Source organism: Cnephaeus nilssonii, assembly GCF_951640355.1.
Source record: "Cnephaeus nilssonii genome assembly, chromosome: 19".
Taxonomy (NCBI): Eukaryota; Metazoa; Chordata; class Mammalia; order Chiroptera; family Vespertilionidae; genus Cnephaeus; species Cnephaeus nilssonii.
In genome coordinates this window covers 14,115,892-14,256,458 of record NC_137090.1, presented here as the reverse complement: position 1 = coordinate 14,256,458, position 140,567 = coordinate 14,115,892, and the positions used below count along the sequence as shown (strand labels likewise).

The 140,567-nt window shown below is 49.5% G+C and overlaps 7 protein-coding genes across 9 annotated transcripts; 4 read left to right on the top strand and 3 right to left on the bottom strand.

Annotated features, from left to right (window-relative positions):
- Positions 1-379: 379 nt before the first annotated feature.
- On the top strand, positions 380-17,478 carry ADAM11 (ADAM metallopeptidase domain 11; the record flags this gene model as incomplete). The annotated part of the gene is made up of 26 exons (XM_079797165.1): positions 380-443; positions 901-1,076; positions 9,066-9,142; positions 9,337-9,403; positions 10,329-10,414; positions 10,501-10,576; positions 10,971-11,037; positions 11,106-11,173; positions 11,511-11,585; positions 11,658-11,729; positions 11,932-12,098; positions 12,632-12,716; positions 12,828-12,918; positions 13,057-13,108; positions 13,610-13,709; positions 13,792-13,863; positions 13,980-14,072; positions 14,436-14,516; positions 15,058-15,108; positions 15,220-15,283; positions 15,508-15,607; positions 16,056-16,175; positions 16,267-16,435; positions 16,525-16,639; positions 16,727-16,817; positions 17,402-17,478. The coding sequence occupies 26 exons, from the start codon at positions 380-382 to the stop codon at positions 17,448-17,450; spliced, it is 2,328 nt and encodes a 775-aa protein (XP_079653291.1). The 3' UTR covers positions 17,451-17,478.
- A 12,385-nt stretch (positions 17,479-29,863) lies between these two features.
- Positions 29,864-59,367, bottom strand: GJC1 (gap junction protein gamma 1). The gene is made up of 3 exons (XM_079797177.1): positions 59,309-59,367; positions 36,777-36,852; positions 29,864-35,965 (listed from the first exon to the last, which is right to left on the bottom strand). The coding sequence occupies exon 3, from the start codon at positions 35,943-35,945 to the stop codon at positions 34,755-34,757; it is 1,191 nt and encodes a 396-aa protein (XP_079653303.1). The 5' UTR covers positions 35,946-35,965; positions 36,777-36,852; positions 59,309-59,367; the 3' UTR covers positions 29,864-34,754.
- Positions 59,368-70,003: 10,636 nt separating this feature from the next.
- HIGD1B (HIG1 hypoxia inducible domain family member 1B) lies at positions 70,004-73,950 on the top strand. 2 transcript variants are annotated; one of them, XM_079797195.1, is made up of 5 exons: positions 70,004-70,150; positions 70,963-71,054; positions 71,900-72,049; positions 72,639-72,773; positions 73,390-73,950. In XM_079797195.1, exons 3-5 carry the CDS (start codon positions 71,950-71,952, stop codon positions 73,452-73,454), a joined length of 300 nt encoding a protein of 99 aa, XP_079653321.1. In that variant the 5' UTR covers positions 70,004-70,150; positions 70,963-71,054; positions 71,900-71,949; the 3' UTR covers positions 73,455-73,950. The 2 variants fall into 2 exon arrangements, with proteins under 2 accessions (XP_079653321.1, XP_079653320.1); XM_079797194.1 differs by having other exon boundaries at positions 70,514-71,054.
- Positions 73,951-74,300: 350 nt separating this feature from the next.
- Positions 74,301-111,512, bottom strand: EFTUD2 (elongation factor Tu GTP binding domain containing 2). The gene is made up of 28 exons (XM_079797155.1): positions 111,427-111,512; positions 107,389-107,497; positions 103,341-103,506; positions 102,384-102,462; positions 100,189-100,264; positions 99,637-99,702; positions 97,831-97,866; positions 95,111-95,201; positions 94,263-94,345; positions 92,113-92,279; positions 89,550-89,674; positions 85,691-85,754; positions 85,224-85,314; positions 83,750-83,885; positions 82,544-82,671; positions 81,602-81,795; positions 80,548-80,659; positions 80,027-80,167; positions 79,277-79,378; positions 78,213-78,295; positions 77,480-77,566; positions 77,114-77,240; positions 76,824-76,911; positions 76,112-76,230; positions 75,930-76,024; positions 75,312-75,465; positions 75,028-75,135; positions 74,301-74,696 (listed from the first exon to the last, which is right to left on the bottom strand). The coding sequence occupies exons 2-28, from the start codon at positions 107,491-107,493 to the stop codon at positions 74,601-74,603; spliced, it is 2,919 nt and encodes a 972-aa protein (XP_079653281.1). The 5' UTR covers positions 107,494-107,497; positions 111,427-111,512; the 3' UTR covers positions 74,301-74,600.
- A 411-nt stretch (positions 111,513-111,923) lies between these two features.
- On the top strand, positions 111,924-114,647 carry DNAAF19 (dynein axonemal assembly factor 19; the record flags this gene model as incomplete). Its single annotated transcript, XM_079797191.1, has 4 exons — positions 111,924-111,966; positions 112,795-112,946; positions 113,351-113,483; positions 114,195-114,647. The coding sequence occupies exons 2-4, from the start codon at positions 112,804-112,806 to the stop codon at positions 114,645-114,647; spliced, it is 729 nt and encodes a 242-aa protein (XP_079653317.1). The 5' UTR covers positions 111,924-111,966; positions 112,795-112,803.
- A 988-nt stretch (positions 114,648-115,635) lies between these two features.
- On the top strand, positions 115,636-117,190 carry FAM187A (family with sequence similarity 187 member A). Its single transcript, XM_079797176.1, has one exon. The coding sequence runs from the start codon at positions 115,652-115,654 to the stop codon at positions 116,894-116,896; it is 1,245 nt and encodes a 414-aa protein (XP_079653302.1). The 5' UTR covers positions 115,636-115,651; the 3' UTR covers positions 116,897-117,190.
- Positions 117,191-119,225: 2,035 nt separating this feature from the next.
- Positions 119,226-126,642, bottom strand: GFAP (glial fibrillary acidic protein; the record flags this gene model as incomplete). Of its 2 annotated transcripts, XM_079797175.1 has the most annotated exons (10): positions 119,226-119,267; positions 119,934-120,019; positions 121,286-121,405; positions 121,746-121,789; positions 122,196-122,416; positions 122,643-122,768; positions 123,946-124,107; positions 124,801-124,896; positions 125,072-125,132; positions 126,046-126,506. In XM_079797175.1, the coding sequence occupies 10 exons, from the start codon at positions 126,504-126,506 to the stop codon at positions 119,226-119,228; spliced, it is 1,419 nt and encodes a 472-aa protein (XP_079653301.1). The 2 variants fall into 2 exon arrangements, with proteins under 2 accessions (XP_079653301.1, XP_079653300.1); XM_079797174.1 differs by lacking the exon at positions 121,286-121,405 and having other exon boundaries at positions 126,046-126,642.
- Between the last annotated feature and the right edge of the window lie 13,925 nt (positions 126,643-140,567).

Below are 140,567 nucleotides of genomic sequence, written 5' to 3'. Positions count from 1 at the left end.
CGAGGCGGGGGTCGCGAGGTGGGAACCGGTGCGTCCGGCCCCGCACCTGCCGAGGAAGGCCGGCCCCGGGGCGGCGCCTCTTTTGTCCTCCCGTCGCGGCGGCCCGGGCCCTGCCGGGCTGGGGGGGCCCGGGGGGCGGGGGCGGGCCCTCCGCTCACGTGCTCGCCGCTCCGCTCTTAACCCGGCCCGCCGCCCCGCCGGGATGGCCGCGGCCGGAGCGCACTGAGCCGGGCGCCCTCCCCGCCGCCGCCAGCCTCGCCCCCCGTCCAGCCCGCGCCCCCGCCCGCCGCTCCGCAGCCCGCGCCCCCGCCCGCGTCCCGCCTCCGCCCGCGCCGCGCCGCGCCGCCGCAGCCCCCGGGCCGGAGGGTATGAACGAGCCATGAGGCGGCTGCGGCGCTGGGCGATCGCGGCGCTGCTGCTGCTGCCGCTGCTACCCACGCCCGGTGAGTGACCCCCGCCGCCCGCCCGGCCCGCGCCCCCGCCCCGCCCCCGCCCCGGGTTTGCGGCGGTGTCTGCTGCAGCCACGTTTCCCCGCAGTGCTGGGGATGACAACCGGTCCGGAGCGCGGGAGGGTGGGGGCGGGGCGGAGGGAGGACGCGGACACCCACCTGTCCCCATCTGGCCCGCCCCACCGCGGCCATCCCCTGCCTTTGGCCCGCGGGTCCTGTCGGTCTCTGCGGGCTTGCGGGGTGGGGTGGGGGGGCAGTCGTGACAATTGGGCAGGAGTGAAGCTCCCGGCCCCCTCCCCATCCCTTCGGACTCTCCCTCTGCAGGGCAGCGTATCTCCTCCCCCAGGCCGCCAGGGCAATGCCAGAGGGGAGGCTGGGGGTGCCCAACCCACTCCCAAGTCTCTTGCCCCACGGTGGGCAGCTGCCTATAGCCATGGCCTTGTCTCCCCAGGGCTTGGGACCTGGGGTCCTGCTGGAGTTCTGCGTTGGAGGGTGGCACCTCGGTTGTGGGGCCCAGAAGTGCCTGAGGTCACCGAGCCCAGCCGTCTGGTGGGGGAGAGCTCCGGGGGAGAAGTCCGGAAGCAGCAGTTGGACACCAGAGTCCGCCAGGAGCCACCCGGCGGCCCAGTGAGTGGGGCTGAGCCGGGAGGCCAGGGGCTGGAGCAGGCCTTAGAGCCCACGGGAGGCCAGGGGTGGCCCAGGTTTGGGTGCCTCCCAGGCAGCTGGCTCCTGATGCTTCCCTTCAGTACAATGGACACCACGGAGCCCACTAGTGGGAGCACCCACCTGCCCCGCTCCCGGCCTCTCCACCGTCATGGGGGTCCCCTGCCCTCAGCGCACTGAAATGCCAGGGCTCAGTCCAGTCTTGGCCAGCCTCCTGCCAGCCCCCACTCCTCTCCTGCCAAAGCAAGTGGTTCTATTCCAAACGGGCCTTGGGTAGGGCAGGAAGGGCAGGAAGAAGCAGCTGAGAGCCTGGGATCAGGGTTCCTGGGTTCTTGCCACAGCCACTCGTAGTGGGATTTTTCGGAACAGCTTAGTGCTTGCTCCTGCCTCAGTTTCCCCCTTGCGCTGATAGGCATGTTGTTCTCCTTCCTGCCCTCGCTGAGGGTGGGGCCCTGGGAAAAGGTTCCGGGCCTCAAGCACACCCACAAATGCCACCACCCCCTGTCCCCTTCAGTTGTCGGGCCCCTCCTGCCTCCCAGAGGAAGGTTAGGAATGAAGGAGATTAATTGCAATTAATAATTAATTAATATCATGTGAATAATAATCACCCAGATGGAATATTCATTCAGCACGCCTTGCCTCAGCTCTCCAGGAGCTGAAAGCTGAAAGTTAGCCAGGCCGACGGGGGCGGGCGGAGGGCGGGGTGGGATGGTGAAGGGCTGGCAGAAATAGAAGGAGACTCAGAGGAGGCTTGGAAGTTTGGGCAACTGAAGTCTTGGAGTGGTGGGAGGCCATTGGGCTGGGCAGGGGGAGGAAGGAGGGAAACGGAGGCTAACGCTGTGGACATCTGTCAGACTGGCATCTGGCCCTGCCTAATGTACTTGGTTAAAAGCCCTTAGAGGGGGGTGGAGGGGGCTGTGGGGGTGCAGGGGCGGCACTCGGGAAATGGAGTGGAGCAGGAAGGCAGCATGCATAATAGATGGACCATCACTCAGGGCAGCGCAGAGTGGGGGAAGGGGGAGTTAATGGTCCTGAGCAGGCAGGCCTGGGGGAGGTGGGGGGTGGGAGGGAAAGAGGGGGAGGCTGCCTTCAGCGCCTACCCAGGCTCCCTGGGAGGCGGTAGATGGGCAGCAGGCATGGTCCCAAGGCCAGGGATGGGGTGTCCTGGCTGGGTGTGGCCATTAGTCTGACTCTCTTCCCTAGTGTACCCCCACCTGTGAACCGTACACCCCACGGCTATGTTGGCCAGGCGTTGACTGCTGGGCCGGAGTGTCAGGACTCCTGTCTGTGCTTTGGGGGATGTCCCGATAGGACAATGGGTGATGCTGCAGGTGGGGTCAGAGGACAAAGCGAGAGAAAGCACAGGACTAAGCAGGGAGGAAGAGGGGTGCTCCTTCAGCAGAGTCCACCAGAAGGGGGGCTGTTCTGGGGGATGGGGGTGCCTGTGAGTGTGCGGAGAGCTGGATGGGCCCAGTTGGACGGAACGGACTGGGTATGCAGAGGAGGGAGAGTCTCTGGGTGTCGCTTTGCTGGTGAGTGGGCGACATGTGTGATGTGTGTACGAGTGACCAGGGGCTGTCTGAGGAGGTGGGGGGGGAGGGGTGTGGATCTGTGAGGCAATGGTCGCCTCCAGTGGGGGAGAGTCTCTCTGGGATTCCGCCTTCACAGTTATCCCACTGCAGCCTCCCCAGGGAACTTACTCATAGGCTGGCCTTATCTGTGCCTCAGTTTCCCCTTAGGTGGAATTCTTACAAGTCTGTAAGGCAGGTAACTTTTGTCTGCCCGTTTTGCAGATCAGCAAACTGTGGCTCAGACAAGTTAAAATAACTTGCCCAAAGTCCGTCAGATCCTAGAAAAACAAACAAACAAGCAAAAGAAACAAAGTCAATCAGATCTTAAGCAGTGGAGTCCTTTTCTCAAGACCAGCCACTGCCCACTGCCCCCAGGGACTCTGGACTTTGGCACTGAGGGCAGGCCCCCAGCCCCACCCAGTGCAAGGTGGAAGGCCCAGGGAGACAAAAGGACACGTCCGGAATATTCCCCCTGACCAGAGGAGACGTGGCAAACCCCCTACCTCCCACCTGGCGTCTCTCCCCGGAGCACTTGTGGCCTCAACCTCGGGGCTGATGGTGGAGACAGTGCAACCTTGAGCCCGAGTGTCCCAGCAGGAATGCCCTCCCTGGCGCCCCTGGGCTTTGTCCGAAGTGATCGCACTGGGTTAGGACCTCAGGCCAAGCAAGGCGATGGGTCAGCAGCAAGATCTCCATCTGCTGTGGGTCATGTGGTGAGTGTGGAGGCACGTGTTGGCTGGCTGGCCGGAGTGCTGCTCTGGCCTTGGGCTGCTCATGGCACCTTCCTGCGCCCATGGTAAAATCAGGACGATGATGATAACAATCTCAGCCCACCCCCTACCAGGAATCGGTGACAGGAAAGGGTTTGGTGTGCGAGGACTCCTGCTTTGGTGGGGGCGGGGGGGACTGGGAGGAGGGAAGGTGACCGGCAGGAATTAGAAGCTAGAGAAGTTACAATGTACTGGGCACTTACTGGGGCAGGCACTCTTCTGCCTTTATGTGTATTAATTTTTTAAAATTAATTTAAAATATATTTTTATTGATATTTTTAGAGAAAGAGGAAGAGAGAAAGAAACGGGGAGAGAGAGAGAGAAACATCAATGGGTTGTCTCCCTTATGGACCCCGACCCGACGGGACCAAACCCCCAACCTGGGCATGTTCCCTGACCAGGAATCAAACCCAGGGAGCTTTGGGTGCATGGGGCAATGCTCAACCAACTGAGCCACACCGGCCAGGGCTACGTTTATTAATTTATTTCATCATCACAACTCCAGGAGATGATGCTGTTACTATTCCCGTTCCACAGATAGGGAAACAGGCACAGAGAAGTGAAGTAACTACCCAGGTCACACAGCACTTAAGTAGCAGAGTCAAGATTGATACCCAGAGAAGCACTCTTTTTAAATATATATATATATATATATATATATATATATTTTTTTTTTTTTTAATTGATTTCAGAGAGGAAGGGAGAGGGAGGGAGAGAAACATCAGGGATGAAAGAGAATCATCGACTGACTGCCTCCTGCACTCCCCTTACTAGGGACCGAGCCCACAACCCAGGCATGTGCCCTGACCGGGAATTGAACCGTGACCTCCTGGTTCATGGCTTGGCCAGGCTATGCAGTCAGAAGCAAGGGATCTGGGACCCACTGAGGCTCAACCTCTAAGCCACACCGGCTGGGCTCCAGAGAAGCATTCTTAACCAGTGCACTGTCTGCTTCTCGCTCGGGGGTATAGGGAAGAGGGGCACAGGGGACCCATTTTCCTCTTTGCAACTGCTCTCAGCACCTCACTTCTGTCCAGAGATGTAGGGTTCTGGAAGTGCCGAAACCTGTGGTCGCAGGGAGCCTGCAGCTGAGGGGTGAGGCAGGAGGACAAGCAGGCCCACAGGGGCTGGTTGTTCGGAGCACAGGGTGCCCGGTCACGTGGGCTGAATGAAGTCAGTGGGCTCATGAGGCTGCCTGCGTTCTGAGGGGGACCCTTCTAACCCACACTAAACTGCTGTGTGGGTTGTGCTTGCCCCTGGGGAACCCAAACTCCTTCCGAAGCAAGGAGCAGGCAGGACGTGGGTAAGAGAACAGGGCTGTTTGGGTGAGGGGTCCCAGGCCCAGGAGACAGACCCTCAGCTGAGCCAGCGGGGGGCAGGACCTCAGTCACTGGGCTGAGCTCCCTGGGGAACTGCGCAGACCAGCATTGACTGGAGATGCCACCCTGCAAGCCCTCGGGCAACGCCTGTGAACTGAGCACTGCCGTGAGGTTGGGCAGAGGGAGAGGTCACGCAGGAGGCTCAACAACTCCTCTCTGAAAGGCTGCCCCTGTGGCTTTGGAGCAGGACAGGGCTCGGTGAGTCCCAGCTCCCCTGCTTCTGTCTGCACGGCCTGGGCAAGCCGCCGATGCCTTCTGAACCCCACCTTCCCCGTCCCTAAAATGGGGATCATCGTCATCTCCACTTTGCCCCGGCTGCTGTGAAGAGCAGAGATGATGTGTGCACAGGTGTCCTGCCGAGGATCCAGCAAGAGCAGATGCTCAACATCTGTGAGGCCTGCCCTCCCTCCTGAGTGTGGGGCCAGGTGCTGGCATGAGGGCTGCGTGTCAGAAACAGGAGCCAGGGCATTTGGGGGTTACCTGTCAGGCTCTGGGTGGGGTTCAGGGGAGCAACCTGAACAAGAATCTTGCCTCTCCGGCCAGACTCAGGCCTGTGGGCTTGACCTCCCTGCTGGCTGCCTGGAGGGACCCAGCTGTCCAAAGTCTGTCTTCAGAGGGACTAATGACCTTTAAGGAAGTGACTCTGTCCTCAAAAATGTAGGCCGAATCTGGTTATCAGAAATTCATCCGATTCTTCTACCTGGGACTCCCGCTGCCCTGATCATGAGTGGAGCCTCATTGCATCTTGGGGAACTTGGGGGGAGTTGCAGCTGGGGGAGGGGATTTCTCAGGTGGGCCCCTGCTTCTCTGGCTCCTCCCCATCTGCCGCCAGCCAGGTCGTGCAGTTTAGCCAGTTCCTCAAAGCCCTGTTCAGCTGGACCATTTACACTTCCTCCTTTTCACTTAGTATTATTACAAATCCTTGTGATAATAACACATTAAAAAGGGCTTTCATGCCCTAGCCGCTTTGGCTCAGTGGATAGAGCCCCGGCCTGCGGACTGAAGGGTCCCGGTTGCCAGCTCGATCCTCAGTGGGGGGCGTGCAGGAGCCAGCCGATCAATGATTCTCTCTCATCATTGATGTTTCTATCTCTCACTTCCTCCCCCTTCCTCTCTGAAATCAGTAGAAATATATTTTTAAAAAGGGGCTTTCATTTAATCTTAACAACCCTATTTCACTGATGGAGAAACTGAGGCTCAGAGAGGTTAAGCAGCTCACTCAGGCCTTCGGATGCCTTTCTATTCGACGTGAGCGTTGAGCCCGGCAGGGACAAAGGCAGGTGCAGCCTGCGCTCCAGGGACTAATGGTCACCCAGGTGAAAAGCTGAATGGAGATGTGAAGAACCGCCTAACGGCCAGGGGCAGAGGGCCACAGCCTCTGTGGGCGGGTGGGTGCAGCTTTGCAGAAGAGGGTGAGGAGGAGGAGGTCGAGGCAGGAGGTGGAGGTTCTGGAGGAGGATTCAGGGTGACGCTCTGGGGGACAGTGCCTGGATGTTCACATTTTCTAGGGCGTTAGGGAACCCTAAAGAGCTTTGGTCTCCCCCTTCCCGAGACGGATCCTGTAGGTCTGGGGTGGAGGCCTGGCCTCCGTATTTGTATTTTGGGATTTCAGCGGGATCTTTGCCTCCTTCCCTCTTCACTCTGTGTCTGGTCAGGCCCGACACCTGGTGCAAGCAGGTGTCAGATGGCCGATGAGCTGGCGACAGGCAAGCCTTGGGGAGGGCATGCCACTCCGGCCAGGTGGCCACAGCTGCCGTGGCACCAACTCCAGCCGGAGAGGGAGACTTGACCCTGTATCTCCCCAGCGTGGCCCTGGGCCAGTCACCTCCAAGTGTCTTTCCCTGAGCCTCGGCCTGGCATTCGTAAGATGAGCACCAGACATCCTGGGCCGGTTGAGATCAAATGAGCCGCAGCACGTGAGAGTCGGATGGCCGGGGAGCAAGGGAGCAAGAAGCCAGAGCAGGGCATAGGGTCGAGGCCTAGCCGGCCGGTCACCAGCTGTGCTGAGCTGGGCCCGGAGGAGGGAGGGGGACAGGGGACAGGGGAGGCTCGCGAGGAATGATGTGAGGAGTCAGGGGCAGGTCAGGGGCAGGAGGCAGGCCAGGCCAGGAGCAGTTTGGCTTTGATCGAGCATGGGCCTAAAGCTTGCCTGGGGAGTCAGGACTCTGGTGCCAGCAGGAGCCCCCTTCCCAGGTGCCTGGGGTACAGAGATCTTGGGGACCGAGGTGGGTTTGCCTGGTCTTTCTCATCCTTCTGAGAGGGATAACCCCCTGTGTCTCCCCACCCCCTGTTTGGGTGGGAACAGACAAACCTGCCCAGTTATTTGGTCTCCCCTGGGGGGGGGGGGGTGGCGGGCAGAGCAGAGATGGTCCAGGCCAGTGGGGAGGAGAGAGAAGCAGTGCCTACTTGTCCTTGACTTTCTAGTTCAAGTGTGACCGATGCTCTAGGGGTTCAGGGTGGAGCTTGGAGCCTCAGTCAGCCTGGGATGGGGTGAGTCAGTGTCCTGGAGGCTCAGAGGGCTGTCTACCCAAGCTCTGGCCCTTTGCCCCCACCTCACCCCCTCTCCCAGGGTCTCTCATGGCCCCGGGCCATTTCCATCTTACCTCACCTTTGGGGTCAGAAGGCCCTGGAAGCTGATTTGCTGGGCTTGAATCCCAGCTCCACCACGTCTTTGCTTTGTTGTTGTTGTTTGTTTTTAAATATAGTTTTATTGATTTCAGAGAGGAAGGGAGCGGGAGAGAGAGTTAGAAACACCAGTGATGAGAGAGAATCATTGATCGGCTGCTTCCTGCACACCCCACACTGGGGATCGAGCCTGCAACCCGGGCATGTGCTCTGACCAGGAATCAACCCGTGACCTCCTGGTTCATAGGTTGATGCTCAACCACTGAGCCCTGCCGGCCGGGCTCCATCACTTCTTAGATGTATGACCTTGGGCAAGTTAGTTAGCATCTCTGGCTCAGTTTCCCATCTGTCAGATAAGGAAAGCAGTAGCATCTACCCCATTGGGTTGTTGGGAAGATCAAATCTGATAAGACCTGTAAAGCATTTGGAACAGTGCCAGGCACATCATAACTGCTCAGTAGAAATCTAGGTGGTTGATGAGGAAGCCAGCTAGCCTGGGACTATGGGATTTCATGACTCAGGGCTTCCTTCTGCCCTGCAACCTGCTTCTCCCAAAAGAAAGGCACAAATTCCTCACCTCTTCATGGCCCAGGGGTGGGACCCTCACCTGGGGGCCTGGATTCCAGTCTCCTTAAAGGGGCCGGGCAGGAAGAAGGCTCCACCCTCTCCCGCACTTCCTGATCTTTGTAGGACCTGAGGCGTGGGGTGGGGATCTGGGAGCTGAGGAGCCCAACTCCCCCTCAACCCAAACTCTCCTGTCCCTTCTTTTCTTGGGGTGGCTTCCCTCTAGGCACACTGGCTTCACGTCTGGAGTCTCCAACCCCCACAGTCGCTTGTTCAGGCCTGGTGCGTTGTCATGACAACCTGGAGCCTCCCAGCCCCACTGCAAAGGCCCCTCTGAAAAATTTATCAGGAAAACTTCCGTGTTTAAAAATTAACCACGGGATTGAAATATTAAAGATGAGCTGCTTTGGGCAATGGAATTGGGGTACAGGAGCCAAGTTCTTTTGTCCTGACAGGACGGCATCAGCCCATCACCCCAGCTTCCAGGGGCCCCGTGACCAACTCCAGCCCACTCCACCCCTGTCTGCAGAGTCCAAGGTCCTCCTCCTTAAACTGAGGCTGGGCCAGGGTAGGGAGGCAGGAAGGAAGGCACCGCTTCGGCCGGTTCCCAGGGTCACACTGCACCCCATCTCCTGTTTGCCCCTTACCTGTAATACTTCTGAGGGCCTCCCTTGAGTCCACCTGAGGGTGGGGCGGCCCTGCCAACAGCAGGGAGGGCCTGGCCTGAGGCAGGGAGCAGGCCAAGCTGCCCTCTGCATCCTGGCTGCTCCCGAGACTGACCCCACAGAGGGTGGGCTGGCACCTGCCCCCTACGTTGCACACTGTGCCCTGACCCAGAGGGCAGAGTGGGCTGTGCCCAGGTGTGCACACTCCCCAGGGAAGGAACAGGGTCTTGTGCAAAGCATCTTCCCCCAAAATCAGTGGTCCCCACAGCTGCTGGACTGGGCTCTCCCTTCTCCCTGTTCTGGGGTTCCCCTGACTCCCCAATTCCCACCTTCAGGCCTCCCCAGGTTGACCCTCCCTCTGCCCTCTCCCCACCCCCAGCCTGTCCACCTGGCCCAGGTGAGTTTCGTCATCCCAGCCTTCAACTCCAACTTCACTCTGGACCTGGAGCTGAACCAGTGAGTGTGGCCTTGAGCCTGGGAGGAGGGGCTACAGGCGGGTGAGCACGGCATGGCCTGGCCTTGGCTGGATGGATGGGTGGGGTGGGGAGACTGAGCCGGGGCAGGGGGTCTGGATCTGAGCTGAGGCGGGACCCAAGCCTGACCCAGACCCACCAGTGACCCGTTCCTTCCTCCTGCCCATTCTGCTCCAGTCACCTTCTCTCCTCCAAATACGTGGAGCGCCATTTCAGCCGCGAGGGGACAACCCAGCGTAGCACGGTGAGTGACGCTGGAAGGGGACAGGGCGGGTGGAATGAAAGGACAGGAGGCCATTGAGATGGGATCTGGGGTGTACTTTACGCTTGGGATGGGCCTGGCCCCTCAGGACCCTCCCTTTCTCCCCACCTTGAGGTTTTGAGGGTCGCAGTCAGGGTGGCATGTCAAAGGGTATGTGGAGCCCTGAGCTCCTCTTGCTCAGCTCCCGAGGCCTGAGCCCAGCCAGCTCTCTGCCCAGCATGGAGGCATTCATGCACCCTCACTGCTCCACGCCCAGACATTCTGGGAGGGGGCTGTTGGGGGAATGTCCTTTTGCTCAGCACCAAGGCTCTGGGAATCCCTGGCCGCTTGGGATACTAGGGTGCCAGCCCTGGAGGCCCCGGGACCCAGCCAAGATGAATGAGTATCTATAAATAGCCTCCCCCCCCCCCCCCAGCCTGTTCAGTAACTGGAGCACAAGTAATTCTGCAGGAAGCAGGGGGAGGGGCTGCTGGTCCCCTCTGACCCAGGAGCCGGGCCAGGAGGACACATGCTGCTCACCGTTCCTCAGACACAGACCAGGTGTCCAGGGGTGGTCCACGGAGGCAATGGCATCTGTGAACACACTATGTGTGAAATTGTGTGGCACATAGTAGGTGCTGTATGAATGCTATTCTTCTCAAAGGAGTCTGGGGTCCCTGCATCAGCCCGAACAAATGGTTAAGAACCACAGATGTAGTCCAACTTCTTCATTTTGTGGGTGAGGTGAAGGAGGCCCAAAGAAGGCCAGGAAATTGCCCAGGGTGAAACAGCCAGTTAGGAGTAGAGCCAGGCCGTGAAACCCAGGTGTACCCAGGCCGCAGCCACCTGCACACGGGCACCTGCAGCGGCCCTCCCCTGTCCTCCCAGGGCAGGGGGCATGTCCGCTTACGTTCCGCTGCTCCTCCAGGGGGCTGGAGACCACTGCTATTACCAGGGGAGGCTCCGAGGGAACCCCCACTCCTTTGCTGCTCTCTCCACCTGCCAAGGGCTGCAGTGAGTATGGGGAGGGGCTGGGCGGCCTGGCAAAGCCTCCAGCCCCGGCCTGGGGACGGTGGGGAGCTGCGCCTCTCTCTCTGCAGTGGGGTCTTCTCGGACGGGAACTTCACCTATATCATGGAGCCCAGGGAGATGGCCAGGCCTCGGGGACCCCCCCAGGTGAGCCCTCACTGCTCCCCCCGATAGCCCGCCATGCTCCTCCTGATGGCTGTCCCTGTCCCCTCCCCCTCCCCTGGTAACCTCAGCCTCACTGCCCTCGGTGACCCCAGCTCTGATTCCCTTCCCCTGCCCCCAGCTCCAATGTCCCCCCTGTCCTCCAAGTAACCTTCCATTGGGATCCAGTGTCCTTTGCCCCTATCTCTCAGGGCGCCCCCAGGTCTTGACCCGGGAATCTGAGCATCTGAGAGATCAGATCTGACATGGGAGCTCTGGCCAGTTCTGGGTCACTCTCTGGGGGGGGGGGGGGCGGGGGAAGGGAGGGAGCTGCCCCCTCCTAGCTGGGCTCAGAGCAGACCTGGTCAGCCTTCTAAGAACTCATCTCCCCTCATTACAGGGACCACATCCCCACCTCATTTACCGGACCCCTCTCCTCCCAGCCCCCATTGGATGCAGGGAACCAGGTAAAGGAGGAAAAGTGGGGCTGAGGAGGGGACTGGTTGTGCCCCCCCTCACCTCTCCCTCCCCCCAGACTGCCTGTTCGCTGCCCCTGCCCATTCTGCTCCTCCGGACCGGCCGAGGCTGAGAAGGAAAAGGCAGGTACGGGGCCCGCACAGACCTCGGGCTGCAGAGACCTCAGGCTGCGGTCCAGAGCAGGACACCCCCAACCATGGCTGGGGCAAAGAGCTCAGGCTGATGTGGCTGGGGCCAGGGAGCTATCTCGGGGAGGGAGCCCCCCGCCTCATTCCCTGTGTCCCCACGGTGGGCTAACAAGGGTTGCCTGCCCTCATATCAAGGCTGGGGAGGAATGGGACCCCTGCCCGTGGGGGCTGGCATGGTCCCTGGATGGAGTCCAGCTCCCTAAGTCTGTCCATGGCTTGGCCATGACGTCAGGCATGGAGGGGACTGATTCCAAGTTGCTCACCACACCCCCCAGGTCCGCCGGGGCCACCCTACAGTGCACAGTGAGACCAAGTATGTGGAGCTGATCGTGATCAACGACCACCAGCTGGTAAGTCCCCAGGCTGGGGGCGGCTCTGGGGGGAGGCAGATGCAGCCTGGCCCTCCACCACGCTTCCTCCAGTTTGAGCAGATGCGACAGTCCGTGGTCCTCACCAGCAACTTCGCCAAGTCCGTGGTGAACCTGGCGGATGTGGTGAGCAACCCGCCTTCCCCCTCCCTCTCACCCCAAGCCCCCCACCAGCCACATATATCCTTGGGGTGAGCAATTGAGGGCACTGCCAGCCACTGAACCCCACTTCCTGGGAGCACAGACTGAAGGCCTCCTCCAGCCTTACGCCCCCCACACCCACTCCCACCCTCCAGCTTTCTCCCCGTCTTCTCCCTTCTGGGCCCAGATGTACAAGGAACAGCTCAACACCCGGATAGTGCTGGTTGCCATGGAAACGTGGGCAGATGGGGACAAGATCCAGGTGCAGGATGACCTCCTGGAGACCCTGGCCCGTCTCATGGTCTATCGGCGGGAGGGCCTGCCTGAGCCCAGTGATGCCACCCACCTCTTCTCGTGAGTCCCCCACCCCCTGCATCCTGCCAGCCTCTGCTGGTGGCTGCGGTGCTCCGGGTTACTGAACCCCTGCTCTGTGCCAGGAGATCGTGCAGGGTCTGGGACTAGTCGGTCTTATCTTGTACCTGCCCCCAGCCGCTTGCAACAGGCCGGGCATCCTCCCCTGCATCTTAAGTTGATGCCCCTGTCCCCTATCCCTGGCCACTTCTGCCCATCTCCTCCCCTTCGTTTGCTCTTCCCTTTTCAAACTGTCCCAGCATCCTTTCCTGAGGCGGGGGGCGGGGGGGGGGGATCTGATACAAGGTCCTTGCAATTACAGATGATCTAATGAGAACCTCTCATTTGGCTTATGGGCAAACCCACCCAAAGAGGGGAAAGGCTTTGCCCGAGATCACACAGGCTGGCGTGAAGGGCAGTACTGACCTCCCCAAGGAGGGGCTGTAGTTGGGGAGGCTCCCTGTCTGCCCCTCGCCGCCCATGGGAGCCACTATGGGAAGGGCAGGAGGTTTTGCTGACAACCCTCTCCCTTCCAGGGGCAGGACTTTCCAGAGCACCAGTAGTGGGGCTGCCTACGTGGGAGGCATCTGCTCTCTGTCCAGGGGTGGGGGTGTGAATGAGGTGAGCAGTGTGGGGGCACAGCTGGGGTAGGGGTGGGAGGGCTGAGGGCATGAGCCCTGTGCCTTTTGGAGGGATGTAAACATCTTTGTGCTCCATATTTCTCACCCCAAGTACGACAATATGGGGGCCATGGCAGTGACCCTGGCCCAGACGCTGGGGCAAAACCTGGGCATGATGTGGAATAAACACCGGAGCTCAGCAGGTATCAATGAAGACCCCATATGGCCCCATAACCAGCCCAGACCCACACCCAGCAGTTCCAGGAGTGAAAAGGGTGTTGGGGACGGGGGAGAAGGGTTGTTATCCACCCTCCTTTATATATACCTGGCTCACCTCTTAGGGGACTGCAAGTGTCCGGACAACTGGCTGGGCTGCATCATGGAGGACACTGGGTGAGTTTTGGGGAATAAATCAGGGGAAGGCTTTGGACGAGGAGAGTCCCAGAAGAGCACTGGGTGACAGTCTGGACGTGGTGGCCTCAAGAGGTCCAGCTGTCAGGACCACTCAGGATTCCACGAAACCCAGTTTTCTGTGGGACACTGCACAGGGAGACCCAGATTCCCCTGCGAGACACCAAAACTAACCAGGCCGTAGTGCCCACTGTCGCCACTAGGCGCCGCCAAAACCTTGTTCCCTCCTGGCGCTCCAACTTCTGGCTCTCGGAGTCCTGGCAGGAAGGGGACACGAGCGACGTCGCCCAGACGCTCCCGCTTGACAGGCAGGCAGGAGGATTTCTGTGCAGTCTCCGTGCACACAGATCCTCAGCCTCCGCGACAGGGTGACCGAGTCCCCGGTGCAGCCCATCCCCAGTCTTGAGAAGGGGCTGAAGAGTGGGGCTGGAAGGGAAGGCGCGGGCCGGGACCCAACGGCACCGGCTCCTCTTGCCTGCCCAGGTTCTACCTGCCCCGCAAGTTCTCGCGCTGCAGCATCGATGAGTACAACCAGTTTCTGCAGGAGGGCGGCGGGAGCTGCCTCTTCAACAAGCCCCTCAAGGTACCGGCCCAAGGGCGGGGAACGTGGGAGCGAGGCTTGGCTCGAGTCCCAGTCCGACCCCTGACACACCGTCCCGGTCCAGCTGCTGGACCCCCCCGAGTGCGGAAACGGCTTCGTGGAGGCGGGGGAGGAGTGTGATTGCGGTTCTGTGCAGGTGAGCGGCCTGTGCCTGCTGGCAGCCAGGGAACGCGGGGGTGGGCGCGAGGGAGGATCTAGGTGGGCAGGGTCCGGGCTCGCCGGCCTCCCTCCCCTTCTCCCCGCGTCCCTCAGGAGTGCAGCCGAGCGGGCGGGAACTGCTGCAAGAAGTGCACCCTGACTCACGACGCCATGTGCAGCGACGGGCTCTGCTGTCGCCGCTGCAAGGTGAGGGGGAAGGGGGCGGGGCCAGGAGGGACCCCGCTGCTGACGATTGGATAAGGGGAGGGATTTAGAGCGGAGGAGCCGCTGGAGGCGGGCAAACGTGAGTGGGCGGGGCTTGGAGAGACGAAAGCGCCAATGGGGAAGGAGAAGGGCGGGGCGTGCGGGTCTGTTGTGGGCGGGGCTGCGAGGAGCGGGCGGGGCACCTGCTGAGAAGGAGCGGGAGGGGCGGAACGGTGATGGGGCCTGGGATGAATGGGGGCCGGGCGAGAAGAGCCGTGACGGGTGGGAGTACAGATCTCGGGGCTGGATCATGGGGAGGGGGGCCATCCCTGCCTGAGCCCGGAAACGCATCCTTTCTTTCCTTAGTACGAACCGCGGGGTGTGTCCTGCCGAGAGGCCGTGAATGAGTGCGACATCGCGGAGACCTGCACTGGCGACTCCAGTCAGGTCTGCCTGGCCCGGCGGCGCCCTGCAGAACCCCGGGGCGCGGCACCCCCTAATCCTATCGTTCTGGGTGGCTGTGTCGGGGCGACGACTGTTCTCCACACCCCTCTGTTCCATCGCCACCGCTGATTAGCCTCAGTTTCCTCATCTGAGAAAGGGGTTGTTCGTGCCTCCTGGCTTTCCTCTTTCCATTATAAACCAGCATTTGTAGTCTGACTGGGGTTCCCAGCGCCCGCAGCGGTCCTGGTGTGTGCAAGGGGTCGGAGTGGATGATGATATTAGTGAACATCTCTTCAGTCCTTATCCGCCAGGCGTTAGGTTCTCCCAGCCCTGGGAAGGAGGTGCAGGACACAGGGAGCCTGGAGAGCTATGGGACTTGCACCTGTACCATCTGAGTTCCAATCCAGACCTTTCTTTGTTCAGGAAGAACCCTGACCATGAGCCCCACTTGGGGGGCATTAGGCCACCCCTTCCCCCTCCCTGGGGCCAGCCTCACCTCTCAGTCCTGGGGCTGCTCTGCTCAGGCCAGCCCCTCTCTCTGCAGTGTCCCCCCAACCTGCACAAACTGGACGGTTACTACTGCGATCATGAACAGGTATGATGGTGTGGGGCTCCTCCCCCTTGGAGCTCCGGGCTCAGCACAGTTTGTGGCCTCCCCTCTGACCACTCAGTGTGCCAGTCCCTTTTGTCTCTTGCAATCCCTTAGGGCCGCTGCTACGGAGGTCGCTGCAAAACCCGGGACCGGCAGTGCCAGGCCCTGTGGGGCCACGGTGGGTCTGGCTAGGGGTCGGAGAGGGGACTCTGGAGAACCCAGAATCAAGAGTCTGAAGAGGGGGCAGGTTCTGGCTAAATATGCCCTCCACCAAATGTGCGGCTCCCCAGGCTCTCAGGGTCCCAGTCGGACTGGGGGTCAGCCATAGAGTTGGAGGTGCAGACCTGAGGTGCTGGGGTGGGTTCTGTGACTGGGGTGACATCTCGCATCGTCTTTTCACAGTGGCTGCTGATCGCTTCTGCTATGAGAAGCTGAATGTGGAGGGGACAGAGCGTGGCAACTGTGGGCGCAAGGGGTCAGGCTGGGTCCAGTGCAATAAACAGTGAGTCGCCAAGGTTCCTGGTTGAGTCTCCCCAGCTCTGGGGCCTGGGGTTATTTTTGTTTGTTTGTTTGTTTGTTTTCAGAGATGGAACAGTAGGTTCTTCTAGATCACAGTGGTTGGCAAACTCATTAGTCAACAGAGCCAAATATCAGCAGTACAACGATTGAAATCTCTTTTGAGAGCCAAATTTTTTAAACTTAAACTTCTTCTAACGCCACTTCTTCAAAATAGACTCGCCCAGGCCATGGTATTTTGTGGAAGAGCCACACTCAAGGGGCCAAAGAGCCGCATGTGGCTCGCGAGCCGCGGTTTGCCGACCACTGTTCTAGGCTATGCCCGTGAGTCCCGATGGGAGAATATGTAAAATATCAGGGTCTGGGGAGAAGGCAAATTCAAGTTGGATCAGAGGTCAGACTTGGGACTCGCTGTCTCCACCCCACCCCAACAGGGACGTCCTCTGTGGCTTCCTCCTCTGCGTCAATATCTCGGGCGCCCCTCGGCTGGGGGACCTCGGAGGCGACATCAGCAGTGTCACCTTCTACCACCAGGGCAAGGAGCTAGACTGCAGGTGCTGGCTGGGACCCTGGCTGGGGAAGGGGAGGGTGCAGCTGTGAGGGGGGAGGGCGCATGTGCGGAGAATGGCTGTGCTGTTTCCCCAGGGGTGGCCATGTGCAGCTGGCCGATGGCTCAGACCTGAGCTACGTGGAGGATGGCACAGCCTGTGGGCCCAACATGCTGTGCCTGGATCACCGCTGCCTGCCAGCCTCTGCTTTCAACTTCAGCACCTGCCCGGGCAGTGGGGAGCGCCGCATCTGCTCCCACCACGGGGTGGGTGCCGGGAGGCCTGGGATGGCAGGAGAGCCTCCCCAGAGGGCACGGGGCCCTGCTCACCGTGACTGGCCCCGCCCCACCTCTAGGTCTGCAGCAACGAAGGGAAGTGCATCTGCCAGCCGGATTGGACAGGCAAAGACTGCAGCATTCACAACCCCCTGCCGACATCTCCGCCCACGGGGGAGACGGAGAAATATAAGGGTGAGGCCGGCACGGGCCGAGGTGGGGCTCTGTGTGTTCTGTTTGCCACGCCTGTCCCTGCCAACCGAGCCCTGCCTTCCTCCGCAGGGCCCAGCGGCACCAACATCATCATTGGCTCCATCGCCGGGGCTGTCCTGGTTGCAGCCATCGTCCTGGGCGGCACAGGCTGGGGATTTAAGTAAGAGACACCTGCCCCCCTACAGCCCCTCGTGTCCTGGGGGTTACCGGAACCCCAGGCTGTTGGAGCGGAGGGGTCCTCTCTGAGAGATTCGCTAAGTCAGAGCTCTTACATCAGGGTCCACGCCAGCCACAGGGTCTTGCTTTAACATTTCAAAGAATCAGTGGCTCACATTTTAAAAACCCAACGATTTCACATTAACAATGCTGACTTCCAGCTTCTCTTGAAAAATGAGACAATGGGGCCCCACGGTGCCTCAGCGTGTTCCAGCCACAGAGTTGCTGAGCAGCGCTGCCCAAGACAGGGCCGTGTCCTCCTCTCTAGACCCCGCCCAGCCTCCGGGGTTCTGTGGGCACCTGAGTCAGGGGCTCTGGAGCTGGCCTCACGCCCTCAGTGCGCTAAGGAGGGGCCTGAGGCCCCGGGCCACGCAGTGAGTGAGTTGCAGAGTCACGACTCAAACCCGGTCTCTCTCCCTGGGCCTGTCACGAGTGTCCAGCCCCAGGGCCCCTCCCTGAGAGGAGGGGAAGGTCGCAAATGGCCTCTTTCCTCTCTCCCTCTGCCTGTCCTGTCCTTGTCTCCTGAAGAAACATCCGACGAGGAAGGTATGACCCGACCCAGCAGGGGGCAGTGTGATGCTGGCCACGTCATCCCTCCGCTGTCCCTGTCTCCATCTCATTTGTCACCTCGCATTCTGTTGATGGGAGCTAAGGGCCGATTCCCCCACCCCCACTGTCACCGCGGTCACTGCAGGGGTGGGAGAGGCCCGCTCCTCGGGAGGAACGTCCTTAGCCTGCCCTTGCCACTTCCTCTTGCCCAACCACCCCCTCAGGCCCTGGTCCATTTGCTCCTGCTCTTCCTATGGCCACACCACTCTTGGCCAGGGAGACGCTGGAGCTGTGTCCGCCCCCCCCCCCCCCATCCCCTGGAAGGGAGCCCACCTCTGCATCCCATCTGCTTTGTCTTTCATGTCACCGCCATCTGACCTCCTGCCGGCTCCCCTCCCTGGCCAGCCTCTGGGCCCTCCCTCACATGATCCCCTCATGCCCCCTCTCCCTTCCAGGTCCGGAGGTGCCTAAGGGCCACCCCCTCCCTCCGAGCCTGGCGCCCACATCTCAGCCATGAACTAGGAGGCTGCCTCCACCCAGCCGTGGAGGGAGGCACCATGCAATGTCTTCCGGGCCCAAGCCTTTCAACTCCTGGCCCCATGGGGGTGTGGGTGGGGGGCTGTGGCCCTGCCCTTCACACCATCAGGGTGGACCATGCCAGGGCCATTTCCCTCATGGCCCCCCACCCCACCTCATGTGGCTTTGGCCTCGCACACCGACTCTCCCTGTGTGAATGTAGCTTCCATCATCAGACTGCCGCAGCTCAGGCGGCAGGGAGGGCTAGAGGGATGCCCCACGGGGCACGGCCTGGGATGGCCCTTCCTCAAAGCCAGGCAGCTGGGACAGGGTTTTAGCTTTCCGGGACTTAGGGAGAGGGGGCTGAAATCTACTTTAAAAAAACAAAACAAAACTGAATCTTAATTGATGAATGTAACTCTGGGGGTGCTGGGGCCAGGGCCGTGGTGGGGATGTTTTGAAATCTGTGGGAGGGACTGGAGGGGCTGAGGCACGGCCGTCCCCGGGGACGACCACACCTGGATTCTTCTCACTGAACACGGACGTCCCCCAGCCAGGTAGGGGCCGGCTTCCTTGCTTGCTCCCCCCTCTCAGCCCTGCTGAGCTCGGAGAGAAGTCTGAGCGCCGATTCAAACCAAAGCTGCCTGTTCCGTGCCCAAGCCTGGATGACGGGCACGGCGACCACATGTCCCCGGTTGTCTTTAATTCTAAAATGACCATCCTGCTGTCCGTGCCAGGATGCGTGTATCTGAGGGTCTACAAAATAGTCCCTGAAATAGGATGGCACCTTCCCCCTTTCAAGAAGGGTGGTTCTGGGGCTGACTCAGGGTTTAGGTGCCCCCTGGTGTGGCCCAGAGGTCCCAGGCTGGGCCGTCTGTTCCTGGGAGGACTCTCCCCAGCAGGAAGGCCAGAGGTGGCCAGTGCCTGGAGGGTTAGGGCCTCTGCCTGTGATGTGCATAAGGAGGTGGGAAAAGGCAGGTCTCCTGTAGGATCCTCAGCTTCTAGAAAATTCCTCAAGGCCCTGTCAAACCCATTCCACTGCTTACCCAATTCCAGGGCCGAGTAGTAAGTTTACAGTTTTCCCCCTGATGTCCTCGGATGCCCCGCCCACTGCAGTGAGAGACGGGTGGAGGCCAGGCAGTTCCTCAGTCCTCCTCCAAACCAAGTCCTGCCCTTGGCCTTCCCCGTGACCCTCGCTTGGGACGGAGGAGCTCTGGCTCCTTGACTGTTGAAGACCAGCTGGCAGGGGCAAGATGGGGGTCAAACTACCTACGGATGAAAGCCACAAATGAATGGAGCCCCTCTCCCCAGGGATACCCACCCACACTCAGCAGGGATTTCCGAACAGCCCCGGGCCTTGGAGCTGCCTGTTTCAGTCCCTCCGCTTCTGGGGCATCTTGGAAGAGGAATCCTGAAGGAGACGGCTCCCTGTTTATCTGCACCCCCCCCCCACCCCTCAGGGCAAATGGACTGAGACCCATGGTCGCCCTTCGGGTGGCTGGGTCCTCGACACTGAGCTTCAGCTGGCACTGCCCAAGCCAGGAGGATGTGTGGAGTACCCCTCTAGCCAGTCCTGCTACACCAGCACCCCCAAGCTGGGGCAGGAGGGCGAGGGTTGGGTTTTGCACTATTGCTGCGATACCTTAAGGCGCCCTCTGGTGGTGCACACGTGCGCACAGGTGGCCGATGCATCTGGCACAAGCATTTGGAGCCGCATCTCCGCACAAGTGTGAATACCTCTGCACACACGGACGTGACTGTGTGCGTACGTGGGGGTGGGGGGTGGAGTGGGGTGGGTGAGGGGGTGGAGAACTTAAGACTTCCTGTGACCAGTCCTCGTGGCTCCCAGCGGTCTGCATCCTCCTGCCCGGACCCTGGCAGCGCCCAGGGACGATAAGAGGCTGCGTTGGCCTGGGCCTGGGCCTGGCTCCCTATAGCATCTTGTAAATACGTCATCTGGGGTTCGGGTGGGGAGGCAGGGACAGAAGACATCAATTAAAGGTCCTGTCTGGGGGCTCACACCAACCTGTGTCTCTCTCCTTTGCGTCAATGACCGCACTGTGACGGGGGACCCTTCCCTGTCCTTCCTGGCCCTGGAGGGAGGGTGCCGATGTGCGGTGATGGAGGGGGTGGGGCTGGACACTGAAGGCAGGAAGCTAGCACCTAGGACTGGGCGCTGGGAGGCAGGAGGCAGGGCATACTTTTCCATCCACAGCCAGGAAACGGACACAGGCCGGGCGGAGGGTCTGGCCCTTCCGCTTCCTCTGCTCTCAGATAACCGCCCTCTGGTTTCAAAGCAGAGCAGCGGGGAGGGAGTTGGAAAGCATCTTGCTCAAAGGAGGGAGACCAGCGAGGCCAGGCCTCGCCTCTCAAAGAGATTCCAGAAGCGGGGCCAAGACTGCCGATCTAAGGGCAGTGCTCTTGGGCCCACAGGGAGTTTGTCCTTCTCCCACCTCTGCTGCCTCCGGCTGCACCTGGGGCAGGAAGGAGCTGGGCCAGGCTGAGCGCCAGAAGGGTATCATTCTTATCTTTCCCTCAGACCTCGGTGGGCCTGGGGGACTGTGGCTCTGGGAGTCCTGCTAGTTCAGGGGGAAAAGATAAGTGAGAGAGGTGGGGACAGGGAACAGGACTGGAAGGATAGAGAGGAGATACTGGGAGCAAGAAATAGAGGCCGCAGCAAGGGCCGGGGAGAATGAGCAGCTGGAAGCTTCCGGATCAGAGCCCCACTCCCCGTGGCCAGGACCACATGGCCGGTGTTCAGTAGCCACGTGCAGCCGGTGGCTACCACGCTGGATGGCGACGGTGTGAGGCTGGAGTCTAGACAACAACGGATGCTATTAAGTAGCAATAGTGAAGCTGAAATGAGGCGGGACAGGCGAGAGGGCACAAACTGAAGCAAGAAGGATTTGGATCAGCTGCCACGGACCAGACCTCATTAAAGGCAGAGGGGACCTGTGCGTCCTTTCTAGAAGGCAAGCGAGGAGCCAGGACGACTTGGGCAGGGTCGGGGAATTGTAACTTGACTTAGTAAGAGACTTGGATGTGCCCGGCCCCGAACGAGGCTCTGTCCCCCCACCCCGCCCCCACCCCGCGCCCCCAGGAACTTGCTGTAGATAAAAGGAGATTTCTATTAACCTTTTCGGAAGGAAAACAGGGGAGAGGAAGCCTCTTCTGGCCTCAAGGACTTTGTGGGCGAGTCAGTAATGGCTTCAGCGTCAACGTTTGGTCTTTGAGGTGGAGACTCAGTCTCATTTCTTGAGAAACCACAGGTCCATTTACGAGACCTGCATACCACCTCACACAGGTCCCCGAGGACCTCCCACCAAACCCAGAACCCCTCGGAGCCCGCGCCCCGGCTCTCGTGTTCACGGGGGGCCCGTTAGGCTTTCTGGGGTTGAAAGCGAAGGCAGGACAGAAAGTTGGTTCGTGTCGTGACTGTTGCTATCGCGCCCTTTAGGAGTCCTGAGATAGGACAACCCGGAGGTCGTCCTTGGTGGCAGCGCCAGAAAGGTGCCCTGGCAGCCCTTCACAGGGCAGAGGCGCTCAGGAGGGCCCCGGGCCCGGGCCTTCGGGAGAGAAGGTCTCGCTGCTTCAGGAGGTGGGCGAGCCCGGGAGGCCATGGAGAGTCTCCCCCACAGAGCGCTGGCGAGAGCCTCCCCCCGCCGCCCCCCCTGCATTCCAGCTCGGCTATTTATAAGGGGACAAGGTGCCATCGGCCCCCCCTTAGAATGCTGACATAACCCCCCTAACGCTTCACTGCCCCTCGCTCTTCCGCAAAGCTCTTCACAGGGTCCATCTGACCATGAATGGAGACCAAGCCTGAGCCACCCTCGGGGGAAGGGGGACGGCAGTGCCCAGCGCACTCACTGGCCCTGTGCTGGCTCGGGCAACCCTGGCCGCTGGGCTCCATCCGGGGGGGCCCCCCCGCGGCCTGCTCAGGCAATGCTTCTGTGTCCTCACTGCCCCGCCCCACGCCGACCCCTCGCGCACACCCTGGCCTTCCGCCACCTGAACCCCTGCCCACTTGGCAGCCTGCGGGCTTCCTGACAAGTGTCTGACCAGCTGCCAATCTCTGTTCTCCTCAAGAACCGTCTGCTTCTCCCTGGCAGCTGTAGTGCCCACTTGGGTTTAAAAATAAACTCCCTGTCTGCCGCTCGCCGGCCTGACCCCAGGAGCTTCCTCCAGGTTGAGCCTGAGCCTGGCTGCCTCTGAAATAAGGAGCCACCATCACTCCAGAGGCCGCGGCAAGGACTCGGTCCCCGCGTCTCCCCCGAGGACAGACTGTGAAGTTCATCCCAGGAAACCTCATTGGTCAGGAGGCGCCCGTCCCTCCTGTCATCGGAGGGTCATTTCTGGTTGCGGATTTCAGCACAGGAGTGGGGTGGTGGGAGGCAGGGCTGCTATTAGGGGGTGAGACTCTCGGGGTTGCCCAGACGGACGTCATTACAGAACTGCAGTCTCCAACCTTGACTGGGCGCTCACAGCAAGGACGCGGGGGCACCTGCCCTTCCTGGTGGGGGTGCCTCCCTCTCCGGCCATTTAAGTCCACCCTCACGCCACCCCACCGCTGCTCACCCAGTTAACTCTCCCCTCCCACTCCCCTCTGTCTGAAAACCCACTCTTAAGGCCACGTGGAGCCCCACTTGCCTTCTTACCCTTGGGTTCTCCCCGCAAAGGTCAACCCCTCCCCTTTACATGGAACCCCAGGGCCTCCTACCTTCTGAGGACATCATCCTGCCCCTTACCAACCCTCTCCCCTGCCATCTCCTTCTTCCCAAAGCCCTAGACCTTTCCGGCCTTAAAAACAAACCCCACCTCTGGCCACCAGCCCCACATCTTTACAGCCACATTTCTTTTCCTTTTTTTTTTTTTTTTAAATCCTCACCCCAGGATATTTTTCCATTGATTTTTAGAGAGTGGAAGAGAGGGGGAAAGACAGAGAGAAATGTAAGTGTGAAAGAAACGCATCGATTGGTTGTCTCCTGCAGGTGCCCGACCAGGGCCGGGGAGGAACCTGCAACTGAAGTATGTGCCCCTGACCGGAATCGAACCTGGGACCCTTCAGTCCGCAGGCTGACACTCTATCCACTGAGCCAAACCGGCCAGGGCACAGCCACGTTTCTTGATGGACATGCCTGCGGCCATCACATTTCCTCAGCACTCATTTGTGCCGAGCCGGCACGGCCATGGGTGAACCTGAGCTCAGGCCCCTGTTCCCCATATTCAGCCCCACATTGGGCGCCATATCTGCTGCGCCAGCACAGCCAGGTTCGGTGAGCTGGAGAGGGGGCGGTGAAGGATTGAGAAAAGACAGACAAGCGAATGAAAGCTGGGTCTGGGTGGGACGCTGCCCTCTCTGATGGAGAGCCAGCACCAGGGCCTGCAAGCCGAGTCTTTATTTTATAGCCAGATTCCAGGAGGCAAAGTAGGGGCGTGGTCAAGATGTTTACAACGTTCTCTCTGGTTTTGAATCTACTCAATTACATGCACCTGATCAAGCTTTGTTTACTTGCTGCACTTCCCACAGCCCATCTCACTTAGCCACGTGGGACCACAGGTTCGGACCATAAGGTCTAGCTTACAACCATAGCCTTTGGCTATAATTGTGCTGGGACTTGCACGTGGCTTTGCCGCAAGAGGATCGTGCCCTCTCATTAGTCCCAGGCTTGACCCTGTCCAAACGCTGTAGCCGTAGCCGCGCTCCACACTCACCCAGTCCTTGGGGCAAACTCTCAGGGTTGCCACCTCCACATGCACCTCCTTGTCCATCCCAGCATCGGGATCCTAGCAACGGTCACGCCACTCCTCTGGCCGTTCCGCTCCAGTCCCTCCTCACCCCTGGAGCTCGGGCTCAACTGTCCCCTACGTGCCTCTCAGCTCATTTTGGGCCCACCTTCCCCTTTCGGTTCCAACCTCAGGGATGTCTTTTAGTTCCTTGATGGTTCTCGCCCTTGGACCTTGGCCTCATTTACGACTTCACCCCCACTGTACCTGCTAACATCCTCTGGGTCTCAGTTTATGTCACTCGCTCCAGGAAGCCAGCCTGGGTCAGGGTCTCCCCCACAGAGCACTCAGCACTCTGCCTGGTGAGAGCCGCTCTGCCCATGAGGGGGCGGGGAGCTAGGGGTGCCTTGGACAGTGTCACATTCCCGGTGAGTAATCTGGTGCCTGCAACATTCGTGGTGTTTAATAGATGTTTGTTGAATGAGAAATAGCAGTGCCATCCTAAGACTAAAGCAGGCCGGATGGTTGGATGTTGAGCTAGGAGAGGGGAAAAGTAAACATAACATTGAGCTGGCCCACAACTGTTCTGTGTAACGAGTTGAATCTGGAATCTGACTGATTTGGGGGGGGTGGGGGGGTGGAAACCAGTTTCAGTTGAGACACGCCCCATGGCATGTGGTCCGTGTGGGAATTTCTTTCCAGCTGCACAATGGGAAGAATAATCCACAGGAAGAGTTTGGGTTATATTCCCAATCCAACTAGATTCCTTCTCAGCCTTTCTCGATGTATCAGTGGGAGCATCGCTCTTCCAGCACCAGGCACCCCATCTGTGATGCCTTCGAACTCACACCCTGGTTATGGGGCTTCCTGGGGGCTGGGCACTGACACAGCATCACAGGGGACCCTCACACTCGCCAAGTGTGCCAGGGCTATGACCAGTCCCATTTCACGGGTGAGGAAACGCGGTCTTAGATGTGTCCCCTGAACCATTTGCTTGGAGCACTCACCTGACCATAGGTAAAGGCCTTCTTTTCTGCAACTACATAATCCCACCCCGAGTCTTGCATCCTCCGCAGAGCCTTTACATAGAACCTGCATGCAGGACCAGCTAACACCTCCTTATTGGTGAGGACGCTGAGGCAGGCCATTCTGCAGCCCAGAATGGAGACAGCAGCCTCTGAGGTAGAACAGGCCAGCTGCTCCAACACAAGAGCCAACCGCCCCTTTGTGAAGGACTTTTATGGGTTCTTCCTGTTCTGAGTATTTAATAAATGTCAGACTTAGTGTTTACTTACTAAAATACTTGCCCAGACTCTCCAGAGCCTTAGGAGGAAAGAACAAGAGATAAAGAAAAAGCCCTAGTAATCAGTGTTGTTGAAAGGGGGATGGAGCCCAGGGTCCTGTTCACCCAGACAGAACTGCGGAATCTGAAGAGCAGATCCTAAGAAAGGATCAACATCTCACTTGATTCCTCCTGCAAACCGCCCCCTCCTTGACCTTCGTGTGAATTCCTACAATGATGGGAAACACACGTCAAAAAAGCAAGATTCTTTACCAGAAAATTTAAAATTGGTCCTGGCTGGTATAGATCAATGGTTAGAGTCACATGCCTGCCCCCCCCCCCCCGCCCCCCACCACCGAAGGGTCTCAGGTTCGATTCCTGGTCAAGGGCACATCCCTGGGTTGCAGGTTTTATCCCCGGTCCCAGTCTGGGCACATGCAGGAAGCAACCAATGTGTCAACACATCTCTCTTTCCTTCCCTCCCTCTCTCCCTTCCACTCTCTTTGCAAGAGAAACATCAATTGGCTGCCTCCTGCATGCCCCCTACCAGGGACTGGGCCCAATCCAGGCATGTGCCCCAGCCGGGGGAATCTAAATGGTGACCTCTAGACACACAGCACGATGCTCAACCAACTGAGCCACACTGGCCAGGGCTACTTTTAAAATTCAACAAGGATTATCTAGATGAGCATGGAAATTGTGGGCCACTTTTGTTTTCTACATACTTTGTGTTTTTAGATGAATAAATGCATGTGTGCTTTTAAAAAGTGACAATGGTAATAATGGCTTTCTAGGGACTGGGCAATTAGTGATGTATTTTGCTTTCTCTTTATTTTCTGAATTATTCAAGTTGTTTTCTTTTATAAGGAGCATGTAATAATACATTCATAACCAAAAATAATGTCAGAAAAACAGCAGGCAATGATAATTGTGTTTAAAAAAGACACCAAAGTTATTGAATTACACCCTGAAAAAGGGCACAGTCTGCAAATTATTCCCCGTAATTTTAAGAACTTAGAAAAAGCTGTAGAGCTCTTACATTTCATTTTACGTAGTCTGTGTTATAGTGCATAAGCACTGTTTATGGAAATAATTTCATGAATACTAGCAGTAGACGTTCCTGTCCAATTTCTGTGTTCCCAGTCAAGAAAGTTAAATTTAAGTAAGTTCTCTACTTTTGGCGCCTCCGATTTTGGATTTGGGGTCCTGTAGCCTGCTGTTACTAAAGGTAATTTAACTTGTTGAATAAATGCTCTGGAAAGAAATGTTAAAGTGATTGCCTCTGAGGAGCAGGAATAGAAAGGAATATGAGGGACTTTCACTTTTTTATATCCTTTAGTATTGATCAAAATTCTTTTATTATTTTATTTTACGAAGTTTATTATTTTTTAATTGTGGTTAAAAAAAAAAAAGATACAGCCGTGGCCAGGTAGCTCAGTTGGTTGAAGCATCATCCCAACATGTCAAGGTTGCGGATTCAATCCCTGGTCAGGGCACCTGCAGGAGTCACTGATGGGTACACGAATAGGTAGAGAACAGGTCAATGTTTCTCTTCCTCTCGCTCTAAAATCATTAAATAAAAAAATTTAAAAAGAAAACAAAAACCTTCCCTTAAAAAGACACAAAATTTACCCAGAGTGGGAGAGAGAAAAACATTGATGATGAGGAACATTGATCAGGTGCCTCCTGCACAGCCACCACCGGGGATCAAGCCCGAAACACAGGCATGTGCCCTGATCAGGAATCAAACCTGCGACCTCTTGGTGCCTGGGACGACGCTCAACCAACTGAGCCATGCATTTTAGGCCAGGGTTGCCAGTGATAGCAAATAAAAATACAGGTCACTCAGTTAAATTTGAATTTTGGATAAACAATTTTTAAAAATTAGTATGTTCCACACAATATATAAAAATTATTCACTGTTGATCTGAGATTCAAATGTAACCAGCAATCCTATATTTTATCTGGCAACCCCAAGTCCAGGGTAAGGGGCTCCTGCCCAGGACATCTACTCCAGGCCAACCTATGCTGACCTATTCACAACCTTCTCCAGCAGTGCCTCGCTGTGCTATGGCATCCCACATTCCCACTCACCACCACCACCACCACCACCACCCAACCACCCCCCCCCCACACACACACACACAAACACGCCCTTACCTTGTATCTATCCTTCCTTCTAGCAACTTCCCAGAATCTTGGCCCACTACTCAGAAGAGCTAGCTTGAATGGTCACACCCCACATTGTCTCTTTTAAGTCAACAAGCCCCCAGAATCAAACCACTGGACCTAAACAGCCACATCACCAGCAGGTCTGTAACCAGGACTGTTCCCACGCCGCAGATCCTCATCCAGGACCATGACCCCATCTGAACGGGAAGCAAACAATCCGCCGACAATTTGCACTTACCTTGTTCCCCGGGCTTCGCCGTTCACGCTGTCTTAAGGCCTGCCACTGCTCTCAAACGCACCTGGGTACAGGGTCTCGCAGGTCTCTGCCTGCTGGGCAGGAGCCACGGCTGCAGCATGCTTTCAAAGAAAAAGGGCCGTGCCCTGGCTGCTGTTTCTGTGGCGAGAGCATCAGCCCGCACACCACAGGTCCTCAGGTTTGACTCCTGGCCGAGGCCGTGTTCCTGGGTTACAGGTTCAATCCCTGCCCTGGTCCCGGCTCATGGAGGCAACCAATGGATGTGTCTCACTCACATCAATCTTTCTCTCTCCCTTCCACTCTCTAAAAAAAGAAAAGAAAAGAAAAAAAAAAAGTCCTGAGTGAGGGTTTAAAAAAAAGAGCCAGGCCAAAGGAGCTCTTTCCGTCTTTTCCAATGTTCCCAGAGTGAGGTAACATGTCGCTTCCACAGGACTACAGAAACTAAAAATAAAACTTCAGAAAGCTATCCAGTTCTGTACCATTTCCCCCACGGTCAGGTCCCGTTCAGGTCACTGGTTATGCATGCACAGAAACCGGTTATGAACAGCTGCTTGGTTCTGCTCTGCCTGGAGTTTAAGGCTGTCAGCCAGCCATGCCCTGGGTGATGGCCCGAGAGCAGAGCAGACAAGGATACTGTGGGAGGCTCAGCGGAGGGTAAAGAGGGAATCCGGTCAGCGTTTCCTCGAGGCACCAGCACTGGGCTTCCTTAGGTTCTTCCACAATCCCCGCCCGAATCGTTTAAAGGAGGCACAGCACGTCAAGGACAGGGCAAGGAAATGCACCATTTCCTCAGGACCAAGAGGGCCAGGAGAGAAAGCCAACTGGTGACAAATGCTTGTTGCCATGGCATCGTCCCTTTTCCCAATTCTGAGTCACTTCCTTATTCCTCAAACATGTCATTAAAGGTACGGTGGAGAAATGTCTACGTAACACCACCAACTCGTTTCCGTATAAGGTGCAAAGGTTCTTTTCACCGGGGCTGCGTGACAGTATAAACCCGAAGTCCTGAATCTATATTGACGAGTCTGGATCTTCGTCAGTCATTCTGAGCTGGCAGATGAGATGACACCCATTTGTTCCATCAGTTCTAAACCTCCTTGAAACAGGAAATCATTTAAAACAATACCTCTCCCCCTTTTAAAAAATATATATTTTTATTGATTTCATAGAGGAAGGGAAAGGGAGAGAAAGATAGAAATATCGAGGAGAAAGAATCATTGATCGGCTGCCTCCTGCACACCCATACTGGGGATCGAGTCCGAAACTAGGGCATGTGCCCTGACCGGGAATCCAATCCATGACCTCCTTCCTGGTTCATAGGTCAATGCTCAAGCACTGAGCCACGCAGGTTGGGCCCTCTCCCCCTTTTATCCAAAAACCATAATGAAAGAATTACCGAGAGATAATTTTTGGGTAATGCAATTACCCTCTATCTTCCGGTGATGGTTACTCAACTATACACTAAAAAGGGTTTTTAATCATCTAGAGAACTTAATTTTGACTATGTAGGTCTGAGATGGGTCCAAGGAACCTACATTTTAATCAGCATTCCTGTTACTTCTTACACAGGTGGTCCAACAGTCACATTCGGAAAAAAGGCTGTAGCACAGCAAGGTCCACCCAGCAAAGACCCACCCCGCCCTCCGTGAGCAAGCCCCAGACCAGGCGTCCTCAAACTACGGCCCGCGGGCCACATGCGGGTGTTTTTGCCGTTTTGTTTTTTCCTTCAAAATAAGATATGTGCAGTGTGCGTAGGAATTTGCTCATAGTTTTTTTTTTTTTTTTTTTTAACTACAGTCCGGCCCTCCAACGGTCTGAGGGACAGTGAACTGGCCCCCTGTTTAAAAAGTTTGAGGTCCCCTGCCCCAGACAGCTGCCTCAGCACACTCACTAGGAAAAGAGCAAAGCATGCTGGACTGAGCACTGGCAATCACTGTGCAGACCCGGATTCTGCTCTCAGCTCCGCCTCCATGTCCCTATTCCTCATCCCCTATGAAACATGCTTCCAATCTGAGATAACTAAAGGAGGCAAACCCTACAAGTATTGGGTATTAACATAAGCCCTTAAAACTTAGAAATAGTGTTTTAAATCCTATGTAGCAAACACATTTTACCTTTGATGCCAACACCTTTTCCAGGTATCAGTCTCTGTTCTGATGGTAAATCTGACCCAAAAATGCACTTTCAAAACTAGCAGTGACTAACTGCTCCAACAGTTTTCAAGCAGCTCAGAGGTGTATTACCAAATATGGTTGGCTAACCAGTTTCCAATCTGTGCTGCTGAGGGTGGGCTCCATGCGTAAACTACCAGCCAGCCATTCTGTATCTGGGGGAACAGAGGGCATTACTGCAATAAACTCGACCTCTCCCACATTCTCCCTTCTCAGGAGGTTCATTAGATTTACCAAGACTGGTCTATGTCTGCGGGGAGCATCCCTCCCAGAAGGCACTCCTCTGGGAGAAAAGGCCTTGAGAAACAAAGGGAGCCAGAGACAGGGTGTGCTTCTGTGCCTGGACCTCCTCGCACACAAGGCCACCTACCCTCCTCGGGATGCCAAACACACAGACCCATGCAGCCACGGCAATCCCAGCGGAGTTCTAACCAGTTGTGAACGAAGGCAAATCTTGAGCTCAAACCTCTACTGGGAAAGCTTCCTGGTGGACTTACAGGTGGACGTAGGAGAACAGATTTTTGTATCATGTTTTCTGTGTAAACCATTAAGCGCTTGAGTACTGATTTATACAAAGAATGGGGTAAGATCCTCCACATGACATTTCCTGGCAGCTGAGTGTTCAAGTTTGGGAAAAGATGCACAGACCACAAATGAATCTTCGGAACTGTATTTGGAACCGACAGAAATCCTTCCAGAGACAAGGCCCTGAGCACAGAGTCTGTCCCCAACCATGAAGTTTTACATCAACTGTACAAAACAAAATTAGCAACAAGTGATCTTTGGCACTAGAATGGGTAATCCTTAGCTGTTCATACAATATCCAAACTGCATACCACACGATAGGAGATTGCTGGTTAACAGTTGTTTACATTTAAGTTATCTTAAAAAGTTGGAAGTCCTAGCTAAGTTTTTCAGTGTCAATACCCTAACCATAGCTAACACTTAGTGCCTGAGGTAGAGACTTCTGTAAGAGATTTATTAAAGAGAACACAATTGAGAGTACAATAAAGAAAAAGATTTCCAATCTTGGAAGCATATATAGCCAAATGTTTTTGCTGATTCAACAAGCCAACCCCCGAAATACACAACTCTTACTTCCTTTCTTTCTGTAGAGATTTTGCTTGGGAATGGGACTTTGTTTGAACTCCTGGATTTTGGAATCCTATGGGTTGCTTCTTTAAAAAGTATGGTTATTAACATGAAATGTGCACAACGCAAACTGACTTCACATTATTCAAAACACAACTGCATTAGCGACAACATGTGAAATCTTGTAAACTCTCCATGATGTGTGGCCAGAATGAGTGAAAAGTATGCAATTCAACCTAATGATTCTATTACTTGATGGTGACTGTGAGTTATTACAGAACTATGATATATCGGTGAGTTGCAATTTTGTTTCCAAACTCTGTACTGGATAGGCGAGGGGCTTTATTATTTTCAGGTGGAAAGACTCTTCATGAGATTACATGATTTTATAAGGATCATCTAGTACCGGGAACCTGCCTATTACAATGACCAGCAGCTGGGTAACTTTGACTTCAGGTACTTTCCTTCAGTCAGGAAAGACCTCTCCTTTACAGAAAGGCGTTTCTTAAAGTAGGTTCAAGTAAAACATATTCGCCTTCTACTGAAAGCTGGCTGGCTAAACATGTATCATAAACTATAGGTATTATTTTTAGAAGCATACTGTCTCCTAAGTGAGACAGGAAGCATAAAGATGGATATTCATAAGCTTAAGGGTAGAGCACAGGTATAACTAATGGGAATAACATTTACTCCCATTCTTGGTATAAGCTGCTTAGAGCAAATATTTTAAGCCATCACTGATTCCTGTGATTAAGAGCACTGAATGACATCTGACTACCATCACAGTTCCTTCCAACTTTTTTTTTTAAGCTCTAAGTTCTGATAAATAGCCAATAACCATAGTTGGTCTTCTGATACCTTTACCACAGGCGCGGTCCAACTACCTCATAACACTTTTGAGAGGTAAGTGGTTCCTGAAACTTGGAAAAGTAAAATGAACTGCCTAAAAACATACCAAGAAGAAATGACATAATTAAGGTACCTAAGGATGATGTTTTTCTCTTTAACCCTTTGCACTCGCTTGCTTTTTTCTTCTACTCGGGATTTAATGCTAACCGTGTCGAGTCACACTCGACATCCGAGTGCAAAAGGTTAAAGATATAGCTGTCCTTTTAAAAGATTATATATTAGTAGTCCTGACCTCCAGAAACATTTTAGATGACAAAGTTCATTTTTATCAAAATAATTCTATAGACATTAGACATTCGTCAAGGAAAATCCCCAGAAAAACTGACTTTGAATGAGAACACACTTGTGGTTTTAAATGAAATACCGAAACAGGCAAAACTAAGTCATCAAGCAAACTCGAAACCACAAAATGAACATTAACATTTCTTTAGGAGAAAATGTTATAAAATTATCCCCTCAAATTTGAACTAAGAAAAAAGCCTGTTCCTTTTACAAATCTCTCTGAATAACAGATTTTAAGGAAGACAGCAAAGGACACGCCACATCTAAATAAATCCAACAGGACGCTAAGGTATATAAACATGATTGTATCCTGATACTCAGATGTGAAGAACTAAACACTCAACTTCTATCTAGAGAAGCAAATATCCTATGACAGAGCATGTCTTACACGGCAATTCAAAGGAATATGATTCTGACAAGAAAAAATGCGGACACACTTTTCATACAAATTCCTGCAAGTTCCAGAACAATCACTGGAATGATGTTTTTATAGATTCAACGCAGACCAAATCAATGGATTAACCTAGACACTGACAGGGCCATTTTCTTAATGTAGGTTCACAGATGTCATTAGGGGAAATGGCTTTGGCAAACTCTTATGTTCAAAGGCTGAAAGAAATATACTAAAAAGGCAGTGAGAGTTGAGAAACCCATGTCCCAATTAAAACTTTAGTGACAGAATAAAAATAGTTTACATGTGCATGCACAGTGAATATTTACCTACTTCAAGAAGGTGAAGAATTACCCAGACACAAAAGGTAATATTCTCATCAGAACAAGCCAAGATGACACGCCAGGGGCACCATTTGTAGGAACAATAGATACTTCTGGCGCCGAATGTCGGCCTGGCATTTCCGCCTGACTCCCTCCCTCTCCATCACTTTCAAACCCCCAACCTTTCTGCTGGCAAAGCCATGCTGTTCTTCAGGCTCTGAAGAGACAGATGAGAGTGTGTGTGCATCTGCCATCCTTCAATTATGAAATCTGCACGAAGCTCTAGTGACGTAAGAATTAATTGATAGTTCCTTATCTTAGCTAGGCTTATTTAACATTTTGCATCCTTTTGTAGAGTAGTTATTTTAATTCCCTTATTATACATTTGGTTTGAAGGAAATTGCATGTCTATTAATTATCCAGGATACATACATGTATAATTTCCTGAAACTTCCCCTTTAGTCTCACCTGAACTTACTTTGTGCTTAAGATGTTTAGAGATCCTGAGGGACTTCTCTAGGTCAAAATTATATATATATAAGCAGCAAAATAGAGGTAAATGCATGGCTAGAAAATAAGCTTAAATTTTCTATTGAGTTGCTTTTGTTTGGGGGTAGGAGTGGGAGAAATGCAATGGAGACCAACAAAGAAAAAAGAAAAGAAAAAACAGCACAAAGATGCTGTTCTAGGATTCTCGTTTTAAAATTAAGACATAAAAAAAAATAATACTTTTAGAATTTCAAAGTCAGAGATGGCTTGTGACAGCTTCCTGTTGGAAAAGAGTGAGATATCCAAAATGAAATATTCCACAGTGAAGCAAAAGTCCCTCCCTTTACATCTTTACCAAGCTCTTACTCAGAAGCTCACCAACTGTAAGACAAACGATGTGAACCTGACAGGAGAGCAAAGCTCTCCAATATAATACAAGGTTGAAAATGGCAATAAAATACTGCAAAGTATGAGTGTTACATGAACATTAATGTTTGTCACTGACAAATTGATATGCCTACAAATATACTTGTAGGGAATAAATACTGAAATGCTCTTTAGATCTATTTACAGATAAAATCCCTGGTCTGACTGGTCTTCCAGGCAGAAAACGACATTGGCAGAAGTATGCAAATTACAAAAGTTCCTGGTAAATTACAAAAAATAAGGAATTTGGATTTAGGCCTTCCACCATATGCAGCACAGGAGCTTTGAGTATTCTTAGCTTACAAGGGAATTTTTGTATTTCTAATGTTAACATATAAAGAAACTATCCATCACTGGTTTCTTGAGAAACTAGAGAGAGGCAGGTTTCTGGATAGAGATTTAAGGCAAATCAAACAGGTCCGCAACTAAACATCTTATTAGGGCTCATTTTCCAGGCGTGGCTTTGCTTTGTGGTAGAGGAATCTCAGTAACTTTTAACCGTCTCCACACTGCTACAGAACTGGGAGGATCAGCCTTTTGAAAGAACTTAAATGATATATCCATCAAAGCATACACTGGCAATGCTTTATATTTAAAGGAATCCTGCAGTGAATCATGTCTCTCCTTTGAAAATACCAATAGGTTTTCAAAGACTAGATACAACTCTGGGCACATGAGTGAGACTCAGAGATTTCTCAAGTTGAGAAGAGATCTCAACCTGCTTCTAATGTGGACTTTCTAAGACTGAAAACTGATTCCTCCTCTTCCTCATATATTTGAAGTTATCCCTGCATCACGAGAGGCACTTTTATTAGGTGTAGCATCTATTAAAACATTAAACCCAGGGTAGAATATGCTGAAGAAAATAATAACATAGCCTAATAGGCATTGCCTTAGGATTTTCCCCCTTTAATATAAAAGTATAACTACAGTGGTCCAATGTACAAGTACAAAAAAAAAGTTCTCATACTAAAAAAAAGAAAAAGTTCCATAATACTGTACATACAAAAATTGTTCAACAAGAATGATTTAAATATATCTGTTCTTTTCCAGATCTGGAAGACACAAATGTAAAGTCTACAACTGTATTACTGCTGGAACATGTGCCCAGGAACACTATGTTTCCCTTCTTTTTCCTCTGTCCCAGCCCCGCCTTCAGAGTCCCCTGAGCTTGGATCACAAGCCAGCAGCATCCCTGAAGATAACCAGAGCCAAATGTTTACTCAATGGAAGTCATTATTCAGTGAGCCGTTGCTTACCATAAACTACGAAGAGCACAAGTTTTGAGCCCAGCCAAGATTAAATCCAGACGGAGGTCTTCCCATTCCCTGATTTGCTACTCGTACTGCTTTTGTTGGACCCAGCTTTAGACCCCACTTTGGCTTTCTTCTCCCGGGGCACAGGGGCGTGGTTTTGGTGATGGTAGGCCTGGATTGCTAGATCCAAGCGTTCCTGAGCCATTCTGATCTCCCGCTGCAGAGTCTCCAGGTCAGCGGGGAGGTGCTCCTCGTGGCTGCCGTACTGCTGTTCCTGGGCAATGTTGGCCTTGTTTTGCTTGTAGGCGATCTTAGCATTAGACAGTTCGGTGTACTGGATTTGATCTGGTTTGACGGCAATGTTATAGCCAGGGGGAGCAGATGGTGTATTCCAAGTGAAAGGATAATTATAAACACCCGGGTCTTCCAGTTCTCTCCTTTTACTGTTTAGTGAGTCTCGAATTGTCCCAAAGCCTAAATGAAGCATCTCCCAAATGTTAAGCAACAGGCAAAGGCCTGTAACACCATACATTATCAGAAGGAAGATGGTCTTTTCAGTGGGTCTAGAAATAAAGCAGTCTATCTTATGAGGGCAAGGAATTCTACTGCACACATAAGATGGGTGGACTTGGAAGCCATACAGAAAATACTGCCCTATCAGAAAACCCACCTCAAACACGGTCCTGGCCAGCAACTGCAGCACATAGATTTTCATGAGACCATCCTCCCGAATCCGCCGTCGGCCATCATGCTTGGGTTTAGGTTGGTTTTGCTCTTTATTTTCCTTTTCACTTTCTAATTCCACTTCTGGATACATCATGGGATCCTCTTCATGGTCCTCTTCTGTCTCTTCCAGAGCCCGATGCTGTTTCCAGCGCATGGCATAGGGCTTGCTCCGAGCAGCCTTCTTGTCTGCTTCACCATGCTCCATTTTGGCGATCTTATGAATGGCGTAGCCCAGGTACATCACTGAGGGGGTCGCCACCAAGATGATCTGGAATACCCAGAAGCGCACATGGGAGAGGGGTGCAAAGGCATCATAGCAGACATTCTCGCAGCCTGGCTGCTCTGTGTTGCACACAAACTTGCTCTGCTCGTCGTAATAGATGGACTCTCCTCCTACAGCTGTAAGGACAATCCGGAAGACAATCAAGACCGTGAGCCAGATCTTCCCCACAAACGTGGAATGGTTGTGGATCTCCTCTAGCAGGCGAGTCAGGAAGCTCCAACTCATGGTGATTGAACTGGTTTGCCCTGATAAAAACACCAAAGGAAAAATCCGCAAGTATTAAAATCTTAATTTAACTTTTTACTGCTATCTCTAGGAACTATTTTCTACCTACATGAAATCTAACTTCAAGGCTCACACTAGAATAATTGTTAAAATAACTAGCATCTCATCTACTACCCTCAGGTAGGACATTCACCTCAAACTATGAGCACTTGTTTGTGCCCCCAATCTAAAAGTCTGGTTTGCTTTCATCTTCCCTAGTTTAAAAGGTAAAATTATAGCTATAATTTCAGATGTATTTCTCAGACAGAGTACACTGATTCTTTACATATACTATTATTTCATAAGGCCTTCAGAAGTTTATGAAATATAGATAAGAAATAAACTATTTGGTCCAGGCATGAGAAGACCTGGTGACAAAGTATTAAAAGTAATTTAAAAGATGGTATGGCTGCAAATAACGGGCAATGATCAAGAACTAATGTCAGACAGAAAGGCACTAGGAAAGCTCCCTAGCTAGGATTCTGCATTATGTGTCTGTATTACGTTTATGGTGAAAACGTCTGCAGACTGAATTGTGGGGACATTACATCCAATCAATAGGCAAATTCATTTAAAACAGCATTTTGAAGGATAGTTTTATTTTGAAATTCTTAGAACTATGTCCAGAATCCTGGTAAAAAACATCTAAAAAGGGTAATGCATATAAAATTCCTAATGCTACCCCAGACACTAAGTACACCTAGCTTTTCTCCTTCTCTTCTCCCCTCTCCCAGTTTACTTCTGCAGATTATAGGTGATTATCAGCATCAAAGAAGTTTAAATACACTTTACCTTTTATCCAGAACTCCTGCTATCCAGAATTTTCTTACAGAAATGATGTCTTGCTTACAACTTTTCCAGACTCCCTCTGGAAAGGGGGGGAAAAAAAAAGAGGTCATAAGCTTCCTCCCACAGAAAACAATGAATCACTAAAATGTGCTTTTCAGGAAGAAATAATCAGGAATCAATCAGCCTGAGATGGAAACAAGCTTAAGTCTGAATATTACTGTTTTCTCCTCCCAATAGATGTAGTAGGATAAATTTCATAGCAGTGACCCAAAGAGTCTTAAGTCATTGCAGTCTAAGAAAATATGACAGGAAGATGAGTCATTCATGAAAATCTGAAGTAGAAGAACTTGGGCACCTATAGGAAAAAACCAAGGCAGAAAAATCTCAACAAATTTAAAGTGGTCGCTAAAGGCCTTGCGAAAATCCATCGGCATGCTCTATTCCTGCTCTGCCCTGGAGCAGTCAATACTTCTCACTGGGATCTGAGCTGCCCACTAGGAGCAAGCTGTTTAAAGCACCCAACAGCTGGCCCTCAGTCACTGGGACACTCTTGTCCCACAGAAGGAGATTTACAGATTCAACTGCTAGAAAACAGCTGCATCTGTATTGTGGTAAAAAAACAAAACAAAAAAAAACACAACAAAAACCCCAAGCCCTGCCCTGACCGATTTGGCTCGGTGGATGGAGCGTCGGCCTGTGGACTGAAGGGTCCCAGGTTCGATTCCGGTCAAGGGCATGTACCTTGGTGGCGGGCACATCCCCTGTAGGGGGTGTGCAGGAGGCAACTGATCGATGTTTCTCTCTCATCGATGTTTCTGGCTCTCTATCCCTCTCCTCCCTTCCTCTCTGTAAAATATCAATGAAAAAACAAAACAAAACAACAACAACAACAAAACCCAAGCCCCAACCCACGTAGTTCAGTGGTTAGAGCATCACACACAGAATGGTCTTGGGTTTGATCCTTGGCCCGGATTGGCAACCAATCGATGTCTCTCTCCCACATCCATGTTTTTCTGTGTGTCCCTCCTTTCTCCCTTCCTCTCTAAAAAGCAACAAAAAAATATCCTCTGGTGAAGATTAACAAAAAATGAAACAATACTCTCTCTCTCTCTCCCATTTTTTTTGGGAGGCAACCTAATTTTTGGAGGCCTTGCTTCAGCAAGGCTGGACTAAAAAAAAAAAAAAAGAAAAAAGAAACAAACAAAAATCCAAGACAAATTTTTGCTAATTATCAAGTTCTGCCAAGTTTGAATAGCTATGGCCAAGATTCACCCATTAGGTGCCAACTTTGTTCATTTATTAATTTAATAAATGAAATTTAAACAACTCCTGGGTGTTATATGTTCATAGTAGATTAAAAATATTTTTTTTTGGGGGGGGGGTTAAATACAAAAAAAAATCCCTCAGAACAATTTTCAAAAGGCCAGTGAAAAAGAGAAAAAGAAGTGTAGGCACCTCATGTGTAAGTATCAAGATTTAGTACAAAATCTGACCACACAAAGATCTCATCACAGGATTGTGAGGTCTGATCAAATCATTGAATCGATACCCTCCTCCCCTGGGAACTGACCTTTAGACCACTTCACAGCCAACATTCCCTTTTGCTTAGACCACATTCCACTTGCTAAAACCATGATCTTCCCCCTCTGGACTTTCCCAGGATTTGGAACCCACAGAGTTCCCCGAAAAAAGCCTGCCTACGGTCCTTTAAAACCTCTGACTCCCCATCCCTGGTGCTGGCGCCATGGGGGCTCAGCCCATTTGGCCTCCCAACATGACCTAATCAATCTTTACCACTCTCGGCCTGTGCATACTTCCTTTGGCGACCCTAACAAGGACTTCAAGTACAACTCCCATTTTCAGCCCTGATATCTGACTGAGTTCACCACTTCTCCTCTTACTGAATACATAAACTATAAAACCACAAAACAGGAAGTAATATGCAATCGTCAGATGGTGACGCAAATTAGGTTTCTCCATAATTATTCACACTCACAAATTCAGACTCAGATTTTCCCCAAACACCACATCTAAAGCATTTACCGAGCCTAAAAAATCAATAATCAACAAATTCTATTTGTTCCAATATGCCAAGATCATGAAAGAGCAATTGTTACTTGCTTAGAAAACTCGTTCTCTACACTTCCATCCATACAAAGATATCTTTTAAAATAAGTATTGCTATGAAAGAATTTCAAGGGTTCAGCATTGGCCTTAGCCAGTTTGGCTCAGAGGATAGAGCACTGGCCTGTGGACCAAAGGGTCCCAAGTTCAATTCTGGTCAAGGGCATGCACCTTGGTTGCAGGCTCCTCCCTGGTCCTGGCCCTGGTTGGGGTGCATGCAGGAGGCAACCAATTGATGTGTTTCTCTCACATCAATATTTCTGTCTTTACCTCTGTCTTCCACTTTCTCTAAAAATCAACGGAAACATATCCTTGGGTGAGGATTTAAAAAAAAAAAAAAGAGTCCAGCATCTCACACAATAATCTAACATTGGGGGGCGGGGGGGGAGAAATTGGTGATAAGCTCTTCAAGGTTTATATAAGTTATAAAGCAGCTATTTAAACACACCCAGAAGTACACATTGAATACCAGTTATGCTGTAGGCCTAGAAAATGCTGAAACCTCAGACCCTGATTTTCCATGGCATTCGTAAGTGCCATAGCTCCTCCCTATTATCCAGATCTTGAGCATAAATGATGTATTTAGTAGCTTAGCTCCAGCATAAAATGGGAGGTGGACAACTTTCTTTCTAAAATAATCATGGGTTTCCTAAACTCAATGGCAGCATCACCACTGTTTCTGGCTACTGCGGAGTTAGTGGGGTTTTGTGATACTCTTCCCTTTCCTCTCCTTGCAAGCATTAAGAAAATGGTTTAAATATCACAGAGTATATTATCCCAATAGGATGGGGGAGGTGAGAGGAGGGAAAGGGGGGGGGGGGAGATGAATGAGAATGGTGGGTTCTGGAATTAACATTTCTAAGCAGAACTGGGTGGTCTCCTGGTGTTCTTGCTCCGCTTACATACCGAACCTTTTCTTTTTTGCTCTGCTATCAGAAGCCTGAGATTCAGGACATAGTCTTCTCTGGCTTCCAAATAGACTTGTTATAGAGCAGGGAGGGAAGAGCAAGCAATTAACCTGTAAACTGCTCTCATGAAAAAATAGAAACCACTTCCATACTCCATCTATGAAGGAAAACGATGTGGAAACACGTGACAGGTGCCGGTGAGCAATTGGGGAGTAAGTGCCAAACACTCAAATGTTTAGGAAAGCCCCAACTTATTTATATGTACTTTTGTGCTTAATATCTTCTTGAATGTATCCTTTAAGCTTTGGTTGGATTTATCTACAAATTCTAGGAAGTGGTATTATTAGGCCCAAGAAATGTAAACCTGCATGGTTCTTGCTTTGTACTGTTATTTGACGTCCTAGCCTGGCAACAAATGATGACAGCTTCACCTCAACCCCATCAGCAGCCTGTTATGCTACTGTACTGGGTGCAAAATTATAGAAATTTGTATGTTTTTAATACAACAGGATACACATCCTCCATATTGCCCCTTTGAGGATTAGTTCTACTAGTATCCTTTTGCCCATTTATCTGCAGAGTGTAGTCTTAATATAGTACAGACATAAACCATTTGACATTTAACATAAACACCTCATTTTACTGTCTTCTTTAAAATTTTATTATTTTTATATAGTTACGTAAGTCATTTCTTTAATAAGAAAAAATCTTTAATGTTTTTATTGATTTTTTACAGAGAGGAAGGGAGAGGGATAGAGAGATAGAAACATCCCTACTGGGGATCAAGCCTGCAACCTGGGCATATGCCCTGACTGGGAATCAGACTGGTGACTTCTTGGTTCATGAATCAATGCTCAACTGCTGAGCTATATGGCCGGGCTTGAATAAATTAAAAGATGGAAAGGTTATTCTTTCAAAGAAGGCTTAAAAAATATATTTTTTTTTATTGATTTCAGAGATGAAGGGAGAGGGAGAGAGAGATAGAAACATCAATGATGAGAGAGAATCATTGATCGGCTACTTCCTGCACACCCCCTACTGGGGATGGAGCTTGCAACCCGGGCTTGTGCCCTTGACCAGAATTGAACCCAAGACCCTACAGTCTGCAGGCCAATAGCTATCCACTGAGCAAAACCAGCTAGGGCTAAAAAATTTTATTGATTTTAGAGAAAGAAGGAGAAAGGGGGAGGGAGAGAGAAACATCTTATCAGCTGCCTCCTGCACGCCCCCTACTGGGGATCAAATTGGCAACCGGGGTATGTGCCCTGACAACGCTCAACCAGCTGAGACACACCGGCCAGGGCAGTAGGATGGTTTTTAAATAAAGAACACTGCAATTCACTGTAGCGCATCATCCAAAAGGAGTCACACATACACACAAAACACATACTGAAGAAAATCATGTTTGCTTACATAACATTTATTGGACAGAAACCAACTGTGCTATTTTTAGTCTATTTTCCAAATAACTAAAATTACTATCTGCCTTGTCTTGCACTAGAAAATAGAATTTAAAAATTAATTGGCATCAACATGGTAATAAATTACTTAATTCCCTCCAAAATTCTTTATATTTGAAGACTTTTTCTATCAGTTACATCCTAACAGAACCAAGTCAAAGTTACTGCATTTTTCTGTAAAACAGAACTCACTAGACTTTTGAAGATGTAAAGCACATTATTTGGATTACCTAATGAGATCGATTATATAATTAGACCCATTTTATCTATTCTTATTTTTTGTTTTTTTAGAGGAAGAGAGGAAGGGAAGAGGGGGGGAGGGGAGGAGAGAGGGAGAGGAAGGGAAAGAGGGAGGCATAGGGAGAGAGAGAGAGAGAAACCTCAATATGTTGTTTCACTTATTTATGCATTCATTGGTTGACTCGTGTGTGTGCCCTGATTGGGGATCAAACCCATAACACCTTGGCATATCAAGGATGATGTTCTAACCAACTGAGTTACTGGGTAACAGCAAATTAGATCCATTATAAAATTGAATACATGAGGTCCAGAATGTTTATAAAATTTGCCTAAGATCATCCAATTTTGCCTGTTTTTTGTTAATCTTCCATGTTTTTTCCACTGATTTAGAGAGAATGGGAGGAGAGAGAGTGAGAGAAACAGTGATGTGAGAGACACATTGATTGGTTGTCTCCTGCATTGACCTAGATCAGGGCCGGGGATTGACCTGAATTGAACCAGAGACCTTTCAGGCTTCCAGCTGACCTAGCATAATGTCTTCAAGATTCATCCATGCTGTAGCAGCATGTGTCAGAATTTGCTTCCTTATAAGGCTGGATAATAATCCATTGTATGTAATTTCTCATCAAAGTTTCTCTCTTCCTCTCTCTTCAAAAAAAAAAAAAAAAGCAATAAAAATATGTATTTTTTTAAAAAGCAATCTGATAGTTTATAGGAAATTTATACTTTCTTTTTTCTTTTTTTTTTTAGATTTTTTTTTTATTTTTTATTTTTTATTTTTTATTTTTTTTTTCAATTTTTTTATTAAGGTATTATATGTGTACATATCTTACCATTGCCCTCCCCACACCCCCCTCCCATATATGCCCCCACCCCCCAGAGTTTTGCATCCATTGGTTATGCTTATATGCATGCATACAAGTCCTTTGATTGATCTCTTATCTCCCCCACCTCTCCCTAACCTTCCCCTTGTAATTTGACAGTCTGTTTGATGCTTTACTGTCTCTGTATCTATCTTTTTGTTCAAGATTATAATGTTCTTTATTATCCATAAATGAGTGAGATCATGTGGTATTTTTCTTTCATTGACTGACTTATTTCACTTAACATAATGTTCTCCAATTCCTCCCAGGTTGCTGCAAATGATGAGAATTCCTTCTTTTTTATGGCAGCATAGTATTCCATTGTGTAGATGTACCACAGTTTTCTGATCCAGTCATCTGCTGACGGGCACCTAGGCTGTTTCCAAATCTTAGCTATGGTGAATTGTGCTGCTATGAACATAGGGGTGCATATATCCTTTCTAATTGGTGTTTCTAGTTTCTTCGGATATATTCCCAGGAGTGGGATTACTGGGTCAAATGGGAGTTCCATTTTCAGTTTTTTGAGGAAACTCCATACTGTTCTCCACAGTGGCTGCACCAGTCTGCAATCCCACCAGCAGTGCACGAGGGTTCCTTTTTCTCCACATCCTCGCCAACACTTGTCGTTTGTTGATTTGTTGATGATAGCCATTCTGACAGGTGTGAGATGGTACCGCATTGTTGTTTTGATTTGCATCTCTCGGATAATTAGTGACGTTGAGCATGTTTTCATGTGTCTCTTGGCCTTCCTTCTGTCTTCTTTTGAAAAGATTCTATTTAGGTCTGTTGCCCATTTTTTTATTGGATCATTTATCTTCCTTTTATTAAGTTGTATAAGCTGCCTGTAGATGTTGGAGATTAAACCTTTATCAGTGATGCCATTTGCAAATATGTTCTCCCATGCAGTGGGCCTTCTTGTTGTTTTGTTGATGGTTTCTTTTGCTGTGAAAAAGCTTTTTATTTTGATGTAGTCCCATTTGTTAATTTTCTCTTTAGCTTCCATTGCCCTAGGGGCGGAAATTTATACTTTCTAAAAACAACAGTTGTGTTCAAGAGGTATTTAATGTACAATTATATATGCTACGCAACAGAAGACTAGAGAAAGGTAACTGAAATCATCTGTTGAAGTTGAAACATTTTTATAGCATAGCAACTCTACAGGGAAATGTTTTACTTTCCAGTTTATCTGATTCATTTTTTCCAATCCAAAAATATCACTTTCATATATATGTTTGGAAAAGTCTCTCTAACAGACTCATGTAAAAAAAAAAAAAAAAAGCCTCAAGAGTTTCAGACCAACAACTAAAAAAACTCCCGTAACTTATCCCGTCAATTTTTTAAGCTCACTAAAAATTATAATCAGGAAATTAAAAATTTCAAAATTAGCGTTATTCTGAATATTTTGCAAATGCAACAACCAAGTCCAAATGGGTCAGAGCCAAATTTTAATTTTCTTCTAATTAAAAAAAACACACAAAACAAACCTAAAGCCTACAATGGGTAGACCATATTTTAAAATCTTAATTTCTTTCCTAAATAACAAAATCAAGGATGAACTAAAATCAATATTTTAAAAAGGGATTCCTAACCTTGAATTTTGTGAAACAAACAGCGCAAGCACTGAACTAGGAGTCAAAAGATTCTAAACATGTGCTTCAGGAGTAAATATTTCCATTTTTCATTTGTGAAATAAGTGGGGAATATCAGATTAGATGATTTCTAAGGTCCCTTCTATTAATGTTTGAGGAAAATCACTCCACACAGAAAAAAAATTCATAAAACAACCAACAAATTATGTATATGGAAATAAGCAAAGTAATAGCAGTGAAATCAAACAACAGTAAAATGTCAAATTTTCAAGAAGGCATTTCCCAAATGTCATCCTAGAAAATCTATGGTTGGACTAAAGAGTCTCAATATTGACTCACCATGATTCTGAAGTATTAACTATCTGGGCCTCCCAGATCATGAGCTGAGCAATCCTCTAAGAATGGTGCTAGTGACTCACACTTCTGAATGAGGCTGCTTTGTATGCAGAGACAAGGAATCAATTAAAGGGTTTACAATGAAGTTTTGTTTCAGTGGAACATTTTAAGTGGAAGTTAATTCTGCATGAGCGATAATAGATGTTTAATAACTAGCTAGTGACAATTTCTAAGCAAAAGCATTACAGCAGCTAACTAGCAAATAGTAATTTATATATTACAAACATGAAAACAACTTGTTTTTCAAAAGAGCTCTTAGTTATGGACAATATTTGAGAAACATAAAATATACTTTATTGTGAATCAAATTATAAAACCTAATGGGTAAAAGTAGCTTAAAATCTTGGCTCTATGAACCAATAAGGAAACAGAATACACCATTGTGGGTTGAAGTGTCAATTTGTGCTGGCAAAAAGTTACTGTCTTGAACTTAAGAACCATCAGGAACCAGTTGGAGAACTATGGGGAACCTGGGATAATGCATTCATTCACAATGCATCATGAGTGGTACTGTCTTCATGTGAAAAAACATACACAAAAACAGTATTGGCACACTTGTCCCAAACTAAGCTTAGGTCAAACCAACTGTCTGACAATGATCAGTCTAGGAAAACAAATATATCTAAGACAAAATAAAAATAAATGTATAATAATTCCATATGACTAGGCTCACAACAAATTTGCAACAAAAATAAAGCACTGGCAATGATGGCAAGGGTGGTCTGGTAGAATCTTTCTGGAAGATTGTGGTGATAGTTATCAGGAACTTTAGAATGTTCATGTCCTTTGATCAGTAATTTCGTATCTAGTCACTTATCCTAAATAAATGCCCAATAAAAGAATTTTACATAATTTATGATAAAACCTGTATGGTGAAACATTACACAACCATTAAATCTTGTTTTAGAAGTAAGATCACAAAATTCAAATGTCTATAACTATATAGAGATCAAAGGCAGATTAGTGGTTACTAGGGATGGGGAGTAATAGGGAATGACTGCTAATAGGTATTAAATCTCTTTTGGGGGGGAACAAAAATATAAAATTAGATTGTGGTGAGGGCTACACAACTTGTGGAATACTGAGTTATAAATTTTAAATAGGCAAACTGTATGGTATGAATTAAATCTCAATAAAGCTGTTTAAGACATTTTTAAAATGTCTAGATACCAGTGAGGTGATACAATGTAACTGAAGAGGAAAAGGGGGCCTGGAGAACACAAGCACCAACTAAAGGGGGTTGTTGGCTAGAGCTGTGGGAGTTAACAAACTGTCATATATTCTCAAATAAGTCTTCAACCTGGATTTTTATGTGAAGTCTGATTTTTTGGTAAATTTTTAATCAAAGTCTAAAATACCTAAGGAAATGCACACAAATGTAAGTGTGCAGCTCAATGAATTTTCTATATCAGAACACACCCATGTAACCAACACTGAAATCAAGAACAAAATATTACTAATCACTCAGAGCCACAATCATGCCCCTTCATACCCAAGAGAAACCACCATCCTCACCTCTAACAGCAGAGTTTATCCCAGGGCCAACTTTGGTACTGTTGGCATTTTGTATAATTCTTCCTTGTGGGAGACTGTCCTATAAACTGTAGGATGTTTTGGAGTATCCCTGGCCTCTTCCAGTTGTAACAACCAAAGATATCTGTAGACATTGCCAAATGTCCTTTGGGGAACAGTATCACACCACACTAAGACCCACTGGTGTAACCTGCTCTTGAACTTTATATAAATGAAATCATACAGAATAGACTCTTATACTGGAATCATAAAAAATACACTCTTTTGTCCTAGCCACTTTGGCTCAGTGGACAGAGTGTCGGCCTGTGGACCCAAGAGTCCTGGGTTCGATTCCAGTCAAGGGCACATACCTTGGTTGCTGGCTCCTCCCTGGCCTGGGCCCTGGTTTCAAGTCTATTCATTTGCTTTACTGTAATGCCATTCTGTGAATACATAACAATTTATCTATTCACTGCTGGTTGATAGATTTTGAGCAGTTTCCAGTTTGGGACAAATATGAATAATGCTACTATGAACATTCCACATATGTCTTCTGGTAAACTTATGTATGCATTTCTGTAGCATACCTAGAAGCAGAATACCCAGCCATAGGGTATGTATATGTCAGCTTTAGTAAATTAGTCCTCTTCCAAAGAGGGTTATATCAACTTACACTCCTACCTGCAGTCTCCTTTATTTTTTAAGTTGACAATTAATTTTAAAAAATTTAAATAATATTGAGAATGCCCGGCTGGAGTTGCTAAGTGGTTGAGCATCGACCTATGAACCAGGAAGTCATGGTTCGATTCCCGGTTAGGGCACATGCCCAGACTGCGGGCTCAATCCCCAGTGTGGGGCATGCAGGAGGCAGCTGATCAATGATTTTTCTCTCATCATTGGTGTTACTATCTCTCACTCCCTTTCCTTCCCTCTCTGAAATCAATGAAAATATATTTTAAAGTAATCTATATATATGAGACTAATATGCTGTGTCCAACTGGTCGCTATGACACGTATTGACCACCAGGGGGCAGACGCTCAACGCAGGAGCTGCCGTGACGCACACTGGCCATTTATAGAGAAATGGCATCATGGACCTGGCGACAACAAAGCAACACTCAGTTTCCCCCAAGTGGGACACAAGCCCCGCCACCACCCTGGAGCGACAGCCCACCAAATCGCAGCCAATGCTGCCGAGACCCCATGGCACAAAATGCAGCCCACAGCCCAGCCCAGAAATGGTGGCTGTGGGCTCCAAGTAATGACATCACATAGCAACACCCAGCTTCCTCTCCCTAGCAACTAGCCTCCTTGGAGTTTCTTCAGCCCAGGAACACCACTTGCTTTACAGCCAGGTGGAAATACTTTACAATTTAACCAAATGTCTGTGAAGCGTTTTCCCGTGTCTCATCTCATTTGATCCTCACAAAAGTCCTGGAGTAGGTAGATAGGAAACTCGGTGGAATCCTAATTTCTTTTTATTAGCTGGAAAACAGAGATTTAGAAAGCGTAGAAACTTGACCCGACTGAAAAGAAGTAAGAAATGGTGGACCTTGAAAATGACTTCAGGTTTTCTCACTGTGCAGAATATAGTCAAACACTGCTGCAGTGAAATACTTTATCCTTTGTTCTCCCTGTGTGATCTACAATAATAATCTGCTTCGTGTTGATATTTACTGCTGTGTTGCTGACAATTACCTGACAGAGAAGTTGGGGTGCTTCACTGGGATGGGAAAAGTTTAGCTACATCAGAAAGCAGGTCTAATTAAGCAAGTTTATTCTATATCTATAAAAGGCAAAATTGACTCGCACATGCGCAATACATATAAGGCTCTTGTGGGTGCCAATCGCATGCATGTGCTTTGATCTGTCACTGTCAATTGTGAATGTGGTTGACACTTCTATTATAAAGGGTGAATAGCGATATTAAAATATTTCTTCTAATTAATTTCCTTTCAATGTGCATGAATTCGTGCACTGGGCCACTAGTAATAATAATAATAATAATAATAATAATAATAATAGTAGCCCTAGCTGGTTTGGCTCAGTGGATAGAGCATCAGCCTGCTGACTCAAGGGTCCCGGGTTCGATTCAGTCAAAGGCACATGCCTGGGTTGTGGGCTCCATCCCCAGTGTGGGACATGCAGGAGGCAGCCAATCAATGATTCTCTCTCATAATTGATGTTTCTATCTCTCTCTTCCTCTCTGAAACCAATAAAAAATAATAATAATAATAATATTGAGCTAGAGATCTTACCAGCTGAATAAAGCCTGCCAACTTGTGACCTATTTTAACCCTTTGCACTCGCTTGCTTTTTTCTGGATTCCTTTATTCTACTCAGGATTTAATTTTTTAAATACCCCAGATTTTACAAAGCACGGCAGTAGAATAAAAAACTGGAGTTTCTTTTCATACAAACTTATTTATTTGGATTTTTTTCTATTTCAAATTATTGATACATTCAAAGAGTAATTTTTTTTTTTTAAAGAGTAATTTTAATCTCGACATCCGAGTGCAAAAGGTTAAAAAGAATAGTTCATTATTGTGGGAAAATGCTTTTATATAATAAAGACAAAAACAAACTAACAAAAAAAAAAAAACAACAATAAAGTAATATGCCTGAGCAGAAGTACACCAACATTAACAATGGCTTATGGACAATTTTTCTTTTATTTGCTTTTTAGTATATTATACATAAAAACATGTAATAATGGAGTTGGCAAAGCTTTACTATGCAGGAAAAGCCCCAAGAGAAATTTAAAAGTAGGCCAGGGTACAAATTTCATAATATTTGCATATATTCATAAAGACCTAGTTAAGAAATGGATACAACACAGAAAAGTGTTAACTATCTCACAGAACCTTTGGTACAATTACACCCGCTTGCATAAGGGGATCCAAGACAGAACTTAAAATTCTATTCCAGATTAAAATGTAAAGGGTGACCCTAGAGGGTAATTCTTAATCTGTAAGGACATATCAAAAGATAGTAGTACTCTGATATGATGTCTTATATAGCAGCTTACTATCATAATGCTGCTCTTCTCATTTCTTTAGAGACTCACTCTCAAATGGTCCAAAAGCAACATGGAAAATTAATATAACCAATATTTATTTGAAATATATCATTGTTGCCACTACTACCTGCTAGTTATTGAGTGTCTGATATTCAATATTTTGGAAGAAGTTACCTTTATTTGATAAATTGATTATTAAAACAGCCACTAAAAACCTACCATTCTCTATTACAAGTGAGTTCTATTAAATGTTTACTTGCACCCAGATGGTGTGGCTTATTGGTTGAGCGTCAACCCATGAATCAGGAAGTCACAGTTCGATTCCCAGTCAGGGCACATGCCAGGGATGCAGGCTCAATACCCAGTAAGGGGCATGCAGGAGACAGCTGTTCGATGCTTCGCTCTCATCATTGATGTTTCTGTCTCTCTATCCTTCTCCCTTCCTCTCTCTGTAAAAAATCAATAACGGGGGAGGGGGGCCGCAATGGGGGGATAAGGACACATATGTAATACCTTAATCAATAAAGAAAATCAATTAAAAATATATATGGAGAAAAAAATCAATAACCAAGGTATATGCCCTTGACTGGAATTGAACCTGGGACACTTCAGTCCTCGGCCTGATGCTGTATCCACTGAGCCAAACCAGTTAGGGCAATAAAAACACATTTTTTAAAAATAGTAAAATAAATGTTTACTTGACATATGAGAATGTTACAAAATTCATACTTCCTGTCCTAATCACTCCACTTCATTTTTTCTCCTTCATATCAAGGGTTCTTCTGTTGGGATAAGAATATGTGGCTGCTTAAAATTTCTCACTGAACTAATAACTATAATTAACTGGTAATCAAAATAAATCTATTCAGTAGAATGCTTTGTAAGCTATGTATATAAATTTTCCTCCCATTTCAAATCATAAACATATTTTTCTATTCTCTTTTCTTTCCCAAGTTCAAGTATAATGGAGTGCACAATTCAATAAGAGAACGGAGACAGCTCGGGCGGTTTGGCTCAGTTGGTTGAGTGTTGTCCCATGCACCCAGAGGTTGCTGGTTTGATTTCTGGTTCACAACACATGTCCCAGTTACAGGCTGGATCCCCAGTAGGGGGCGTACAGGAGGCAGCCAATTGATGTTTCTATCTCTCCCTCTCCTTTCCTCTCTCTCTAAAAACCAACAAAAACGTCTTTTAGATTTTTTTTTAAAATAAAAACTGACACACTCCCCCAATTCCTAATCATTTTTCCAAACTCAAAGCTTTCCTTCCCAAGCGAATCTGAGAAGAGCGCATCTGCTTGAACCGTTCCACCGATAATACAAAGCTTTCACAATGAAAACATGAACTTGTACTACTGAACTGGAATATGAGGGCAAAGCAATTAGACACACAAACAACAAATTCCCTTTCAGAAAGTACTACATTGCCCCTCTCACTAAAACATTTTCTAAGTCTAAATAGTCAATCAGATCTTTTAAAAATAGGTCTCAAGAACTAACATTTCTGACATTATAAGCTTAAAAAGGTCACTATCTTAAGAAAACCCCCAAACACCTTTATCATCCAACTCTTCCACAAGCACACTTAGTTCCAAAAGCTCACACACTATTAGTTGTAAAAGAAACATTAGTGATGGCCTAGGCCAGTGGTTGGCAAACTCATTAGTCAACAGAGCCAAATATCAGCAGTACAACGACTGAAATTTCTTTTGAGAGCCAAATTTTTTAAACTTAAACTTCTTCTAACGCCACTTCTTCAAAATAGACTCGCCCAGGCCGTGGTATTTTGTGGAAGAGCCACACTCAAGGGGCCAAAGAGCCGCATGTGGCTCGCGAGCCGCAGTTTGCCAACCACGGGCCTAGGCTAATAGTTCCCAACTTTTAGAGTCTGAGGACCTTTAGGTAAATTGTAAGATTTCTCAATAGCCCTATATAATAGTAGTTATATGTTTATTATCTGTACTTGGAGAAAACACAAATATAGAACTCTATCATAAACTGGTAATGTTTTAAAATAAATCTGCAGGGTTTTTTTAAATTTTTCTTTGTTAATCCTCACCTGAGGACATATTTCCATTGATTTTTTTTTTTTTAAGAGAGAGTGGAAGGGAGGGGGAGAGACACACACAGAGAGAAACATCCATGTGAAAGAGACACACCAATTGGTTGCCTCCTGCACACGCCCCCACCAGGCAGGAATCGAGCCTGCAAGTACATGCCCTTGATCGGAATCGAACCTGGGACACTTCAGTCCTCAGGCAGATGCTCAATTCACTGAGCCAAACCGGCTAGGGCTGAGTTTATTTACTATAAATAAACTTCATATACATTTGAAAAGGTCACACATGCTATTAGTATTAGTTACAGTTCACAGATAAAACTAGGTTATCTTTCAACTACTCTGCCTGCAGTGGCTCATGGTTTGACACCACAATATGAGACTAACATCCTTTTTACTGAAGAGGATATCAAAGATCATGATGACTTACATACAAATTAGCTGTAAGGTCTAGAATACAACTCAGGACCTAATGACCTTTTTGCTATACTATGTGGGTGTAGTGTTTTATTTTAAGACTACATAGGCCCTGTCAGGGTAGTTCAGTTGTTTAGAGTGTTGTCCCAATATGCCAAGGTTTCGGGTTCGGTCTCTGAGAATTTCAGTTCTCAATTTTATCTAACAGATATAAAATAATGTACAGGAAAATTCCCTGCAGCACTGTTTATGGGCTGGAAACAATATAAAAGACTATCAGTAAGGAACTGGGTAAACAAATTACAGCCCATCTAATGTCAAAAAGAATGAGACAGCTTGCCCTAGCTGGTTTGGCTCAGAGCATTGGCCTGCAGACTGAAGGGTCCGGGTTCAATTTTGGGCAAGGGCACATGGCCGGGTTGCAGGCTCGATCCCCAGTAGGGGGCATGCAGGAGGCAGCCGATCAATGATTCTCTCATCATTGATGTTTCTCTCTCTTCCTCTCCCTTCTTCTCTGAAATCAATAAAAAAAAACAACATATATATATTTAAATATATTTTATTGATTTTTTTTTTACAGAGAGGAAGGGAGAGGGATAGAGTGAGAAACATCGATCAGCTGCTTCCTGCACACCCCCTACTGGGGATGTGCGTGCAACCAAGGCACATGCCCTTGACCGGAATTGAACATGGGACCCTTCAGTCCGCAGGCCGACGCTCTATCCACTGAGCCAAACTGGTTTGGGCCAATAAAAAAATATATTTTTTTTTAAAAGAATGAGATAGCTCTATCTGTAATGATATGAAACTAAGGTGTATTAGTGAAAAATGCAGGCTGTAGAACAGTGTATATAGAGTGCTACCACTTATATGTGTGGGGGAATATGGTTGGTTATCTCTGGAATTCACAAAAAAGGTAAACAGTAATTGCTTCAGCAGAAAAAAAAGTGTGACTGAACGAAAAGAGAACAATGGAAGACTTACTTTTCACTGTATATCCATTTATACCTTTCGGATTGTGTACTACATAATACATTACCTATTCCAAAACACACTTTTATTAAAAAGTCAATTAAATGGTCAAATACAAAACTGTCAATGTCAGCTTTAATGTATAACTATAATATGTCCGGTTTCTTGGGACATATTATACTAACCGTTGGCCCAGCAAATGGGAAGAAAATAAAATTAGAACTAGGTGCAGTCTATCAAGAAAAAAATACACCTAATCTTCCATTTCTTTTTTTTAAATATATTTTATTGATTTTTTACAGAGAGGAAGAGAGAGGGATAGAGAGTTAGAAACATCGATGAGAGAGACATCGATCAGCTGCCTCCTGCACAACCCCCACTGGGGATGTGCCCGCAACCAAGGTACATGCCCTTGACCGGAATCGAACCTGGGACCTTTGAGTCCGCAGGCTGACGCTCTATCCACTGAGCCAAACCGGTTTCGGCTAATCTTCCATTTCTTTATGTCATCTGATAGCCTACTTAAGCCTAGCTGTGATTATCTTCCTGTGAGGCAAGAGTCCCCACTGTGTATACCATACCATGGGTGATCACTGTATTGTTTGGTCTGTTAAAACTGCTAAAAACTGCCCTGACAGGTATGACCCAGCAGTTAAGAGTGTCAGCCTAGGGAGTGAAGGTTCTTGGGTTCATTTCCCATCAAGGAAATGTACCTGGGTTGCAGGTCCCTTTCCTGGGGCGCATGCTGGAGGCAACCAATCCAAGCGTCTCTCTCATTGATGTCTCTCTCTCTCTCTCCCCTTCTCTCTCCCTCCCACTCTCTCTAAAAGCAATAATGAAAAAAAAGCACACACACACAATAATGAGGCTCCTAGTTAGAACAAAAGCTTTGTCAGAAATTACTATAGTACAGTCAGCAACTACAAATAAAGAAATTTTAGCCCTAACCGGTTTGGCTCAGTGGACAGAGCATCGGCCTGTGGACTGAAGGGTCCCAGGTTCGATTCTGATCAAGGGCATGTACCTAGGTTGCGGGCATATCCCCAGTGGGAAGTGTACAGGAGGCAGTTGATCGATGTTTCTCTCTCATAGATGTTTCTAACTCTCTATCCCTCTCCCTTCCTCTCTGTAAAAAATCAATAAAATATTTTTTTTAAAAATTTTAGTAAGCACTCATGTAATTGTTGAATATATAATGAACTATGAGTTAGGTGCTGGGGATACTGGCCTACCCAAGATAAACATTAATACTGACTTAACAAGAGTTAAGTATAGCCTAATGGTGAAATAGGCATATACAAATAATTAAATTAAGATTGTGATAAATTCTACAAAACAGAAGTGCTCGGTGCTATGAGAGTGTATTTACAAGGCCCCCTAACCTAACTGAGGAAAATCAGAGGTTTCTCTGCAGATGTGCTTACTTAAGCACATTCTGAAGAATGAGGAGCTGCCTTCCAGAGGAATTAGCTACATGTACAAAGGCCCTTGGGTGAGCTCTGAGCCTTCAAGGAAGATGAAATACATCAGTATGGCTAGACCATACATAACAAGAAAGTACCAGGAAATGATGCTGGAGCAGGGCCAGGGTGGCTCAGTGGTTGAGCATAGGCCCACGAACCAGGAGGTCACAGTTCAATTCCTGGTCAGGGCACATGCCGGGGTTTCTGGCTCAATCCCCATTAGGGGGCATGCAAGAGGCAGCTGATGCATCGATGTTTCTCTCTATTCCTCTCCCTCTCTCTAAAACCAATTTTTAAAAAAATATATTTTTAAATATATCTTATTGATTTTTTACAGAGAGGAAGGGAGAGGGATAGAGTTAGAAACATCGATGAGAGAGAAACATCGATTAGCTGCCTCTTGCACACTCCCCAATGGGGATGTGCCCGCAACCAAGGTACATGCCCTTGACTGGAATCGAACATGGGACCCTTCAGTCCGCAAGCCGACGCTCTATCCACTGAGCCCAACCAGCTATGGCTAAAAAAATGTTTTAAAGAAACGATGCTGGAGAAGTAGGCAAGGCCAGATCATACCTTGTTAAATGGAGATAAAAGAAACAACAAAGTTTTCAGATAAGTGACTTGATTAAATTTGTTTTATAAAGACAATTCTCTCAGCTGTGAAGAGTAGATGAGGGTACAGCAGGTCCTTGAATAACATGGTTTTGTCAGGGGCCACTGTCTGTGGCGTTTGCACCTTCTCCCCATGTCTGCCTGGATTTTTCTCCAGGTGCTCTGGTTTCTTCTCACATCCAAAGATGTGCATATAAGGCAAATGTGTGTGTCTAAACTGTCCCAGTCTGAGGGAGTGTGGGTGTGTGGGAAGGTCATCCTGGTCCAGGGTGAAGCTTGCCCTGTGCTGAGGGTATAGGCTCAGACCACCCTCGACACTGAACTGGAATAAGCAGGCTGAAAGATAAAAACAACTATCTTATTTGTTTTTATTAATCTTTCTTAAATGTATGTATAGCTCACAGTTTAATGTTTAATATTAGAAGTGTTTTGAGTATTTAGAAATTTGGTGATGTTTCTGTGACCAGAAATATGTAGGAACTTAACTCTTGTTTATATCAATTAGCCTATGGTAAAATTGGTTTCATTATACTAGTACACTGTTTTGCTTAAAGTTGCAGTTTCCAAGAACCTATTGCTATTAAGTGAGGACTTGTTGTATATGGCTTGAGGTATATACATGATAGTAAGTGATAAAGAAATGCAAGGGAATAATAAATTCAAGTTGGCAATGACCTCTAATTTTAAAAAGCCTACAATGGAGATGGTAGGGAGCATGCAATCAGGTGGAAAACACAGAAGACTTCAAGTGTACTGGTAACATTTTATTTCTTAAGCTGCAAGGTAGGTACGCAAGTATTTATTGTAGTATTATTACTTTTTCTGTCTTACATATTTCATATTACTTTTTCTCTTTTTACAAATGTGAACAAGGAAAACATTTAGAATTGCCTACAATAGACTTAGGAAAGGTGGCCTAGACCAAAATGGAGAGATAGTGGTGGAGAGAAACGGCAAGAATCTGGGCTCAGTAAGCTGTTGACAGAGCCACTTAATAAAACAGGGTACAGTGAAGGTCTAGGTTTGCAGCCAAGATCAAGAGCTCAGTCTGGGGCAACTCAACTCAAAGTACTGAATATCTAAGTGGGCAAGTTGAACAGACAGCTGGGATCAAAAAAAGGATCTGAACTACAGATAAAAACTGGGGTATATTCAAGTTATATACAGTAACTGAAGCCACACAGATAAGACTAGACTGGGAAGAGAGGAAGACAAAGAACCCAGACTTGAGGAAGAACAATTAAATAAACATCTGATAAAAGAGGGGCGGAGGGAGCCTGAAGGAACACCCAGAGAGCAAGGAGGGAAAATTAGAACCCAAGAGAACAGAGTTATTTCAGGAGGGAAATTTTTTAATCTAAATAAATACCAATTCTGGATGGGCAATTAGGAAACTAACGCCCAAGAATGAGTCAAAGAGAATTCCCTAAAAACAGACAGAGTCCAGATCTACTTTACTCGGAACATTCCCAAAGGAAATGTTAACTCAAAGTAACAACAAATTCAGTTAAAACTGGTAACTCCTACAAAGATATAGATAAAAATAATCTTCTTAACTATCTGAGACTTGAATACAGTATTAGAGATTGAAGGGTAAGAACAGAGGTGTGAGAATTTGATTCCATTTTATAGAGATAAAGCATCAAAACTTACTCTTTTATACATTTCTTTTATATCAAAGATTTTAGATAATTTCCAGACTGCTAACCCTTTTTAGCATGTTAAGCGATAAGCATTTTCAAAACCAAAATCACATAGTATTTATCTTTGAACCTTCAGCATCTAATTTAGTGCCTAACATAAGTACTTGATGGAAAAATAAAAATAAAGGTTCACTGAATGAATGTGTGGGCACCAGAACACTTTTGTAGAAATTGTGCTGGTGCTACAGCAATCTAGTCTCAAAGAACAAGCTTTAATTGAGGGCTCTACTCATTCACAGATCACTTCATTTCTTTAGAAACAGAGTGTATGTGCAAAGAGATATCTCATCCTTGACTTGTGTGTGTGTGTGGGGGGGGGGGGGGTAGAAACACACACACAAAAAAAAAAACCTTTGGGCAACACATTCCACAGGTCTGAACGATAAACCCAAGTGCTGTCAGTCAGTGCAATATCTGCAAAACTCAAGGATGTATGTCAGTGCTGTCTGGTCATTCATTCTTGAGAGTTGTAGAAAATAGCAATGCTCAGACCTAACAGAATCGGTCCTTACTTCCCCACAAACTAAACTCTGAAAAACAATTGTTGGCACTTAGCTGATATTAACAATTCAAAATGGTTTCTATGTCTAAGTTTCAGGTTAATATCAGCTAAAATCTACCTTTTCATATGCATTCTCAAAAGAATGGTCTACAAAAGCAAAAAAAAAAAAAAGTAATCCCATCCTTTCTTGACTTTTTATCAGATATTTTGGATAGGAGCCCTCTGATGTTCCTGTGCTACAAGAAAAGCAGGAGTTGCCCTCGCTGGTGTGCTCCGGGGTTAATGCTTTCCTTGGCTGGTGCACTAGGGGCTGTGGTTCCATTCCTGGTCAGAGGCAGTGCCTGGACTGCAGGTTTGATCCCAGACCCGGTAGGTTGGGGCACATGAGGGAGGCAACCTAACTCTGTGTCTCTCTCACATTGGTGTTAGTTACACTGATATTTCTCTCTCCTGCTCCCTCCCTCCTTTCCACTCTGAGGGTCAATGAAGAAAACATCCTCCGGTGAGGATTGAAAAGGGGGGAAAAAAGAAAGCATGAGTTAGAAACAAGAATTAGACCCCCTTGCATTTAACTATCCAGATTAATATTATTAATAATAAAAAGAACATATCTAACTTATTTTAAAATGTGAACAAACTTCAAGTAAAAAAAAACACATGTTGGAACTTATCACTTTACACTTATTTAGGCATGGAACAAACTAGATATTAAGAGAATGAGGCTCTGTATTAATTATGAATTTTGTATTCTAGGATCCCAATTACTGAATTGATAGGTGAGCCTGGGGGTGGGAGGTGCTGATCAGAGACATATCTTGTGTCCCTTCCTTTAGCTAATTTATATAAATGTGAAATAAGAAAAAAAAATTATTAAAGGGTAACACAATTTGTAAGTAAGATTGTTATGTTCAAGAAATGTTAACTTGTTAAATCCATTGGATTAGACTAAAACTAAAGTCTACCTTCATGAACTGAATAGAAAGTTACTTTGCTTCTTTTTAAGAAAACTGTAGTAACTACCTAGCATATGTAGAAAGCCAGTTCTAAAGTCACACAACCTAAAAAGAAGTTAAAAGCACTGACTTTTAGAAAGGATATTTGAAGTGCTTTGGAAAAATGCACAACAGTTTAAGAAAAGTAGTAAATAGTAAACCATTACAAATCAGGACAAATAATAAAAGAACTTCCATAGAAAATGCATATATTCTCTTCAACATGTCCTTCACCTACAACACTGTTCACAAAGATCTGGCCAACACTTAGACACAGATTTGCTTACCAGACAGAGCTTTTTATCTTTTACCCAGAAAAGTTATTTCATGTTTTTTAAATTCTGCCATTACATTGCACTTAAGAAATCCAAAGCAACTATAATACACAACTCTATGCTAAATTCCAAACAATAAAACCAGAAAACCCCAGCAAACGTAACGACAATTCAAAATATTTTTTGTCAGGAGCCCTGAAATTACGTTTTTTTTCTTCTACATTCTTATTCTGAATATTAATACCTAAACCCTCTTGGGGGACAAAAGATTTGACCCCTAAATTACATTATTAACTCAGATATTAATGTGCTCCAGATAGGCTCCTCTCCTTTATCAGGGAATTAAAATAAAACCCCTTTCATCTGTCGCTTGGTTTTTATAGCGCTTTCCCGTGTACTCACTTTAATGTGCACACAACGCACAATTTTAGTTACCGGGCACGCAAGACGAACGCTTACGAGAACTTACGCTAACTTATCCGACTCCGACGTGTTATCCTGATGCTAACAACGTAAAGCACAAAGAAATCTGTAACGACGCCACTTCTCAAGGAGCAAAAACTCTTACCAACGATAAAACCAAACTCACCCATTTCCCAAAGCAAAGTAATACCAATCTTAGGAACAATCGCCAAAAAAAAAAAAAAAGGAAAAAAGAACCAAAATTCTAAACCACACATTTACGCAAATCTTTTCAATTGAAAGCTCCCAACGCTGCGGCCAACCACACAACTGCCCCCGGTCACAGCGGGAGTGCCTTCTCCTCAATTCTGAACCTGGAGATGGACGTGGGGGGAACACACAAAGCCAGCACAGTCGTCCAAAGTTTCCAGAAGTGGGAAGAAACCATTTGAAGTTTTAAAAAAAAGCGTGTTCATCAAGAGGCAACGATCCCGTTTCCCCGCCCCGCGCCCTCCCCTTCAGCCTCTGCACCGTCTCCGCGGAGCCCTCGGCGGGAGGCTGGAGTCCCGGCGCCGAGGTGCCGGGGGGAAGCGTCCAACGAGCCGGGAGAGACGGCAGGGGCCGGCGGCCGGAGACAAAGCCCGGCCCGCGGAGCGCCCGGCGCGGCCCGGCGCCCCTAACCGCCCCGCGGAGGCGGGAGCACGGCCGGAGCGCCGCCGAAGTGCGCGCCCAGGGCCCCCCGGGCTCCCCTCCCGCGGCCGCGGCCCGGACCCACCCCCGAGTCGTTTCCCTCCCAATTTGGAAACCGCGCGCCCGGGGACAAAGCGGGAGGGCGCGCCTGCGACGGCGGAGGGCCGCGGGTGCCGACGCCCCTCGGGCTTGGCGGGAACCCCTCGGCGGAGCCCCAGTCCCTCCCCGCAGCCCCTCCTCTTCCCCGGCCCCCCGTCCTCCCAGCACAAGTTCTCTCCCGTCCCCATCCCACCCGGGCCCGCCCCTTCGGAGCCGGCCCAGCGGTCGCCCCTCACCGGGCGGCGGGGTCCCCCGGAGCCGCCTCCTCCGCCGGGCCTCGGCCCGTCCCGCCAGCCGCCGCCTCATGTGCCCCGCGTCGCCATCGCCTTCGCCGCCACCCTCGCTTCTCCTCCTCCTCCTCCTCTTGGGCCGCCGCCGCCGCTGCCACCTCAGTCTCCAGCCGAGGCCAAAGCCGCTCCCGCCGCCGCCCGGACCCGCGGGGAGGCGCCTGCGCACTACGCACCGCGATGGGGGCGGGGGCGTCCCGCCGCGGCCTGGGAGAGGGGCGCGCGGCACGTGGCGCTCGGGTGGGAGGGGGCGTCCCAGAGCGCGCGGGCGTGGCGCGAGCGCCTAACTTTCCGCGGTCGGGGCCGCGCTCGCTCCCGGGCGGCCCGGGACGCGTCGCAGGCGCGTGTGGAGCCCACCCGCGCGGCGTCTGCATCTGGGATGGAGCCGACCTCTCCGGGCCATCACGTCCCTCCGGCTGGATTCCCAGGACCGGAGCACCCGGCCGGCAGGGTCTCCCCTGGAGCGGGCGACTAACGGCGTGGAGAGGGCGCGCCCTTACCTGGGTATTCGGAGCGGGTCTAACCAGTCCCGGAGCTGTCCGAGCGCTCGGCCAAGGCCTTGGTCCTGTGGCACGTAGGATGCTGATGCCACTTTCTAGGTTCTGCTAACTCGGAGCCCTTGGTGAGCTAACCATCCTAGCTCCTTTGAGTCATTGAAGTCCTGGACTTCTCGAGTTAGCGAAACCCTAAAAGGCCATTTCCTCTTAACCCTTTGCATCCCAGCAGCCTAGACTTCCTAAAAGTCTAGGAATCTCCACTCTTTAATAGATAGATGATAGATAGATAGATAGATAGATAGATAGATAGATAGATAGATGATAGATAGATAGATATAGACATAGAGATATAGATATCAGAGAGAAAGGGAGAGGGAGAGAGATAGAAACATCGATGAGAGAGAATCATTGATTGGCTGCCTTCTGCATGACCCTTTCTGGGGAATCCACAACCCAGGCATGTGCCCTTGACTGGGATGGAACCCGGGACCCTTCAGTACACAAGCCAACGCTCTATCCACTGAGCCAAACCGGCTAGGACAGGAATCTCCAGTCTTCAACTGTCTGGTAGGAATCTAAAAATTTCTCAAATACTTTTAAGTAGGGTGAGTTAGTGTGAAACAGAAGATGTGCTAAGGAGATGGGAAAGTCCTCTGTAGAGTGTTTGACAACTCCCAACACCCATGCTCCTAAATCTTCTCTTTTGACCATCACTATGCAAGAGGATAGGCGTTTGTTTTTCCCTTTTGACCAGAGAGGAAATTAAGCTCTAACAAGTGAGGTAACTTGCTACTAGTCAACTCCCCACCTCCACCCTGAAAGCCCTGTGGAGCCCTAACCGCTGATCCAGAGGTTGAAAACTTGAGGGCTAGGCATCTGGACTACCGACAAAGTTTTATTTGGCCAGTACGATGTTTTCCCAAAATATGATTGAATCGCCAAATTTTAAAAACCTGTATTTCTGGCTTCTCGATAAAATGTCAAAAAAATGTGCTCATTTTGAGCCTCTATTTTCAAGTGGCAGCTACTTCTGAGTAACATCTGTTTATCCAGGGCAGGCACTGTCCCCACTCAGCTGGTCGAACTCTGTAACTTCTCTTTCCTTTGTTCTTGCCATGCCTCAGTCTCCCTCAACCCCCCTCCCCCCATGATCACATTACTTCTACACACGTATTTAAAATGACAAATGTGAAGACTGTACACTTATGAAAATTTGAATAAAGAACATGTTAGCGGAAGTAACACTGGTAACACATCATTGTACATGCTGATTGAAATATTAGACTTCTCACATATTGCTCAACCAAGTATAAATTAGTACAAATCACTTTGGAAAACTGGCAATATCTACTAAAGCTGAACCTGTGGCTCTACTATGACTGCAATTCCGAGGGAATTCCACAGAAATGTGTACACATGTTACCAAAATACTTGTACTAGAGTATTAATAGCATCACTATTTGTAAGAGCCAGAAAACTGGAAACTACCCAAAATGCCCATCAATGGTAGATAGGGTAGATAAATTGTATTATATTCACGCAAGGGTACATTATGCAGAGATGAGAATGAACAATCTTCAATTATACACCATAAGACAGATAAATCTCACAAAACCATTTATATCAAGTTCAAAAACAGGCAAAATCAGCCTGTGCTATTAGAAGTAAGGGTAGCGCCCTAGCTGGTTTGGCTCAATGGATAGAGCATCAGCCTGCGGACTGAAAGGTCCCAGGTTCGATTCCGGCCAAGGGCACATGCCTGGGTTGCAGGCTCGATCCCCAGTAGGGGGTGTGCAGGAAGCAGCCAATCAATGATTCTCTCTCATCATTGATGTTTCTATCTCTCTCCCTCTCCCTTCCTCTCTAAAATCAATAAAAAAATATATTTTTTAAAAAAAGAAGTAAGGGTAGCAGTTAACTTGAGGGAAGAATAGTTCCTGGAAGGAAACATGAGGGGGTTTTGGGGGGCTAGTCCTATTCTGTTCGTAATCTGGATGCTTGAATACACCGATGTGTTCAGCTGCCACATCTGAGCGATACACCTGTGTGGCATATTAGGAGTTCAATAAAAACCTTTAACATAAGTGTTAAAACATTTGATTATATATGTATATATAGCATATACAGAGGCGGCAAAAGTAGGTTTACGGTTGTTCATATGGAAAAATATACAAGAATATACTCTGCCCGATGTCACCCCAATAAAAAAAGAAAAGTAATGAAATGTCACATCGTGATTAGGTTATTTTTTAAAAAAGAATAAACTCTTGTGTTTCATGTACTCACAACTGTAAACCTATTTTTGCCCACCCCTGTGTATAAAGAATATATATAAACAAATATGTACAGGGTGGAGCAAAAAGTAGGTTTACAGTTGTATGTGAAATACAGTTTATTCTTTTTTTTTAAATATATTTTTATTGATTTTTTTACAGAGAGGAAGGGAGAGGGATAGAGAGTTAGAAACATCGATGAGAGAGAAACATTGATCAGCTGCCTCTTGCACACCCCCCACTGGGGATGTGCCCGCAACCAAGGTACATGCCCTTGACCGGAATCGAACCCGGGACCTTTCAGTCCGCAGGCTGACGCTCTATCCACTGAGCCAAACCGGTTTTGGCTATTCTTTTTTTTTAATTTATTGATTTGAGAGCGAGGGGAGAAATATTGCTCCATTGTTCCACTTATCTATGCTTTCATTGGTTGATTCTTGTATGTGCCCTCCTGACCAGGGATCGAACCTACAACCTTGGTATATCATGAGGACACTCTAACCAACTGAGCTACTCGGCCAGGGCCAGTATTTATTCTAGTATTATTGTTTATTAATTATTGTATTATTTTCCACATTAATGACTGTAAATCTACTCTTGCCCCACCGGGTATTATGTATTATAGGTATAAATAATCTATTATCAAATATTTATGAAATACTTTTCTTATCAATTCATTGATGAATCTGCCCGGGAAGGCTTCCCATCTCATAGCTTTGCCCATTCTTCATGGAGATTAGGAAGGATACACTTTCTCTGTCTGCTACCTTGTTACGGGAAAGGGGCAGTCTGCCGAGGGCCGCTGGGGCTGGCTGGCAGTGTGTGGGTTCTTGACTTCCTTTGTGCAGGAGAAATCTTGCAACAGGAATCCAGGTGACTAGGAGGGAACTTTTAGTAAAGCTGGGGACAGTGAAACAAGAAAGGACTTAGCATGGAAGAAGCATCAGGAGAGCCTAGGCTCTCTGGGAAGTCAGGGAAAAGGGGGCACTGGGGACAGGTTCAAGGGATGAGCCAGGGATGAGCTGCTGCTGCCCATTTCTCCCCTGGCTGCAGTCTCTTGGGGTCCTTAGAGTTTAGGAGCTGCATGCCTGTGGGGGAAGGAGGAGGGAGAGGGAATGGCAAGGGCTATTCCCCAAAGGGAGAGCACGCATTGGACCTTAGTTTTAAGGGGTTTTAAAGGCTGGCCGTTTAAAAAAGCAAAGTAAAATAATAAAGGCTGGACATTTAGGGGAGGATCTTAATAGAATATTCATCAGTTTGATGCTGAGGTACCAAAATGAGGTTTTTTCTCTCTTTTTAAAAGAATATATATTTTTATTGATTTCAGAGAGGGAGAGAGAAACATCAATAATGAGAGAAAGTCATTGATCGGCTGCCTCCTGCACGCCCCCCACTGGGGATCAAGCCGGCAACCCAGGCATGTGCCCTGACTGGGAATCGAAATGTGACCTTCTGGTTCGTAGGTCGATGCACAACCACTGAGCCACACCAGCTGGGCCAGGTTTATTCTCTTAACCGCATCTGTCCTCAGGTGTGGTTGGCAAGTGGCATTAATTGGATTTCTGCTGTCCGTCTCCCTAAGTAGGGTGATTTAAGCTATTTACCCTCTGGTTGAGGAGAAGGGCAAACCATTTACTCTTAAGTGTCCTGTTTATGGAAGATAGGATTTTCTAGAAGACTGCAAACTGCTGTATAACTATCTGTCAGTTTCTCTGTTCCACTTGTCCTGGCTTATTAGCCGGTCTTAACCTTACTACTGAAGGGATTCAGAACTGGCCTCCCCAAGATGTGCCACTTCGTTTTTTTGTTTTGTTTTGTGTGTTTTTTAAATATATTTTATTGATTTTTTTACAGAGAGGAAGGGAGAGGGATAGAGAGTTAGAAACATCGATGAGAGAGAAACATGGATCAGCTGCCTCCTGCACACTCCCCACTGGGGATGTGCCCACAACCAAGGTACATGCCCTTGACCGGAATCGAACCTGGGACCTTTCGGTCCGCAGGCCGACGCTCTATCCACTGAGCCAAACCGGTTAGGGCAGATGTGCCACTTTGACATGTGAATTATTTTGAGCTGAAGGCAGTCAAAATCCTGGGGTTCAAGAAACTTTTACTTCTCCCTTAAATTTAAATTAGGGGCATTACCCATAATAACAATCACCAGAAATAACATTTTTATGACCTAAACATGGGGCAGGGCAAACTTTTAATTACTGAATATCTGCTTTTCTTATTGTCCTTCGAATGACCTTCCCCCTGCGTTACTTCATCTTTAGCTCAGAATGCCATATAGACCTAATTTTCCCTTTCTATCTCTCTGAACCTCTCCTGTTTGTGGGATTCTCATATGTACGTACATAATTAAATTTGGCTGCTTTGTTACCCTGTCTCATGTCTATTTGATTATTAGACCGGCTGAAAGGATCTAAAAGGGTCAAGGAAAGTTTCTTCCCTCCCCACACTGCCAAGCTTGCAGTCCTGTCTCTCTTCTGGTAAAGCAACCTTTTTAAAGATGGAAATAATGAGACCCAAGGCAGCTAAGTTGTTTTACCTGCAGAGAGTTAACCAGAAGTATAACTAACGGCTCTTGTCTCCTACTCAGGACTCCTTTTGCTCCTCTGTCACCCTGCCACATCCTTAATCCAATCACAGGTGGGAAACTGAGGCCAGAAACCTAAGCCAGAGGATTTCAGACCAGGCATTCACCAGCGTCCGGAGCAAACCAAGGTGTCTGCTAGACTGTGAACTCCTGGGAGGCAGGGCCACAACATCCAACCCCACTTCTAGTAGGCGCTTAGAAAGTATACGCAGAGTGAATGAGTGCAGGAAGGCTCGCCATTCCTAGCACAGAAAGGCTACTAGAGGGAAGAAAAAGAAAAGCCGGTTTCATACCGGGAAATGGGTCTAGTTTCCAGCCTCTGGCAGGGATTAGCGGAGCCCAGTGCTGTGAGAACATGGCTTTTTATTCACATGGGGCCCAGGCAGGAAAAGATCAAAACCCATTTGAGAACTCTGAGACTCACCCTGGGGCTTTGTGGTTTGGGAACTGTAGGGTCAACTTGAAGACGGCAGTGTGTCACTATTTCCATTGCACATTTTCCAGGGTCTCCACTTGGCGGGCAACCTCAGAGCAGATTCTTCTGTGCTGGGGGATGGGAGCAGAGGCCCGGAGAGGTAGGCTTTGGGAAAGTTCCCTATTGGCCACCGGAAGCCCCGCCTGCCCCGCCCATAAAAAGAATTGTTATTAAAGAAGCTCTTGACTCTACTAATGGGGGGAAAGAAGGCGGAGTATTAGTAACGCAACTCCTCCCCCATAATCCCCAGCAGTTCCAGTTAACCTGTGAGACACAAACTGCTTCTCCCAGTCCAGGGGGATGTTGGCTGAAGCAGATTTTTTTGTTGTCAATTTTTTAAAATATATTTTTATTGATTTCAGAGAGGAAGGAAGAGGGAGATAGAAACATCAATGATGAGAGAGAATCATTGATTGGCTGCCTCCTGCACGCCCCCACTTTGTTGGCTGCCTCTTGCAAGACCCCCACTGGGGTCCGAGCCCACAACCCGGGCATGTGCCCTTGACCTGAATTGAACCTGGGACCTTTCAGTTCGCAGGCCGACGCTCTATCCATTGAGCCAAACCGGCCAGGGCTCAATTTTCCTTTTTAATAAGTAGCATAGAAGGAACAACCAGATGAGCCCCTACCAGTGTTTCCCAGAGCCTGGTTAGCAGTTTCTTGTGTATTAATGCTGACTTTTAAATTAAGATCAATGTATTTGCAAATGAGTAGGGGAAGTCTGTTTGGGGTGGGAACAAGGGTATGGGTTCAGAAGTCCCCTCTGTCAGCTGATTGTACTCCTTTACTCATATTTCTAAGATGGTGTGAGAATGAGATGTACATGAAATTCCGTTATTAATTGTTACTGTTAATTTTCTATTGTCAGGTGGTTTATAGTGATTATCATTATTGGTTAAATAGCTCAGCATTTACTTGTGTGATCTGGCTAAGTTGCTTAAGCTCTGAGCTTTGCTTTCCTCATTTGTAAATGGGGATAATGAGATCAACCTGTTGGGACTATTGTAAGGATTAAATGAGTATGTAAAGTATCTAAACCTGGTAGGCTGTTAAGACAGTAGTGTTAGGGTCGGGGAAAGAGGTACTCACGAAGCCAAAAGGAGTAAAGAATTATAAATGTATTAGGTCATCTGGAAAACCAGATGGGCTAAACCCCAAAATGGTGCCAGCACCCAGGGACAGGGAGTCAGAGATTTTAAAGGACTCTAGGCGAGCCCTGGCCAGTTTGGCTCAGTGGATAGAGCAGTGGCTAAGGGTATGTACCTCAGTTGGAGGCTCTTTCCTGGGCCTGGGCCCTTGTCAGAGCTCCTGCAGGAAGCAAGCAAGCAATGTGTTTCTCTCACATCAATGTTTCTCTCTGTCTTTCCCTCTCTCTTCCACACTCTCTAAATCAATGGAAAAATATCCTTGGGTGAGGATTAAAAATAATAGTAATTTAAAAAAAATAAAGGTCTCTAGGTGGGCTTTTTAGGCAGGAATTCTCTGGGAGGTCCGGATCCTGGGCAAGTTCCAAAGGGAAAGTTACCGGTCTTGCCCTGGCGGGTTTGGCTCAGTGGTTAAAGTGTCGACCTTCGGACCAAAGGGTCATGGGTTTGATTCCCAGCCAAGGGCACATACTTCAGTTGCAGGTTCCATCCCCACCCTGGTCCGAGCAGGAGGCAACTAATCAATGTGTCTCTCTCACATTGACTTCTCTCTCTCTCTCTTTCTCCATCTCACCCCTTCCACGCTCTCTAAAAAATCAAGGGAAAAGATATCCTTGGGTGAGGATTAAAAAATAAATTAATTAAATAAAAAAAAAATTTAAATATATTTTATTGATTTTTTACAGAGAGGAAGAGAGAGGGATAGAGAGTTAGAAACATCGATGAGAGAGAAACATCCATCAGCTGCCTCTTGCACACCCCCTACTGGGGATGTGCCCGCACAAGGTACATGCCCTTGACCGGAATGGAACCTGGGACCCTTGAGTCCGCAGGCCGACGCTCTATCCACTGAGTCAAACCGGTTTCGGCTAATTAAATAAATTTTTAAAAAAAAGAAAGTTCCTGGTTTTAGCAAATGGAATGTGGTCTTAAGTGAAAGGGAATGTCAGCTGCGAAATGATCTGAAGGACAGTTTCCCAGGGGAGAGGGTATCAATTCAATTACTTGATCAGACCTAACAAGTAGTCTCTTCCCATAGTGTGCTTTAGAGGAAGCTGGGTATTTGGGTATTCAAAAGCATCCAACACAAGGACCTTAGCAAAGCATTTCAAATCTCTGCATCATCCATTTGTCATCTGAGAGTGGTCTCTACTGGAGTCTTTTGCAGCTCAGAACTGTTCCTTCACAAGACATGATTCTATAACATCAGCATCACCTCAGTCTGATTCAGCCTTCTAATTACCATTATCCACACCCTCTTAGAATTTCTTCAAATATGTGAGCAGTCTCCCCAGAGAGGTAGGATTTGAGAAAGCTCCCTGTTGGCCACCGGAAGCCCAGCCTGCCCTGCCGATAGTGGGGACCAAAAATATTTTCCTGGCCCCAGGCCTGTGGCTCTTGGGACTGTCCTTGGACAATTGCTGCAAGGTCCTTGGAACTCAGTGCCCGTGTTTAGAAGGAGGTGCTACCCTCCCCACCTCAGGCACTTTGAGAGGCTGCCTCAGCCTAGCCACATATCTGGAAACTTCCACTGCCCCTGCCTGTTCCCACTCTCTGCCTCTCTAGTCCTTGAGACACTAGTAGATAGCCTAATGTTTTCTACCCTGAAATTCCCCCCTTTGGCCTGGGTTCTTTCCATTCCAACCCCAACTTGGAGCATCCTCTGTTCCTTGTCCAATTCATTCTTTGTCACCCCTCACTCACAGCTCTCTGTAGCTCAAGAGCTCAAGGCAAAAGCTGCACGTCCTCCCTTCCCCTGTCTAGTCACGCAACTCCCTTGGGCTATATATAGCACAGCTGTGCCTTAGATTGTGTAGAGCTTCAAGTCCTAGTCTCCCCTTTTCCTCCCCCAACACAATAGGGAGCCTGAAGCTCACAGGCAGGGTAGGGAAGCCCAGCAAGAGGAGACAGGGAGGAGTTGGAGAGGGACACGAAAGGGTGTGCTGCATTGTGGACCTTCCAGAACGTGGAACCTTCCCATCTGTTATCAGGGACTTGCCACTTCTCTCCCAGCCTGCTAGCCATTCCCTGCCACTTTCTCCTCTAGAGAAGGAGGAGCAGGCAGTGTGCCGGGGAATTCTAACAATCATCTTATTTAACCCTTACGACGATCCTACGGGCACCTACTATCTCCATTTCACAGAAGATATAGACTCACGGAAACTGAGTGGCAGAAGACCAAGTATTTAGAGAGTGGTTGGTCAAGCAGCTAACTGACCCCACATCTAACTCCGGCCTACACTCTGGATCCCCTGTCTGTCAGCATCATTCATTTAAAGCCTTGTAAAATAGAATTTCTATCAGTGTGACCTGATCTGGAAGGAAGAAGTTTACTAAGCAAATTACTAATGTAGAAATGCTGAAACCAAAATAATTATTAAAGACTTGGCATATTAACAAAAATGTTATCATAATTTTATCTTATCTGTGTACTAAAGCAGGATGCTCCAGAAATTCGTTCCTTAAAGATTTCTGTGTGTTCTCAGAAACTTTTGAAAATAAAAAGCAGCCCTAACCGGTTTGGCTCAGTGGGTAGAGCGTTGGCCTGGTTTGATTCCAGTCAAGGGCATGTACCTTGGTTGCAGCTGATCGATGTTTCTCATCAATGTTTCTAACTCTCTATCCCTCTCCCTTCCTCTCTGTAAAAAAATCAATAAAAAAAATAAAATAAAATAAAAGCAATTTTTTCTTCTATTTCAGGACTTCCCCTCCACTTTACACTCATTCTCCTGTTAATCCAGAGTAGTGAGATTTGATTTTAGGAATGATGAGAAGTCTGGATCTTTTTCTCCCTTACTGTGACCTTGGGCAAGACATTTAACCCAAGCCTCAGTTTGTTCTTCCGTGAAATGGGGAGAATAATAGTAATAGTACTTACTTCATAGTTATTGTAAGGATTAAGTAAAACAATCTACTTAATGCCATTAGCACACTTTTTGGCTCCTAGGTGCTCAGTAAATCACAGCAACTATTATTATTTTCTCAGTTCTGGGCTGGGATGCTTGTGGAGCATCAAACATGATCTCAACAGGTAGAAGTTGAACTTCACTCTCTAGCAGTGGTTCTCAACCTTTCTAACGCCTCGACCCTTTAATACAGTTCCTCATGTTGTGGTGACCCCCAACCATAAAATTATTTTCATTGCTACTTCATAACTGTAATTTTGCTGTTATGAATCGTAATGTAAATATCTGTGTTTTCCGATGGTCTGTAGAGCCTAAGACCATCGGAAAACACAGATATTTACATTACGATTCATAACAGTAGCAAAATTACAGTTATGAAGTAGCAACGAAAATAATTTTATGGGTGGGGGTCACCACAACATGAGGAACTGTATTACAGGGTCGCGGCATTAGAACGGTTGAGAACCACTGGCTTAGTCCCTGTTCTCTAAAGGGCTTGGAGTTGATCTTGACTCTTGCCGTCTCATCCAGACATTTCCACCCACCCTCCCCACCTCTGGACAGGATCATCCTCCTCTTGAGAATTCAGGCCACCGTTGGGAGCAGGAAAGGCGGCATGGAAGAGTGTGTGAATGACTGGGAGGAGAGTTCCCATGGACGCTGGGGATATGTGAAGGCCCAGGGGAGTTGCTGTGACCCTGGGTCTCTTCATAGAGCAGTGAGTGCTGGGGAGAGAAAAAGAGACATCAGCTGCTGGACCAATTTCCAGTGCGGAAAAGCCCCGTAAGGACAGACACACTGGGGCTGAGAGTAATCTAGGGAAGGAACCAAGGCTTGGGGTGAAGTGGGAACCTCCAGAGTGCATCCCAATTTTTCTCCATCTGCATAGCCATAAGGTACTTTTCTTTTCCTAATCAAGGGTGGATGATCAATGAGCATTCCTAAGCTTCAGTATCAATCTGGTGAGGCTTTCAGCTTGGCCAGCCTACTGGAAAGCAGAGTAACTGTCCAGGGATACCCACTGGAAAACAATAGTAGTACAGATTTTGGAGCCAGCCAGACCTGGGTTCAGATCTCAACATTGCCATTTACTAGCTGTGTACCCTTAGACGAATCATTTAGCCTTGGGGAAGCTCAGTTCCCTGGTCTGTAAACAAACTGCTACTTACCATATAGAATAGTAGAGAGGTTTGAAATGTAATTTACCTAGAACAGAGTAGGCACTACTGCTGGTAATTGTCATTTCTGTAACCCCCCAGGCAGTATAAAGCGCTCTGGAGATGTGAGGGAAGTCCCAGTTGCTTCAAACTCCTGAACAAATCTCCTTGGTCCAGAAAGCACCTTTGAAGGTATCGAAACCAAGACCCGAGAGCCTGCCTCCCATAATTGGAGCATTATATTTACATCTCACATTGTTCATAAGGATACTTGAGGCCGTATAACTCAAGGAAGAACCCAGGATCTCTACCCTTCCTTGCCTCTCTATTTCCATCTCTGACCCAGCCACTTATGTCCATGAGAATTAAAATATTAAATCCAGCCAAGGGCCCTTTTCCATTTGGTCTTTCATTACTCTCCAGTGCCTGGAGTCCATCCTGAAACTCAGCACATGGGGGGTTAAGACTGATGCCCTGTCCTATCTCCTCCCCTCTCCACTCCTGACTTCAAAGTCTCCATAAAGCCCGCTATTGCTTCCCTGACCCCGTAGTGGCAGCTTCATCATCAGCTCTTGGCCAGTTCAAAACAGACGCTGAGCCCTGGCCCGGCTGCTCCCAGTCCACTTTCAGGCCATCTGCTGCGGTAAGCACCAGCATGCTGAGGACCTATAGGGCCAAAGGTTGCTGCTCCTCGGGGAGAGGAGGGACAATTAGGTAGAGAAGTTGCCTCAAGCAGGGAGCTTGTTTCATGATTAGACTTAGGAAGCAGCCCACAGGCAGAACCCCTGGTTTAAGGACCAGGACTCTGGGACTCCATCTAAGTTGTGACCAGAGCAGACATTTACAGGGGTTAGCAAGTGGAACAATAGGGTCACCAGCCCAGGGATGGAGGCAGGGCGTTGGTATCTGCAAAGAACATGGTAAGAGTTGGACCTGGAAACGGGAGCAGCTCAGGAAGGGGCATTTGTTCCGTTAGTATTGTCTGAAACGTATGCTCAAGTATACACAAATCCAGGTCCAACTGTTTTAATCTCTGGCTCTGGTGATTGGGTAACCATGGTGTAACAGTCTGGGATGGCTCTGGTTCCCTGGGGCCAGATCCTGCTCTGTACATCCCTCAGGAGTAACTGTCACAAACTCAAGACTGGCGGGCGTGGAGGGGGGTGGGGGGTCCCCAAGGCTCAAGGCCTTTTCGTCCCACCCTCATCTGTGGATTTTTCCAGCTGCTTTTCTTGGCCCAAGGATGATACCCACAGGGATGCCGATGGGGGAAGGGGAAGCAGAGAAAACAGTGCAGTCAGAACGAGCTAGGGAAGGGAGATACTAAGATGGAGAAATGGCGCTAAGTGGTCCAGCCATCTGAAACAGGGCATTTTGTTAAGTAGTGGCTGTGTAGGGAATGGTGAGAAGGTCTCAGCAGGCAACTTTCTCCTTTCCACCCCAAACTGAGGAGCATTGGAGTCCTGAGTGTGGGGTGCCTCCTTCTAGGACTGGGCTGAAGCCTGGGAACCCTGCTGCCAACATCTGGGGGCAGGATCATGTCTGCGAACAAAGGCTGGTGGGTGCCACCCCAAGGTGAAGACAGCGTGTCTGATAAGTTCCTGAGGAAGACCAGGGAGTCTCCACTGGTGCCTATAGGTGAGTGGGGAAAGGAAGGGATGGGGCAAGAAGGGGCCTGCTCTTAGAGAACCTCTCTCCTAGTGCTTTCAAAGAGTGAAGCAGAGAACTCAAGTGGTCCTGCCCACTGAACAACCAACAGCTAGAAGTTACCAGGAGCAGAAGGGCCAGAAGATAAAGGGACACCGCCTTACAATGAAATGAGGGCGTCTGGATGGGCAGAGGTGGCGGCCAACTGAGTGCACGGGACCTAGGGAAACACAATGTCAGGAGGGGAAGGAGCTCTTTGGGGTCCCCTAGGGCTTCCTTCCTCTAGGCCCTGGGAAAGTAGGAAAATGTGGGAGCCAACGGTGGTTAGAGAAGGGCCCAGAGCAGACCTAATGGGGGTAAGGGAGTCCTGATGATGGGCTATTTGTATGTGGGGGAAGGGAGTCATTGGAGGGAGGCAGCTACTTGGAAAACGCCATCCAGAGGAAAACTCAGTCGTCTAGTAACCCTCCCACCCCCAGCAAAGCAGCTGTTCATCCGGATGCCCAGTCTTCCTAGTATCTCTCATCAAGAGTGATGAGCTTGGTAGATGAGGTCCAGAGGTCATGTTCTCTGACTACAGGCTTAGGAGGCTGCCTAGTGGTGGCAGCATACAGGATTTACCGGCTGAAGGCTCGTGGTTCCACCAAGATGTCCATACACCTGATTCATACCCGAGTGGCAGCGCAGGCCTGTGCTGTGGGTGCAATCATGCTAGGTGAGTGGCATCACAGAATGAGAGCTGTGAGTTCTGGCAGTTAAGGGACCATGATTTCAGGCCCTATTCCCTATACAGGCTCCATATCAAGTCCTTGGTGAAACCCCCATACCGAGACATTTTCAGGGTTCCGTTTAATCTCCTGTCCCATGCCTGTGGGGACAATGTGGTCTGTTTCATGACAGTTTGTCCTAGAGGTGAGAAAAACCATGCAACAAAACAGGCTGAATTTCTCTTCCTCTTTGGATCAAAAGGCAGACAGCTACTTACTAGCTGTATGACAGTGGACAAATCCCCTTCTCTGATCCTTGGTTTCCCCATGTGTAACGTAATAACCACCTCTGGCTTGCCTGCATCACAGGTTGCTGTGAGGTTTCTTAGATAGAAATGCACTTGTAATGCTTTGCAAATTGTCAAAAGGGTTGTTTCCCAGGCTGTGTGGTCCGGTGCTTGTAGCAGCTGCTAAGCCCTAGGGCAGAAAGCTGGACTCTCAAGGGATGGGCTGGAGCCAGACCTCAGGGGCTCTCAGTTGTTACCCCTCTCTGGGACACCTGGGAATCAGAGGAGGGGTGAAGCTTTCGATGCTAAGGGGTATTTTTCTTTCTCCCTCACACAGGTGCTGTGTACACAATGTACAGAGACTATATCAAGAGAGCAACACAGGATGCGGGGGAGAAGTAGGTTTCTACAGCCAAGGGCAGTCAGACCCTCTCACGTCAATTCCTGGTATGTTCCTAATAAAGGAATTTTGCAGAAAACTGAGTCTCTTCTTCACCTGGGAGAGAAGATGAAGGGATTGGCAGTGGCTGGTGGGGGAGCTTAGAGCAAAGGGTTGAAGAACAGAGTTGGGGCCCTGAACTTCAGGGCAACAGAAACTCTCAGGGGGGGGGGGCAGAAAGAGAGGTGCAGTATACCTCCGGTCCCAGAAACCCAACAATTCCCAAGCCAGCTCAGGCCCACCTAGAAAAGCATGGTAGACAGGACGCCAGGAATGGAGTGGGGGCATTAATAGTCTCCATGCTCACGGGAACACTGGATTAAAAGGCTGCTTCCCTGCCCTGACCGGTTTGGCTCAGTGAATAGAGCGTCAGGCTGTGGACTGAAAGGTCCCAGGTTCGATTCCACTGGAGGGCATGTACCTGGGTTGCAGGCTCGATCCCCAGTAGGGGGCATGCAGGAGGCAGCTGATCAATGTTTCTCTCTCTCATCGATGTTTCTAACTCTCTATCCCTCTCCCTACTTCTCTGTAAAAAAGTCAATAAAAATATATTTTAAAAAAATAAAAAATAAATAAAAGGCTGCTTCCCTGGAGACCCAGGCAGGAAGTAGGCTGCAGCTGGAAGCAGAGGCAGCGAAGCCTCATGGGAGACGACATAGATTTAGAACCCAAGGGCCAGGACTGGACTGTGCTGGAGGAGAGGGGGTGGAGGGTGGGGGGTGGGGATGAAAGCAACAGAGAAAGGCAGAGGTTAGAATGTTCTGTTCACTTTTAAACCATGTCTAAGGTCAGACTTGTAAAAAAAATTCCATGTAAATTCTGAGGACAGGGCCTCCTGGGGTTAAACACTTTCGTCCCCTCCTCCTTCCCTGAGCCAAACTCTGCTCTGTTCCCTGGGAATGGAGCCAGGCACAGGCCACAGAAGAAACTAGGAGGCCGAATGGGCCTCCTGCACTGGGCTCTGGGTTGGAGGCTCGTGGGTTGTTCAAGACGGCCACAGCAGCTCCCACACACTCTGACAACATGGAGTCCAAGTCACATGAGGTCCCAGCTTCCAGTCCAGGGTGCAGCCCACTGCAGGGAGCAGGAGCTGCGAGGAGTCCTGGCATTCACATGGGGTAATTGAGTACAACATCTTGCTTGGCGAGCTCCAGCAACATAGGATCATCGAAGAACTTGCTGATGCTCACGTCTTCACTCAGGCCCTGCAGAGGGTGGGGGCAAATGGAAGAATGAGTCCTGTGTAGTGTCTGAATGAGGTGGGGGCCATCTGAGACCTGTGGTTGAGTAGGAAGCTGGTGGTGGTGGGGGGGATGGACTGTTAGCTAGGCTGTTTTGGGAGCCCCGCCTTTAGGGCTTTGTTATTGGGGAGCAGGGCTGGCTGCCTGAGGCCTGTACAGACCGCATCTCTATGTTGTACAGTAAACTGCTTAGTCTTTGGGAGAAAGGTCCAAGAGTAAGAAATGAAGAGAGATAAAACTCCTGCTGAAACCCCTGGGGGTCGAGGGGTGGTGACAGGTCTGAGGGCACACACACCTTTCTACGACGGGTTTTGATCATGAATTCCCGGGCCAGGTGAGGCGCTGGCTGTGGCTCCAAGGGGCGGATGACAATGCTCTTATCCAGAGGATCCCCAGGAACAATCTGAAAGGCAAAGGGGTTTCAGAGGGTCCAGGCAGACCTCTATTTGGGTCTGGAAGCAGGACTCTCTTGGAGGAGGTTGAAAAATGTCAGTCAGGACTTGGAAGGGAAACAGGTCATAAGGGATTGGCCTTGTACAGGTGGGAGGCCAAGTGGGCCAGCCTGCACCATTTTCTCACCTGCCAATGGTGAAAGACAGACAAGGAAAAGGCCTGCCCCTGGGTGTGAGTCCGCAGATCAGTCTCAAAGCCAAAAGAGTCGATAGCCGGGATGAAAGCTTTGATGGTGTAGAGAGGGGAGCCTGGAATGGGTGCATCCTGAGTCACGTGCCCCCTGAGACAGAACAACAAAGGCTGAGTCAAAAGCAGAGAAGCAATCTGCCCTCAAATACACCCCAAACCAGAATTACCATAAAAGAAAGAATGACTGTGAATGCACTGCAGGTGATAGAAGGGGCTGGGGACCTCAGCCTAACCCTGTGGAGGCCAAAGCGGCAGCAACCTCTGGGCCAGAGTGGGAACGTTGATGCGTAAGGTTTTATAGGCATTCCCACCACGGACACACTGCAGCACTTTCCCCAGGAGCTCTCTGAGGAGGGCTGCCCAATAAGGAATCTCAAATCTTAATCTGCAGGAAAGCTGGGGACTTCCTCATTCCTATTCTTACTTCCTTCTGAACAAAGTCGGCTCATTAGATTTCAGGAATGGAGAGCGTGGGGAGGCTGGTCCCTCCATGGTAGCTGAGTGACTTCCTGCTCTGCTCGTCCTATGTCTCCCTAACGTGCGGGGGCTGCTCACCTGCGTCGGGCCAGGACAGTATAAACAGCGGAGACACAATCTGCAGGGGCCTGGACCTCTACGAAGTAGTAAGGCTCCATCAGGCGAGGCGTGGCCTGCAACAGAGCAACAAGAAGGGGTTCCTCAGCTTGGGGAAGGCTGAGGACTTAAGGCCCTGGAGTAGCAGAGCCCCGCTCACTTACCATGAGGAAGGCAGAATAGACAACTCTCCTGGCTGTGGGGATGATTTGGCCCCCGCCCCGGTGCAGGGGCTCTTGGGCAACCACTGCATCTAGGATCTTAAACTTGACATTTCGAATCACTGAAAAGGAGATGGACAGCTGATTAAGGAGTGGCTCACGGCCAAGCAGCAAGGAGCCTCTTGTAGCTCTACAGCTATCTTGCGGCCACAAAAGCAAAGGTACAAAATTGCCCTACCGATGGGTATTCTGATAGGATTCGCAAGGCCTGTAGCAAAGAGGTCAGCAGTCAAGCATACGTTTACAGTGTTTGTTTCAGACATCATCAAGTTTCCCTAGAAGTTTATGTGCTTCTTCTGCAGACATTTAATTATTTTTTGATATAGAATAAATTCTAGGAATTGCGTATTTGTTCCCATTAAGTCCAATCCTGGTCTATAAACCACTCCAATCCCATCCTCCTTTTGATACAGCTCCTCAAACTTATTCCTTCTCAGGAATGAGGAACGAATGTCAAACTAGAAATGACTTCATTTCTAGGCGGTACTAAGTGGTAGCAAAGGATAGGGAGGGAGGCAGGAAACAGGCTTGGGACATGGGATGGCCCTGCTGCTTCTCCTGCCAGGTCCCAAAGATAAGCCGACCCACCTCCTACACCCAGGAGCAAGGGCCCGAGAGGACTGAGGTGGGGAGGCGGAGACACTGGTAGACTTACACTCATCACAGAGGGGTCCCTCCCTGGTTCCCCACTGGAAACCTTGAACAATGCTGTCCTTCACTGAGCCAAGAAGAGCCTTGTCCACCTGCACAGAACAGAAGGGTTCTTTAGTAGTGAACCTGGCAATAGCCAAAGAGTTTAGAGGGAGGAGAAGGCAGGTACGCTGGTAAGAGGATATTCTCCTTTACCAGAAAAGACAAAATACTTTCAGGAAAAAAAGAACACTTTGTAGTTTCTTCCACTTGAGCTAACAGACCATCACAAGGGTCCCATCAGTTCTCCTGTACCTCAGAGGGCAGGGTATCATCCACCAGGATGTTGGGGCCGGTGGCATCAGGGCCAAAAGCCCAGATGGAACGGGCAGCCAGCAGATCCCAATCGTACTTGGTTTGGAAGAACTCTCCCAGCTTCTTCCTGGGGAAGGAGGGGACAACGGAGGGCTCAGCCAGCTCTGTGATTGCTGGCTCCTGGGGCCACGGATCCTGCCTCTCTGGAGACATCACCTCACCCCACCCACACTGCGCCCAGGACAATAGCAAAGTGGGAGAAAAAAATTACTTCCCAGAAGAATGTGGGGTATTAGAGACCAGCAGGTAAGTTATGGTGCCCTGCCCTGTCTCCCTGTAGCCCTGGAATGAGAGCTGTGTTCTCGCCTGTTCCACGTGATCTGGACCACCTCATTCTCGATGTCTTCAGCAAGGCCCTTTTCAAGAGGCTCAGCAATCATGGTGATCTTGTTCCTAGTTAGAGAGGAAATGAGTAACGAGGTGGGTGAGCAGGACTAGCAGAGGTCATTTCTAAGAAAAGGGTGACAAAGGAACAGATAAGGCAATGACATCAGTGAAAACCACCAGAGTAGAGCCAAAGGAGCTTATCTTTTTTTTCTCATTAGAATCTACTTCTCTCTCTCTTTTTAAAAAAATATTTTTATTTCAGAGAGGAAGGGAGAGGGGGAGAGAGAGAGAAACATCAATGATGATAATCAATGATTGGCTGCCTCCTGCATGCCCCACACTGGGGATTGAGCCCACAACCCGGGTATGTGCCCTTGACTGGAATCAAACCCAGGACCCTTCAGTATGCAGGCCGACGCTCTATCCACTGAGCCAAACCAGCTAGGGTGAATCTACCACTCTTTATGAAAGTAAGGTTTGGGGCAACATTTATATAGAAAGGAGAAGTGACAATTGCAAGTCATCCTGGCGAAGGACTCCATAGGATCATGTCCAAAGGCATAATGGATCAGAGGCCTGGGCTAAAACTCAAGTATGCTAAGCACCCCATCCCAAGACTGCGGGGTCTCTATTTCCACAGTGTTTGTGATTGTGGTGGAGTTGGTGGGGAGGGGAGAGTGTCAGTCCAAGGACACAATGACCCCCAGCTTACTTCTTATTGGGTGTTTCAGCAAAGCACTTGAGAGAGGATGTTTCTACCACAGTCTCACAAAAGGTAACAACAGGGTCAGCCACCTGTTGGGAAACAAGATAAATTACTAGGCAAGGTCTCATTTTGTTGGAAGGATGACCTCCTGCCAAAGGGAGTCCGAGGGCCCCTTGACATTACCTCTGTGAGAACCCCCTTCTTAATCAGCATCAGTGACAAATACAATAGCTGGCTAAAAGTCACCATCACTAAGAAGCCTGAGAAAACTTAGTGTGGTGTGGTATCTATGTTCTGGAGTCAAAAGTACATGGGATCAAATCCAGATCTGAATTATGGTCCCCCAAGGTATCCTTCACCATCCATTTAGCCATCCCTCCACCATTCACTGAAATCACCCCTGCAGGGTCTGTCAGAGCTGGTATTAGAGATTGCCTGGGGAATACCCATTCTGTTCTCAACCTGGGACTTCTCCCTGAAGCTCCCACTGGCCCTGGCCTGTACCTGGGAAACCCAGTATCTTATATACCACCAGTCCTGGGCACATCAGTAGAAGAATCTAAAAGGGGTACTTGAGGGTACTCATTCCCATCACCCCAGGGCCTTGGAGAAAATGTGTCTCTCAACTGGGACACTGAGGCCATGAAAGGGCAGTTTAACTGAGGGGCTGTGTCAAGGTTTGACAATGAATCCAGGAGAGCCAGGCCCCACTCTCACCTTGAAACCATACACTCTGAGCCTTAATCACCACAGACAAATTAATTGTCCAACTTTTTTTTTTTTTTTTAACAAATGACCAAGAATAATTTTGGCTTGGGAGCATTGACTTTAAACACATGACACTGAGAATAACCCTGCAAAAGGGGGCAAACCAGATCTCAAATACCTTCTCATTCAGGGAGCAACAGATCATGCTTTTCTGAAACCGGTCTCCTCTAGTAGGGCACCCCTCTTCCCTTGGGCCTTCCAGCGGAATCTAGCGTTTAGCTGCTTGTAAAATCAGCCTGGAGCTGTGAGCCAAGCCTCCTGGCCAGGCAGGCACTCACGGAAGAAAGGGGCTGCTGCTTTACCTTGATGTCTATCTCGGAGTACATCTTCCGCAAATCATGCATCACACAGTCCAGGTAGAGCTCCCCAGTCCCCAGAATCACGTGCTCGCCAGACTCTTCCACCTGAAACACAACAGCCCCCTGCTCACAGCCTGGACTCTATTGTGCCAGCAACAGCAGACAGACACAGAATCAGGCTGGAACCAGGAGGAGGTGCCTGAATCCACTATCATACACAGCCACGGCTCACGGTCACTTCCAGCCTCTTCAAGAAGGACCAGTGACCTATGAGTAAGTCCTCAAGACTCCCGGCTCACCCAGTGCTACTGGATGTGAGGAGGTCACCAATTTTATTACCATCTTATAAATTTAGGGAAAACCATGCCCTATGTCTGTGGACATAAGCTGACCTTTTTTTTAGCCCTGGCCAACTGCTCAGAAAGGTATGCTGGCAGGCTCAAGAGTGTAGAAGGGTCAGAATAACTCACTTTTTCCTCTCTATTTTCTGGAAAATTAATTCAAAGTGTACTCTACAAGAAACATCTCTTTCCTATCTATACACTTGTGAAAGCTGCACACACACGTGTCCCCCTCCCCCGCCCACAAACATGGGTCTCATCCTGCCTTTAAATGACAGCAGCAGGGATTAAGTCCTGATACAGGCTGTTGGAAGCAGCAAATCAGAGGCACCTGTTGGACACGAAGCAGTAGGCAGCACAGACCACTTAGCTGGGGCAAGTAGGGCTTGGCAGCTGCAGGCCTCGGGCCTACCTTGGTGGTGAGGGATGGATAGCTCTTGTTGACCTTGCGCAGACCGTCCAGCATCTTGGGCAGCTCTGAGGGGTTGACTGGCTCCACAGCAATCTTGATAACAGATGTGGTGTTGAACTTCAAGGGCCGGAAAATCTGAGCCTGAGATCCAAAATGCAGAGGAGTGAGGACACCCGGCCTGAGCAGGCACACAAAGTGTGGACGTAAGAGAGGAGCTGAGGACCTACTTAGGAAGAGACTCTTCTCCAATCAAGAGCCTCGGGGCTGCTTGAAGGCAACCTGAAGGGCCATTTATTGCTGTGTATTTTGGCAGAACAGAGAGAAGGGAAAGAATAAAAGGCATTCCTCTTAATTCCCAGCACCTGAGCAGAGACTCCAGGGAGACTCCAGCAGGGTCAGATCTAGGAGGCTGAGCCTGGGCTGAGGCCGGGAACCAGGAAATGGCAGTGGCTCTGGGTTAGTTCCCTGCCAGTTCTGCTGCTTATTGCTCACATGTGCCGTGGCCTCTGGAGAAACTTTACCTCCTCATTGCCTCGGGGTTCAGTTATGGTTGCCGTCTTCACGATTGGTTGATCAACACCTTCAATCAGAACCCAGTTGCCAGCAGGAACGCGGTTCACTTCAATGTGGTACCTGGAGCAACAGCCAATAAGCAGCGATGACACTTGGGCAGAATATTCATTTCATAAAAATGTACCCAGTGCCTGCTGTGTGCCAGGCCCTGAGCCAGGAGCAGCGGTCAGCCGAACAGATACATTCTAGCAGGGAGGGGTGCAATAAACAATCAGTCACGTAACCACACATACATGTAGTTACAAACTGGTAAGTGCCATGAGAGGCAAGTACAAGGGACTAAGAGAGGACAAGACAGGAAAACCTAATTCCAGTTGGATGTTGGCGGTAAGCAAGCGCTCTCAAAGGCATGGGATGTAAGGAGACGCCAAAAGCACCACAGAATATATTGCAGCGGTCCTAGCCCTTCAATTTTCTTCTGCCTTCTAGTGAACGGGTGGATGTGGAGGAGGGAAAGGGACCTCGGCGAGGCACAGCAGCCACATGAGGAACAGGACTGCCCAGTTCTGCTTCCCAGCTGGGATGCTACATTTAGGAGCCGACAAGCTACCCAGAAGCCCAAGCTAAATTTTATTCTGCAGATGAGGACGCTACAAGGAATCCAGCAAAGTCTTCTCTCTTGGTTCAAGAATAATCAGTGGAGGATGGGAAACAATTTCTTTTGGGAAGAAACATAACAGTTGTGACTTAAGGAACACAGAAGAGGAAGAGGGGATTAAGATGAGTAAAAACAGAAATGCTGCTACAAAAGTTCATGTAAGCCATCCAGACACAAAGGCAAGGCTCTTGGCTTTATCCCAACAATAGCTGCCTTTTGGCCCTAGCAATGCTGGGTAATAAGAACTAGAAGTCAACAGATCTTCTGAGGGAGGGTCAACTTAGCCCCTGCTGGAGGGAGCCAGGCAGCAACTGTGTTTCCAGGGAGGCCCACCCCTTGCAGCGGCTTGGGGCAGTTCCAGTATGGCGGACAAGAAGGCCCCTAGGGGCTCTGGTTAGCAGTACCTGGCCACAGAGATCCAAAGGCGGCCCACGGTGCAGATCTGGGAGTCTTCCTCATCCTCCAGAGTGTAGTTCTCCCCCAGCACCTTCACAGGCTGCCCAGCATGGATGGTACCACTTAGCACCCGGCCAAAGGCATGAAACTGAACTCCGTCATCTGTGCTGTACATCTTGGTAGTGTGGCACATCAAGGGACCCTGCAGGAGGGGACAGAGTGCAGCCTCACCCACACGTACTCTCTAGGTAAGTACCACTGTCTCCACCTCCCCTCGCAGCAATGCCGTGAGCTCTATGAGGAGGTAGTCCAGACCGAGAAGATGTGGCGACCTCCTAGGAAAATTCCAACCACGCTTCCCCCTGCTTGTTAATAAGTGTCAAAGGCATAAGAGAAAAAAACTATTTTCCTTTCCCCCCGCTCCTCTGGGGAGGTGAGGGCAATAGGGAAAAAAAGCAGGTTTAGGATGGCAGATTGGCATTGTTAACTTGTAAGATTATAAAACGAATTTGCCCCAAATTTCCTCCAAAGATGTAACTCACAACTCTCAATTGTCTGTATGTTTATGCTGAGAAACTAGACTGCTGAAGGAATGGCTGGGAAAGAGGTTTAGAAAAGCCAGGGCTGATCAGATTAGCAACCGTTTGTTGAATCTTTAATAACTGGTAGGCACCATAACATTTTCTTAATCTTACTTAATTCTCATAATGACCATACATATTATTACCCTCATTTCACAGACCAAGACCCTCAGGCTGAGAAAGACTGAATAATGTTGCCAAGATCCTATCATTAGCAGCAGTAACATCAGGCTTTGAATTCAGGTCTGTCTGTGCTCAGGGGGAGGGGCAAGCAAAAGAGGGGGAAGAAGGCATTACTCCTGTAACCAGAAAACACCATCGCTGCACAGGAGGGAAGGGTCAGAGGGTTGGGGAGCCACATGCCCTTACATCAGGGTCACAGTCGCTCATGGCCTCGCCGAGGTCGGAGTCCACACCGCCGGTGTAAGTGTGCTCGATCTTGGGCTTGGCGCCCACCTTCGGAGAAGGGATATGCTGCACACACATGTCCACAAAGCCTGTGGAGGAGAGAAGGCCATTACTCTACACCCTCACCGGGGGGTGAGCGGTGACGTACTCATCCACTCACGACACTATGATTTTAGGGGGAAGTGATACCCTATTTCCTGGGCGTCTGATGCTAAAAGGCTGGAGTCACACTGGTGCCAGGAAGCACAAGCAGCAGGTCTCAGTGATTCCTTGGAACTCAGCTGACAAAGATTTTCCAGCATCTCTAACAATCCATGACCTTTTATTGAATATAAGCACTTACTGCACACTTACACGAAACAGTAAGCACCCCATCTTTCCCCCTTTAGCAAACATTGCATATGTTTCTGTTCAGTAAGTTATCCTGGTTTTCTAACAGTCAATAAGTCATGCAAAAAAGAAGCTCCATTAGCACCTTGGGGTAGGCATATCTGCTTTTAGTGGTGTCTCTCATGTTAGACTGAGGGCCAGCCCAGAATGACTATTAAAATTATGCACTCTGCAGACAGACACCTATATCCCACTAGACTCAGACTCAAGAAATGGCTGAGGGGCCTCTTTGCCATCACCTTTTCCTCTCCTTTATTTTACAGATGAGAAATCAGTCAGAGAACGACTGGCCCAGGGTCATCCTATGGAAGAGCAGGATCAAGACTCAGGTCTTTTATTAACCAGTCCAGGGCCCATTCTCCTGTATCACCCGCCTTTTGTGTAACTAAAATACAGAAGAGACAAGCTCAGGGGAAAGAGAAATCTGAGCCTACAAACTGTCTCCCACGTCCTCGCCTAGTGCTTTCCCCACTATTGCACATCGCCGAACAGTCCACTCTCCTGACTGTCCCCTGGCAAAAGTACCTGCTTCCCCATTTCCTTTACTTGCACGTTCCTCTTGGTAGGGAAATGTAATTGCTTTTGTTTCCCAAGACAGAATTCTTGGTACCATCCACTAAGGAAAGCAGCTAGGAAAAACCCAGGTGCTCAGTATCCCGACCTTATTTAAAAGGGCCTCAGATCTTTTACCCACTGTGGGTTAGGGAAAAGTTCCCATGATACATGTGGCAGGACATAATGATAGTGACGTTAAGGGGGCCACGAGCTCTTTATTACCTGTGAATTCACCAAAGAACTTTTTGCAGACCAGCCTGAGCAGGGGGCGGATGTTCAGCTTTAGCTCCTCCTTGGTCAGGTGGATGCCAAGCTCGTCCAGGGTCCTCGGGAGGCTGGTGTCCACATCCCCCACAACCTGTGACAATACCAGACACATCAGCTGTAGTGATAGCCCCACTGTGTGCTATGGAGGAAGAGAAGGGAAGGCCAATGGGCAATCTGAAGGGTAATTGCACTAGGTTCTTGTCTAAAGGGAGAGCTTTTGGCAAGAACAATGTAGTTTCAAGAAAACCTTTGGTACCAGCCTTTCAAACCAACCCTGGGTGAAGCAGGCTTGGTTAAATGCCCACACCAGCCAATAAACCTGGAACTCTCAGATGGATTATCAGTGCTGCCCCCTGGTGTCTGAAAAGCAGCATCTCATCCCACTCAGGCAATCCCTTATCCTCCCCTATTTAGAGACTTCTCAGATTGAGAGATCACTGCACTGGAAGGAACCAAAAAAGGTCACCTAGCATTCCATCGGCTGTCAGGGCAGGGCCAAGCTAAACCATCCTCAGCAGACTCAAGGTCTCTACCAAGACAGACTCTATAAATTTCTTTTATTAATCCATTCCTGCCTGACACAAGATACTAAGTATTTTTTTAGCACTAATAAATTTGAATCATGTTATTTTTGTCTTGTTGCTATGTTTTACTATTTTAAAGCTGGAACGACCACACACATTTTGTGTATATGCGTGTGTTCACTGTGCACAGTACTTATTCAACACTTGCATATTTTATAACTGTCTGTATGAAATTTCTTGTACAAAATTATTACTTTTAGTCCTGCCTTTTAGGGAGCAAATTCATACAAATATAACATTATACTCTTTTCGCTAGAGCATCCCATATGTTTAACTGTCTGGTGCCTCCTGTTCAATCTGACAAACATCACATACATATGTGCCCAGAAGAGTCATTAAATCCCAGCCCATGCTGCCATTCTTGTAATGGCTGAAAAATACTTCATTTCATGGGATGTACTATAATTCATTTAATCAGATTATCACTGAAGAACATTTAACTGATTTCCAGGTTTAAAATTTTTTTCTTACTGTTATAAATAATGCCATAACAAATAAATATATATATATATAAAAAATGGAGGACTTTCACAATTACATCTGTAAGTTAAATCTCCATAACTGAAATGATACGTTCTCAAGTGTCACGTTCTTTTTAGTAGTCAAAATCTTTGCACAAATCTGTTTAGGTCATGCCTTTTCTTTCTTTCGTACACTGCCCCTTCACTCTAAATTCAACAGCACTTAGAGGACTATAGTGTTCCAGATCCAGAAGACTGGTGATCAACCATCTTCAGACTTAGTAATACAAAACTGAGCAGGTCGAGGGGCAGGAAGGAGTCCGAGTTCACCCTGTGCTTACTAGTAGAAGGGCAGACCTAAACCAGGTGGCCCGACACACTCACCTGAGCGAGTATCTTATACAGGGGCTCCAAGATAAACTCCACGAAGCTCCTTTGTGAGCTGCTGGTTGGGGCCTTTTTGGTGAACTTTCGCCTAATGAAAAGAAAAAAAAAAAAAAAGAGTTATGGGTGATCCAGGAAGAAGAAAACAGTGTCACTAACTTCCAGGGTGTATTTCTCAAGTTCTGAGCAGGGCCAAGGGGAAGAAATGTGTGTGTGAGAGCATAACATTTCTAGACTCCCGACAGGGCATATGGATATGACTCTCATGAGCGCCTGCACTGAGCTGTAACAATCTCAAGAGAAACAACCTCTCACCTTGTTAGAGCTCATGAAACCAGCTCCCTTAGAGGAGGAACCATGGTAGCTCACGTCTAAGAAAAAAGTAGGTTTTAATCTTCAGAACTGTCTGTCCTCACTACTGGGAAAATGGATAACCCCTCTAGTGTCACTTCCCACACCCTACTTACGTCTTAGGGTTGAAGTAGATGTCACCCCAAAGTCTTTTAGCAAATTCCTGGTAGTTAATGTCACCTATAAGAGAACCATACAATTATAATCTACTTAGCAAAGCAAACTATTATTTTCTCTTTCAGGTGCCACAGGTGGTTTGTAGCTGAGGAATTCTAGCACCTTTCTTTCCAAGGTCCAGGCATTTCCTTCTACGCAGGCAGGCAGACAAGGACACACAGACACAAAGGACAAGGCTGGCCCAAAGCTGACGCGGCTATGCTGGAGTCAAAACGAGCACCCAGGTAGCACTCCATCTCCAGCAAGCATAGCACTGAGCTGCAGACAAGGGTACAGTTTTTATTCTTCCTTTGATGGAACACGCTCAACTGCCTATATGTTATCCTCTGCTGCACCTAAACACCCTCCCTTCCAGAAGTGGAGCCCAATGAGTCCCGCATTCTTTCCCGATCCACTGAAGCTCTATTCTGCTGCCAGTGTGGGCAACCTCCCAGCTGCAGGGTCACACTATGGCTCTGACTAGCCCCAAGCCTCCGGAAGGCAGATACCTAGCCCTCTGGAGAGAAAACAACAAAGCCAACCTTGGTCTCATCTTTTTTTTTTTTTTTTTTTCTTAAATATATTTTTATTGATTTCAGAGAGGAAGGGAGAGGGAGAGAGAGATAGAAACATCAATGATGAGTGAGAATCATTGCTCGAGCCCACAACCTGGGCATGTGCCCTGACTGGGAATTGAACTGTGACCTCCTGGTTCACAGGTTAATGCTCAACCATGGAGCCACATCTTTGTCTCATCTTTTTTTTTTTAAAAAAAATATATTTTATTGATTTTTTTATAGAGAGGAAGGGAGAGGGATATAGAGTTAGAAACATCGACGAGAAAGAAACATCTATCAGCTGTCGCCTGCACACCCCCTACTGAGGATGTGCCCACAACCAAGATACATGCCCTTGACTGGATTCGAACCTGGGACCCTTCAGTCCACAGGCCAACACTCTATCCACTGAGCCAAACTGGTTAGGGCTGTCTCATTTTTTTTAACAATACCTTTAGTTTGACTGCAACTGCTAATCCTGGTCTGACTGAACCAAGCAACTGTGGCCTTTAAAATTCAAGATTTTGTGAGTCAAGAACTCCTATAACATTCAAATAGGTCACTGATATCACCAACTACCTGGTGGATATTTCTACCCAGACACTGTTCTCTCTCACTTGAGATGGCATAAAAGGAATTCATCACCTTTTTCCGGAAGTCCCATTCCCCTTCAGACTCCCCTATCTTTCAGTGGGGCTACCACTGGCACTTCATCCAGGCTCAGACCACTTGGTTAATGACCACAGTATTAGTGACTGAAACTCTCCCTCCTCTGTGAGCCTCCATGTCTTTTACACACTCAGCATATGTTGTATTATAATCACTGGACTGAGCTGCTTGAGTACTCACAGGAGCTAGGTCTAGTGCCTAACAGAAGTTGAATAAAAGCTGAAATAATGAGCAAACATCTCTCTAGTTAATTTCCTCCTCCTCAATCTCACAGATAACATTAACCCAGTATTTACAATCCTGTGCCTGAATATTGGCAAAAAATGTTTAAACTGGTGTCCCTTCTTGCATCCTTTCCTGTTCTGGTCTATCTTCCAACAACTTTGCACACATTTACCCCACCCCAATCTTTGATATTTAATAGCTCCTAACTGCTTACAGGTAAAGTCTAAATTCCTTAACTTTACATTCCAAGCCCTCCTCAATGTGGTCCCAGTCTAGCCTGCCAGCAGTGTTACTCAGACTCTTCTCCTTGGTGAAAGTGTCCAGTTACTCAATGGCCGAGGCCTTGGGCTAACAACCCCTGCCTCTGCACTCCTTTCCCAACCCTGTAAGTCTGGCTCCCTGCTGTCCACTTGTTTAAGCCCCATGTCCTTGAAGCCTTCCCTGACCCCTAGGTCATTGGAGCTGATTCCCCCTTCTGAATTCCCTACCGCAGCTACTTGGAACTCAGCCCACACCCCCTTACACTGCCACCCAGTACCCACAGGACGAAGTTCCTAGAAGTCAAAGACTATTCATCATGCTTTGCTGTATTCCTAGCAGGAGGACATGGTATCAATTTTGGCAGTATGGGGCGATAGGTAGAAAAAGTACCAAAGTAGATTCTAGTTCTAACTCCATCAATAACTTCCGGGCATAGTTTTCCCACATGTAAATGAAGGGGGAAAACGCAATGATCTCTGATATTCCTGCCAGTGCTGACTTTCTGCAAGTCTACACATGGCTTTTCATGATAACAATGTGGGAGCACAGTATGGCTTCTTCATAATAGTGGCCTCAAAGGATGAGTGAGTAATCAGTTCTCCTGAGGCTCTCTCCATTTGCAATCAGAAATTGAATCACTAGAACATTATAATTATAGGAAAAGTCTTGGATTTTGCTTTACGTGCTGATACAAAAAACATTCAGAAACTTAAACTGGAATCCTGTTCAGATGAATTCACTTATTGTCCATTTATCCTTTTTTGTTTTTTTAAAGAATCATCTGGAAACAATAAAAATATATGTCTAATGATGTGAAAATTGTTAAGTTATAGTACATCTATACAGTGGGCCAATGGGCAGTTACATAAAATAATTTTATAAATAAACTTCCATAAAACAGGCAAACTATTATGATCTAATGCTGTGTGAATATTTATCCTGTGCTAGTGTATGTAAAATATGACCTCATTTACCTAAGACACTAAACAGAGAAAAAGGGAACTTTTAACAAAATGTTTATAATGGTTATGATAATGAGGCTATGGGTGAATTTTGCTTTCTTGACTAGATTTTACTGTATTTTCTACTTTTCTGAAATGAAAATGTAGTAAATATTCAAAAGAAAAAAAAAGACCAAGTTTTATTTGCCCATGTTTTTCACAAGAGCAAGCATATGCACACTCAGTGTGAGGCAGGACAGCTGACTGGCGGGAACAGAAACCCTGGCGCTCCAGCACCTGCCAGCTGTGAGACCTCTAACAGAGCCTGTCTCCTCAGCTCTAAAAACAGGATGACAGCCTGGCCGCGTGGCTCAGCTGTTTGGAGTGTCGCCCCGTGCACCGAAAGATTGCGGGTTTGATTCCCAGTCAAGGTACATACCCAGGTAGTGGGTTCCACCCACAGTTGGGGTGCGTATGGGAGGCAACTGATTGATGTTTCTCTCTCACACTGATGTTTCTCTACCTTGCTCTCTCTCTAAAAAAATCAATGGATACATATTCTCGGGTGAGGATTGAAAATAAACTAAAAACAGGGTGATAATGACCCTTCTAATGAAGTACAGAATTTGACACATGACACAGGACATGGCGCCTCGTGGAATCTGAAGGAACTGGGGAGGCACAGAGGTAGAGGAGTGCAGGAGCCTCTTGAGATGGGAAGCTATAAAATCATTCAACTGGGCATCCCAGCGGAGAATCACCTGCACTGATGCATAGCCATGAGTTCTTAAGTAGGTCTACAAAATTTCTACCTGCCTAGACATGGCTGGAAAGCAGCTAGAACACTACTAATGAGGGAGGCTTCACCTCTGAGGAAGAGATCTGAAAGGGCTTTGTGAGCGGAGATAATTCCTCTAGGAGTCTTATTCCTAAAGGAGCTCTTTCTTCATTCTTCCTAGTTACCTTTCTTGTTCTATTGTTTGGAAACCACTGAGCCTAAAGAAAGGGTCTAGGGCCAAAAAGAGCCCGAAATGTGAGAATAACAGTTGATTGAATGCTCCCCCAACAGGGGACTCTGGCATGAAGCCAATTTCTAAACCATTCAGCAGGAAAGGCACACAGGACTCTGGGGAAACTGGCGAGACAGACTGCCAGCCAGAGCTTACCGAACGTGTCAGCATAGATCTTGGCAAAGGAGCCCAGTGTGAAGCAGATGCTGTACTGGGAGCTGGAGAAGCAGACGTTGCCCAGGAGTGGGGACAGGATCAGGTTCTCATCAGTGGAATACATGCTGAAACAGAGACAGCCATGAGTGCACAGCCAGGCTGACACACACCAAGGGTCAAGGGCAGAGACTCAGCATCACAGCCTCTCTCAGCCCTTGCCCTCCAATGGTGCTTACATAACACAGTCAGCTTTGCCAACAGCCTGGTCCAAGAAAGTGACATGATGAAGTTGTCCCCTAACTCACAGTCACAAGCGAACTTCCCAGAGCTGGGAACACTCTGCACGATCTTGGAGAAGTTCACTGCACCGGACAGACAAGGGAAAACTTGGAGGACAGAGACAAAGGTCTTAGAACACAGGAAATGAGTCTAATGTGATTGGAAAGAAATACATTCTGGAGAAATCTCAATCTTACAAACACAAATAGACATAAACACCAGTATAAATGAATGAATGCATGAGTAAAAGAAAAAGTAACTTTGCTCCCCATTCCCACCACCCTAAATATCTTTCTTCTGTTTTGTTTGGCTTGTTTTATTCTTTAAATATATTTTTATGGATTTCATAGAGGAAGGGAGAGGGACAGATAGAAACATCGATGATGAGAATCATTGACTGGCTGCCTCCTGCACGCCCCCCCCCCATGTGCCCATGACTGGAATCGAACCCGGGACCCTTCAGTCTGCAGGCTGATGCTCTATCCACTGAGCCAAACCGGCTAGGGCTTGTTTGGCTTGTTTTAAAAAATTTGTGTTAAAACTTTGTGTCTTATATGCATAACCCATTGACACAAACAATAGAGTGTTGAAGGCTTGGGGTGGGGGGACACTGGAGGGGGTCAATGGGGGGAAAAAGGGGACATATATAATAATTTCAACAATAAATTATTTTAAAAAACTGTGTCTTAAAAGTCATGCAGAAGCAACAGCATCACAAGTTCAATAATATTTTTAACAAAATTAGTGTACAGGGATCAAGTCTACAACCCTAGCCTTACTACACAATGTTTTTTTTTGTGTTTTTTAAATTTTTTTCCCCTCCAACCGACCGCCAGCGACAGCCAGGTATGGGCCCAACGCTCCAGTGCCATCCATTTTCAGGGCTAGTTGATTCGGCAGGTGAGTTGTTACACACTCCTTAGCGGATTCAGACTTCCATGGCCACCGTCCTGCTACTACACAATGTTTTATGGAGTTTCTTAATTTAGAAATAAAAGTATTGTATTTTAAAGAGCATTCCCTACTTCACTCCCAAGTTATGCTCCCCAGAGGCAACTGCTTTCAATTCTTTTAAAGCTGCTTTTAGAGCATGTACCTCCATATTTCTAAATATTATGTTTAATATGGCTATTCCTATCTCACCCCATCTCCCTTTTTGAAGAAGTTTATCATTTCATATTTTGGATTCCTGAGATTATTTTAGGCTCTAGTCATTCTCAGCCCGTCCAGAGACAGGGAGATGTCATCCCTGGTAGTAATCAGTGCTGTAACCAGAGAAGCACCTGAACGTAATCTGTCTCTGGCCACGTAGGTAGTGCCCGCAATCCTCAACTGGAGAGGTGTTCTCTCAGTAGGACGGTCTCTTCCTGGGCCCTTAGAGGGGCCTCAAGAAGTCATCCAGTACATTCTTCAGCCTACAGGTAACTGTCTTTAAGACACCTTTAACCTATTCCTCAAAGCCACCTTGATACTGTATTCTAAGTCTTCCAACCACCACTCATACTTATTTTTTAAAAAATATATATTTTATTGATTTTTTTACAGAGAGGAAGGGAGAGGGATAGATAGTTAGAAACATCGATGAGAGAGAAACATCAATCAGCTGCCTCCTGCACACCTCCTACTGGGGACGTGCCCACAACCAAAGTACATGCCCTCGACCGGAATCGAACCTGGGACCTTTCAGTCTGCAGGCCGACGCTCTATCCACTGAGCCAAACCGGTTTCAGCTACCACTCATACTTATTAATGTAAGTCCTTGTAAACCTATCTCATAAAGCAGCTATATCCAGAAACAACAGCCAACAGTTCCCTCTTTACTGAGTGCTAATAAGATAATAGCAGCTATCATTATTCACTGATCAGTTACTGCTAAGCACTGTGCCAAGTGTGTTACATCAGATATCTACTTAATTTCTTATAACATATGATAAGGCAAATATTATTATCCCCTTTTATAGAAGCAGAAACTGAGGCTCTAAAAGCTTAAGTAATTTGCCCAACTTTACATGGCTGGTATGAGGTGAAGATGAGACTGTTTCTAGAGCTCACGGAACTGACCATACTAAGTTGAAGATGTGTGAAGATGTGTGCACAGCTGGGTAAGGCAGAAAGTGAAGGAAGCCAGGCTGTGGAGTCAGTCCCTGTAGAGCCAGGCAATGAGCTTCTAGCCCCGTCCAATAAGCTCATCAACACATGCCAAGAAATCCGAGTTGCCTCCAGAGTTCAAGGTTAAGATTTATAAAAACCAGAGTCCCCGAGGACACTGCCAAGGTCCCTATACCTTATCAATCCATTGACCTCATCCACAATGTGGCGCAGCTTGTAATATGCGTCCGTGGGTGGCAGCTTCAGCTCCAGGATCAGCCGGTCGATCTTGTTGATGCACACGGTGACAGCCAGCCTCTCTTGAACTGCATGCTTGATCAGCCGCTCTGTGTTCAGCATCACCTGGGAGACACAAGGTGGTAAGAGCAAAGAGGGCAGAAAGGTCCAGAGCAAAGTCAAAGAAGGCACTAGTTTAAAATAGGAAGCATGAGGAAAAGAGGGCCTGGGGACCTAGACTGTTGGGTGCAATCAGATGACATCTTGCCTGAAGGCAGACTCGTGAGTAAATACATTGATGATGTTGGGAGCCAGGTTTCTAAGTGCTGGAGAAGGAACAGGAGAATTAGAAAGAACGTGTGGTGCTAAAATGGAATTGCAGGCATTAGGATAAACTAATTCTTTTTTTGTTGTGCCAATGATTTTTTAATATATGAGTAAAAATAGTTACAGATATGTATGATGTATATTATTTGTGTTCAGTGAAAGGACCAAGAAGCAATGTACCCCAGTAGCAAGGAACATATCCTGATATTTCTAAATACCAGTCCCCACCATAAAGAGTCAGAGTTCCTTGGAGAAATGGCTGATTCAAGGATTGGGGCAGGGAAAGTACAAGATGAGTCTAGAACATCTTTTTGTGCCTAAAAGGAAGGAAGTACTTTTTTTAAAAAAAAATGATGGGACATGTCAAAAGGATAAAGAAGTCTTCCTGAAGGAGCTCTCACTAGCCAAATCTGGGATAATTAGAGTATCAAACATATAAGGATAGCAATGGATTGTAACCACAGAGTAAAATAAAAATCCATGTATCCACACTGATAATAAATGAGCAAATCGGGGAGAAGAGAAAGCTCTTCCTTACAACAGAATTCCAACCAATAAATACAGAAGGAATAGTAAGAGTTAGACAATCACCACTTGCAACTATTATAAAAACAAGCTAGGAATGATCAATAAATGATAAAAACTGTAGGAATAGAATGTATAACAGACTCAAAGTATCCCTCCACAAATTATGTATTACAAAGGGGAAAATTGTAATTTTACACTGAAGAAAGCTGATAGATCTGTCTTAATCAAGTGATCAAAGTTAACATCACCAATGCGATAAGGTGACATCATGGGCCTTCTGATGGGATGGACTATAAGAACACAAATATACTTAGGTAGTATTCCTGCCAAAAGTAACCTGAACATATAATCACGAGGAAACATTAGACACACCCAAATAGACATTCTACAAAATAAATGGTGTGTACTCTTCATGTCAATGTCATAAAAGACCAGGAAAGGTAACAGAATAGTTCTAACCAATTAAAAGAAACTAAAGAGACATGAAGACTAAATGCTATGCAGCATCATAGATTAGGGAAAAAAATTCTATAAAAGACATTATGAGACAATTAGTAAGACTAAGTTTTGTAGAAAAGGATATGTACAACAATAATGTATCAAGGTTAAAGCCCCTGATTTTGGTAACTGTACTATGGTTATGTAAATGAATGTCTTTGTTCTTAGGAAATACATTCTGAAATATTTTACTTTCAAATGGTTCAAGGGAAGAATACACACACGTGTGTGAGTATGTGTATACATGTACAGAAAGAATTACAAAGCAAATGAAGGTGAGTTCTTTGTACTTGCAACTTTTCAATAAATCTGAAATTTTTACAAAACAAAACCAATTTAATAAAGGCAATTCTGGCTCCCTCTGCTGGCTATCTCATTAATGACAACATGAATCAGGTTAGCCAATTTACCTAATCTTTCAATTTAGAAATATAAGACCCTGGGTCCTTTAACTTCAATTTCTCTTATGATTAAAAACATTCATTAATATTTAAAATCCATTTATATGAACATACCTCCCTTCCTTTTATTTACATTTGTCATTTTATCTTTTTTCTGAATAGCAATGGGTCCTATCATTCATTTTCAACTTCACTGGACTGAGAACTAATTTTGTCCTTCATTTATTTCCTTAATTTTAGAGCAAATATGAGCCTTAATCCCACAGACTCTCTTGTTCTCTGGTTCCCAGCTTGCTCAGTGCTCTGGGCATTGTGGGTGGGGCAAACCGAACAGGGAGTAGGGGTCCAGACTTACGCCCTCGGCAGCATCGATGAAAAGCACCACTCCATCTGAGATGCGCAAGCCAGCCGTGACCTCATCAGAAAAATTCACATGTCCTGTAAAGCAAATACCAACTAAGTTGCCACTTGGGCGGTGGCAGGATGAGGCACAATGACTGGTAAGTGGTCTGAGGGGTACTGCAAACTCCCGGTTTCCCTTTCCCTTCTCCCCACAGCAATCTGTGGTGAATGAAATTCCACCATTAGAGTCACATCCTTGGATTAAACTTCTGTACAGGAGGTCCCCAAACAAAAAGAAGGACGTGTTTTACCTAGGAGGGCATAACATATTCACATTTGTCTACTCAGCAGTAAGCAGAGTTCTGTGGAACAGAATACAATTTGGAGGCAGGAGAAAAGGCAAAGGAGGGCAAGGGAGATAGTACCTGGCAAGACGCTGGTGGGGGGCAGGGCTGACAGGTATGAGGGCTTTGGGCAAGGAAGACCAACCTGTTAAAACTCAAATTTTCCTGTTTAAAACTCTGCCCCACTTGGTCTTCTCCAAAAGACAGAGTCAGACACGGGGCAAGGCACACTGCCCCATGGTAACCTGCGTGTCCACCAGCAAGCAGTTGGTGTGTTGCTACCATAACCTCCTTCAAAAGATTGAGAGTGCCTGAGGCAGGGAGCCATGTCTGACTCACCTTTGTTACCATAGCGTCTAGCATGGGGCCTGAGCAGGCTCAAGTGAATAAATGAATAAAATTTCCTAAAATTTAAATATTCCAGAGAAGCGTAAAGAGAGGAGCAAATGGAAAGCCTGGAGCACAGCACTTGCTAATTAACTAGTCAGAAGCAAAGAAGGGTCAAGGAATGTCCTACCTGGAGTGTCCATGATATTGAAGAGGTAAGATTTTCCTTTAGTATCTGGCAAAACCACTGTCACAGGAGTGCTTTTGATGCCAACACCTCTCTGAAAGTCACAAAAAGAGTGTTCAAGTCTTCTTCCCATACAAGAGGGGTTCATTCTGCTCTTGGGGTTTGCCAGTTGCTAGTAAATTACACTGATTTATCTCTTTGTAGTAGGTACGATTTGTATCTAGCCATCCAACCAGAATGACCTTGAAGATTAAATATCTTAATGTTAAATAGCATTTGGGGAGGGAGATTGTTCAAATACAAAAAAACCCCCACAAGTTTTATCCTCCTCACACACTGGAAACAAAAATAATAACCAAGCATTAGGTAAGTAAAAAGAAACAATCTGGGGGCATTTTAGGCTAAAAACATCTTACCTTATAATAGACAAGTATGCAAATTGACTGCACCTTCGCTACGCCCAAGCCACGCCCACCAACCACGCCCACCAGGAAACCGTTGCAGGGACGCTGGGTGCGGCCGAGCCCAAGGCTGGGAAAGCCTCAGGCGGAGGCTTTCCCGGCCTTGGGCACCAGCGGGGAGCCTGCATGGATCGCAGGAAACCACTGGGGGTCGGCTCCTGCTATCCTTAGCAGGGATGTTGGGTGCGGCCGAGCCCAAGGCCACCGCCCTGGGCCAAGCCCCGACCCTGAAAGAAGGCAGAAGGCGGTGGCCACAGCCAAGGCCTGGGTCCCTGGTGCCGGCAGAAAACTGGTGCAGGCAGCCAGGTGAATGAAGGTCTATTGCACGAATCTTCGTGCAAACGGGCTACTAATAAACTATAACAGGGACCCTAGTCGGTTTGGGTCAGTGGATAGAGCATTACCCTGCGGACTGAAGGGTCCCAGGTTCAATTCCGGTCAAGGGCACATGCCCAGGTTGTGGGCTTGATCCCCAATGGGGGGCATGCAGGAGGCAGCCAATCAATGATTCTCTCTCATTATTGATGTTTCTCTCTCTCCTTTCCTCTCTGAAGTCAATAAAAATATACATATAAAAAACTATAATAGGGAATAATTATTAAACTCTGGTCAAAGAAATATATTAAGAAACAACAGTAGTGTCCAGCCGGTGTGGCTCAGTGGTTCAACATCGACCCATGGACCAAAAGGTTGCCGGTTTAGTGAGCCCTGGGCCCCGGGTCGGGGCGAGGCCGCGGGCCCCTGGAGCCGGGTGAGCCCTGGGCCCCGGGTCGGGGCGAGGCCGCGGGCCCCTGGAGCCAGGTGAGCCCTGGGCCCCGGGTCGGGGCGAGGCCGCGGGCCCCTGGAGCCGGGTGAGCCCTGGGCCCCGGGTCGGGGCGAGGCCGCGGGCCCCTGGAGCCGGGTGAGCCCTGGGCCCCGGGTCCGGGCGAGGCCGCGGGCCCCTGGAGCCGGGTGAGCCCTGGGCCCCGGGTCCGGGCGAGGCCGCGGGCCCCTGGAGCCGGGTGAGCCCTGGGCCCTGGGTCCGGGCGAGGCCGCGGGCCCCTGGAGCCGGGTGAGCCCTGGGCCCCGGGTCCGGGCGAGGCCGCGGGCCCCTGGAGCCGGGTGAGCCCTGGGCCCCGGGTCCGGGCGAGGCCGCGGGCCCCTGGAGCCGGGTGAGCCTGGCCCCGGGTCCGGGCGAGGCCGTGGGCCCCTGGATCCGGGTGAAGCAGTGCCCCTGGGTCCAGCCGAGACCAAACCAGAGGGAGTCGGACCTGCATTACCACCATTTGTCCACCATCCAGAGCTGAGGGGTCAGTGCCGACATGTACTCATAGGGAACCGGTGGACATTGATATTGGGTCTCAAAAGAACTGTTGGTCCAGAAAGAAACTCACTACAGACTGATTCATTTGCCTGTCAGCATAACTATTATTGCTCGTCGCACATTCAATTCTTATAAGTACATCTATAGTGACACATGATTTCGCTCATCTAGGGGAAATGATGAACAACATAGACTGATGAACAAGAACAGAACCAGAAACAAGGAGGCATCGATCGGACTATCGGGCCTCAGAGGGAGGATAGGGGAGGGTGGGGGGAGGGGGGAGAGATCAACCAAAGGTCTTGTGTGCATGCATATGAGCCTAACCAATGCTTAAGTTCAACAGAGGGTTGGGGCATCCAAGGGGAGGGGTGTGGGATGGGAATGGGGGGATGAGGACAAATATGTGACACCTTAATCAATAAAGAAATTTAAAAAAAAACAAACAAAAAACAAAAAACAAAAAAAAAACAAAACAAACAAAAAAAAAAGGTTGCCGGTTTGATTCCTGGTTAGGGAACATGCCTGGGTTCCGGGCTTGATCCCCAGTAAGGTTTAAAAAAAATAAAAAAGAGAGAAGCTACTCCTAGAAAGGCATTGTCATATGGATGAAGTAATCTTACAGATTTTAAGCATGATATAATTTTAAAAATCATGTTGGCTTCTGCATAACTTACAAATGTACACATCTCTTAGTATTTGCCCTATTAGACCACATTAAATCCAGTCAAGGACAGGAGGGTTCCTCCCTTTTATCCTACGGCTTGCCTAGCCAGCTCTCTTTCAAGTTATAAATCATGGGATGACTGGTAGGTAGAAGCTAGGAGATAAAGAGGTGAGAGCGAGAGAGGGGTTTGCGGTATGGACCGAAGTGTTATCATAAAGACTCCCTACTCTCCCAACAAAACTACTGCTGGGTCTGGTGTGGGCAACAGTCAGAGTTCCCAAAGCAAACTTACCTCTTGCTCTGTGAAGAGGATGTCAGTGTAGCATAGCTGAAAAAAATAAACTGTTGTTACCAACTGAATTCAGACTCCTCTCCCACACAAACCATCAATCGCTTTCCCCCACCACTTCCCAACTCAAGGTTTCTGCCTCAGGAAGAAAATACATGAAAAGAGGAGGGACTCCCTACAGAAATTCCAGACAATGAGACCAGTGACTTCACAGATGGAAAATGCTCCTGGATGTGTTTTTGGGGAATGGGGGTGAAGACCAGGTAGAGCTGGAAAACTAAATTATATCAAATGCCCCCAATTCTTAGTGTGGTAAAGGGAGACACATCCAGCCTTCATGGAACCCCCACATGCCAAAACAGTCAATCTGCAGAGACTGAACAATTATTACACTGAGACTTGCAGCGACACTTGGTCTCACTCACAGTTATCATGAAAACAACACAGTCCAATCCTACATAATAAAATGGTAATATGTAAATTACCATCACTCCGATACGCCCACGATTGGGCCAGCAGGAGGCGCAGGGGGTGGGACTCAGGGTGGCCGGGGTAGCTGATTGGGCCAGCAGGACGCTGAGCTCGCTGGCGCCGTGAGCTCAGCGTCTGTGCCATGGCTGCGCCGGAGGCTTTCGGAAGGCCTGGTGCACCAGCGGATAGACAGCCAGCTCCCCTGCGATCAAAAGCCAAAGCGGGGGAGCTGGCTGTCTGTCTGCTCCGGCACAAGGCCTTTCGAAAGCCTCCGCCGTGCCGGAGGCTTTCGGAAGGCCTGGTGCACCAGCGGACAGCCAGCCAGCTGGTGCACCAGGTGCATGATTAAATCATGCACTGGGCCTCTAGTTGTATTATATTTATAGAGGAAGCTTTTAATTTTATGACAGGAAAAAAAAGGCTATAGCTGGTCAGTGTTGCTCAGTGGTTGAGCATTGACCCATGAACCAAAAGGGTGCTGGTTCAATTCCCCATCAGAGCATATGACCGGGTTAATCCCTGGGGGTGGGGTGGGGTGGGGTGGGGTGGGGGACGGGGGAGATTTGGGGGCAGGGCGGACATGCAGGAGGCAGTCGATTGATGATGTTTCTCTCTCACTGATGTTTCTATTTAGCCCTCTGCCTTCCCCTCTCTCTAAATATCAATAAAAAAAAGAAAGAAAGAAAGAAAGAAAGAAAGAAAGAAGGAAGGAAGGAAGGAAGGAAGGAAGGAAGGAAGGAAGGAAGGAAGGAAGGAAGGAAGGAAAGAAAGAAAGAAAGAAAGAAAGAAAGAAAGAAAGAAAGAAAGAAAGAAAGAAAGAAAGAAAGAAATGGCTATAAAAGCCCTAGCTGGTTTTGCTCACTGGCTAGAGCGTCGGCCTGTGGACTGAAAGGTCCTGGTCAAGGGCATGTACCTAGGTTGCAGGATCGATCCCCAGCCCTGGTAAGGGTGCGTGCAAGAGGCAACGAATAGATGTATCTCTCTCACATTGATGTTTCCCTCTGTCTCTCCCCTCCCTTCCACTCTCTGAAAAATCAATGGAAAAATACCCTCGAGTAAGGATTAACAACAACAAAAAAAGTCAGAATATATCAGGAGAGGAGGGATCCCAAGTGCATAACAGATCATCCCAAAATACTGCAGATTAATATTCTTTATGCTCCCAAGAAAGTTGTAATTATTTTCTTAAAGGCAATTAGTAGAGATTACAATCATAAAGCAGCACTTTGAAGATGTCATTATTTATAGTGAGTGAGAAGGCTGAGGGACGGGGGAGAGAGAGATACCCTGTTTATTCTGAATGGCTTATCCTAAACCCTCAAAAGAATTTCTACTTACATCCTGGTCATAGCGCTTTCTGATTTCCGGATGAGTCTGCTCTATTAAACAATCTACAAAACACGTCTGAAAGGAAAAAGGAGGTTAAAACCTGCCAACCACTGAGTAAAATCTATTCTACTCTTCCCCCAGCTCCCAATACAACACATCATTTAGGGATAAGGAGAGGAGGAAGAGAACAAAGAGGATTATGGGACAGCAAAGGATCAACACTGAAACCACAGGATTATTTTCAAATGAAAGATGTAGTCTTTCTTGGACAAGCATCCCCAGGGAAATAAAGACATATAAAATCAGAGTAAGGCTCATTCTTCCCTTCTCTGTCCAGCTGTAGACACAAGGCTTGGGCATGCCAGTGGCTTACTAAGAGGCTCCACATGCTGATTAGGAAAAGCTAGAATTTCACATCGAGGTTTCACAATAAGCACAGAGGCCCCCAGAATCAGGAGGTCCAGACTTCTGGGCTCAAACCCCAACCTATGACTCTGAGGGCTGAAAAAATGAACAGGAACGAAGAGAAATCCTGTCCCAAGTAGCTAACAGTTCTCTCACCTTGCCATGATGGAGATGGCCACAAAGGGTCACATTTCTGATGAGTTCTGAGTTATCCATCAGATCTGCCAAGAAACTGAAAGGAGGAAGGAAATTGGGGGAAAGTTTTTAAGTGGGAAGGGGTGCAAAAATGGTATTTTTAGTTGTTCAGGAACAACTTTCAGACCAACAATGCTCAGAGGCAGATGTGAATTTCTATACCTATACAGTTCTGGCTTTTGGGAATGGAATAGGCTTATCCCTGAGAGTGACACAATCTGTGAAGTCTCATGACGATTTCAACAGCAAAATAATAAGATTTAAAAAGCAAGGAAAAAAATAAACAAAAACCAATACCAGAACTAACACACATACACAAGTGCTATCCCTTTCAAAATCTTCAGACTAATCATTTAGGGATAAGGAGAGGAGGGACTTAAAATAACTTTGCGAGTTTCTTTTTTAAAACTGTCATCAGAGCTAGTTAACAAAACAAATGCCATCTCACTAACAATGCTGAGCAAAGAACGCCCATCTTTACCAAAACCAGCACTGTCTTTCTTGCTTATCACCCACATTATTTATGGCAAGTAGTCCTCAGATGACGTTGGCTCTTTAAAAAGATCAAGTCTGCTTTGAAAGATTGGAGATTTAAAATAATCACCATTGAGAACAGAAAGGAATATGAAGTGCCCTAACTGGTTTGGCTCAGTGGATAGAGCGTCGGCCTGCGGACTCAAGGTTCCCAGGTTCGATTCCAGTCAAGGGCATGTACCATGGTTGCGGGCACATCCCCAGTGGGGGGTGTGCAGGAGGCAGCTGATTGATGTTTCTCTCTCATCAATGTTTCTAACTCTCTCTCCCTCTCCCTTCCTCTCTGTAAGAAATCAATAAAATATATATTAAAAAAAAAGAAAGGAATATGAAGCAAGTTCTGAAGATAACTGAAAAGTTGCTTCAAAAATGTCTAAATGATGGTAGGTGAGCTGAACATTTGATGAGGGGCCCCCACTCTTTTGAACATATGAGATGACAACGTGGCTAAAAAAAGCTTCATTATCTAATATTGAGCTACAAACACTTTAATATACAAGGGCCATACAAGTGAATTAATCAGTTTAAATATTTGCAAAAACAGTTTGAAGAGTCTAAATTATTCTATATATACAAGGTTAGGTAAAATTAGGTTTACAGTGTTTGTATGGAAAATAACCTAATAATCAATAAATAACAATTCAAGAATAAACTGTTTCTGGGTGAGTGGGAGGTAATGAACCAAAGACCTTGTATGCATATTTGCATAACCCATGGACACAGACAATAAGGTGCTGAAGGCCTGGGGCGAAGATGGGGGGAGGGGTGGGCTGGAGGGGTTAATGGGGGGACAAAAGGGGATATATGTAATACTTGCAACAATAAAGAATTACTATCTATATATAAAAGGCTAATATGCAGTGTCCCCTTGGGAGTTCGACCGAGAGACCAAGAGTTCAATCGCTCGCTATGATGTGCACTGACTAACAGGGGGCGGCGTGGAACGAAGGAAGGCCTCAGCCAGCAGTTGGCAGCCGGGGAAGGAAGGCCCCAATCGGCCCGGATAGCCGGCCAGGCCTAGGGAACCTACCTGTGCATGAATTTCGTGCACTGGGCCTCTAGTGTATGTATGTGTATATATATATGTGTATGTAATATATATATATGTGTATGTATATGTGTGTGTGTGTGTGTGTGTGTGTGTGTATATATATATATAAATAAAATGAGGGAATTAACTGTTTCACATACTCACAACTGTAAACCTACTTTTGCCCCACCCTGTATACCTACCTACTTTTGCCCTCCTTTTCAAAACAGAATCATTATGCTTCCAAAACACGTAGCAATTTTGCTGAGTCAAAAGAGGCTCTGGTGGCCCAACACTGACCATTATAATAGTTAGTACTCTCTGAGTACTAAGGCTGGCTTTCAATACCTAACTAGAGAATTGGAAGAAGAGACAACAGCTGAGATATGGATGAGAGCCAAGAGAAAAGTTAAGAATGCAACTAAATATCCCAGAAGCCATATAAACTGAAAGGAAATATTGCCAAATTGTAGGGAGAGATTTTGCTTTTGAAATTCACTGGCTACTTCAACCACAAACCACTTCCTATACCCCCATGAAATAATGAACCTACACTATTCATGGAGAGAGGCCGAGAGACCTTATAACTTACTCCATTTCATACACCGTGACAGGTAACGTCTGCTCCATCAGAGTGAATTTCTTGGTTTTCACTGGCTTAATAATAGGTTCTAGGGGGGAAAAAAAAGTAGTGATGTGCAGGTAGGCAGAAAACATAAAAATACAGAGCTCTATTCCATTAGGCTGGGCTTTCAGAATGTATGATACATGATATCAATTTATGTTATTCTCAAGGATCACACAGATGCTGAGGAAGTCCTGGGAATGCTGTTTTGCACAAGACAGTGAAGGAGAATTGTGGACTGAGTTTGAACTTCATCTTGTGGGACACAGGGAGAGGGACTGGATACAGGCTGAGGTCAATGTCAGTTCAAAACCTCTCCTTGCACTTACAGAATGGAACTACTTAGAAAATAAGCATCATGAGGACTGGTTCAAGGAGTTGAGATTATTTGGTGGGAGAACTTAAATACAGTCTTCAAGCACCTAAATAGATATTAGATAAATGAAGAAATAACTCTTATTTCCCTAGGAAAAAAGCTATGAGTTTTATTGAATATTAAAACAAGATTGCCCTAGCCAGTTTGGCTCAGTGGATAGAGCGTTGGCCCATGGACTGAAGGGTCCAGGTTTTATTCCAGTCAAGGACACGTACCTCGGTTGCAGGCTAGATCTCTGGCCCTGGTCGGGGTTCGTGTGGGAGGCAACCAATTGATGTATCTCTCTCACATAGATGTTTCTCTCTCTCTGTCTGTCCCCCTCCCTTCCACTCTCTTTAAAAATCAATGGAAAAGCATCCTCAGGAGAGGATTAAAACAAACAAACAAAAAAACAGGGTTAAGTGACTCTCAATCCAGAAATAGTACCTGAAGGTAGTAAAGAAAAATTAATCAATTCATTCATTGAATTCTCAAGTTTGCTGATGGCTATGAAATGAAGTGTTCTAGTTTCATTGTTGCCTCTCACAACTCAGTGCCTCCTGACTTACCTGTGAGGGGCTGGGTGTCTTCCTCCTGAACTATGGTCTCCACCTCAGGACCATACACCTCTTCAGCTGTGGGGTAGTACTTTTTGTCTTCATGCAGCACCACCTCCATCCCAGGGTGGTCTTCATCGTGGTCACCTACATCATCATCATCATCATCGTCATCCATCTAAAAGCAAGAGAGGCTGTAAGAGGCACACACTTTTCCTGCTCAATAACTGACATTACACGAGTTAAGAGCAATGACTTCACATGTGTGACAGCCTCTGATTTTGAGTTCTGTACTAGAGTCAGTGGGGCAGGTTCTACACTTGCATGATCCTTCACAAAGAGAGGACTATAAAGCCAAGGCTTCAGACGGCTCTTCTCATTCAAACGAGCTCCTTCCTAAGTGTGAGCCACTGGTCACAAGTGATCAATATTGGAGAAAACAAGTGGCTTATCACAACACACCCTTTTAAGGGAAAACATAATTCCTTCCAAGGGCAGAAACCAGGAGGCAGAGATAGAAACTGGGAATAAGTCCTTAACTTTAAGATGCTCACTTAGATTCACTGAACTGTTTTAGAAAAAGCTTTTCTTACAGAAAACAACAGGTGTTGGTGAGGATTCGGAGAAATTGGAACTCTCATATACTGGTGCTAGCGATGTAAAATGGTGCAGCCACTTTGAAAAACTTTGGCAGCTCCTTAAAATGTTAAACACAGAATTACCATATGACCCAACAATTCCATTCCTAGGTACAAATGAAAACTTATGTTCACACAAAAACATAAACAAAAGCTCAGAGCAGCAATGTTCACAATAGTCGAAAAGAGAAAATAACCCAACTGTCAATAAAATGTGGTATGTCCACACAATGGATATTATTTGGCAATGAAAATAAATACTTCTACATGCCACAACATTGATAAATCTTGAAAACATTATACTAAGTTAAAGAAACCAAATACAAGGACAATGGTTTTCAACCCAGGGGCAATTTAGTAACATCTGAAGATATATTTGGCTGTTATACTGGGTGTGTGGGATCTAGTGGGCAGAAACCAGGGATACTGCTAAATATCCTACAATGCACAGGACAGCTCCCACAACAAAGAATTTTCTGGCCCCAAATGTCAATGTTGCCAAGGTTGACAAACCTGGCTCCAGTGGTTCTGAGCAGAGGAATAATATGACCAGACTTTTGTTTTAAAAAGAATCACTCTGGTTCCCGTACTGAGAATATACTGGAAGGAGGGAGATTAGAAGGTAGTGAGGGGAGGTTGAATCTGGATATGTTCTGAAGGTAGAGTCAAAAGTGTATTCTAATCAATTCTTGGCCTTTTGGGTAAGTTCAAGCACAGTATCTGTTCCTGTCAGTTTAATATCTGATATGTCCTCTACCGGAGGACAATAAATATATTACATGGAATGTTGGAGCAGGGAGGTGGAATAGGAGCTTTAAAAAAAGTGCATTCTAATGGTGGGGGTGGGGATAGGGAGGTGGGGAGGCTCAGTATTTAGGTCCTAGATCTGCTAAGTTTGAGATGCCCTATTATAGTGGTCACCAACCTTTCAGACCTCACGGACCAGACCACTGCCCTATTAGACATCAAGGAGAGAAGCTAAGAAGGAAGTTGGATGTACAAACCTGAGGTTCAAGAGTAAGGTCCAGGTTGGAGATATAAATTTGAGTCCTCAGTGAATAGAAAGTATTTGATAGATTGGATGAGATCATTAGGGGACGGAGTATAGACAGAGAAAAGGTATAAGGAATGGAGCCTGGGACCTGTTGACGGTTATATGTCAGGGAGAAGAGGAGAAACCAGCGGCGAAGACTGAGAAGGGCCAGCCAGTGAAGAGAAGGAAAACCTGGGGATTCTCTGGAAGCCAAAGGAAGAGGAAGTGATCAGCTGGGCTAGTCAGATGCTACAGAAAGGCCTAGTAAGATGAGGACTGGATCCAGAACAGAGGTCACTGGTGACCTTGACCAGAACACTCACACACAGCCTAACTATATGGTCTTGTTGCTCTTAACAGCTTTAGTGGGATAAAATTCACATTTTTCTCAACCCACCAATTTTAAGTGCACAATTCTAATGGTTTTTTAGTATACTCAGAGTTGTGCAATCATCACTGCAATCAATTTTAGATCCTTCAGCCATCACTCCCCAATTCCATGCCCCAACCTAGACAATCATTACTCATTCTACTTCCTGTCTCTACAGACGCCAACCCTTTATTTGGCTTCACTTTGAATGTGATTTCCTCAGATATTTTTCTTGGTCATCCCACCAGGAGTAATCTCTCCTTATATCCTATTACCATGGATATAAGTTAATATGTCTTAAATGGCACTTGTCCTCCTTCCCTGTCTCATATTAAAAACACTTTTGTATGTACTTCATCTCCCCTGGCAAGCAGTATGCTCCCGGAGGGCAGAGATAATGCTTGGCTCTCCCTGCCTCACGATTCCTTGCAAATAATAAGTGCTCTATAAATTCTTAATGAATGATTTCTTGGGCTTTATTTAGCCTGCAATTCAAGTTTGTTGGGATCATTTTGAATTTAGATTCTGTTATCCAATATATTAGCTTATGTGATGTGAAAATTTTATAAACTTCTTTATCTTTACCTAAGTCATTGACAAAAAGGTTGAAAAGGATGGGACCAAGCACAGATGCCTGGGGCATGTCATAAGAGCTCTGGCAGTGACTCATATCTAAACTCTCTCCGTCCCATTATTCAATGGCTGTGACCTTGTCTCCTATTATGACCCAGCCCATATACTTTCCACAAGGATGTCATGAGTTACCGTGGCTACTTTGGGAAGGGGAGTGAAATAGAATAAGAACCAAAATATACTTTCTATTTGGTTTGAATGAGAATGTGTTAATTATGTGTGTATCTATTTAAAATAATATTTTAAAATATATCTTTAGAAAATCATTGGTTGGCTGCCTCCTGCACGCCCCCTACTGGGGATCAAACGTGCAACCTGGGCATGTGCCCTGACTCCAGGAATCAAACCAGCAACCTTTTCATTCATGGGTTGACGCTCAACCACTGAGCCACTCTGGCCAGGCTAAAGTAATATTTTAAAGAAGAAAATAACTGATTTACAAGAAAATTAAAATATCAGATGCCTTGCTCAAATCATCCACAGCATATTCCTGACCTATATCTCAATCTAGTAATTGTATCAAGAGGAAATTTTTATAAAACTCACACGAGCTTTCTAAGTGTTAAAGTCATCTGTTTTAAAACTCCTTCCATAATTTTTACCATGCATGCACATCACACTTACTAGCCTGTAGTTTCTGAAATGCAGTGCCTTACCTCCATCTCTGAAGAGCAGGACGAGTTGCCTGATTCACTTTCTAGCACCACAGCCAGTCCTGTTTCTTAAAGATGACCACATGGCTCTTAGCTTACCTCTTCAAGGTCTCCCCCATCCAGGACCTAATGCATCTGGACTTGGAGCCTTGAACATACCTAAGGCCCCAAGATGCCCTCTTTTCGCCTCACACATATGGCTTCAATTTTTTCCCCCCTGTGTTTTTTCTATTGTTTCTAGTTTGAAGGACATTTTTCCTGATGGAGAATACAGATGGTAGCCACAACTGTTATTCTTTCTCTACTGTTTTATTAATGTCACATCTCCAGCGATGAGCAGTGGGCCTACTTACTTCTTGTTTTGAACACTGCTAAAACATAAAAGCATCTTCAGTGTCTTTTGCAAGTCTCAGACCACTCTGGACTTCATCCTCCACAGCTCTCCTGAAGGGGAGTCATAGGAAGCTGCACCTTCTCTTTCTACTGCTTTTATTCGTCTTTCAAAACCTGAGCTTATGAGGGAGTTCCCAGTGCAGCTGCACTTGGAAAAGGTAACTACCTTATATTTTCTTTTGGAACTTTAGTAGCTAAGTTTTCTTAGGGCGGTATGAGACCCCAGTAGGTCATATTATAATGTACAAAGGTATATTATGGGAGCACAGAGGATTCAGTACTTCATTGTTTTGGTTTTTTTAAGAGGAGAGAAAAGAAAAAAGCAATATATTTGTCTTACCTCATCAAGATCTTTGGTCTCTCTGCCCAATTCATCATCATCTTCATCAGAATCTAGCTCTGGTCCAATATAATTCCCAAACTCATCATACAAGTCAGTATCCATGATGCTAAAATTGAAGAAGAGGAGTTAGATTCAGACATGGTAATCAAGGCCTCCACAACATGGCCCCACATGCAAATTTATAAACTTTATATGTCTAGGCTTATAGTTGACCATATCCCTTCACACATTTCCTTTTCAATTATACCAACTCATAGTCTCTGTTTATATACTCTTTTTCTTTTAATACTAAATAAAAAAAAATAACTTAATACTAGAAGGGTTCAAAACTAGTATAAATAACTTTCTTTTTCCTGATTTGAGAACTAGAGGCCCAGTGCATGGGATTCGTGCACTGGTGGGGGCGTGGCCCGTGGGGATCAGCTTCCTGTGGGAGTGCCGCTCATCCCAGTCAGCCCAGCGGCGCTTCCACTGTGGGAGCACACTGACTACCAGGGGGTAGCTCCTGTGTTGAGTGTCTACCCCCTGGTGGTCAGTGTGCATCATAGCGACTGGTTGACTGGTTCTTCTGGTCGTTCCGCCATTAGGTCGCTGGGCTGTTATTATATAGGATAGGATAGGATAAGTTGCTGACACAATGCCTCATCACCACTTAAAAGTTTACTGTAGGAGTTGTCACATTATGGCCTGTGGCTAAATCTGGCCTGTTGCCTGATTTTATAAAGCCTCAAGCTAAGAATTTTACATTTTAAATAGTTGAAAAACCAAAAGAATAATATTCCATGATATGTGAAAATTAATGAAATTCAAATTTCAATGCCTATAAAAACAGCTTTATTGGAACACAGCCATACGCAATCATTTATATTGTCTATGGCCGCTTTCACACTGTAACAGCAGAGCTAAGTAGCTGCAACTGAGCCCATATGGCCCAGAAAGCCTAAAGTATTTACTATAGAAAAGGCTGGCCAACTACTGCTTTCGTGTGTGTGATTCCTACAAACAAGAACATTCCCCTGCATAATCACAATGCAACCATCAAACCCTGGCTGGTGCTGCTCAGCAGTTGGAGTGTCGGCCCTTGCACTGAAGGGTCTCAGGTTCGATTCCAGGTCAAGGGCATGTACCTGGGTTGCAGGTTCAATCCCCATGTGAGAAGCAAACAATCAAGTATCTCTCTCACATCAATGTTTCTCTCTTTTTTTCCCCCTTCCCTCTCTTCCTTCCACTGCTCTAAAAATCAATGGAAAAAATATCCCCAAGTGAGAATTAACAAAAACAAAACAAAACAAATACAACCATCAAAATCAGAAAATCAGACACATTATCACCTAATTCACAGACCCCCAAACTTTCACAAACTGTTCTAACAACGTCCTGCACAGCAAAGGATCCAACCCAGAATTGCATGTTTGCATTTAGCAGTCATGTCTTTAGTCTCACTCTGGAACAGTTCCTGTCTTTCTTTGGCTTTTATGACTTAACACTTTTGAAGATTACAGGCTAGTAAGTTTGTAGAATGTCCCTTAACTTGGGTTTGCCTGATGTTTCCTAATGATTAGATTAAGGTTATGCATTTCTAGCAGGAACATCATAGATGTAATGCTGTGTTTTTGTTTTAAAATATATTTTAATTGATATCAGAGAGGAAGGTAGAGGGAGAGAGCTAGAAACATTAATGATGAGAGAGAATTATTGATTGGCTGCCTTTTGCACACCCCCTACTGGGGATCGAGCCTGCAACCCAGGCATGTGCCCTTGACCGGAATCGAACCCGGGACCCTTCAGTCCGCAGGCCGATGCTCTATCCACTCTGCAAAACCGGCTAGGGTGATGCTGTGTTCTTTTTAGTGCATCTGCTATCAGGTGGTATCGGATTTTAATTTGTCCCATTAGTGGTGATGTTACCTTAATCACTTGATTACAGTGGTGTCTGCCAGGCTTTTCTATTGTAAAGTTACTTGTTTTCTCTTTTTAATTAATAAGTATCTTGTGGTTTTCTCTACTTCAATTACTGAAATTCTATTCAAAGTACAGTTCAAATGCCACCCCTTTCAAGCTTTTCTGGGTCCTCAATTTCTCACTCCTCTATGCTGCTATTGTCTTCTGCAGCTTTACCAGCATTTAATTGTTTTGAATGGCAGTTAACTGTACTAATTACTCTAACCAACAACTCTGCAGCTTACAAGTAATAAACAACAGGTCAGAGCATGGGTTAAGGGCTTGGGCTCTGGAACAGGAAGACTTGGATATGAGTCCTAACTTTTGTCACTTAATAACTATGTAACTTCAGGTAAGCTACTTCGACTATCTAAACCTGTTTCCTTAACTGGAAAATGGAATGCATAATTTCCATTGCATAAAAGGTTAAGAGAATTAAACAAAATAATGTGTGTAAAGAATTTATCAGAGTCCCAGTCTCAATAAATGGTAGCCAGCATTATTTTTTGGCTATTTTAAAAAATATATTTTTATTGATTTCAGAGAGGAAGGGAGAGTGAAAGAGAGATAGAAACATCAATGATGATAGAGGATCACTGACTGGCTGCCTCCTGCACACACCCCCCCCTCCCCCAATGGGGACCAGGCAATTGAACCAAGACCTCCTGGTTCATAGGTTGACACTCAACCACTGAGCCACGCCAGCTGGGCTGCTATTCTTTTTAAAAAACTTATCTTTATTGTTAAAAGTATTACAGATGGCTCCCTTTCCCCCCATTGACCCCCTCAATTTTTTGCTTATTAAAAAACATATTTTTTAAATTGATTTCAGAAAAGAAGGGAGAGGGAGAAATAGAAACATCAATGATGTGAGAGAAGCATTGATCAGCTGCCTCCTGCACACCCCCTACTGGGGATGGAGCCCACAACCCGGACATGTGCCCTGATTAGGAATTGAACCATGACCTCCTGGTTCATAGGTTGACACTCAACCACTGAGCCATGCCGACCGGGCATTTTTGGCTATTCTTAAGTCCAGGAATCCTGTGTTCTTTGTGCCTACCTGACAATGCATAAGTAGGCACCGTTAAATATTAAATAAATGGAATGTTTAATTTTGAGATACTGTTATTTCTTGCAATAGGTTAATCCCTCTACCTCCCTCAATGCAACCTGTTGAGAGTGCTGATTGTAGACAAAATAGAGAAGTAAGAGCCCCAAGGACCAGTAGCTAACATAAACTATTGTAACTTTAAATATGCATAGAGATTCCTTACACTTCCAAAGAGCTATCACATCTGTGCTCATTTCATTCTCCCAAATCCATGAAGTGACAGCAGAAATTTTTACATAAGGATATTCATGGGACAAACCAAGCTAATTTCTACTTCAGGGCCATTGTACTTGCTATTCTCCTCTGAAATGCTCTTCTTTTGGATATTTATACCTTGTTCCTTCATTTCACTCAGGTCTCTATGAAAATGTCACGTTTTCTGCGAAACCTTCAATTGTCACTCTATAAAAGTCTTCCATACACACGCTCTGTTTTATTATTATTAACATTTACCACCAACTGAAATATATCTATCTATAGATGTGTTTACTGTCATTCCCCCCAACTACAATTTAAGCAAGGACTCCATTTCACTTAGTGCCTGGCACAATACAGGGCCTCAGTAAGTATTTGCTGAATGAATGAATGACTCCAACAAGGCACAGAGAAGATAGCTGACTTGCCTACAGTTGCACAAAGCCAGTAACTTTAGACATCAAACCTCACTGCAGCTTCCCGCTACAATGCAGGCTCTCAAAGGAACACAGAATAAGCACGGAGTTTGGCACAGGAGTGAAGATGGCACAGGTGGAACCGGAGAGGGGGGACTGAACAATGAGAGAATGACTCCTGCCTAGGGAAGGGGTTTTACGGGTAGACGGGGGTGGGGGGGTGGCTTTCATTCCTTTCCCGTTCCACACTCCAATGTACCCATCTGTAAAGTAAAAGAGGCAGATAGCATATAAAGTCTCTTCCAGATCTGACATTAGTTTCCCTTCCCACCCGGAGCAACTTTCCCATCCCGTCGCGCGTCAACTCACCTCCCTCCCGCTCAGCCAAAACCTCCGAGCAGCCCAACGGAGCCCGCGCTTCCGGCCCACGCTGCGGCGCTGCCTGCGCCTGCTGTCCCGAAGGACCCCGCAGACGCCGCGGTCGCGTTTCTGCCGCGGACAGCCCTCTGCCTGAGGACTAGCTCGGAGGAATGGCGTCCGCGGACTCAGGAACGGGAGAGATGGAGTTGTAAGGCCCCCAAACTGAGGCGTGGGCTACTCCAAACAGAGTGAGGCCTGAAGGGGCCTGAATCTGATCAGGCGCCTCGGGACCACACGGAAAGGGGGCCTTCGAGCCGATCACGTGGGCAGGCTGTGGGAGCAGTTGCTAGGCAACCACAGCGGCTGCGTCTGGTCGACCCTGAGCTGTTCTGTTCCGGAGTATCTGAGAGTCCCCAGAGAAAGCAAGGGAACCAAGGCCAGGGCTGCTGGGGTGACAGTCAGGAGGGCAGGAGGGTTAGTTCTATTTATTCAATTTCCGGGTAGGGCTCAGAACTGGACAGGAGCCAGAACATCTGAGTTCAATTCCTGGTCAGCCCAGCCCCCTTCTGGGTTGGGGTGGAGAGGGAGGGCTATTGGCTTGGTTGCAGACATCCCACTACCCTGCCCTAGGGCTGTTGATGATGCCTCAACCATAACATCTTGCTCAATGCACCAGGAGTCTGAGGCTCAAAGAGGTCTCACAACAAGGAATCGCAAGAGCCAAAACTAGAACCCATCTAGGTGATCTCGCTGTAGAACAGGCCAATCAGCCTCATACGCGGAGGCTACAGAAGTCCAGTGGCAGAACTAAAGAGGGCTCCCAAGGACCTAGTCCTCCAGCCCTGGGCTGGACAGAGGAATTTGGGACAGGGATCATTTAAGCCCCTTCCTCTGCCACTTCTCCTTGATTTCCTGCTCAGTCATTGCATTTGGTTTGGGTGAAAAATATTCTTTCTCATTAAAGACATTTAATGATGGATGAAATTTTATCCCTGGGCTCAAGAGCAGCTAACAATAGTTTCTGCTTTTCTTTAAGGTTCTCCTCAATCACAACAACTTGCTATGTGGAAGAGTGAAGGGACTGAATTCTGAGATCCATATGCTTCCTCATTGAAAGCGCCGATTCTTAGAGGCAGAAAACGAAATTAAGACATGGCTCCAAACTGAAAGTCATTCTATTTTCAGTGACAACAAATCTTAAGCACGTCCTCACTGTGTGACTCTATAAAGTAGAGAACTAGATTTTTGTAAACCCCCCAATATAAGTGACAAGATATCCGGGAGTGCTTTTGGGTCATTTTGTGGGCTAGCAAAGAATCCACTTTCCTTCCCCTGTTATTGACCTTCCAATGATGTCCATTCTCTTTTCCTTCCCAGGCACAAGCCATGGAAAGGAATGACATCATTGACTTCAAGGCTCTGGAGAAAGAGTTGCAGGCTGCAGTTACTGCTGATGAGAAGTACCGGAGGGAGAATGCTGCCAAGTTACGGGCAGTGGAACAGAGGGTGGCTTCCTATGAGGAGTTCAGGTTGGCTGAATGTCATTTTTCTCAGGTCCCCCTGTTATGGTGGACTGTAGTGGATAAGAACACGTGCTTTGGAGTCAGACAATTCTGGGCTTAGTCCTGGTCTTGTCCTCTGCTACCTGTGCCATCTTGAGCAAGTCATTTAACCTCTGTGAGCCTCTATTCCTCATCTGTAAGAGAGAATAACCATTACTATGATCACATGTAAGTTATCACATGTAAGATTTTTGAGCAAGAATGTCTGGGACATGGGAAGCACCTAAAAGCTGCCAGCTGTTGTCGCTGCTGTTGTTATTGTTGTCATATTGACCTGCCAACAGGTTCAGCCTATATCATGCACAGTCCAGCCACCTCACACCCACAGACATCATTAGGTCTGTCCCTTAATCTCTGTCCTTTGCCTGCAGGGGTATTGTCCTTGCATCACACCTCAAGCCACTGGAGCAGAAAGACAAGACAGGAGGAAAGAGGACTGTGCCCTGGAACTGTCACACTACTCCAAGAAGGACCACTCAGGACGAAACCACTGAGATCTCCCAGGTAGGTGGGGCCCAGCAGGATTCTCTGCCGTAAAGCTCCAGTCCTGTCTTCTTACAACACATACCTTTTCCTTATTTCTCATGTTAAGCCAACAGAGGCAGGTTTCTTCCTCTGATCCCAGAAAGAAGCACCATTGGATAGTGAGGGGAGTTAAATTGGGCAAGACAAATCGGAAAGTTAAGTTAGGCAGGTTCCTTTCAGTCAGTCCTTTAACTTGCATTCACAGCTCAGGTTGGGGTTGCTCTGGGTTATATGGTGTATAGCAGTGGTCGGCAAACCGTGGCTCGCAAGCCGGGAGCCGCGGTTTGCCGCTCTGTTGACTAATGAGTTTGCCGACCACTGGTGTATAGTATAATGACCCTATGGCAGTGTTGGGAGGGAGATCTAGCCTGTCAGGTCCTTAACACTCCCCTGGAGTTCTTTCTCTCTTCCTGAGGTTTTCCGTCGTACCCTCTGCTCTGCTCAGAGTAAAAACCCCTACTCTCACATTCATCAGTAGGAATATCCTGGGACAATTGAGAATCTCAAACCAGGCCTGGGTTCTTGGAGATCCTCTCTCATCTGAAAAGGCGGCCGCCATGGACCACAGCCTTTCCAGTGCTCAGAGAGCAGTAGCAGAGTTCAGCTGAGAACCCCTAGGCTCCCCTCCCTGTCACTGTCACAGAGCAGCTGGAAAAGCTCTGGGTTCCCTCGTCTTCTTTCGCCATCCAGGAGAAAACACTCCTGCGGCCTGAGACCTCAGCAGAGTTCTACCGTGACTGGCGGCGATACTTGCGGAGTGGGCCAGAGCGCTACCAGGCCCTGCTGCAGCTCGGAGGTCCCAAGCTGGGCCGCCTCTTCCAGACGGACGTGGGGTTTGGACTTCTAGGGGAGCTGCTGATGGCACTGGCTGATCATGTGAGGCCGGCTGACCGGCTGGTGGTGCTGGGGATCTTGCGCAGCCTGGCCAGGACCGGGCGCTTTGCCCTGAACCTGAGCCTGATGAGCCACGCAGAGAGAGAGAGCTGCAGAAGCTTGTTTCAGAAGCTGCAGGCCATGGGCACCCCTGCACCCAAGAAGGAGGGGCTCAGCCAGGAGGAGCAGGGTCTGGAGGGGCAGCTTGGTGGGCTCCAGGAGGAGGAAAGTCTCCTGCAAGAACTGCTGGGGTTGTACCAAGTGGATTGATGGGGCCAGTTGTCTTCAAGGGCCCCCGTGGTCATGGCAGCATGTTTTTGTTCTCTGGGGGGCTCTGCAGAACTGTAATAAGAATCCCACACCGAATTCCCTTCTCAACTTGAAATCTTCAGAGCGAAAGCTAGAATCTAATCTTCCCTCTTCTCCAGCCCCTCTGTGGCCTCATGTTCTGAACTGTGTAGATCCACAGGATGGTCAAGGGCCCAGAGAGTTAAAAGAGCTTGGCTTCCCACCCTCTCAGTCTGTCACGGCTGTGGCCCACAGCCCTGAAAGATGGGCGTGTGCCCCACCAAACGCTGGCTACCCTAGTAAGGCCTCTACCCCAAAAGGGGGAAAAGGAAAATCATTAATCTTCCATAATAAACCAATACTGATCTCCATAGCTTTTAACAAGAATACTCGTAACGTAAACCCAATGAATGGACATTTAATCAGCGAATGGTCAAATGCTACCTCATTTGAGATGTATTTTTCCCCAGGGGCTGAGGTCCTGTGCAGGTTGGGTCTGGGAAAGCCCCAAGCCGTCAATTTAGGTCTGGCCAACCTCCCAGGCTTCTTCCCATGGCCAGATGCGAAGGTGGTGGGTTTCCTTCGACTCCTGGATTAACCAAAGGGAAGACACTTCCACCAGTCATCAGGGCAAGGCCTGGGGCAGGGAGGCAGAGGTTTCCCTGACTAGCTCCTAGCCTTGCTTCTCCTTCCAGTTTCTCCTGGCCCATTCTTGGGCGAGTGCCAGAGTTCTAGAAAGGGGAGAGAGGGCCAGGTTCTAGAATGGTTTTTCCTCGAGATCACATTGGAAGGGCATCTCGTCACGTGAGAAGGGCATCCTGTACACCGGCCGGGAATAAATTGCCTTGCCTTTGGCCGCTTCCCCTGCAGATTGTTGCTTCTTTTCTTGGCTGCTTCATCCTTTGCTCCAGCAGTGAACTCTAGCAGCCTCATAGGCCTTTGGTGCCTTGGTGTCCCCCCTCCTGGCCCTCCCCCCCGCTTCAGGCATGAACCTGTCCCACGTCGTTGTGCTCCTGTGGGCATGGGGGAGCCTCCAGGCCTTTGAAATTGTGGAGAAGGAGAACATTTTTCAGAGGACCCCCTGCCCTGCTTTCCTGATGTTCGACAATGCAGCCTACCTGGCCGACATGAGCTTTGAGCTGCCCTGCCACTGTAAGCCCGAGGAGGTGTCCGCCGTGGTCTGGTACTACCAAGAGCGCCTGGGCAGCAGCCACACCAAGGTGCTGACGGACTTCGACGGGCAGGTGCTGACCGCGGCGTCCCACATACGGGTGGGCAGCGACCTGCTGGTCCGCTTCAGCATCCGCATGTTCAGCCTGCTGGTCTTCCGGGCCCAGCCTGAGGACTCAGGCTTGTATTTCTGTGGCACCCGCAAGGGGGACTACTTCTATGCCTACGATGTGGACATCCAGAGCAGCGAGGGGATGGTGGCCGCCTTCAAGGACCTGGGCCAGGAGCCCTTTGCAGACGAGTACCGTGGGAGCCTCCGTGTCTTCACCACCTTCTGGGAGTGGACCCCCTGTGACCGCTGCGGGGTCCGCGGGGAGCAGTGGCGCATTGGCCTCTGCTATCTGCAGAGTCCAGACCTCTCCCCGCGCTACCGCAAGACAATGCCGGACGTGGTGTCCTGTGGCTCCCGGGCTGTGCCAAGGAAGCTTCAGGCCAAGGCCAGGGGCCACACCCCCGAGCTGCTGGTTCAGAGCTGCATGGTGCCCTGCAGGAATACCACGAAGATCCGGGGGAAGCTGATGGCCATTTTAAACTATGTGTCCAAAGTGGGCAGACGGCCCTGGCTGCCCCAGGTGCCCATTCAGTACCACCAGCAGAGGCTGAGTCACGGGCTCATCATCTCCTGTCCCGGGGCCCGGCCAGAGCAGGCCGTGGCCTGGGACAAGGACCGCCAGCACCTGTACCGCACCCAGTACTTGAAGGGCACCAACAGGTCCATGAGGGTGTTCATCGACCATGGCAACCACCTCCACATCCGCTTCACGCAGCTGGACGACAGGGGCATCTACTATTGCTGGCGGCAGGGCGAGCGGGTGGCTGGGTTCCGGCTGGGCGTGGCCTCTCAAGGGCGCTACAAGGTCTCATTCTCAGACCCCGAGGTCCGCTCCGCCTTGGAACTCACCCTGATAGGGTACCTGCTCATCACCGCAGTCTTCGTCACCGTTTGCCTTTGTCGTTGCTGCTGTTACGTATTTCGCTGCTTTCCCAGCTTCTCTCACTAGGTTCTCTCTCCACCCTCTCTGAAGACCAGTGGTGTCCAATGTGTTTGTTAAATGATTCCAGATGCTTCTGGGTGGGCATCCTGGGCTGGGACGTGTGGCAAGGGATTGCGAACAAGTTGGTTAGTTAGTACATCCTGCTCCCTGTTTTCGTGGGCACATCTGGGACCTGATCTGGGAAGTGGAGACGCCTGGGGCAGGTGGGACATGGGGACGGAGGCTATGATGGAAGTAGCCGAGGTGCACATGTCTTCTAACTTCGTCAGGGCAGAGAAGGAGGAAGGGAACCTCATATTTATTAAATGGCCTATTCAGTACTGAACAGTGTTTGAGATGCTTTCTTTTCTTGCCTTTGAGGACTGCCAAGTGGGTGCTGGTTAAATGGGGGTGTCATGGAGAGGAAGGAAGAAAAGAGTGAGGGAGCCACGTATGTGTCCTCTCTGCCTTCCTCCCAGGCTTGTCCTGGGACCGGCTGGTAGAAAGGTAAAGACTAGGACAGAGGAAATGGGTGAGGAAAATGGAGGTCAAGTTCAGGGCTTTCCTGAGAGACTGCATGCATGCTGGAGACTGGGGGTGAGAAGCAGGGCTGGGAGCACAGGCGGGGGGTCGGGAGAGGCCCCAGGACTGCTAAGGCACAGCAGGGTTGGAGGTGGGATTGTCATGTGGCTGCTGCTATGGGGGGGTGTTGAGTTCTGGAGATGATCAGTGACAAGAAGCAAGTTGGGTCTTGTGTAAGGTTCCTTGCTGCTCCCTTCCGCCAGCCCCAGCTTCTCCTGACAGATCAGAGTCCACTCGGAGGGAGGCCACAGCAGTTGGCTTTATTTACCTCAGTAACTAAAGGCATCAGTGGGTGGCAGGACGGAGTCAGAGAAAGGGCCCCAAGTCTTAGAAAGAGATTCCCATCTCTCCCTCCCATTAGCCTTAGAGGGAAGAGGGGGATGCTGGAGTGGGTCCTCTCAGTCCCATTTCTGGGCACAGATAATCCCATGCTCCCCACAGTCCTCCTGTGGAAAAGAGTAGACGCTCTGGGTGGAAGTGTGTGCCCCCTCTCCAGGCTGTAGGAACCCAAACCAGGGTCTTCACTCTGCTCGTGCCTCCATTTCCTGAATTATAAAATAGAGCGCTACCTAGAATACTGGGTACATCTTGCATTTGAGTAAGAGGGGACCACAGGGCCCTTAGTTTAAAGAAAAGCATCAGGTCCCTGTGGGGCGCAGACAGGCAGATGGGTTGCGTTGGCTTCACCCAGCAGTGTTTGCTGGGTTGGGAGGCAGCAGCTGCAGGGGCTCAGAGGCTTTGGGTGGACAGGGATTATGCAGCAAGGAAGGGGCCCTTAGACCTGGGACAAAGTGTGCCCTGCCCCTGTGGACAACAGCCCCTTTTCTCTTATTTCAGTATCTTCAAGAGGATGCATCACTTCCTTAATACCCACGACCCAGAGGCCAAGTATAGCTGGTCATCCACAACCCCAACTCTGATGTCTAGCATCCTCCTCCTCCCTCCTCCATCCCTACCCGCCTCCCTCCCCCAGCCTATATGGGGGAAGCCCTCCCAGGCTTGACCTCTATGAACTGACACCTAGGGGCCAAGCAGCCCCCTCTACTCCCTCCTGGCACCACTGCCCTCTCTACGTAGCCTAAGATCCCCTAGTGCTGAGAATCAAGCTCCCACCTGCCCACATGGCAGCTCAGAGAGGCTGAGACACTTGAATCAACATCGAATCCTCATTCCCTCTGGAATCTGGGCAGGCCAGGCATTCTGTCTGCTGAGGACGCCAGGTGGCAGGATACCCCCGCCTACTATCAGACTGGCCAGGGTCGGTCCAGATTAAGAATGAGCCGCTGGCCAGGGCTACCTTGCCTGTGAGGACTTCCCCTTCCTGTCTCAGAGTCTCGATTTTCCTCCAGCAGCCCGAGGAAACTCCAAGGCCCACTTCCCAGATAGCCCAGAGACCTCCAGCGCTGACAACGGTTGCCATGACAACAGGGATTAGGCTACGGAGAGTGATTTATTAGGTCTCTAGGCCCTCCCCAACTTCTCTCTTCCCTTCCAATTCTAACCCAAGCTTCTGGCCATGCCCCTCCAGGCGCTCCTTTGGGGTGAGTGCCCTTTTAGATGGAGTTGCTGGGAGTGGGGTGGGTGCTGTCTGGTGGGCCTACTGCTGATGGAGCCTAGAGCAAAAGCTGGCAGAGAGACGTGGTGGGGAGCAGCCGCAGTGGGGTGGTGGGAACGCAGGTCTGGGGAAATTAGCTATCAGAGGAGGGGCAACTATCCCGTTTACTGCTGCAGGCCCCTCCCGATATGGGGCAGGGGCCTCCAGATGGTTCCCGCCTCACATCACGTCCTTGTGCTCCTGCTTGGACTCCTTAATGACCTGCAGGGGACAGAGAAGGTGCACAGTGCCACCGTTAGGAGCTCACCCAGACCCTGGGCCCACCACCGCCAGGCTATGTGACCTTGGGCAAGTCCCCAGACTCCCTGCGTCTTCCCTTTCTATGGTAGGAACCAGAACTCCCTCATGCAGCAGTCGGAGGGGGGTGAGATCACACCTGTAAATCATTTAGCACCATGCCAGGCACATGGTGAGCTGATGGTGTGAAATTAGCTAGTGCCATTGCTGGTGTGCTGGGGAGTGGGTTATGCCAAATCCCCTTTTCCCATTCCTCTAGAAGGTTCCTTTAACCAAGCTGGAAATGGAAAGTTGGTAGTGAAAACTGCTAACTTCTTTAATTTTCTTTCTCTCTGCCCCAGGCCTGGCGCTGGGGGTACCTGAGTGAGGGTGAGAAAGGGAGAAAGCCCAAGTCAGGACCCATCCAGTGGTCTAGGCACCGAGGTTCCCCTTAGAACTGCCAGCGAGGGGGTGGGGAGTCTAATGACATCCAGGTTCCTTTCCCTCTTTCAGGGCCTCCCTGGAGAGCCCTTGTGAGTTATCAAGAACCTTCTATGTGCCAGTTCGGGCTTCATGCCAGAGCCTGGCCTCAAGAATTCCTGGGGCAGCCGGAGCCTGATGGGGCCAGATCCTCAGGGCTGCGGTCCTCACCTCTCCATCCCGCATCTCCACCGTCTTCACCACGATGTTTCTCTTGAGATGGCCCTCTGACACGGACTTGGTGTCCAGGCTGGTTTCTGTGGATGTGAGGAGAGGAGGCCGCCTGTGGGCTCTCGGGGCGCTAGTCATCCTCTGCCACCCCTGGCTCCCTGCCACACCCAGAGCATGAGGATGGAAGCCGACCCAACCAGGCAGGGCGGGCCGAGGCTCTTCCAAAGGGGCTGGCGACCCCCAAGTCCCCACTGTGTTGGGCAAGTCCTGGCTACTCTGCCCACTACCCTGCTGGCTCTCCTGGCCTGGCTGCGTTTCAGTCCCTCTGTGAGCCCTTGCCCGGGACCTGGCTTTCTGACAACACAACACTGTGTCGAGGAAGGAGCACGTGGGCTTGGAAATCAAGGCAGGCCAGAGCTCGAGTCCCAGCTCAGCCACTAACCAGCCACACGACTGTGGGCAAGTTAATTTCCCTCTCCCAGCCTCAGTTTCCTCATCTGTAAAATAGGGACATGGTGCCTACTTCTCTAGGTGGGAGTGAGAAGTCAGTTCACTGAAACCATGTATGTTAAGTGACTGGCTCAGTACATGTGGGTCCCTCTTCCCCTTTCCTACTTCTCTGGGCCCTAATGGCCCTTTACAGTCTGAGACTTGGCAGTGTTACCTCTAGGTGGTCCCTACCCCCCCCCCCCCCCGTTAACTTTTCTGATGCTGAACTAAGTCCTGGGACACACATATCTACTTCCTAAATGTCTAGCCCAGAAGAAAAAGACTCTCCCCCCATCCCCAACCCGCCCCCCCCCTGTAGCTGAGAATCATCTGAGGCCCACATACAAGTAAGAAGTAATTTATCTTTTCCCCTCAGAGAGAAAAATAGAACACTAATATTTAAAATTAAGAGCAGGGAATGTAACACTTTATTCACTACAAGGGCAGCGGTCCAGGGGGAAATAATCCTCTGGGCTGAATCAGCATTGAGCTGAGCAACGGAGCCTCGGGGACAGACGAATCAAGCAGAGAGCTTGCCACTGGGCACAGAGAAGCCCCAGGGGCCCTCTCAGATGGGTAAGGAGTGAGGCGGGGGCTGGCATGTGCTCAGAGGCCCCAGAGCATCTCCTCTGAGCACCTGAGGACATATCACCCCGAACACCAGCCAGTCTGCTAGTTTAACCTACATTTACCCTGTGCCAGGTCCTGAGCTGGGCACTGAGGTTGCTGGGAAGATGGCATAGGCTGGCCCTTTCGGGAAACCTGGGAGGAGGGAGCCCAAGAGGATGGGGAACATGGACTTGGGGAGGCTCCCTCCCTGCCAAGTGGAGAAAAGCACCGTGTCTGAGAGGCAGGCAGCTAACCGAGAGCCGGCGGGGCTCCGTTTACAATCTGGTGAGCCTGAATTGGTATAACTTGTACTGTGAGGCTTTTGAGATGTCTGGTGACCTTGTGACCTTCCCCTTCTCTGGTGCCTTTGCCCCCTGTAGTGACAAGCAGTTGAAAAAACAAAAACGTAAAACACTCAGATGGGCAGAGGATCTGCAAGTATTCAGGGATCTGCAGACAGGACAGAGGTTGAGACCCTCACCCAATCCGGTAGGGAATGGGGTGCAGGGATGAGAGCGGGACACAGGGCAGAGCAGGACAGGAGTGGCTGCAAGCCCCACCCGAAATGCCCTGGGCTGGTGTGTTCTGGCCAGAAACTCCGAGCCCTGGACCCTTTTACCCAGGTTCTCAGCCCCAGGCCAGAGCAGCAGCCCACAGGCCTGGGGGAGGGGGCCTTAACCCAATACCCTGGCCACGCGGCCCTGCTCTACTGACCTCGGATCTGCAGGTTGGAGAAGGTCTGCACCGGAATGGTGATGCTGAAAGACAGCAGAGGGAGAGCAGTGACCAGGCCATCCCAGGCCAGGTCCTGCCTCAGGGTTATCGTGACAGCCAACATGCTCCATGGAGCTCCAAGAGTCTGCAAGGGGCTTGGGTGTTATCTGTGAACATCTCCATTCGATGGAGGATGCGGACTTGGGAGGGCAAAGACAGTTCTGAGGAGGCACAAAGATAGGTCAGGGGGAAAGAAGTTCAATTATTGTTGGGAGGGTGGGGGGGGGGAGGGGGATGAGCCTTTTAGTTTAGTCCTTGCCCTGGGACCTAATCAACATCGGTTGACCGGAACCCATTCACTCACTCATCAAACATTTATTGAACGCCTGCTGTGTGTTACGGGAGCCCTGCGCTGGGCACTGGCTGAGGAGGGGGCTGGACAGGGCTCACCGGTTCTCCTCGCCCTCCAGCAGCTTCCTGTAGGTGGCGATCTCCATGTCCAGGGCCAGCTTGATGTTGAGCAGGTCCTGGTACTCCTGCAGGTGGCGGGCCATCTCGTCCTTGAGGGTCTGCCCCTCCTCCTCCAGCCGGGCCAGGGTCTCCTGGTAACTCGCTGCCTCCCGCGCGTGACGCTCCTCCTGCTCCCGCATCTGCCTCTCCAGGGACTGGTTCTGTGGGGTGGAAGCCAGCCGGTCCCACCGTCTCGCCCTTGGATGGGACCAACTGGGGAGGCCTTTGAGGCCCCGCCCCGCCTTCGCTCTGGCCCCGCCCCCAGTCCTGGTCCCACCCGTGGCCCCTCTCCTCCAGCATCCCTGGGGCTGGCGTGTCCCCTCCTCCCGTTCGCCAGCCTCAGTTCGCTGCCCCCGTCCACCCGCCTCCGGCTCTGCTCACGCTCACCGTGCCACGCAAGGACTCTAGGTCGCAGGTCAAAACCTGCAGCTGGTGCCGGTAGTCGTTGGCCTCATGCTTGGCCCGGCGGAGCAGCTCCGCGTTGCGGGCAGCGGCGTCTGTCAGGTCCGCAAACTAGATGGGGAAGAGGGCCTTATGCTGAAAGGCGGGTGGCAGCCGCCTGTGGGGAGCTGTGTGGGCCCGAGGGAAGGCAGGTCTCTGGGAAATCAGGGAGGCGGGCAGGACCCCAGGGTTGTGGGGCAGGTCCCTCCAGGACACTGGCCCTGGGTGGGATTATTCCCAGAGACTGTGACCCCTGGGTAGCAGACACAGAAGCCACTGCTGCGTCCTCAGCACCCAGCACAATGCCTGGTCAGGGAATGAATGAATGAATGAATGAATGAACAGGATTGCCACAGAACCCAGAATCTCCTGCACTGGCACCTCCATCGGTGGGCCTGAACCCTGTTCCCCGCACCTGGACAGTCATGGGTTCTAACAGCCCTCCCGCCCCCAGCTGGCAGCGAAGCCCTCAGGGCTCCATCAGGCCGCGGTCTGCTCAGAACCATCGTTGGCTTCTGCTACTCACTCTCCTCAGCTCTGTGCCCTGGGCCGGTACCTCCAGGCCCCACCTCTCTGTGCCTGTCTGCCTCCAGGCCTCTGCACATGCTCTGTCCTGCACTCGCAATGCCCCTCCCCTCTTCTCTCCATGGCCTGCCCGTCCTGCTTAGGCCACTTGCCCTCCCTTCTATGACACCCTCCCTGGTCCCCACCTTGTATGTAGACTCTGCCCTGCAGTGCTGTCGATAAGCACCATACTTGGGTGTGCATCCCATCTTCCTGGTCAGACATGTCTCTGCAGCCTGGGCAGTGCCTGGCATGCAGCACATGCTCATAATCCAAGGCACAGATGGCAGAGGCATCAAGAATGCAGGCTCCCAAGTGAGCTGGCTCGGGTTGGAAACCTAGCTCTACCGCTTAGAAGCTGTGTGACTTTGGGCAAATTAGGTAACCTTTCTGGACTTCAGTTTTCTCATCTATCAAAGCACAGTACCTACTTCATAGTAAGAGAATCTATGCAAAGCACAAGGCCTGACACACAACAGTGCTGTCAAATAATAATACTAATAGTAGCCATAAGTTCTTATTAGAAGTAATATTGACTCTAGGCAAATCACCTCACTTGTCTGGAGAATGTCAGTCACCCAGAGAGGATCCTCTCCCAGCTTCCTCCACCTTCCTTCCCTGAGTGTCTTGTATGGAGCCAGGAGGACTGCCTGGAGGAGGCAGGCTGGCCCACAATCAGGGTTACCTTGGACCGGTACCACTCCTCTGCCTCGTGCATGTTGCTGGATGCCACTGCCTCATACTGGGTGCGGATCTCTCTCAGGGCTGCTGTGAGGTCTGGCTTGGCCACATCCAGCTCCACGTGCACCTGCTGCCGAGCCAGCTGCCCCTGGAGCTCCCGCACTTCCTGACGGGGTGAGAGAAGGGATAGCAGGGCTCAGAGCCCCGGCCACAATTGGGGTTTCCCGATTGCCTGCCTGTCGGACATCGATGATGGCTAAGGGAAATGGGGCAGCCCTAGTCGGAGGAAGTGCATGGCCCCGGCTAGAGGAGGCGGGGGGGTTGGGGGGAGGGGGTTGGGGCCTCATGGGATCCTCTCCCCAGGCCTGGATAGGCAGGAGCACGGACAGTGTACCCGTGTCATTATGAGAGAGTGTTTGAGTTCCTGTGCGTGTGTGCCCGTGGGTTCCCAGGTTCCATGGGGTCATGGATGCTGAATCCATGAGCTGAGGTCAGAGCTAATTTGGATCTGTTTTGTTATGAATGGTTCTCAGTTAAATGGAGACAGATGGCAGAATGAATGGAGTCAGAGAGACTGTGTGATTTTTAGCAAGTTCTTTAACGTCTTTGGGCTTCAGTGTCCTCTGTGAAAAGGAGATTATACGGAAAGGTCCCATCCCACAGGGCTATAGTGAAGGAAAAAAAGAGGTCACAAAGCTTTTGTAATTCTCAGTAAAGTGGAGTGTGTATCTGTGTGCATTTTTCCAGGGGCTGTTGATGCTCTCTTGTCTGTCTCTTTTTCTGTCTTCCTCAATTTCTCTCTTTGTTTTTAATCTCCCCCACCTCCCCTCTCTGTTCCAATCTTTGTGTTGGGCTTTACCTCTTCATGGATCTTCCTCAAGAACTGGATTTCCTCCTCCAGAGACTCAATCTTCCTCTCCAGATCCAGACGGGCCAGGGTGGCTTCATCTGCCTCCTAGAGTAGGGAGGAGGCAAAGGGCCACTCTGACCCAGACTCTTCCTCCCCATTCCCTGGCCTTGTCTGTTCCCCGCTTCGGGGGCTGGGAGAGCAGCACCTTGCTCAGGAGGGCTGGTGGGGGCCGTCATCAACCCTTCCCCCCTCCTGCGCCCCACCCCTCCACCCCCCTGACCTGTCGATAGGCAGCCAGGTTGTTCTCGGTCTCCAGCCGCAGGTTGGTTTCATCCTGGAGCCTGGGGTAGGGGGACACAGTCCTGGGTCCATGCTCTTCTGAGGACTCTTGGACCCCTGGCCCAATCTCCCTGGAGGTGGCCGCCAGAGAGCACCTCCCAACCCAGGACTAGTGGAGGGGCCGAAGGAGAGCCTTGGCCAGGAAACTGAACAGATGAGGGCCTTTGCTTGAACTCATTACTAAGGTGCCTTATCAGGGTTGCTGCACCTGCTCCTGCTCACACAGGCACTTCCACCAACACACACCCACTGCTACTGGCACACACACACACACGTCCTCCTGCACTTGAGGGCACACACATGCCCAGCTGGCTCAACAAAGCACCAAGCCCCTGGGGTGCCCCCTGGCTTTTGGAAATGGGTGTCATTAAGATCTCTGCTTCACAGCTGTGCAAGGTGAAGCCTTGACTAGGATCATAAGCTGGTGACAGACAAAGTCACCTGTGTCCTGAAGCCAGGCTTTCCTGCTCGTTTCCCCACCCCTTTACCCCGAAGCCCAGTCCGCCTAGGCCACACCAGCCTTCCCTTCCATCTTCTCCTTTCTGTGAACCCAGGCTCAGAATAGGCACGCTCCCCGCCCACAGTCACAGGGCCCCAGCGTGAATGAAACACACACCCCCTGCCTGCTGGGACCCCTGACTGCCCCAGCACAGACTGCCCCCGGGGGCAGGTGCTGAGAGGACCCTTTTTCCAGGCAGAAGGTCTTGGGGAGTCACATCCCTGAGGCCCTGAGCCTTCTCCCAGTCCCTGCCATCGTTTGGGGAGCAAGGACAGCCCTCCCTTCCCAGCGATGTGGAAACCAGTGAGCCGGGAGGCAGAGCCCCGGGCCTGAGTCTCTGCAGGCCTGCGGGCACTTGCTCGTGGGGGCTCCGTCCTCCCTGCTCATGAGGCCCCCCTCCCAGGCCCCCTCCTCACTTCTGCCTCAGGGTGCCCAGGTCCTGTGCCAGATTGTCCCTCTCGACCTCCAGCCGGGCGCCGTTGGCGGTGAGGTGATCGAGCCGCAGGCGCAGCTCGCGCAGCTCAGCCTGGTAGACGTCGGCCAGCTTGGTGGGCTCCTTGGCCCGCAGCTGGTTCAGCTCCGCAGCCAGGGCCTTGTTCTGCTGCTCCAGGAAGCGCACCTTCTCGATGTAGCTGGCGAAGCGGTCATTGAGCTCCATCATCTCTGCCCGCTCGCTGGCCCGTGTCTCCTTGAAGCCGGTGTTGAGTGCCCCGGCTAAGGAGAAGTCCACCCGGGCCGGGAGTGGGGGTGGCATTCGAGCCAGGGAGAAGTGGGTGCCAGGACCCAAGCGGCGGCTGGGAGTCAGGGCCCCCACCACCATCTCCGAGGAGGAAGCATAGGAGCGGCGGGCAGCTGAGGTGACCCGTCTCCTCTCCATCCTGGCCTGGCTCTGCCGGCTCCTAGGAAGCGAGGGCTTTATGAAGGAAGGGGCTGTCTTGACACAGCCCAGATTGTCCCTGGAAACACCCCCTGGCACAGCCTGAGGAGGTGGGGCTGGGTTGCAGCCCAGCCATGGGGAGACTTCTCCTCACCCCACTGAGGTCACTGTGCCCAGAGGCAGGGCCTCCTGGGTGTGCCAGCCCCCGCCTGGCCACGGTCAGAGGTACTGGTGGGCAGTGTCTGGGGCCAGATGCTGGGTCTGAGGCCCAATCACTGGGCAAGGAGACCCTCTCTCTAGGGAGGTGGGTTGAGAAAAGGTTGGTCCAGGTGACCTTTGACCTGCCTGCTAACTCTTAGATCCCATAACCCAGGCCTTCCTTCACTCAGCACTGCTCCTTCGAGCGCCTGATGGGTGCTGTGAATTTGACAAAGAACAAACCTGATCCATACCCTTAAGGAACAGCCTATGTCACAGTTTCTTGCCAAGCCAATTCCCAACAGATTGCCGGAGTCCGCTCCTCTGAATACAGGCATCCCGCATTCCTGCTTTCTTCCCATTCCCTGGAGTTCGGGGCTGTGGACTGAAATTGATCACCGGCCTTTTGTCTGGGGCAGCGATTGCCAACCGGTAGTCTGCAGACCACTGGTGGTCCGTGAGGTCCAAAAGGTTGGTGACCGCTGGTCTGGAGGGTCAACTGAGGCCTCTTTCTAGCAGTGGGGGGTGATGAAAGGAACTTGGGGGGGTCCCGACAGGGCAAGAGGGGGCAGGCACTGCATTCTCTGGCCCTTTCCCTGCCTCCGTCTCACAGGGCTCACCCTTCTGTGCCCAGCTTCCCTGCACCCCCTCCCAGAGCCCCGGGCTTGACAGCTCCACAAAGCAGTTATGAATGAGCTGGCTGTCCCTACTCCCGTCTCTGTTCCTGTAACACCCTGTTTCCCTGGCCACCCCTCACCTCGCTCTCACACTGGAGATTTATCTCCTTCGAGTTCCCGCACATCAGGTCGAGAAGACGGGGCAAGGCCTCTAGGAATAGGTGGCTTTGGGAACCCATGAGCCAGGGCTTCCAAACTGGGAACCTGGGCCTGAGCCCTTGTTGCCCCTTGAGACTTCAAATCCATCCACCCCTTTTACTCTGGTCCCGCGGGGTCAGCACCCCACCCAGGACCCCCACCCATCTGTGTCCTTGGACTTCTGCCCACCCCCACTCTGCCTGCTGCCCATGCCTGGGCCTCTGATCCCTTTTCCTGGGCACTTGCTGAATGGAGCCTTGTTCTCCGCCGCCGGTGAGGGCGCCGCACAGGGAGGGCAGCCCGCAGGGGGCTGTGCTGCTTTTATCCCAGGACGTCAGGCTGCTAGGCAGGGTGCAGCCCACGCCCCCTGCTCAAAGAGCTTCTCAGAAAGCAACTGATGGGGCTGGAGGGGAGCGGGAAGCAGGCTCCGTGCCCACCCCTGACCACTGTGTCTGTGCCAAGGTGAGTCATTCAGTGGGCACGAGGGGAAGGCCCTGGGGGTGGCCAACCCAGCACTGCCAGGTCTCCAGCTCTGCAGACAAGGCCCGGCTGCGCACCGCCTCCCCAGCTCTTAGAGGCAGCTCAGGCCCCTAAGCTGGGACTCACGGGGGAAACCCCAGCATGCAGCCCATAACATGTCCGCATGAAAAGCATCTTGCCCAGCATCCTCTGTGTGAGTCCCAGCTCCGAGAGAGGAGGGAAGAGTCCCCAAGTCTTAGCCACATCTGACCCCAGGGCTTGAGCAGTTTCATGGCGAGGGGATCCTGAAGGGGGTGCTAGTGACTTTAGATCTTGTCATGGGTGGAGGAGCTGGGGAAGGACAGGGCTCCTTAAAGGAAGACAAGAATGGGGACAAAACCTTGTCCCAACTCTCCTCTCTGTAGCTAGGAGGGGCTGCTTTTCCAGCTTGCTGGGCCAGTCACCGTGTGCAGCAGGCATCCTCAAACTACGGCCCGCGGGGCACATGTGGGTGTTTTTGCTGTTTTGTTTTTTTACTTCAAAATAAGATATGTGCAGTGTGCATAGGAATTTGTTCATAGTTTTTTTTAAACTATAGTCCGGCCCTCCAACGGTCTGAGGGACAGTGAACTGGCCCCCTGTTTAAAAAGTTTGAGGACCCCTGGCGTGCAGCCTCCTCTTCTTGTGCAAGTGAAATCTAGCTGAAATGAGCACCGAGCAGTCCTAAAGGGAAAAGGCCTAACAAGAGCGGGAAGTGCTTGTCAGTGTCGCCCAGTGAGTTGTACCTGTGTGTGTGAGGCACAGGAGGGTTTCAGCAGCAGCCGATGGAGGCCCACCTTCACCCCCTTCAGGCACCTCCCTGGGCCCCTGTCATAGGCCCAGGCTTCTCGCTCCATCTTTAACCCCCACCTGATCCTCAGACTCAGCCCTGCACTCAGCCCTACCTACCTAAAGATGTCCACACAGAGAACCAGCGAGGGAGACAGACTTGGTCGTGGTTGTGTGTGCAACTTGCATTATTTTTATTGCACATTCAGTGTAGAAAAATCAGAAAACGCAGATACTAAAAAAAAAAAAAAATTTGAATTAGCCATAATTTTGCCACCTGGAGATAAATACTACCAGACCCCCCCCCCCCCACACACACATATAAATTCATGTTTTTACAAGTGGGCTCATGTTGTACAACTTATTTTGTAATTTGCTTTTTTCACTCAATGTGCTGTGAACATTTTTCCATATAAATAAATATGTATCTAGCCTGGCTGGTGTTGCTCAGTGGTTGAGCACCTGTGAACTAGGAGGTCATGGTTTGATTCCCTGTCAGGGCACATGCCCAGGTTTCAGGCTCAATCCCCAGTAGGGGGCATGCAGGAGGCAGCTGATCAATGATTCGCTCTCATCATTGATGTTTCTCTCTCTCCCTCTCCCTTCCACTCTCTGAAGTCAATAAAAACATATTAAAAAGTATAAATAAAAATAATATTTATCCACATCTGTGGAGAGCGGCTACAGCGTTTGGACAGGTTCAAGCCTCGGACTAATGAGAGGGCACGGTCCTCTTGTGGCAAAGCCACGTGCAAGTCCTAGCACAATTGAATTAGCCCTCCCAGCACAATTATAGCCAAAGGCTATAGTTGTAAGCTTGACCTTATGGTCCGAACCTGTGGTCCCACGTGGCTAAGTGAGATGGGCTGCGGGAGGTGCAGCAAGTAAACAAAGCTTGATCAGGTGCATGTAATTGAGTAGATTCGAAACCCAGGAGAACGTTGTAAACATCTTGACCATGCCCTTACTTTACCTTGTGGAATCTGGCTATAAAATAAAGACTCGGCTTGCAGGCTGTGGTGGTGTTCTTCATCAGAGAGGGCAGCGTCCCCCCCTAGCCCCAACTTTATTCCCTTGTCTGTCTTCTCCATCCTTCACCCCCCCCCCACCCTCAGGTTCACCCGTGGCTGTGCTGGCTGGGCACACACATCATCATTTTAAAAGCTGTATGGTTTTCTTCTATATGCATTAATTTAAGTCCTATTGTTAGACAGTTGTGTTCTCTCTCTCTCTCTCTCTCTCTCTCTCTCTCTCTCTCTCTCTTCCCCCCCTCCCCCCAGGCAGACACAGCTCCTAGCCTCCACTGCTATTTGCATCTTTGCATCCTCCTGGACTGGCTCAGGTCCAACCTACATGGTGTTTCCTCTCCTGCTTCACCAACCTGAGGGCCTCAACATCTAAAGCCTCAGGCCAATCCCTAGACCAGTGGTCGGCAAACTCATTAGTCAACAGAGCGGCAAACCGCAGCTCACGAGCCACATGCAGCTCTTTGGCCCCTTGGGTGTGGCTCTTCCACAAAATACCACGGCCTGGGCGCGTCTATTTTGAAGAAGTGGCGTTAGAAGAAGTTTAAGTTTAAAAAATTTGGCTCTCAAAAGAAATTTCAATTGTTGTGCTGTTGATGTTGGGCTCTGTTGACTAATGAGTTTGCCGACCACTGCCCTAGACCAGCTTCTTCACTAGACAGCAGAAAGCTGTGGGCCATGGGGAGAGGATGCCCGATTACCCCTCCACAGGGCCTTCAGCCGAGCCATGCCCCACTTCAAGTTGAAGTAGATATAAGATGACCTTCTACCCCCTGCACCCCCACCCCTGTGTCATAAATCTGTCAAGATGCCCATCTGCCCACAGAGCCCAAACGTCTCTCAGGACAGGCCAACACTACACCTGGCCTCACCCCATACATGAGGTGCCCAGTGTGTTCCAGGTTTGCCAACCTCTAATGCAAGTGGCTGTTCTGCCCCTGGACAGCCGCCCACCGTCTCCGCTTGAGCCCCTGCCGCTCTCCCAGGACCCGCACAGCATGGCGGGCAGCAGGTGTGGGTGGGACGAAGAGAACATGGGCCTCTCTGGCTGACTCCTTGTGCACCACTCAGTGCGTCCACTCCCTGACCCATCTCTGAGGAAGGGAGCCGGGCCCCGGTGGCCACTAGATGGCAGTGCTCAGCTTACCAGGTCTGGAGGCAGCGGGGCCGCGGCCGTTTAGAGGCAGAGAAAGGGGGACTCACCCAGAGGCATCACCCCCTTTATCTTCCAGAGCTGCCTCTAACTGCTGCGGCACTGCCCTCTAGGGAAAGAGCAAGGCTGTGGCTACTCAAAAGCTGTATGATCTTGGCTGACTTAAGGTCCCGTCTCTGAGTCTCCACTTCCACACCTGTAAAATGGGGACTAGCCATACTTACTTCCAAGGCAGTTGTGAGGGTAAAATCAGTGAAAGCCGGATGCAGCAGGTGCTTGATAAATCAAAGCTCCCATTTAATAACACCTGCTAGGTGATTTATGTATCTACATGCTAGCACGTTTGTGATGGGGTGGGCCCAGACTGGAAGCTGGGTCCACAGGGGGGGAGGGGCTGCCATGTCCTGTTGACTTCGTGGTGGGTGGAGCAGGGACCGTGTGTCCCCACCCCCAACACAGGGCAGTCAGTTGGCAGGGTGGACAGGACGCAGGGGCAGCAGCAGCAGCCGGTGAGGACAGGGTGGGAGCCAGTACCGTTGGCCCCCGGCTTTGGGTTTGCCAGGGGACACGTGTAAGCTATCGCCAACTGCCCAGGAGGAACTCGGAGTAGAGGCTGTCTCCCAGTCTTTCTGGCCTCCCTGACTCCTCCTTCCTTGCCCTTCCCCAGCCCTGGACTAGAGGTCCCAACTCCATCTAGTTTGAGCAGCTCCTGGAGTGGGGCTGGCTCTTCTGTGCCTCAGCCCGCTTCCTCAGGAGAAGGGCCACGTCTCCCCCCATGGAGGGGGGGCTTCCGAATGCTAGGACCTGGGATCAGACTGGGATCCCCCTAAGGATAAGGTCTGCTTCCCCCTTCAGACTAAGGTACCCACAGGACAGGAGCCACCCTTTCCCCTCGGGTGGGAGCTCCCTGATATGAGAACCCATGGTTCACTGTCAGCTGGATGCCCCTTGAGGGTAGAGGTTATCTCTTTCCAGTTGGAGGATGGCTGCCCCAGGCCAGGGTAGGTTCCTCTGCCATCCACAGCCTGTGCCCAGCCAGCCTCTGCTGGTTAGAAGCACCAACTCCTGTGGCTGCAGGAGGAGTCCTGGCTGCACCCCCCCTCCCCCAGTCTCCTTCCCCTTCCTCTTCCCTGCCTCCTCTCAGCACGTCGTCATCTGAAGCATCATCAATTCACTCACCTGCACAGACCCAGGGGCCAGGCTGCTTCATTGGGGTTAATAAGCTCGAGCTCTTTCTTTCCCCTTTCTCCCCCCTCCCAGCCAGGGCTCACTCCAGCCTCCCCCATCTCTCACCTCCAACCCCGAGACCCACTTTTTAATTGCTTTCTCCCCGATCTGCTCTGCTCCTCGCTCCCCTCCATCTCCCTGCCTGACTGCATCCCTCTGGGAGGGTGAGAGGCGGGGACCAGATGTGTCCCCGGCTGGAGAGGGCTGGCGGGCAGTCTGTTATTTCCAATCCAGTGGTCCTCCAAATGGACAGGATGAACCAGGGACCAGTGGTGGGCGGGCTGCGGTGAGCTGAGGGGAGCCCTTGTGGTGGCTGGAAAACAGTCTGTTTACAGGGCCCTCGGGGTGACTCTGGTCTCTTCTACTCCCCAAACCTCCATCCCAATCCTCCTGGGTCCCCCTCCACAGAAGAACCATGGAGGAAGGGAAGATGGCCATGAACTAGGATGGCCCTGGGAACTGTGATCCCTCCAAACTTAGCCAAGGGTCAGAAGGACATTCCTGGGGGAACCTGGGGGCATAGAAGCGGAAGTCTGGGAGGCAGGACTTCTGTGGGGGCCAAGCAGATGGCTGCGGTGGGCAGGCCTAGAAGAGAAAGCCCAGTCCTCTCCCTTTGACAGGTCTCAACACGGATGCAGGGTTGGCTTACACTCAGGGACAGGAATCCGTGCTATCCTGGCGTCCTGCATGAAGGGACCATGTCTTGCTCTCTGTATGAAGCTCCTGGCACTGAGCGGGGTTCTCTGAACTGGGTAGGTGTTTGTGCCCCAGAGTGGGGTCCAGACCTGAGCTGCGGGGCCTGAGGTGGGTGGAAGGGCCTGGGAAGAGAGTACTTCCAAACTCCCAGGAGTGGAATTAGGGGCTCAGCCCAGATGAGCGAGGTGGAAGAGGCGGGGAGAGGGACCTTAGCGCAGGCTGGGCCCGCAGTGGACCGGGGAGCCATCGAATGCCGTGTCTCTCGGTTGACTCTCTTTATGTAAGAACAATCCAATCTTAGACTCTAGTCCCCGCCCACGGAGGTCAGCTGGGAGCTGGCTGTCAGCTCACTGCTGCCCTCGGCACCACCAGCCGGCTCCCAGTAAACTGGGGACCAGCCAGGCTGCCTTCTGGGGAGCGGGCACTCTCAGCGCGACCTCCTGTGATTGAGGGCAGGAGCCACATATGCTTAACTCCATCGGCAGAGTCTTTGTACATTTAATGGGTCACCCGAGGGCACATTTTGCACCACGGAGCCACAAATGTTTGCTGAGCGAATGGCCATCTGCAGAACATCCTTGTCTGGAGTGACCTCTTCCACGTGCTTGAGCTGCCCCCAGCCCAAGTGAATTCTGCCTCGTGCAGTGGACTCTCCTGGCCCCGGTGCCAGCCACCTGCCTTGCCCTGTGCCTGCTGCCTCTGCACTTGCAGGGGTGGTGGTGGTGGTGATCAAATGAGATAATATATGTGAGGGCCCCAGGAAATGGGAAGTTATTCAATTTGAATCCACCCAGCACTCAGCAAGGCCTCCTAAGGTCACGGCACCATGCCAGGCTGCTGGGGGCTACAGACGTGAAGCTCTGACTGCTTCTGTGGGAATTGTGGTACACAGTGGGGGAAAACCTCATTAAGACTAATTGGAGAGGAGAAACCTCAGGCATGCAGGAAAAATGGTGCCTGTTCACTTCTAAAGGGAAGCAGCTTGGTGCCATGCAAAGGACCCGACCTCAGTATGAATCCTGACATGCCACTTGGTGCCTAATTCTGGGCATGCTTTCTTTTTTTTTTTTTTTTCCTTTTTAAAATATATTTTTATTGATTTCAGAGAGAAAGGGACAGGGAGAGAGGTTTACAAACATCAATGATGAGCCCTAGCCAGCTTGGCTCAGTGGATAGAGCGCCAGCCTGCGGACTGAAGTGTCACAGGTTTGATTCCAGTCAAGGGCACATGCCTGGGTTTCGGGCTCAATCCCCAGTGGGGGGCGTGCAGGAGGTGGCCGATAAATGATTCTCTCTCATCGTTGATGTTTCTCTCTCTCCCTCTCCCTTCCTCTCTGAAATCAATAAAAATATATTTTAAAAAAAATCAATGATGAGAATCACTGATCAGCTGCCTCCTGCATGCCCTCTACTGGGGATCGAGCCCGCATCCTGGGCATATGCCTTGACTGGGAATCTAACCATGACCTCCTGGTTCATAGGTTGACGCTCAACCACAGAGCCACGACGGTAAGGCTGGGCATGTTTTGTTAGACTTTTTGAGTCTGTCTCATAGGATCTCAAAGTTGTGTGAAGACACCTGCAGCTGGTAGGAACTCAGGGCTCGCCTTTGTGCTCTCTTCTCTCCTCCAAAAAGGAGTCACACCTGAGCAGGGAGAAGATCACCAGAGTGGAGGCTGCTCTCCCAAAGCAGCCAGGACCCATTTGAAGTTAGCAGCATTATTTACACACCACTTGCAACGTGTTAAATGCCGTTAACATGCTTGTTTTCAGAAGTGGGTTAAACACGGACTCCTGTAATGTTGTTTACACCATGAATTCATTCAGACCACCATGTCTTCCCCGAGAGACAGAGGTAAACTTGTGTTGAACTGTCACAATCCAAGTGAGTCAAGAGGAAAGCCACCCACGGGGATGGGGAGTGGGGCTTTTGGGAGCAAGTAGGAGGAAGGCTGCCCTGGGTTCAGGCCTGTTGGGACTTAGCCTGGAGCCTCACCTGAGACCTGGGGACCACTAGGATGCTCTCCCTGACTGTCCACAGGACTCCTAGCAACCCACACTCACACTATAGAACAGACAGACCAGGCCTCCAGGTGTAACTGTGTCTTCACCCACTCGGGAGCAGACCTGAGGCTGCAGGAGGAGGCAGAGGGAAAAGTTTTCTATACTCAGAGTTTCTTGAGGTCTTACAGAGTGTGAAGGTGAGAAAGGGAAGGCGTATTGCCATCCTGAGTGTACAGAGAGAAACATACATCAAAGATAGAGATGGTTTATTAATCATGGTAACAAAAATATATCTATATATACATGTATATATGCAGAAATAATGGATCAGAGGATATAAACCCAAGTATTCACAGTTTTATAGGTGGTAGTATTAAGGCTGAATTTCCCTTTCTTCTTTTTTTAAAATTTACATTCTTTTTTTAAAAAAACTTTATTTATTTATTTATTTATTTTAAATTTCTTTATTGATTAAGGTGTCACATATTTGTCCTCATCCCCCCATTCCCATCTCCCACCCCTCCCCACGGATGCCCCCACACCCCTGTTGTCCTTAACCATTGGTTAGGCTCGTATGCATGCACACAAGTCCCTTGGTTGATCTCTCCCTCCGACCCCCACCCTCTCCTACCCTCCCTCTGAGGCCCGACATGAGCGAGATCATGTGTCACTAGAAATACACTTAGAAGAACCAAATGTGAGACGAGCAACAATAGTTATGCTGACAGGCAAATGAATCAGTCTGTAGTAAGTTTCTTTCTGGACCAACAGTTCTTTTGAGACCCAATTTCAATGTCCACCAGTTCCTTATGTGTACATGTCGGCACTGACTTTTCAGCTCTGGATGGTGGACAAATGGTGGTAATGCAGGTCCGACTCCCTCTGGTTTGGTCTCGCCGGGCGCAGGGGCGCGGTTTCACCCGGACTTGGGACGCAGCATCACCCAGGCCCTGGGGCGCGTGGCCTCACCCGGACCCAGGTTTGTGCGGCATCACCCGGTCCCGGGATCCAGCCTCATCCGGACCCAGGGGAGCGTGGCCTCTCCCGGACCCAGAGGCGTGGCCTCACCCGGAGCCGGGACCCAGTCTCACCCGGATCCAGGGGCGCACGGCCTCACCCAGTCCCGGGACCCAACCTCACCCGGATCCAGGGGCGCACGGCCTCACCCGGACCCGGGATCCAGCTTCACCCGGACCCAGGGGCGCGTGGCCTCACCCGGACCAAGGTGTGTGCGGCCTCACCCGGACCCGGGACCCAGCCTCACCAGGATCCAGGGGCGCACAGCCTCACCTGGACCCGGGATCCAGCTTCACCCGGACCCAGGGGCGCACGGCCTCACCCGGACCCGGGACCCAGCCTAACCCGGATCCAGGGGCGCACGGCCTCACCCGGACCTGGGATCCAGCTTCACCTGGGCCCAGGTGTGTGCGGCCTCACCCGGTCCCGGGATCCAGCCTCACCCGGACCCAGGGGCGCGGCCTCTCCCGGACCTGGGACCCAGCCTCACCTGGATCCAGGGGCGCACGGCCTCACCCAGACCCGGGACCCAGCCTAACCCGGATCCAGGGGCGCACGGCCTCACCCGGACCCGGGACCAGCCTCACCCGGATCCAGGGGCGCACGGCCTCACCCGGACCCGGGATCCAGCTTCACCCGGACCCGGGACCAGCCGCACCCAGATCCAGGGGCGCACGGCCTCACCCGGACCCGGGACCCAGCCTCACCCAGGTCCAGGGGCACACGGCCTCACCCAGACCCGGGATCCAGCTTCACCCGGACCCAGGGGCGCGTGGCCTCACCCGGACCCGGGATCCAGCTTCACCCGGACCCAGGGGCGCGTGGCCTCACCCGGGCCCAGGTGTGTGCGGCCTCACCCGGACCCGGGATCCAGCCTCACCCGGACCCAGGGGCGCGTGGCCTCACCCGGACCCAGGTGTGTGCGGCCTCACCCGGACCTGGGACCCAGCCTCACCCGGATCCAGGGGCGCACGGCCTCACCCGGACCCGGGATCCAGCTTCACCCGGGACCAGCCGCACCCAGATCCAGGGGCACACGGCCTCACCCGGACCCGGGACCCAGCCTCACCCAGATCCAGGGGCATACGGCCTCACCCAGACCCGGGATCCAGCTTCACCCGGACCCAGGGGCGCGTGGCCTCACCCGGACCCAGGTGTGTGCGGCCTCACCCGGACCCGGGACCAGCCTCACCCGGACCCAGGGGCGCACGGCCTCACCCGGACCCGGGACCCAGCCTAACCCGGATCCAGGGGCGCACGGCCTCACCCGGACCCGGGATCCAGCTTCACCCGGACCCAGGGGCGCGTGGCCTCTCCCGGACCAAGGGGCACGGCCTAACCAGGATCCAGGGGCGCACGGCCTCACCCGGACCCGGGACCAGCCTCACCCGGATCCAGGGGCGCACGGCCTCACCCGGACCCGGGATCCAGCTTCACCCGGACCCGGGACCAGCCGCACCCAGATCCAGGGGCGCACGGCCTCACCCGGACCCGGGACCCAGCCTCACCCAGGTCCAGGGGCACACGGCCTCACCCAGACCCGGGATCCAGCTTCACCCGGACCCAGGGGCGCGTGGCCTCACCCGGACCCGGGATCCAGCTTCACCCGGACCCAGGGGCGCGTGGCCTCACCCGGGCCCAGGTGTGTGCGGCCTCACCCGGACCCGGGATCCAGCCTCACCCGGACCCAGGGGCGCGTGGCCTCACCCGGACCCAGGTGTGTGCGGCCTCACCCGGACCTGGGACCCAGCCTCACCCGGATCCAGGGGCGCACGGCCTCACCCGGACCCGGGATCCAGCTTCACCCGGACCCGGGACCAGCCGCACCCAGATCCAGGGGCACACGGCCTCACCCGGACCCGGGACCCAGCCTCACCCAGATCCAGGGGCATACGGCCTCACCCAGACCCGGGATCCAGCTTCACCCGGACCCAGGGGCGCGTGGCCTCACCCGGACCCAGGTGTGTGCGGCCTCACCCGGACCCGGGACCAGCCTCACCCGGACCCAGGGGCGCACGGCCTCACCCGGACCCGGGACCCAGCCTAACCCGGATCCAGGGGCGCACGGCCTCACCCGGACCCGGGATCCAGCTTCACCCGGACCCAGGGGCGCGTGGCCTCTCCCGGACCAAGGGGCACGGCCTAACCAGGATCCAGGGGCGCACGGCCTCACCCGGACCCGGGATCCAGCTTCACCCGGACCCGGGACCAGCCGCACCCAGATCCAGGGGCGCACGGCCTCACCCGGACCCGGGACCCAGCCTCACCCAGGTCCAGGGGCACACGGCCTCACCCAGACCCGGGATCCAGCTTCACCCGGACCCAGGGGCGCGTGGCCTCACCCGGACCCAGGTGTGTGCGGCCTCACCTGGACCCGGGACCAGCCTCACCCGGACCCAGGGGCGCACGGCCTCACCCGGACCCGGGATCCAGCTTCACCCGGACCCAGGGGCGCGTGGCCTCTCCCGGACCAAGGGGCGCGGCCTCACCCGGACCCGGGACCCAGCCTAACCCGGATCCAGGGGCGCACGGCCTCACCCGGACCCGGGACCAGCCTCACCCGGACCCAAGGGCACACGGCCTCACCCGGACCCGGGATCCAGCTTCACTCGGACCCAGGGGCGCACGGCCTCACCCGGACCCGGGACCAGCCTCACCCGGATCCAGGGGCGCACGGCCTCACCCGGACCCGGGATCCAGCTTCACCCGGACCCAGGGGCGCACGGCCTCACCCGGACCCGGGACCCAGCCTCACCCGGATCCAGGGGCGCACGGCCTCACCCGGACCCGGGATCCAGCTTCACCCGGACCCAGGTGTGTGCGGCCTCACCCGGACCCGGGACCCAGCCTAACCCGGATCCAGGGGCGCACGGCCTCACCCGGACCCGGGATCCAGCTTCACCCGGACCCGGGACCAGCCGCACCCAGATCCAGGGGCACACGGCCTCACCCGGACCCGGGATCCAGCTTAACCCGGACCCAGGCGCGCGTGGCCTCACCCGGACCCAGGTGTGTGCGGCCTCACCCGGACCCGGGATCCAGCCTAACCCGGATCCAGGGGCGCGTGGCCTCACCCGGACCCAGGTGTGTGCGGCCTCACCCGGACCCAGAGGCGCGCGGCCTCACCCGGACCCGGGATCCAGCTTCACCCGGTCCCGGGACCCAGCCTCACCCAGATCCAGGGGCGCACGGCCTCACCCAGACCCAGGAGCCCCTGGCCTCGCCCGGACCCTGGACCCAGCGGGGCCTCGTCTTCTTGATCCCAATTCCTGTTGGTCAATTCCCTCTCAGCAATTCCTTCGGCCATTTTCTCAAAGCTCCGGGGCGGCTGCCACGGAACTTGCTGGGCGGCGGGCTCGGCGAAGCTCCAGTGTGCCCGGTGCGCGGCGGCAGGCTGGTCCGAGGTCACTGCGGCGGCACTCAGGTCTGCAGCGGCGACCAGTCGCCGGGCGAGTGCACCTGGATCTGGGACCCAGTGGGGCCTCCTCTTCCCGATCCCAACTCCCATCGGTCAATTCCTTCCCAGCAATTCCTCCGGCCATTGTTCTGGATGGTGTCTGCTCTGTTTTCCAGTTGTAGTTTCAAAATTGTTGTGGTAGGCAACAATCAGGCGTCTGCCCTATGCTGCCATCCTGGTCCTCCAGTAGATTCTCAAGTAACCTTATAAATGTGGTTCTGAACACTGTGTCGTCCATTAGTTTACTTTCCTTCATCCCTTCTATTCGTGACCTGCTTTGGTGTCTTCACCTTTTGGCTGCCTCCCTATCGCTCAGCTTCCCCAATCTCCCTAGGTGGTCACTCTTGATACCCCCCTTTGTGGGCTGAGTGCAAAGTCTTGGTGTTGTTAAGCCTTGATTGCTGTTGGTACACTGGGAGGATTTGACCTCCAGTCCAATTGGCTGTGAGGATCAGGTGTGTCTATGCCAGGAGACAGCCTTATTCAACCAGACTTGTAAAATTGTAAAAGCCTCTGTGCTCAGCTTGGATGGGGCGGAGTTACAGGGTGGAGCCTACAGCCTTGGCTTCCCGTCAGCCCCACCCTATGAGGTTCCTGGGTCTGTGTCCCTCTGTACTCCCTGCAAACACCTCTGAGAGAAAAGCGCCCTGGAGTTTCGCCCGCTGCCAAACAGTCTAGTCTCTCCCCTAATGAATCTGGATTCCCAGATTCTCGCCCGGAACTGGGTTTCAGTGTAGTCGGAACTGGGTCTCAGCGCAGTCTGGCGCTTTTGTCTCCTTCCCACCAGGGCAATTCAGCGGCACAGTCAACAGCCCATCCTCTGCGCACATTCCTGTGTGCGCCTCCGGTGCTCTGCCTTTCGCCGCTTCTCTGCATTTCCACCTTACAGCCCAGATTCCCCCAGTATGAGCCTGGCTTCCCAGGGTTTCGCCCGGAACTGGGGTTCAGCACGGTCCGGAGCTTTTGTCTCCTTCCCGCTAGGGCAATTCAGCGGCGCAGGCAACAGTCCCTCCTCTGCACACCTTCCCGTGCGCGCCTCTGTAGCTCTGCCTTTCACCGCTCCTCTGTGCCTCCGCCCCACAGCCCAGGTCCCCCCAGTATGAGGCTGGCTTCCCAGGGTTTCGCCCGGGACTGGGGTTCAGTGCAGTCGGAGCTGGGGTTCAGCGCAATCTGGAGCTTTTA

Excerpts from the sequence above, each read along its gene's own strand:
- HIGD1B (XM_079797195.1), top strand. The coding sequence starts at position 71,950 with ATGTCTGCGAACAAAGGCTGGTGGGTGCCACCCCAAGGTGAAGACAGC. Across the intron at positions 72,050-72,638 it reads GTCTCCACTGGTGCCTATAG|GCTTAGGAGGCTGCCTAGTG; the intron begins GTGAGTGGGGAA and ends CTCTGACTACAG. Across the intron at positions 72,774-73,389 it reads TGTGGGTGCAATCATGCTAG|GTGCTGTGTACACAATGTAC; the intron begins GTGAGTGGCATC and ends TCCCTCACACAG.
- GJC1 (XM_079797177.1), bottom strand. The coding sequence starts at position 35,945 with ATGAGTTGGAGCTTCCTGACTCGCCTGCTAGAGGAGATCCACAACCAT.
- EFTUD2 (XM_079797155.1), bottom strand. The coding sequence starts at position 107,493 with ATGGATACTGACTTGTATGATGAGTTTGGGAATTATATTGGACCAGAG. Across the intron at positions 103,507-107,388 it reads AGACCAAAGATCTTGATGAG|ATGGATGACGATGATGATGA; the intron begins GTAAGACAAATA and ends TCTTGCTTTTAG. Across the intron at positions 80,168-80,547 it reads AACCCCGAGGCAATGAGGAG|GCTCAGATTTTCCGGCCCTT; the intron begins GTAAAGTTTCTC and ends TTTGGATCTCAG.
- FAM187A (XM_079797176.1), top strand. The coding sequence starts at position 115,652 with ATGAACCTGTCCCACGTCGTTGTGCTCCTGTGGGCATGGGGGAGCCTC.